At 40.1% G+C, this 144,179-nt stretch overlaps 1 protein-coding gene across 1 annotated transcript; it reads right to left on the bottom strand.

Moving 5' to 3' along the window:
- Positions 1–79,714: 79,714 nt before the first annotated feature.
- On the bottom strand, positions 79,715–126,056 carry CHIC2 (cysteine rich hydrophobic domain 2). Its single transcript, XM_065877789.1, has 6 exons — positions 125,558–126,056; positions 103,194–103,248; positions 102,897–103,052; positions 83,448–83,504; positions 83,222–83,281; positions 79,715–80,063 (listed from the first exon to the last, which is right to left on the bottom strand). The coding sequence occupies exons 1-6, from the start codon at positions 125,674–125,676 to the stop codon at positions 80,013–80,015; spliced, it is 498 nt and encodes a 165-aa protein (XP_065733861.1). The 5' UTR covers positions 125,677–126,056; the 3' UTR covers positions 79,715–80,012.
- Positions 126,057–144,179: the final 18,123 nt, after the last annotated feature.

Raw genomic sequence — 144,179 nt, 5'->3', positions numbered from 1 at the left:
AGACTCCACGGCTTACAGAACACTTTCATATGTATTGTCTTATGGAAGGCTCTGAAAAATAAACTACTAATACCTTTGTAAAGAGCCTTCCTTAGTTCGCAAAATAGTTACTGGGCCCTCCTTTGCAATGACTGCATTTCCCACACTTGTTCTGACTTTGTTGACTTAAGTTCAAAGTCAAGCTAGCAAATCTGTTTTGTCAGACGGGAAGCTGGCAGCTAATGGTTCAGGGAGGCTCCGTGCCCAGCTCACTGTGTTCCCCCATGCCCAGAAGAATCTGCTGTCTTCCCGAGAAGTTAGCAGCATTGCGTTTCATGTATTTATTTAATGCTGCAATGGCTTAAGCCAGTCTGCGGGGAAAACCCTTGAACACTGGGACCTGAGGGACAAAAGGGATTCCCAGACCAGCTCTAAATCAGCCCATTCCAACTAAACAGTCGTTACACTTTATAGGTGCCTGCTTGCCCTTTATTATTTTGGACTACCAGGCTGGGCCTGGAAGTGTGGTACCTCCAGTGCCCTCGCAGAGCAGCGGCTGGCAGCCCAGCCCTGCTGCTTCAGTGTTGGAGGCGGCAGTTGCAGGGGAAATACGGTAACTCACCGGTCCACAGCAGCACTTCCGGGAAGAGCCCCTGGGATGCCGCCTTTGGGACACTATTAGCGAGCACGTAGCAGCCTTGCCCAGTTGGGGCTGCTGATGATTGAAATGTGTTCAGACTGTGGCCAGAGAAGAGGTGTGGGGAGGAAAAGAGGCGAGAGGAGTCTTTAATGAGGATGCTTGCTCTCCTCTTGAATATCTCCTGGGACAGGTTGCCAAACACCAGTCTGTTACTCAAATGAGGGAAAATAACATTCTTTAGTTTCTGTTTCCAGTTTGCTTCATGAACACTGTAAACTGGCTTGTCTCCTAATCTTACCCCCACGGCTCATCTCTATTACCAAATCATCCCATCCTTGAGAAAGATCTCTGACAAGTAGAGTGCTATTATAAACGCAAAAAACCAGTATTCAGTATTTCATTCACATTGCCAATAAAGAAACTTACAAGGATATTATAAAAGAAACATCCCCTTAGCTTTTGAAGCAAATGTACATTTTCTTGTTAATAAACATTTCCTTCCCTCTAATCAGCCTGTGTTGGACACAAGGACTAAGAATGCGTATTTCCTAAAGAAAGCATGTAAAGCCAGTACTGCTTTTCTCTTAAGTAGCATTCATTTAAATGATGTGCTCTATAATCGATCCCCAGGGACTCTAGAATTTTCTGTAATTTGTCCCTTTTCTTTTTCCTCATTGGATAATAATTTTTCAGAATGAAATCTTTTGGTGTCAGTATTTTCAAAATGTTTCAACACATTAACCATTCCTAAGCAGGTTACTGTGGAGCTCTATACAATTAAGTTACTAAAGATCTGAGTTCCAGATTCCAGCTCCGTGTATCTGAATGGAAGCTCTCATATAGATGAAGCATTCTGACCACCACCCGGCTGAAAATTCCCCACTTGCGTCTGACTGATTCTAGACACCTGGGCATAAGCCAATGTAAATGCTTCCTCAAATACCTTTAGCAGAAAGAAACCAACTAAATAGATGTTTCCTGACTTTGTTCTTCGATGACTATATTCTTACTCTTATATATACTTTACCCCTGATAATTTAGAGATCTGCCATTGTTGAGAGGATATCACGGATGAGAAGTGTCCTAACATTGCTTTTGTAAAGGTAACATCCTGGCTTGATGAGACAGGAATTGGCAATAGCATCTTTGCAGGGCTTTCCAAAGAGCAAGAGGAATGGAAAAAGTTCCCTGGGACCCATTCCCCGACTGCTCCATTTGCGCCGATAATGACTTTACCTCACCATGTTTTCCAAATGACCCATCAAAGCACAAGTTCCCTTAGGAGCACAATGGAGCTGAATATCTGTCCCCAGAACTCTCTTGGGAAATGAAGGACCCAAAGTTGCTGGAACTCGGGCTAAAATTTAAGAACAAAGAGATGGGGTGCGGACTGCAAACTCGATTTCCTTGAGTTAGAATCCACAATTAAATCTTCCCTTTCCCATCAGAACACATCTCTCCTATGCACCTTGATGCCTGGTTGCATACACAACAGATGTACAGACACAGTAGATGATTAATTGATGGACTGAGACCTCAGCAATATGACTTTTAAAGCTTTCAGACCAAATGTAGTAATCTGCATTTGGGCACCGAGCCAAGAGGACTCTAAACCATCTTCCTAAACAGTGCGCCTGGCCCTTCTTCTTTACCCCTGGTGCTCTCAGCAGCCCCTCGAAATACATATGCACTCTCACAAGAAAGAAGTGACTGTCAAGTGTGCTTCAACCAAGAAAGGAGGTCATAGAAATTTTTAATTTCTACATATGCCTCTGAAAAATGTATAAGTTGTTCCACAAACAGAAATGCTCTTCCTTGCCAGGACTGCTTCAGTCGGTTCAAGCTCTCTGGCAATATATTCAGTTCACGAGGTCCCTTCCTTCCTATCTCCCACGACACACTTACAAGAACATCATAACCAAATTATCTGAGAAGAATTTCTCAGGCCACTCAGACAAAGCCGTCTCTTCCAAGCGAGGGGTTACCCAATGGGAGAGGGAATCTTGCTCCGTTCCTGCTGACACGTCGCTTTCTGCCTGGGTTTTATCTTTAGCTCCCTAGTAATCCAAACGGAGCAGGGAAACCTCAAACAATAGAGCCTCTTTTCTGCTCTACACCCACGATTTTGGGTCAGCACGGAACAACCATTATTAAATGGTTTTTGGTGCAAAGCAGCGGCCTTGGGTAAGCTAAAATGTTTGCGACACCAAAATAAAGATGTTCCAGGCTGCTAAAACCTCAGAGGCACGCAGGGAGCAACTAAAATGAAATTCAACTCCAAGGTTTACTCAGCCTGACTTTAACTCTTGTCTGACTGCTACACACTCATCCAGAAGAATCGGCAGAAACCCCGGGTGGACAAAAGAGGGCAGTGTTCGCTGTGTCTTTCTTTCTGGCTCTTTGCTCTGTATGGAAATGCAACTGAGCCAACAGAAAACTATGCCCAGCATTTCATAACACAGGAAGTGGGGAAGTAGATTAGATATTGGACTCTGCAGTCACCACAGAATGAGCAGTACGTTTGTAAAAATCCTTTTTTTTTTTTCCCCTCCGACCCATGGAGAGCTTTTTTGGTCTTGTTTTTTATTCAGATGGACTAAACGTCTCAAAGAAAATAAAGGAAGAGGTCCATCTTTTTCAAACTCTAACATCTCATAAAGGCTCATTGAGTTCCAACCCTTCCTTCTGCAGACGAGGACCAGGTCTGGACGTTTATCATTTGCTTCTCTTTGTGTTCAGATTTTATTATCAGCATGTGGGGAAAGGGAGTCGGATTTTCCTCCCGGAGGTACTGAGAGGATTTTCAGTCACTTCAAAATAAGACTCCTGTATGCCCTGTGCGTAAAGAAACTAGGACCTAACAAGGGAATCCTGTCTCCTGCCCGGGATGGCAGCTTATTGGGTTGGACTAGATTTACATTTTGGAGAAAGAGTTTTCATAGACATGCTATTTTACCTAATAAAGGATTACAACCTGAGCATTCAAAAATGCACATTTTACCAACATATCCACCTATTTTTTAACTATATGTATATCTACTGTCTTCTCTTTTGATAAGAAAGTACTCTTTAATCCCAGATTAATTCACTCCTTTCTATGCACATTTTTGAACTCCTGACGTGTGTAAGCCTCTGTGTTGGACACACAAAGGTGAAAAGGACACTGTTCTAGCCCTTAAGAGACTAAAGGCTAAAATCAGGTTAGAAGAATCAGATGAGGCCATAAATAACCATGAAACAAGGCAGAATGGAGTTCATCTAGAAGAAAAATACAAACAAATAGCAAAAGGAGAGGTTGTATTCATCTGGAGTGGAAGGCTGAAGGGAAACCTCAATAAACGAAAGAGCCTTTACATGGGACCCTGAAGAATAGGTAGGTTTCCCAAGGCAGATGAATGGATGGTCAGAGAAGAGAAACCCAGGACTGAGCAAAGGCAGGTTGGCAGAAGGGGCTGGGGCCAGTCCCTAGTAGCCAACAGCCCGTTGCTATTGCTTGTAGAAAGAAGAGGTAAAAGAAGAGGCTGGAAATGCTAGCTAAAGCCACACCGTGGAGAGCTTCAGCATTAGGCTGGTGGACTTGATTCCAAAAGGCAATAATAGGAAACCATTGGAGGTTTGAGGCGAGCAGGACCAGGATTAGAGTTAATTTTAGGAAAATTAGCCTGACGTGGAGAAGGAGAGGGGATTCAAGGAGGGTAGCAGGAAGTGAGGAGACCAGTTAAGGCACTATTACTGCAGAAACACATGGGATGAAATGCTGTGGTAGCCAGTGCAAAAGGAAAGAAGGGGACAGTGGCCTTAAAGGTTTGGCAGCAACGTACCTACTAAGCGGGGAAGGCAGGGCAGCAGGCAGGGGGCCAGAGTGAGTTCGCAGTGAAAGTGTCGTTCGTAGAGGCACAGAGGGAAGGTGGAGAAGCTGGTCTGGGGGAAGGTGATCCTGGCTTGGGCCTGGGTGTACTGACTTGGAGACTCCTACAAAATATCAATATCGAGATGTCCAAGGGATGGCTGAAAACCAGGACGGGTTCTCAGAGACAGGTCAAAAGAACAGCACATTCCAGGTTGAAGTAGACCAAGGTGATGGCTGAAGATTGCCATTCTAGAAGGTTCCACCCTCTTGATACCCCAAACTGTGGTCTAAGGCAGTTTGCAGACCTCTCTCAAGGTGCTGTTGATTTGGGAATGTTGCGTTCTTGCATCTCTTTTGGTTTCTACTTGTCTTGTTATTGGTATACAGTATCCTAAGGAAGCCCAGTTTATAAAAGGATTAACGTGAAACGCAAATTAGTCTTGGAAAAAGGGAAGGAAATTCTTATTTTCTTTACAAAAGGATTATTCAGATAGAAAATGCTTTAGCAATGAATCCCATTAAAAGGCTCTGAAGGCATTTTAAAAATATAATCAGGCCCGTATATAATCAATTTAAACACAGCCTTCTAGGCAAACCTTCGTTTAAAAGCGAGGTATATTCTAGTGATTCACACAGCCTTGCAGCTTCATTCCTGGGGCAAATTGAAACAATGGCATTGGAAATGAAGATGGGACATTAGGAGGCAGTATGGTACGATGGAAAGATCTGGAATCAGGTTTAGACCTGGCTTTGCCCCTTATTAGCTTTGTGAACACAAACATAAGAAAATAGAACATTCTGGGCTTCCCTGGTGGCGCAGTGGTTGAGAGTCCGCCTGTCGATGCAGGGGACGCGGGTTCGTGCCCCAGTCCGGGAAGATCCCATATGCCGCGGAGTGGCTGGGCCCGTGAGCCATGGCCGCTGAGCCTGCGCGTCTGGAGCCTGTGCTCTGCAACGGGAGAGGCCACAGCAGTGAGAGGCCCGCGTACCGCAAAAAAAAAAAAAAGAAAATAGAACGTTCTGCCCAAAGTGAGCATTACACAAGGCAATTCGTGTGAAATTGCTTTGCACAGTTCCTGGCACAGAGGGGCTGCTTAATAAAGAGCTGAGGCCTCCTTGTGTAGTCCAGTTGGAAAGCTCTCTTGTACCAAAATGAGTGCCTCCCCTCTGTCTCCTTCGCATCTTTGTGGAGTGACATGGGACACACCATCTCCCCCAGGGCCATGATTCTTCTTCAGAGCTTTGTGCTCTTGTAACTATTTTTGGTTTGGGGGTTTGGGGTTTTTTAAATCAATAACATGGAATGTAGGTCCTGCCCTTAACTAGAGGACAAGCGCTTCAGACCTGAACCAGAGGCGTTACCTCTAGGAGCTCAGAACTCCAAATGGCGCCAGACCCTTGTCTCCATACTCCGGGACCAGATGAAGGGGCCCTTCCTCGCTCCTTCTTCTCTTGGCCTCCAGGAAAGAGTCAGACAATCCTCAAAATTTTGACTTAATACTAAGTGATAACAGTCTGCATAGCACTATTCTGGATCCTAGATTACATGTGCTTTCAAGAGCAATATTTTCTTTGAACCCCATGACAAGGCTTTGAGAAACTAACAAGGCACAGCCTGAGTGGATCACATCCCCGCTCCACTGCTCATTAGCCATGTGGCCCCGGGCACTGCTCATTAGCCATGTGGCCCCGGGCAGTCACTTACTCTCTCTGTGCCTCAGTGTTGCCTCTGTAAAGCAGAGCTAATGGAAGTATCGCCCACGCATCAGTTATCACAGACCTTAAGGAACATAACTGTGAAAGCTTCTAGGTCAGGGCCTGCGACACAGCAAGTACACACTCTAAAACTGCACTGTTACCCACACTCTCCCCGGGAGAAAACCGAGGCTCCATACGGTTAAGCACCAGCTCGATATTACACACCTTCAATGCCAAAGCTGGAGCTTAAACCCAGAACTCTTGAAAAATACAACCAGGGCTTCCCTGGTGGCGGCAGTGGTTGAGAATCTGCCTGCCAATGCAGGGGACACGGGTTCGAGCCCTGGTCTGGGAAGATCCCACATGCCGTGGAGCGGCTGGGCCCGTGAGCCACAACTACTGAGCCTGCGCGTCTGGAGCCTGTGCTCTGCAACAAGAGAGGCCGTGATAGTGAGAGGGCCGCGCACGGCGATGAAGAGTGGCCCCCGCTTGCCACAACTAGAGAAAGCCCTCGCACAGAAACCAAGACCCAACACAGCAAAAATAAATTAATTAATTAATAAACTCCTACCCCCAACATCTAAAAAAAAAGAAAAGGGAAACCTTAAAAAAAAAAATTCAACCCACATCAAGATTAAAAAAAAAAAAATACAACCACACATAATTTGATCAAGAGAAAGCAAAATAAAGGGCTTTCTGTTCCCTCTCTTTCACTGAGAATTTCCCTGCTGGAGCTACCTCTGTCCCACTCATCCCCCTCCTTCCCTTCTTGCCCCCCCCAAAAGGTTAAAGGTCGGGTTTTGTAGAAAAGTTGTGTATTGGGATCAGTCTCAGATATACCGCGCTCCTACCTCTGAGCCAGTCCATTCTGTGGGGCTCACTCATCTTCAGTCGAATTCTCTGATAACCCCATTATTTCCAATTATCTGTTTGGCAAATACTAATTGAGTCAGCATCCTGCTAGGCGCTGGATGAAAGGATATGGCTCCAACCCATTGGGTGACACTTAGGAGAATCACTGTTTACCAGAAACAACTGAGTCACCAGAGGAAATTATGGAATGTTCTCCTCTTTAAAAATAGGACGGTTTCTTAATCAGCGGCCTGTCTGGCTCACTTATCTGGAAGACAAGAAAGCAAAGGCCTGGGAGAGATTCATATCAAGCCGGGGGAGGCTTGTTCTTTGCAATTTGACTAACAGCTCGGAGCAGAGCTGAGCCGTCCCCTCCTCCTTCTCTAGGGTGCCTTCTAGGAAGACACCGCATAACAAGGTGAAGAGCCCAAGCCCCAGTGAGCTGAAAGTGCTCTGCATCCCAGCTCTGCCACTTACCACAGTGCAGTCTTGGGCAAGTTACTGAGCTCTCTCAATCACAGCTTCCTTCTGAGATTCCTCACGTGAGGCATAAAGAGATGGGTATGCAAAAGGCTTACTGTGAGGCTTGACACACAGTAGATGCTCAGTGGATGGTGACTTACAGTGTCATCACAGGGCAAAGGCATACTGTCCTCCATGGTTGGGGGAGGCGTGTACCTACACAGGCCAAGGCTTCTTAGACTGTGCTTCTCAAGGGGGCTGCAGTCTGCTCCAACAGCAGAAAAGCCGGAGCCAGGTTTGTGGCTAAGTGGTGGGCCAGCCTGTCTGCCTCCAGCCTGGCACCCAGACACTAATGTCATCAAGTGGCCAAGCCACCGTCCTTTACAAAAGCCTCTACCTTGTCTCCCTGCTTGCGTCCTGGGCCCCTCCTGTCTAGTGCTTTTTCTTCCCTTTTATGATGTAACCACATTATCGTGAGAACTTGTAGTTTATTCATTTCCACATATGTATAATGTTTTTATATTCACAATTTACTTATTTATTTACTATTGTGAAGTTCTTGATATTATGAACAGAGCTGCCGGCTAGACACACTCAATTTGTCAAGGGTATAGACTTGTAGGAGCTAAATTATCAAGATATACAATATGTGCGTATTCAGTGTTATTAGGTAATGATTTATAGTTTTATTATCAAATTTTTGCCAGTCTGGTGGGTATGAACTAATAGCTCATCACGGTTTTAGTTTGCGTGTCTAGGAGCAATAGTGTGATTAGGTATCATTTTATGTGTATTTATTTTTTAATACATCTAACTCAGCCATGCACGTACATATTTTCAGACCACAGGATGGATTCATCTTATTTATTGAACTTTCTGCCTTATCCCTCAGCTTTCTAACTCACTGGGAACCCACATTTGCAAATGTACTCAACGCCCAGCACGTGCCAGACTCGATTGTGTCTACCCAAGTCTTCACTCACTGCTTCTACAAGAGTCACGTTGCTTGAATGGAATTTTGTTTTCAGTGTATATCACTCAGTTTGTTTTTTAGGGCTTTGCTCTTTATTTTCCTTCTCATTGATATTTTACTACATTTTCCCTCTTTGTCTTATTTCTCCACTCCCCACCTAACCATTGCCTCCTGACAGACCGAGCTCCAGATTTAAACATCTTCATGTGGATAGAATGTGGAGTCTGTGTCTACACAGGCAAAGTGGGGAGCTGAGGCAACTATCTTTTTTTTACCTTTTGACCCCCTTCATCCATTTCTCTCATCCCCCCACACCTGGCGTCTGGCAACCGCCAGTCTGTTCTGTATCTATGAGCTTGGTTATATTTATATAACCATTTATATATTATATATCATAATATTATATTATAATAAACGTAGTCACTTAACCTAAGGGTCAATTGTCTCATCAGTATAATGGAGGTCATAATGCATACACTGCTTGTATAATAAGACAGTTGTGAGGATCCAGTGAAGTAATGGATATGTGCAACAGAGATGCTGAGTCCTCCCTCAGTAGCCAATCTTCCCTTCTTCCACTCTAATACAATAGTGAGCTGGGCACATCCTTCCTTCCAGTAAAAGACTACACTTCCCAGCCTCCCTTGCAGCTAGAGGGGACCATGTGACTTAATTCTGGCTAATGGGATGTGAGCTAAAGTGATATGGCAATTTCAAGGTCTTACCCTTAGAGAGAGGGATGTGCCCTCCTCCCCTTTCCCTTTCCTGAGCATTGGAAGCAGAGAAGGTAATGAGCCATCTCAGGCCATTCAGAGGAAGGCACAAAGTGGGCTCTTAAACGCTTACGTAGCAAAGCCAGTGTACCAGTTTAGAGTTGTGTATGAGAGGGAAATAACATTTTTTTAAGCCACTTATTTGGGGCATATCCTGATTCATCCATTGGTACAAAGAGCATTTATTGAGTACCTATCACGTGCCAGGCAAATATTAGGTGCTGAGACAGATGCAAAACGTAGTTCCTTTCCTTAGAGAACCAGAGGGGCTGACATGGCATATACAAGTCATCACAACATAAGGTAGTACGAGCTCTAATGAGGGAAAGACAGGGTGCTATGGGACTCCAGAGGATGCTTTGTAAGCTCTACAACTCACTATATTTTCATTTATTCAAGTGTTTACTGAACACCTATTATGGGCTAGGCACGGCTCTAGATTTGGGGAGCACAAGAGTGGACAGGCAGACGAGGTCCCAGCTCTCAAGTAGTTTACATGCCTTATAAACAAACCCTTTTTATACCTAATAAATAAGATAATGTCTAAGAGGGTTAAGTGCTATAGAGACCATAAAGCGGGATATTTAATAGAGTGTAACAGGTTTGTTGAGGAGGAGTGCCTACTTTAGACCGGGTGGTCTTGGAAACCCCAGTGACATTCAAGCTGGGATCAGAGTGACACAGAAACTGGAAGAAGAGCATTTGGGGCAGAGGGCAGAGGCGAGTGCAGACGCAAAGGCCCTGCGGTGGGATGAGGGTCAGTGTGGCTGGAGTGACTGAGTGCGCAGGCAGACAAAATCAGGGGGGCGGCCTGGCCAGACAGTTGCCTCGTCAGCCACAGTGAGGGGATTGAACTTTTCCCTGAGGTTGGAAGCCTCTGCAGCCTCTTTAAGAAGGGAGACTGGCACGACTGATTCATGGTTTAAATGGTCCTTCTGGCCGCTCTGTGGGGACAGTGTGGGGAAGTCACAGCTGCACGCCGGGTTGGAGAGCTGGTGACCCGGATGAGGCTGGCAGCAGCGGGAAGGAGAAGCGGGTAGATTTGGCATCTGTCTGGGAAGCAGGGTTGGCAGAACTTGCTGCTAGAATGGACGGAGGTGTGTGAGAATAAGAATAATCAAAACACAACTCTGAAACGTTTGGTTTGAGCGGCTGGGATGAAGATAGGAAAGGAGAGAGACATGTTTGGGCTGGGGATTGGATCACGAGTTCTGATTCCTATGCAATGGAAGTTATTGGCAGCCATCGCAAAGACTTTGGCTTTCGTCCAAATGAGCTGGAGAGCCTCTGGCAGACTTTGCCACTCCTCGCCCCAGCCCTGCCAGCTCTCTCCACCCAGCAACCAAAGTCCTGACCGCGTGACCTACACCATCCGGCTCCCATCACCTCCCTGACCTCCCCCAGCGGGGCGCCTCCTTGCTCACTGGTGGCCGTCTTCTTTCTCGACACTTCCAGCCCTGATCCTGCCTCAGGGCCCCTGTCCCTGTCTCTCTCAGCACAATCTGCTTGTCCCCTAGACACTCACCTACGTCTCCCCCTCACCTCTTTCAAATCATTCTCCAAATGTCACTTCCTCAAGGAAATCAATCCTGGTCACACCACCCTTTGGAAAATTGCAAAACTCCACTCTTACCCTCTGGCCAACATACCCCGTCCCTCTCTCAGCAGATCTATTTTTCTCCAAAGTACTTACCACCTTCTAATAAACGAACATCTTTCCAACTTATTTATGTACTGTCCATCCCCTCCCACTTGAATATAAACTTCACGAGGACAGGGATTTTCTCTGCTTTGTTCACTGCTGTATCCCCAGAGGGTAGAACGGTACCTGGCACATAGTAGGAGTTCCAAAAATATTTGCTGTGTCAATTAAAGTGCCTTATGTTATCTCTCTCTCTTAGGGAATTATTATTTCAATATATATTTGTTTTTAGTAGGAGGTAAGGAAGAGGAAATCTGTGTTCAGGTCCCATCCTGAGTTGATGGCTAGTTCCCCACGTAAATGAGAACAATTGGTCATTTCTACTATCACCCCATTTTACAGTTGGGAAAACAGAGGCTTAGTGAGATTCTAATTTTTCTAATTCCATGCACTGGCCTGGTTAAGTTATTCAGCCAAACCAGTGTACCTGAGCAGGACTCGGCATGTTTTTTTCACGCTCACACCCACTTATAATGCAACAGTGAGGGGAGATTAGATCTTGTATGAGCACAGATTTGAAAAGCCCTGGCATTCATGAAAATTAAAACTGTGAGTAACCTCTGTGTGGGATGCTGAGGAGACAAGGAATCTTCTAGTCATCAGTACAGGACCCTGGTCTTTGGTTTGCTTCTTTGACATTTATTAAGAGCTTACTACTTTCTGCCCACCAAGGTCATGTGACTTATCTGTACTGTTAAACTTCATTGTAATAAAATGAGAGCGAGGAGGAAAAAAAAAAGGATCTTACTGCTTTCTTTAAAAAAAAAAAAAAGCACAAAAAATATACACAAATATTCATAGCATCACTATTAATAACAGGCAAAAGGTAGAAACCACCCTAATGTCCATCAACAGATGAATGGATAAATAAATTATGGTACCTAAATGCAATTGAATATCATTCAGCCATAAAGCAGAATGAAGTCACGATAACTGCTACAACATGGATGAACTTCAAAAACATGCTGAGTGAAAGGAGCCAGACACAAAAGGTCACATATTGTATGATTCCACTGATAGGAAATGCCCCTAAATCCATAGAGACAGAAAGCAAATTGGTGGTTGCCAGGGGCTGGAAGGCCTGACTGCTTAAAGAGTATGCACTTGATCTGGGGCGAGGAGAGTGTTTTCGAAGTAGACGTGGTGGTTACATGCCATTGTGAGTGTCCTAAATGCCACTGAATTGTTTGCTTTAAAATGGTTAATTGTATCCTGTGTGAATTTCAACTCCATTTTCTGGGAAAAATCACATGCATCAATTTGTTCACGTCATCTTTAGGAACGCCCTACAAATTAGGTACTAATGCTATTATTCCCGGGAGAGACCCGAACCTAGAGAGGGTAAGGGACCTGGTCAGGGTCACACAGATGTCAGACCTGAAGCGGGGGGTTGGATGACTCCAAAGCCTTGGCTCAGAGTCAGGGCGTGGACCCTGGGAGAGCAGAGGGCTGGCTGGGGTGTGCGGGGGGGAGGGTTGCCAAAGGAGAGAAGCACCGCGCAGAGGCAGTGTCCAAGCAGAAGGGCTCTGGGGTCTCTCTAGGGTCCCGACTAACACCAGCAAAACCCAGCGTCTTGAACCTTTTGGCTCCAGCTAATTCTGCCCTCTGGTCTGACTGTGCTCCCCGGGCTTCTCTGTTCCTCTGAACTCCCTGCATCAGGAAAAGGCCAAGAGCCATGACTAAGGGGTGGGATGCGGGGACGGGCAGGGGTCGAATGAGGAATCAGAGGACCACACAGACACTGGACCAAAGGCCCTAATTCCCATCTCTCTCCTCTTCCTTAAAATGTCTGTAAGTCCTTGACTCAGCGACAGAGCCCTTGAGTGACTCGAATATCAACATATTTTGAAAGAAGAGCATATTTTAGGGAGTTCCGTCTCAGAAGATTTGAATAGGGTGTTATTCAGCTTGTGGGGGGAGCAGGGGTGGCTGGTGGGTGGGGAGAGAAGGAAGGATGGAAGTAAATGTGGCAGAATGACACGATAATAGGGCTAATGATTTCAACATTTAAAAGTTGAACGGCTCGGGCTTCCCTGGTGGCGCAGTGGTTGAGAGGCCGCCTGCCGATGCAGGGGACACGGCTTCGTGCCCCGGTCCGGGAAGATCCCACATGCCGTGGAGCGGCTGGGCCCGTGAGCCATGGCCGCTGAGCCTGCGCATCCAGAGCCTGTGCTCCGCAGCGGGAGAGGCCACAGCAGTGAGAAGCCCGCGTAACGCATAAAAAAAAAAAAAAAAAGTTGAACAGCTCTTAGTGAACACGAGAGACAAGCTCCAGCAGAAGGCTCCTAAAATAGCCCCTTTGCCGGTTTCTGGGCTTTTGAGCTGCTTCTGTTTGGTTCCTCTTCAAAGCTTGTTAGCACCTCCCATTGTGGGGACTTCGGCCACCTTAGCAGAGTGACGGAGTCCAGGCTCCAGGGGGCCGAACCCCAGCCAGGGCTCGGGCTCTGGACAATTTGTGAGTTTGTTTATAGCAGTGGGGGTGAGCAGGGCAGAGAAGGTAGAAGACCCCTGTAAACCCTCTGTTTTTTTTTTTTTTCTTGCTGACGTTTTGTTGATGCCATAACCAAAGTCCTCGATTATAATTTCCTCGGCAACCCCTTCAAAAAGCAAAAGACCGACATGTAGGACAGAAACGAGTCATGGTGACTTGTGAACTCAGAAGGGCCAAGGTCCTACCAGAGATCAGCAGGGACTCAGTCCGTCCCTCTATCGGACTAGCAGATGCCTCTCCTGGGAGCCTGCCTGGGGAGTGGCTTTTCCTTTTAGAAAATCAGGAAGCTCTGGTCCACAAAATTGCTAAAGGGCCTTACAGGAAGCAACGTGTCTCCACTGACACCAACCAGCCCAAGGCAGCCACGTGCCCCAACCGCATGGACTTGCATTTGGGCTCCAGCACAGCAGGGATGGACACTCAGTCAAGAGACCTGCGAACAGGGGTAACTACGTGTTTGCCCCAGGAAAGGACACACCCAATATTTCTGGCTGAGACAGTTGGATTGCTCCCACTGTCCCACTCATTCACACCAAGGAAGAGGAGGCTGGAAGGTTTGAATATGCAAAGACTCCAATTGTCTTATCCTCAATCAGCTTAATTAAGAGGTTGTGCTGTGAAGATCAAACAGGCCCAAGGGACTGTTTACAAATTCATCAGCTGCCCAGGTTTGCAGGTCCCCTTGGCTAGCTCGGATCGTGGTGGTGTTACTATTGGTTTTGAAACACTAAAGATTAATTTAATAAGTTACTAAAGTCACATCTGGGGGGGAAATTACATTCAGCTGTATGAGATAAAGACCACTGCAGAGGTATTTGCTCCTGACGGCCTCTGTGCTTTTTCTTTTGAAGGGTCCTCTTGTGCCGGGTGTTTTAAATATAGTAATAAAATATGAGAATAAAATAGTTCTTGGGTGGAAAAAAAGATGAAAAGAATTGAAATGAAATGGAACGCCAACAGATGTGTGTGTGTAAGAAACTAAAATGGGGAATGCGGACAAGCAGATAATAAATGAGGAAACAGTCCTCTAGATGTTGTTAGTGTCTCCAGAAGTTTTCCCTTCAACCTTCAACTGAACTACGCAGCGTAGTGGCTAAAAGTTCAGGCTTTGCAGGCAGAATGTCTAGTTTCAAGTTCTTACTCTGCCACTTATGAGCTGTGTGACTTTGGGTAAATACCTGACCTCTCTGTGTTTTAATTGTCTCCTCAGTGAGTGAGGTACCCAGCCAACAGAGGGTACATGACATTTCCATTGTTTGCAAAATATAAAAAATAACAAATGAAACATTTCTAGATAGAAAGGTTTTCCCCAAGAAAAACCTAAAGTACCTACCTCAGTGGGTCCTGTCAGCTGTTAAGTACATACTGAGTGCTACCTGCCAGGAAGAGGTAACTGCTTCAGATACATTTGGACTGGAATATCAAAATATCCACTGTGTGGTTCTAACCTCTTCTGTGACCATTTAGGTGGTAATTGCTTTTCTAGACAATTGCATTTTCTGTCCCCAGAACTGCCACAGGAAGGTCTGCACAGATTTCAGTGAAGATGATAGACTCAAAAAGGCTTTCGGGGCTTCCCTGGTGGCGCAGTGGTTGAGAGTCTGCCTGCCAATGCAGGGGACACGGGTTCGAGCCCTGGTCCAGGAAGATCCCCCATGCCGCCGAGCAACTAAGCCCATGCACCACAACAACTGAGCCTGTGCTCCGGAGCCCGCGAGCCACAACTACTGAGCCCGCGTGCCACAACTACTGAAGCCTGTGTGCCTAGAGCCCGTGCTCTGCAACAAGAGGAGCCACCACAGTGAGAACCCCGCACACCACAACCAAGAGTAGTTGCTCATAGCAACTAGAGAAAGCCCACGCAAAGCAATGAAAACCCAATGCAGCCAAAAATAAAATAAATTTATTAAAAAAAAAAAAAAAGGCTTTCAGTGGCCCACTATTAGTTCTTGAGCCCCAGCAGGAAGGAGCCCACATAAAACCTGAGAGTAGTAACAGTAACACCGATTTCTACTCTTTTTGAGGGCCCTAATTCATGCCACTGCACTAGGTATCTTCTACACATGCCTCTAATCTTATCAGCTTCAGGAGGCAGATGCTATTAGCCCTATTTAACAGACGAGGAAATGGGCCCAGAGTTGCTAAGTGTCGCCAGGTGCCTGAATCTGGTTCCAGCCAGACCCATCTGGCTCCAGACTCAGCATTCCTGGGGGGTGTCCAGGCAGCTCTTGGTCCTTTTCCCTATAATTTCTGAGACCAAAAGCAATCCATTTCAGGATCTTATCATGTGTCAGAAAGTTCTTCTCAAGATCTATTATAAATCTCATCTGCTATAATGTACATTTCTCCCTCACCTCTCCCTGCCTATCTGACACTCCTCTCCCCGCCGACTGTGGTGATTTCATAGGGTGTTCACCTAACCCGATGCTTCTCCAGCAGAGGAGTTTTGCCTCTGCCCCAGGGACATTGGGCCACATCTGGAGATATTTTGGGAGTCACAACTGAGGGAGGAGATATGCTACTGGCACCAAGGGGGCAGGGGCCAGATAGGATGTTAGGCATCCATCAGTGCACAGGACAGCCTTCACAACCAAGAGCTATGCAACTCAACCCATGCCAAGGCTGAGAAACCCTGAAAACAGAACTCTTGCTTTCTGTGGCCCAAATCCATTGTTCTCTCTGTAAAAGGCACCATCACTCACAAGCTGCTCGGACCCCAAGCCTAAGAGTTTGCCTTGATTTGTCCCTTTTTCTCATTCCTTTTTCACATAAATTTTAGCCATCACTATTAGGAAAAGAATTAATACCATGATATTCAACTCATATTTCAACCTTCGTGATGGTTGCATTAATTTATTAAAATGTCCATTCGTCAACAAATGATTATGGGGAGACCACCAAACAGCCAACCACCACATTGGCTTTCCCTGGAACCTTGTAAAGTCTCCTAACTTTGTAAACTCACACACAAATAGTTCAGCAATATTGGGCAATTCACGTAAAGTGTTTAAGAGATTTTGCAAAAACACCAAATGAAGAAAAGTTTAAAGTTAAAACGAACATCTAATGGCATAAAGTGAAAAGACAGCCAACCAAAGGGAATTCGAGACGGTTCAATGCCAGATCTTTGCTGTGACTCTGCATCCACCCAGGCAGTGTGGGGTGTTGGAGCCAGACTCCATCCTTGCCCTCAGGTTAATTGTAGTCTATTGGGAGGAGGAGAGATTTTCATTTCAACAAACTCTCAGAAATCGTTAAGTCCAGTTGAGTGCTGCCTGCCCCTTGACCTCTCAGAAGACCTTCACCTCTCCCGAAAGCGCCACGCTGTTCAAATCTACAGAGACGCCCCTGTCTGACCACAAAGGTCATGTCACTAGAAGGAAACCAAGGGCTTCAGAGACACAGCTTTCCTTTTTCTGAGAAAGGCATGGAGCAGTTCTATCCTGCACCTCATCCATTGGGCTTAGCTGCTCCCAGAAATCCACTGGGAAGCGTTTTTAAGTGGCCACCTCAAAAAGGAAACACAAATAGGCTTGAGGCCATTAGACAGGCCATCCCAGGAAATGATTCAAGGCACAGTCCTGCCTTCCAGGCCCAGAGTAATGGATCCAGTGGTACCAAGATGGTGACAGGGATCACTTCCATACCCAACCCACACTGGAAGACCCTGGGAAGGGTGTCACAGGGGCCAGACCTCAAACCAGGCTCTGGGAACCCTTGTGATGCTGCCCCCAGGGAGTGAGCTAGGTCTAGGACAGGCCTAAACATTTTTCTTCCATGCTGCAGATGTGGAGTTCTGGGTTAGAATCCCAGGTTAAGTTACTTTGGGCAGGTCACAAAACCCCGTCAGCCTCATCTTCCTCACTGGTAAAATGAGGATAGTAATACCTACTTCAGAGTTCTTACAAGGATTAAATGAGCTACTACATGTAAAGCACTTACAATCGTACCTTCTGTCGTGGTCCGAACGCGGACTGGAAAAGAATTTCCAGACACAAGGCAGAATGTAAAGAAGATGGAACTTGTTAGAGGGAAGGGTCGCTGCCAGAACAGCAGGCTGACTTCCTAGCAGTCTGGGAGAGTCGAGCCTGAACATGTGCTATTGATCTGTTTTTATAGCCAGAAAACAAAAGAATGGTCCAAGGTGAAATTTTCGTTTACTGATTGGTCCTTCTATAGGGTGGGAGTGGGACAGGGCATATGCCTTTCCTTATTTGGGACAGGTCCCGTTGCCCGGGTGGAATGTCGTAACCATTGCACCATGGTGTGGAGGGTGATTAAGAGTCTGGTAGGGGGTGTAACGCTGAAACTTTTCAGGCAGGGTCATCCTTTGTCCATGAAGCATCACTGCCCCTGGAGCACCACACCTTCTATAAGTATTGATATTATGTATCATTTTATGATTACCATTATTATTATTATAGCTTTTAGCACAGAGCCTGGCACATAACACTCAGCCAATATTAACCATTACGACTTAGGCCTAGGGTAGACGTGAAAATCTTAGGCGATCTTGTAAAACCCTGAGATGCTAGGATTCATCAACAGGCTTTGTATAGTCACTAGAAAGAAAGAGACATAGGGAAAAACAAAAGTTCGTATTTCACAAGGAGTAATAAATTTGCCAAGTACCGTGCAAGGTACTGAAGACATCTTGGTGAATTAAAGCAAGCTTCTGCTTTCTTAGTGGTTCTTAGTAATTGTAGGGTCACACACCCCCTCTGAAAACTTAACTAATTGTATTGCCCTTTAATGATGAGACAAAGAAGATGTCCCAGTTCTTGGCAATGTTTTCCCTTGCCCCTGGTTGCATAGATAGTTGAATCGTACCCAGACAGCCAACTGGGAGTGAACCATGAACTTCATCTGGCCTGGCCACCACTCCCACCTTCCCCAGTGCTTATCTAGTCCCAAGCAAAGGCTTTGATAAAGGTGGGAGTGTGCGCTAGACCTGCCGAGGGTCACAGTTAGATTTCGACAGGATGAGAAGAAAGATAAGAGCTGTGCCCTGTGCTCCTTGTTTTTTTGGTTTCTTTTGAGAGGAGTGCCCAAGATAGCTGGAGAGAGACATGTGACAGGGGATCTCTACTGTAACTTCTGCCCAACACCGTCCCTCCATCCCGGGCCGCGCCCGTGCAGCATGTCAAACCCGCGCCCCCTGCATCGGAAGCTCAGAGTCTTAACCACTGGACTGCCAGGGAAGTCCCTGTGGCTCCCTTTTTGATTATAAAATTCCTTTTTCTTATTGAGCCAATTCCAAATGTTCCCCGAGACCATAGTCTCTGGAGTTTACCCCCTGCCTGCCTGTGGACCTTGCTCAGCATCACTTTTCCAACCTACATCTGTCTCAGAGAGGTGGTGGCACCAAGCTGAGTTGAGGGCAGGTGGGGCATCTCTCCTCATCCAGGTCCAGGTAGTGAGAGAGTTCTGGGCCTGAACAGTCACCCTTGGCCGCTGGCACCGAACCAGCTTGTTGGAGCTGAAGACGGACCACAGGCCAGCCTCGCAGACAGTACGGTTTGGCGGCCACTGCTCTGAACCATCTCGCCTGACCCTCCAGGCCCCTCACAGCCTGCTGCCACCCCAGCCTGTCGCCAAGCACTTGCCACCCTCCCCCACCCCCAGCAGGCTTTCGCCCTCCTCACCTTTGCCCATGGTGTGCCCTCCACCGGAAAAGCCCTGCTCTGTCCTCCAAATGTTAGTATCTGCTAAGCTTTCCAGACCGAACTGGATCCTTGTCTTTGCCTTGAGGCACTCGTTTACTGTCTGTACTTCCCTCTCCCCGGGGGACCCAGTACACTGTCCTCTCCTGTGCTCCTCCCTGAAGTTCCTGGAAGGCTGGAGATGGGCTTGATTGCCTTTTGTCATTTCTGATACCTGGGAGGCTCTGGATAAATGTGGAATGAATGGGTAACTGACTGAATAAATAAATGACACCATTCTTAACTTGCTAACGAACGTGACTCTTCTATAGGGTCATAGGAAGGTATTAGAGATCATTTTCCCCAGCCCAGTTCTACTTCTTACTAGTTGTGTGGCCTTGGGTAAGTTACTTAACCTCTCTGTGCCTCAGCTTCTTCATCTGGAAAATGTGGATAATAGAATGATATATCTGTTTCATAGGGTGGCCATGGCCATCAAATGTTAGTGTATATAAGGTCCTTAAACAGTGCCTGGCGTATAATTAAGTGCTAGTGAACGCCAGAGTTTATCGCTATCATCGCAATGACACCACGGACACCTGGCCCAGAGGCGCACCCCTGCAGTGAGGCTGGCTGCTGATGGCCCCGACTCTCCCCTTTCTTTGGAGACCTGCCCTCAGCCTCGCCCAGATGGTTACTCTTTGACTCCCCAATGCCCAAGCCGTCCCCTATACTCACAGTCAATGCCTGGCTGACGTGGGCTACGAAAGCCGGCCCGACCTCAAGGTAGGGTGGACTTCAAGTTGCAGTCTGTGCTCCAGAGTCCCCAGGGGAGCAGACTGAGCTGGAATCCATCTGGACATATTCCCCTTTCCTGTCCTGCCTCCTCACCCCCTTCTCCTGGGGGGCCTCCCGTAACTCACACACACAAGAATCTCCGTCTCAGGCTCCGTTTCCAGGGACCCTGAGCTACACATCGTCACCACCGTCATCACCAGAGAAGAGGAGACAGACGCAGGGGGGTGGCCTGACTGATCCAAGACCAAGGTTAGAATCAGCTGGAGGTCAGGCAGTGCCTGGGAGTTAGTTATTTTAGAGGAGTGCAGGTTTCTGAGTCTCCAAGGAGTCTTTGGTAAGAAACAACGGAATGAATTCACTAACAGTCAGCCAGAAAATCAACAAAAACCTGCGGTACCTGAGGTCGGTGCAGAAAGTCACAGCCTTTGGGGTGGTGACCGAGGACAAGGCAGCCTCAGTTGAAACCAGACATCTGGGGATGAGAGCCACGGGGTCCAGGCCAACGGGAGCCCTTCAGGCCAGCACAGCCGACGGGGGTGGCAAAATGGGAGCAAGTCCACAGTCCCGCTAGCCTTGGCCTTCCTGCAGATACACCTGTGCACACGTACCTCCCCTCACAGCTCTGTTGAGCACGTGAGCCCTCCAGCGAGCACGCTTCAATGGCCTCCCAGCCCAGCTGAAAGTCATCTCCACTTGATGACCCCGTAGCAGCTACCACACTAGACCATGAGGGCTTTGAGGGCAGAGTTCAGGAGGTGGATCTTTGCCCTACCCCACAGGGGAACTGCAGTGAGAGAAAATAAAGAGAGAAATCACAAACATTTGCTGTTGGGCAGCCGTGAGGGATCACTCTCATGCTTTTCCTTATGAGTGAAGGCTGGGAACAGTCCTTTATCATCATGGTCACAGAGCTGCTGTAACCTACAAAGCCAGATTCAAGTCCAAGCTAAAACAGACTAGGAAAAAGGAAAATATACTCCAGGTGAGGAGTTTAAAGACATCTGATATAATTAGATGGATATTCTGATGGGAAACGGGCTGACAGGAAAGCTTTGCAGAGCCTGGTGCAGAAGTTATTTTTTTATGTAAAAGGAATTTTTTTTCCTAATTATAAAAGTAACACATAGTTGTGAAAAATTCAAAGAAAACAGAAGTGTATAAAACAGACAATATTAGTGCCCAATTCCCTCCCACCCTCAGCAATACCTACTATTGGGAGTTTGATTATTCTTCCAGACATTTTTAAATCGACCAATTAGATGGTTTCATGCTAAAAAGACTTTGTTTTTTGGCTGTGCCAGTTGAGGGATCTCAGCTCCCCAAATAGGGATTGAACCTGTGCCCTCAGCAGTGAAAGCGCCCAGTTCTAACTGCTGGACCTCCAGGGAATTCCCTAGAAAGACTTCTTATTCGTAGATTAATAGGTCAGTCAAGAGTTTTGATGCACAGGGACTGATTCTAGAATATGTGGTGCATTACACTGCATTTTGGGGGACATATACTTTTGTGAGGCAAGTTGTTTTTAAACTCAATTACAATTTAATACTGGGCCATATAATAAAAAAAATTATAGAAACAAGAATGCAAAGTACTACAATAAGTTAAAAGATATCTAATGATTGTTTTAAAATAGGTATTGTTCTAATTACAGAAGAAATACATGTTTATTATAATTAGGAGAAGGGAGTCCATAATAGCACAAGGAACAAAAGTTTCCCACAAAATTGCATTCTCCCAATAACCACAGTTTATATGTCACTATTTTTCTTTCTGTCATTTTTCTAGTCTTGTGCACTTATAAATTTTTTAAAACAAAACTGAGTTCATAGTCTTCTGGAACGAGCTTTTTTCACTCAGTATCAGATTGTGAATTGGGGCGGGGGAGGCCTGAGCAGCTGTTGTATACTTCATGACCTAGCCTGCGACTGATAATCCATCAGTATTTGTTTCCTAAGGAGAATCTTCTACGATAATAGGGTATATACCCAAACAATCTTCCCCCACCCAAATCTCTTCATCCCTTGATATTTTATCATCTCCTCCCCCCTTTTGTTTTTTTTCCCCAGCTCCTTTTGTAAGTAGTTGTGGAGCTGTGTTATCTTGGGAAGGCCCCAAGTTCCCTTTTCCCCGTCTCCCCAGGCCTTCGTTGAAGAGCATTTTAGCGACACTTCCAGGTGCTGTTTCAATGAAGTGCAGAGACAAGCGTTTACTGTGTGCACCTGGGCGTTTTGTATAACTCCAGCACTGTCCTGTTTTCTCCCGGACATCGTCTCATCACGTTTCAGAGAGACTCTTCTGTTTCTGATGGATCTCTAGCTTCTCGGGAGTGACTCCTGATACGTTGGTTCTGAATTTCTGTCACATCCCCAGCTGCCCTCCAGTTTCTGACAAATCTAGTATTATTCTTTGACCCAGAACAGCCAAATCAGTGGAAATCCACCTGGTGATCAGCGGAGCCACTAAATAATGCAGCTAGAGGGCGCTCACATCCTCACAATTCTGAGGAATAAGGAGATTTCAAAGACATTTCCCGTTAGTACTCAAACTCGAGAAGCTTACAGACTTGGGGGAAGGGAGAGCAATATACTTGGTCACATAAGATAACCGATAAGAAATTGTAATATATTCATTTACCAATAAAACTAACATATGATGAGTACAGCATGTCAGGTGCTGTTCTACCTAAGCCCTTAACTCTTCTCCCAGGACTCCTGAGACACATACAAAACAATCAAACCCTCCCTTTTCAGGTGAGGCACTCAGAGATTTTGTAATTTTCCCAAGGTCACAAGGGCAGAGGTGAAAATGAAACCCAGGCAGCTAGCTCCAAAGCCCACACTTACTCATTATGAACTGGCTAAAAAAGAAAGGCATTTGAGGAGGGACGTCAAATTAACATTGGTTATCCCTGGGAGCAAGAAGTATTAGGAGGGAATTCCCTGGCAGTCCAGTGGTTAGGACTCTGTGCTTCTACTACAGAGGGCATGGGTTCGACCCCTTGAACTAAGATAGGGGAACTAAAATCCTGCAAGCCGTGCGGCATGGCCAAAAATAAAAAACAAAATTAGTATTAGGAGACCATATTATTCACTTTCTACACAAAGCTCTGTATTGTTGAAAATTATTTCCCATACATAAACTATTATGGTTACCTTTAAAATTCACTAACTACAGGGAACTCTACTCAATACTCTGTAATGACCTATATGGGAAAAGAATCTTTAAGAGTGGATATAGGTGTATTTATAACTGATTCACTTTGCTGTACACCTGAAACTAATACAATATTATAGATCAACTATACTCCAATAAAACTTTTAAAATAAAATAATAATAAAATAAAATTCAATAACTGTTACAAGAATAAGAAGAAATTGCTCAACTGTGGTCAAGGCAGATTCAGGTTACGTGGGTCTGAAGCTCGTACATGGAGGACAGACTCTAAGAAAAAGAATTCAAAACAGGAATACAAAATTAGGTAAGAAAGTGGAATGTATTTTGATTGAAAAAATCATTATAAATTACAAATTTTTAGAAGGTGACAAATACTGTAAATATAATAAAACTGTGAAAAATTACATAGTATACTTCTGTTATACTTTTTCCTATTTTTTGGGTTGTATACCCTGTATGATCATCTCTTCATGGACAATAATTCTGTAATATCATTTTCATGGAGGGAAGAGAAAGTGATTCAAGTGCATTATGAAATGCCATTATATTGGATTGAGCTACATAACTGTTTAATCAAATAACCCTTAAACTAGGTGCAATAACTTATAGATGGATATGCATGGGAGTTTTGTCACAGGAGCACTTAGGTTGCTTTGCTGTGATTTTAGAGCTTTCGAATGTCATTTTTTCTTTTTTTTTTTTTTTCTGAAATTGCCAGGCTTCATCAGGACAAGGCGTTGCAGATATGCAAAGATTGGTCCAGTGGGGATCAGTTGAGATCCCCATCGGTTTTTATGTTGGGAGGCATAAAAATTCAATTTGGCATGCATAAAAATCCTACTTAACGGTTTACAGTATTGCTACCATTTTGTGCCCTGCTAACACAAGAATTCCGGTCAATTCTACTTTGCATTGATTCCCATTTTAAAAGCATGGTAGTAGGGTATGTTATAATCGTGTACACTGCATTATTGAGTATTTTCCTGAAGGTAATTTCTGTTTTGATTAGTCGTCAATGAGAATCAAATATTCCACTTATAATTTTCTACATCTGAGGATTCAAAGAACATTCCTCAGACTAGCGTTTGTTTCTGCGCATTTTGACTCTTCTTCTTTGTTTCCAGTGGTAGGCGCAGTGGGACACGCTGATATTGCAATAGGACCCGTGATGCCAGATAAGTATGTACCAAGGATATCGGGAGTATTCCTGGAAGCCATTCTTACATGAGAATAGATAACACGGAAATAACTGTGAACCACATGAATAGATCCATTGAACCCAAAACAAATAAATCTCCAACTCAGCTTCTCCTTAGTTGGAGTCCCCAAAATGCTAAGGGCCTCTCCATCAACACATAACTCCTGGGGGTAGAACTAAGGGAGGGGGAAGCTGAGCAGAAGAAGACAATATCCTTAGCCCATTGCAGTTAAAATACTGAATATCTTACATTTGCAATGTTATCAGAAGCATATGACCACATGAACCCAAGCGTTATTAGAAGTTCTAAAGCCTAAGCTTCTTTCACTTTACAATAACTCTGCCCTAACTGTGGTGAAGATGGTAATTGCAGCAAGAGCTGAGATCATGGGTAAATCAGTGTGAACTGAAGTTGTCAAGAAAATCCTCCTGTTCGAATATTACTCAGCCATAAAAGGAAATTAAATTGAGTTATTTATAGTGAGGTGGATGGACCTAGAGACTGTCATACAGAGTGAAGTAAGTCAGAAAGAGAAAAACAAATACCATATGCTAACAATATATATATATATATATATGGAATCTAAAAAAAAATGTTTATGAAGAACCTAGGGGCAGGACAGGAATAAAGATGCAGACGTAGAGAATGGACTTGAGGACACAGGGAGGGGGAAGGGTAAGCTGTGACAAAGTGAGAGAGTGGCATGGACATATATACACTACCAAATGTAAAATAGCTAGCTAGTGGGAAGCAGCCACATAGCACAGGGAGATCAGCTCGGTGCTTTGTGACCACCTAGAGGGGTGGGATAGGGAGGGTGGGAGGGAGGGAGACGCAAGAGGGAGGGGATATGGGAACATATGTATATGTATAGCTGATTCACTTTGTTATAAAGCAGAAACTGACACACCATTGTAAAGCAATTATACTCCAATCAAGATGTTAATAAATAAAGAAAGAAAAGAAAATCCTCCTGTTCGAGGCAGGCACTGAGCTACACCTTGAACCACTGGTAGAATTCACTAGACAGAGGAGCAGGAAGGACGGAAGCTACAAGTTTCTGCAGTCTCCCCAAAAGTAGACACACATATATGTGGATGTAAAATGTGTTCTTGTGCCAATGAAAACATTTTTTTCGTCACTGGCTTAGAGCTACCTAGTAAGAGCCAATGGCAATACATTTCCACATCACTTAAGAATGAGACTTGAATTTTCTTCCCAGCCCCGCCTCATCCCAACCAGCAAATAATCATTCCCAAGCCAGGACCAACCAGCGCTGCAGGCATTTGGCCCCTTGTGTCTACCATCCGCCTTTCCTCCAACACAGGGATCCCAGAGCGCTGGGTTTACGCTCCAGGCAAAGGGGAGGGGAGGAGAGAGGAACTGGCCAGAGACCGTGTTCTGCGTAGACACAGGAGGCGAAGCCTGCTGAATGCCTGTGCAGCCAGTGTGGGGAAGGAAGACCCAGGTCCAACTCCCATTCCCCTTTCTGTTCAATATTTTCTGTGCCATTCCACCTCTGGAGAATTCGCAGTGTGTCCTTTTCCCAAATACCACATCACTCTGGAACTCATCTGGGTTTGTTCCCAGGTCAGCCCCAGTGCCACGGCACTGGTGACGGTTCACTTGTGATAAAGCAGCCACCCTGCTGATCAACTAGTTCAGTGTGGAGCCTGAGTGGGTCTCTGAAGACTGGCACGTGGAAGGGAGAAAGTTAAGGAACAGTTATCAAGTGTCAGGGTAAATTCGTTTCAGGATACAGTTTAAAGTAGGAACCTCAAGTGCTTTTTCCCTAATTTTAATCTTTGTATACAAGACCATTTACTGAGTAATTCTTGCTTTCCCTTCGTGATGCTCACATAATCCTTTATTTAATTATTATATATTTTTAGATCTAGGTCCAGTTCTCTAGCCAGTTTCACTGACCTACATCTTTATTGTGCTAAAATCACACTGCTTTAACCTACGGGGCTAGATCCTTATTACCTAAATCCCACCTCCTTCCCCCTCACCCCTTTCCACCTCTCCTGTCCCTCTTTACTGGGCAGGGGGTAGGGGGGCGTTGGGTATATAAGAAAAATGATATAATCTCTATCCTCCCTTCAGGAGCTTGCATTCTATGTAGGAAAAGAATATTTATGCCCTTGGAAAAAGGGTAGTACTCAGTCAGTGCTCAAAATGGCTTGTTGAAATAATAAGTTCAAATACGATGGAAAAGTATCACCAACTGGCTTCTCTATAAACTACTCACTGCTCTATAAAAATGATTCCAATTACCCCAACACACATACAAATCTCTACAGTTACATAATCTTGTTCTTGTTTTTCAGATTGACCTGATTCAAATTGTGTAAAGTAAAACTCACTGTGGTAACCTCACCCAAGTTACTTAGAAATGAAGAGCCAGTCATTTGAACCATTGCCTTTATTTTATTTTGGAGGGAAAAAAAAAAAAGCTGGGGCAGGAATATGGTCAGAAAAACAGTTTATAGAAATTTGCAGGCATAGAGGAGGGAACAATTGGAACGTGGAGAATATTCTTCCATCAGCACTTTGCTGGTTTAGAAGCACAAGCATGTATTCTGTATTATCAGATCACTTATGAACTTACTATATTTGGCAGTTCCAGAGATGTACAGATTTGATTTAAGAAGACAAGTCTTCCCTCACCCTTTTGCAAATCAGGAGGTAAGATAGGCACACACAAAAATAGTTTATTCCAATCAAATTGTTCTGATTTTTAAAATTCTAAAATTAAGATGTTTCCCAGTTACCCAAGATTAATTCTGGACCTTCAGAATTTTTAACAAGAATACTCGGCCTCTCCATTAGTTGTGATATAAACTGATCTGTCTCTGGCCCTAGCCCATCCATGCCACCTTATTTAGCGTGGAGCCTTCTTGGGGTCTGAGGAGCTGCATGCAGACGGAGGGTAGCTGAGGTGTCTCCAGAGCTTTCAGAGTCCTGGATAGCTCTCTAAAGCTGGGGTGCGTGACTGCTACAAATAGTGCCTGCTCCCAACCAGTGTGTCTTGAACGTTGGGATGTATCAGAATCTACTGACTCAGGCAGTCCTGGAGTGGAGCCCACACAGGCAGACTTCTAACAGGGTTCCTAAGAGAGCGATGCCCCCAAGGCTGGGAAGCCCCAGCTAGCCTAGAGTTTCCACCAAAGCAGAGGTCCTCTTTATTCACCCTTGTGTCTGGGACTTGGCACAGTGACATGCATGTAGTAAGCACTTAATAAAGATTTACCGAGTTGATCATACCTGGTACTAAATTCCAACTGGATTAAACATTTTTTAACATTTTTTTTACAGAAAAGAAATCACTGAAATAGCTTCCAAATGCCATAAAGCTGAAAAAAAAAATCTGAAGTTGATTTGAAAGAAAATACGTGAAAAATTTTCACAGTGATCATTGATTGCTAAATATTTAGTTGGTGTGAGGAATCACTAAAAATAATATTCTCCCATGATGGCTAAAGCAAAAACACTTCACTGTTTCACAAAAGCCAGAGGCAGCCGGGAAAAAAGGTGTTCTGACAATAGTCAGACTTTATGATACAGCATACTTAAAAAGAAAATCCGGGCTTCCCTGGTGGCGCAGTGGTTGAGAGTCTGCCTGCCGATGCAGGGGACACGGGTTCGTGCCCCGGTCCGGGAAGATCCCATATGCCGCAGAGCGGCTGGGCCCGTGAGCCATGGCCGCTGAGCCTGCGCGTCCGGAGCCTGTGCTCCGCAACGGGAGAGGCCACAACAGTGAGAGGCCCGCGTACTGCAAAAAAAAAAAAAGAAAATCCACCTTGAAATTTAAGCACCTGTAGTTCTTTCTTGGCTTGTTATCTTCCTTATTCCGCCCCACCCCCACCCCGGCTCTTTCTCCTTTTTGGCTTCTGTTCTCTCTGCCTGTCTGTCTCTGGCATCCTCTGCAGGTGTCACTCTCTCTCATCTTCTCGGGTGGTGCGGCTCAGGCTAGGACCGTTGAAAGAGCAGATAGAACAAATCCAGGGAGACTTCCGAAGGATCTGGAACTGGAGTGTGCGTAGGCTTTAGCTTTGCACGGCGTAGCTGGGGAGACACCCTAGGGTAGTAATGTGTAAACATTTAAATGTCCTTAGGAAACTTGCTGTTTAAACAGGAGTTCTCTATTAGCTTCAACCAATTCAACAAAGGTTCACGGACATAGCTGTGATGGGTAAGGACGGAGTCTGCTGGCAGACTATCTGGTTTCCAATCCCAGCTCCAAAACTTACTGCTGGTGTGACCTTGGACAACGTATCCCTCCTCTGTGCCTCAGTTTCCTCATCTGGAAAATGGGGACAACAAAAGAGTTGATGTGAAAATTTGACAATGGTCTGGTGGCCTACAAGTGTTTTTGGCCATCACTGCTCTTTTAAAACTAAATGAAAACAAGAGATTATAATTTAGTTGGGGGCAGCGGACAGGATAATATAAACAACTCGTACTGATTTTTCTTTCCTATAAATCTGATTATTTTGGGTTTTATTTTTTAAGTAGGACATAGCTTCCATATATGGAAGAAGTATTTACTGAGGCACTCTGCCAAGTGCTTTACCTAGCTGTGGTAAGTAATCCTCACACAACTCTGAGACAGATATCATCACCGCAATTTTGCAGAGGAGGAAGCTAAGGCTGAGAAGGGTTGATTCACTTGCCCTAGATCCCACAGCCATCAGTAGTAAGCGGCTGAGCAAAGATCTGGGTTCAAGTCTCACTCCAATTCATAAGCCCTTTTGCTACACCATGAATTACCAAACCATGGTTAATGGGAGTCTAAACCCACAGATAAAGCTTTGTTGACCTGCAGAATAAAGCATTTCCCTGCCAGCCCCATACAGCCCCACCCAGCTGACTCACCAAGAAGCTGAAAAGGCAGCTTCACTAGAGAAGGTCACAAAAACATGAGAAATCTTGACTGTCAGGGGCCACATTGTCCTTCAAGCTTCCAGGCTAAGTGATCAGACTCCGGAGGGATTAGGTAATCTTTGGCAAAGGGATTCCGGTTGCTGGGATTCACAGGAACCTCTGGGATTCAGTGTTTATTGTGTACTTACCAGGCTCCCTGAGATACCTTCCTGGAGTTCCTATTTTCTAGCCAGTGATGAGAATGGATTTGAGGCTAATTCATCCATTTACCAAGTGATACAGCCTAAAGTGTTCTGCCAGGTAGACACCATCCCGATTTCTTCTCCCCACTAGGTATTCAGCAATGGGCAAGAGTTTGAGGTCTCGTCCATCTTGGCTCACAAGGTCCCATTCCCCAGAAGGCTTCCAGAGAGCTCTGGGAAAGAGGGACTGTTCCATGACTTTCGGCAGCTCACTTGTAGCCAGATTTGGATAATGTCCAAGATCTTATAACTGATCTCCTCCTCTTCTTTTTTGGATGTCATCAACCAAGGGGTGTTTAGGAATGTGTTAATAATTCCCAGGAGAAATTGGCCAGGATTACCTACTCATGACTAATGAAGCTGTCATCCGCCATTCCTTCCCACTGTTTCTTAATGCCGCCCAAAGCCTGCTTTATGAAGATGGATAGTATTATAACGCTGCACCCAAGAAACTGGCACTATGTCAATGGAAACAGAGGCCAGTTTATTTTGCATGCCACTCTATTTTTCATTATACTTCACAATAACTTGTTATTAAATGAAAATGAATTTGCCATTAGGGACTAGAGACTATTTAATAACTGTTCAGCAATGTTTCATGAATTTTTTTTTTTTTTTTGTAACTCATGCAGCCACCACATGAGTAAGTGTCACGTTGGATTAGGTGAGGTTGGATTTTCTAGAACAATCTTAAACGTTTCGTGGAAATCGGTCATTAAAACATGTGGCTTGAAGCTTGGATTGCAAGATTCTGACTTTGAACTGGCCATCTTAAAAACAGAAAGAGTGAGGTAGACTTGTCGTCTTAAGTACTCCCAGAAAATGACACAAAGTGAAAATAGGACGGGGCATTTATACGCAAGCACAGTGTTTTCCCCATAGAGGGCAAGGAGGCTTTCTGGAGAGCAGTCTCTCCAGCCACCCTCTCCAAATAGCGTGCAGCGGTCAGGATAGTCAATGTTATTCTGCAATAACAAATAAACTTCCAAGATTTATTTATCAGTGGCTCAAAATGACGAAAGCCTGTTTCTTGCTTGTACTGTGTGTCCATTACAGGGCTATATGTCTGTCATGCATTATCTTGGAAGATAGATGATGAAGCACTCACTCTCTGAAATGGTGGCAGAGATTAAAAAAAGAGCCCTGGAGGGTCTCAACAGCAATTAAAAGCTTGACCTTGGGACTTCCCTGATTGTCCAATGGGTCCACCTTCCCAATGCAGGGGGCCTGGGGTCGATCCCTCGCTGGGGAACTAGATCCCGCATGCATGGTGCAACTAAAGATCCCGTTTGCCGCAACTAAGACCCGGAACAGCCAGAATAAATAAAATAAATAAATATATTTTTTAAAAAGCTTGACCTTGAATTTATCACATGGTACCAACTAACCCCAAGGGGTGAGAGGGAACCAAGAATTACAACCTTACTAGGTGCTCAAAAGGCAGAAATAGCATATCTGGTGATCAGCCCTCATAAGTACTAATGTGAGATCAAAATGAGGATTCATTCAATCACTTGAAGGCCTGAATAGAACAGAAAGTAAGAGAGAATTCTTCCTGCCTAAGAGTCTTTGAACCAGGGCGTTGGCTCTTTCCCTGTCTTCAGACTCAAACCGAAATGTTACCTTTTCCCAGGTCTCCCGTTTATGGTGAAAATGTGCATACTCTCTGACCCAGCAAATGCCCTTGTGGGCTGGGAAGTGCCTGGTGCCAAGCACAGTGTCCGGTGGACCGAATGAAAGAAGGCATTGAGGAATGTGAGATTTAAAGCTACAATACCCCAGATCCGTCACTCACACGTTGACCTTGAGCAAGTGACTCCATCCTCGGTTTCTTCACCTGTAAAATGAGTGGTAATACCTCACAGCGCTGTCAGGAAGATGAAATAGAATAGTTCATGTATAGCACAGTGTCTGGCACATGGTAAGCACTGAATGACTCGTGGCAATTATCTGTTATTACACCTCAAAGCTGGCTGGGTTCCTCTTTCTGCAGAGTGGACAGATTGATTACTTAAGATTACTTAGGCCAGAGGCTGGAAAGGAAGGTTCAGTCATTTGGATCATGGCATCTACATCAATGACTCCTTGTACTTTTTGCTGACAGCAAATAGCCCTTACGTACCTCAAAAAATTTTGGGACCCCTCCAAACATAATAATTATATATTTCTAAATCCTTGATTGAAAAAACACATGAAACCAAAAAGCCTCTCTACATTCAGTCACACTTTAAATGTATTTTATTGGCCTCAACGCCATCCACCAGCATCTTGAAAATAGTAGGGCATTGGATGTGTGGGACAGAGCCTTTGTTCCATCTAGAGACAATGTTAGGTGGACACCAGGGTTCAAGACCCACAGCCTTAACTCCAGGCCCATCTGGGGGTCTGGGGCTCAGTGGGATGAAAATACTGATTTGGCTAAGTAACCATGCAGATCAGAGAAAACACCCACCTGTTCCTCCCTGGGAGCTTGAAGTCGTTGTACATGCTTCTCACGTTCCAGGGATGCAGCCCGCCCAGGCCGATGTGCTGCCCCCGCAGACTTCCCTGGGCATCTCCCTCCCCTTGAGGGGCTGCCCCTCCATGAATGACGGTCCTCTCCTCAGCTCTTGTCTATACTCCAGTATGAATACATGACTAGTAATTGTCATGTCATTCTCAAAACTATATTTCTGGATGCATTTGCCAGAAAGATAAAAAACCTAATGAGACCACACAGAAGCAGAAGCTGGAGAACTAGACATCTGGTCATCCCCGCAGGAAGGGACTCTTATGAAATGGAATGGCCAGAGCTGTGATTCTGGTTGTGTCCCAAAGCCCAGGGAGACCCATCTGGAGAAAGACTGTGGTGCTCTATGCCTATGAGACTTTAATTCCATCATCTCCTGGGGATAATCCCCATGGGTAGGAAGGACTCACTAGAGAAAGGAAGACAAAGCCAGCAGCAAGTTCACAGTCCCGCATGTGAGCTGTTTCCTTCTTCTAGAAGCTAAGGCAAAATTGGCTTTCCAGTAGCTCTAAAAGAAGTCACTTCTAGAATCTGATGTCTGTGAAGGGAGGCCAAGAAGTTGATTGTCCCACGTCCCTGATGTGCAACCATGCCAATCACGAAGACCACCAATGCTCCAAACATGTAAAAGGTGTGGAGCTCAGCGTGATCGATTACGGAGATCCTCATATGTATAGCACACATGAAAACGAGCAGGACGAAACAACTCTTCTTGGCCACCACTCATTCATTCACTCATTCATTCAGCCAACAAATATTTATCAAACCCCTACAGTGTATCACACACTGTAGGCAAGGTGCTTTACTTTTGAACAGGTAAAACAGGCAAGACCTGTCCTCATGGAGCTGATTGTCTACTAGATTATTAGTCAAATAATCACACAAACAAATGCAAAATCGCAAAAGTGACAAATGACACAAAAGAGAGGTACATGGTGCTCGAGAGAGCCATAATTCAGGGTGTCAGCTGATGAGGGAGGACAGGGAAGGCTTCCTGGGGAACAAATGCACGAGTGAAGAGGAAAGGAAAGAGGTTCCAGGCAGGAAACAGCCTGAGCAAAGGCCCAGGGGTGGGAAGAGGTCTCATGAGGAGATTTTTGACCTTCTCTACCCCGAAATCAGATAAATAGGCAATAGTATTTTCCTTTTTGCTCTTTCATGGTTTCATGTTTTACTTCTTTTAACCTCTCTAGAAAAAATTCTGATGCATGATGGTGAGAACATCACTAAGAACTTCTGTTGGTTCCCTCACCGATTTGAAATACCTCCTCCCCTTGGGTCTGCTTCTAGCTTTCTTTTCCGTGTCATTGGTTTCTTTACGGGCAAAATGATACTCTTTTCATTATTGAGAATTCTTGCAGTGCAGACTCCACATACCCCTCAGTCTCCTTTTTTGGAAAAACAAAAATATAAAACCAGCAAATTGCAGAGAATAATATAATACCACCTGCCACAGATTATTAACGGATATTAACATTTTAACATAGCTGCTTCAGGCGTGTGTCTTAGGAAAAGGTATAAAATGTAACAGATTGATTCCAAGTCCCTGGCCCACTCCCCTTCCTCCCTGCTTAGAAGTAACCACAAGCATGAATTGGACATGGAACCTTCCAGTCCATGTTTTAAACCTTTAACTTCATATACATCTACCCATAAGTAAAATGTCATATTGTTTCGTGGGTTTTCACTTATTTATTCTTCCAAGTGAATTTTAGAACCATCTTGTCACAATGCCTGTAGACTCCTTTTATAAAATTTATATTGGAGATGCATTAAAGGGATTTATTACTTTGGAGAGAATTGACATCTTTACATTATTAGTTTTTCCCTCTAGGGACAAAGTATATCTTTCATTTATTCAAGCCTCTGTTATATCTGTTTGTAAAATATTGTTATTTCCTTCTTGTAGGTTTAGCATATTTCTTCTTGTTTCCAGGTAATGACTTGTGTTCATGTTGAGAATAGGATTTTATTTTTGTATTATAATTGCTAATTCATTCTTACTGGTATAAAAGAAAGCAGTTTATTTGAAAAATACTTATTTTGTAACTGGCCATATCACTGGATTCTTACATCGAATACTGTAGTTTTTCCAAATGATTCTTTTGTGTTTTCTTTGTAGATAATTACATAGTATATATAATGCTAGAGATTTGTAAATAACGAAAATTTTGTCTGTTTCCTGCTGACAGTTATACTCCATTTTATTTTTTCTTCTCTCAATGAATTAGCTGGGACTTCTAGAAAAATGTTAAATTATGATGGTGATAGGAGGAATCCTCATCTCATTCATGATCTTAAGAGGATTACCTCTAATACTGCACTTTTTTTATAGAGTGTTGACTGTTACTTGAGACAGCGTTTATCATGCTTTTTCTTTTACAATAATGAGAGGTTTCTTGTTTGTTTGTTTTGTTTCGTTTTCCCAGTCTGTGTATATTTACAAAGCAGAGTGCTTTTAAAAAAATGAAACTCACTACATGTTTGGTAACGTTTTGCAAATGTGAAGGTTCAACCGTCATCGGCATGCATTTTGGTCATTTGTACTGGGAAGAGCATTAGACTGGTTCTAGTTCAGGCTTTGCAATTAGTTTATGGTTTCATTGTGGGCACGGTCCTCTTACTTCTCTGAGCCTCAGTTTCTTCCCTGTAAAATGGGGAGAGATAAAATTATTTCTAATCAACTTGTTAATAGTTTAAGCCCTATTTTTTTTTTTTTTTTTTCGGTACGCGGGCCTCTCACCGCTGTGGTCTCTCCCGTTGCGGAGCACAGGCTCGGCGGCCATGGCTCACGGGCCCAGCCGCTCCGCGGCATGTGGGATCCTCCCAGACCGGGGCACAAACCCGTGTCCCCTGCATCGGGAGGCGGACTCTCAACCCCTGCGCCACCAGGGAAGCCCTAAGCCCTATTTTAATAATATCTCTTTTTTTTGTTTGTTTTAGTCAAACAATTTTACAAAGTCATCCATACCCCATAATTTGACAGGGCTGAACAAGATTAAAAATTTAGGCTGAATACACAGAAAACTGAAAATTCAAGAGATCAGACTGTAAACCTGCTAAAGTTTTGAAACTAATAACCACTACTTATTGAGTATTTACTATGCCCCAGGAATAGTGTTTTACTTGTAACATAGGCTTATTCGTTGCTTATAACAACCCTACGAAGTAGGTAAAATCATTATTCCCATTCTACAGATGAGGAAACTGAGGCATAGCGTGGCGGGAACGCCATAGATTAGCTCACTCAACATCCATTCCAGTCTCCTTCTGATGTACCTTCCTTCCTGTATTACATAGCCTGGAAAGCTAAAGTCCACGTTTCCCAGATTCCCTTGCAAATAAGATTCTGGATATGATTTAGCTTCCATCAATCAGCTGCATAGGCTTAAGACTTGATTTTGAAACACAGTTAAGCAGGAAAAGAGGCAGCACGCAAGGCTATGTTTTGCAGATCATTGTAGGCATATGAGGCTTTGGTGCCTACAGTTCTGGGAGTGGCTTCCTGATCCCCAGATCACAGTCAAGATAGGGGGTCCTGGACCCAGTGGCTGGGATAGCAACTTCCTGAATCTCCCCACTGGGGCAGAGAAGTTAGTTCCCTCCACAGGCCAGTTCTACAGTACCCTCCTAGAAGCCATTCCCAGAGGCCAGTCTGTGGCCACTCCTCTAGCCCTTCCAGCAATGTTGTTTTTTTTTTAATTGGGGTATAGTTGTTTTACGATGTTGTGTTAGTTTCTACTGTACAGAGAAGTGGAGCTCTCTGTGCTATACAGCAGGTTCTTATTAGTTATCTATTTTATACGTATTAGTGTGTATATGTCAATCCCCTTCCAGAAATGTTGTAGGCACCTAGTTCCCTCATTAAATCCCTTTCTGCTTAGGGCAACTAAAGTGGTCTCTATTATCTGCACTTAAACTCGAATCATTATGAGTGGTGTAATCTTTCTCTTCTCAGGTGCCCCCTTCAGCTAAACAGGAGAAGCCACATAGCATAAGGGACCGGGCATTGAATTTAGATCAGGTGACCTGGCTTCTAGTTCCACCCCTTTTATTTAATAGCTACATGGCTCTGAGCAAGTTCCTTTATACTTCTGTGTCTCAGTTTTCTTATCTTTGACATGAGAGAATACAGTGTCTCTTCTGGCTCTAACATCCTGTGATTATCATTGACCCGGAAGAACATTAAACACTCATGATCCAGATTGCGGCTCAGCGGTTCACAGTAAGCCAATTACAGACCTGAAACTAGCAAGTCCCTTCCCCCAGGCTCGGCTCTTCCTTGGTTTAACCCATTTGGCAGAATGCTCCATGCTGGGCCTGGGATGCAGAGCCATCCACGGAGAGGGACTTGAACCACGGAGGCAGGGAGGGTGTAACACCAGCAGGATGTAGCTGCATTAGGAAGCTGCTGAGCTGGCAAGCTGGGGGTTACAAAGCCTGGGGCTACTAAGATCAGGCCAAGCAAAAGGTCAGGAAACTGGAAAATCAGGACAGGACCCCGGAGAATTCTAAGGGCAGAGGTCAGTCACAAGGCAGGGGCGGAAGCCAGGAAGTCTAGCCTGAGGCCAAGTAGTCCACCGTGCATAAAACTGTGGTCCAAGTGAGGAGACAAAGATTTCAGAGTCCAGGTTGAAAGGTAGGATGAGAGTCCTCATCTGCCCTCCACCTGCCTGTTCAAATTCAGCTAACTCAAAGGCTTGCACAGTGTGGAAGCTCAGAAATAGTTGTTGCATCAGATTGACTTAAACTTGGTCTTGGAACAGATGTTTCCAGCCCCAGTGATAAGCAGGAAGTGTTTTCATAAGTGAGCAAATCAGCTGCATTTGGGGAGAATGGCTCTGGCTGACTGAGGACAAAGTACTGAAGTCAATTGAATTCTGGCAAATTGTCTGGGGGGTTGGGGGAGTGTGGGAAGGGAGCTGGACAGGGTGGCCTTTGAGCCATAGAAAAGTGGACTTCCAGTGTCCCACCATACTTCAGGGAGAATGAAGACACACTAACATTAGAGTTTGCCTTAAGAGTTTGCTCTCTGTGTGTTTATAATTCTTCTCCATCCCCTCTAGCCCGTATCTACTCTCTAAATGCTACCCTTTCTAAATCTGCTCTCAGATAGGTCCTTTCCAGCAAAGAAGCTGATAAATCCGTAAGATACAAATGACTCCACTAATCATTTGTTTCCCTTCCCGGAGGTTGTTGCCTTTTAGTAGGCAAACTAATAGTGATGCATTTATAACATCAGGGAAGTATTGTGGAACAGGAACCAGGGTAATGAGATCTCACCCTGAAGGATATACAGATGATCTTCATTATTCGTGGATTCTGTATTTGTGACTTCACCTACCCACTAAAATTCACTTGTCACACCCAAATCAATAATTGGCAGGGATTCTGTGGTCATTGACAGATATGCAGAGGGCTGAAAAATGAGTCCCACCCAGATCACAGTAAAACCAGCTCTGCTTTCCTGTTTTAGCTCCCAGGCTGTAACAAGGGTCCTTTTCATAATCTATGTATTGATAGTTCCATGTTTTTTGTCCTGATGTGCTTTTCTTGGTGATTTCACTGTTTCATGGCCCCCAAACATGTTGTTGAAGCGCTGTCTAGTGTTCCTAAGTGCCGGAAGGCTGTGACACGCCTTGAGGAGAAAACACGTGTGTTAGACAAGCTTCCTTCAGTCATGAGTTATGGTGCCGTCAGCCATGAGTTCAGTGTGAATGAGTCAACAATAGATACATTAAGTAAGGTGTCTTTAAATGGAAACACATAAAACAAGGTTATGTATTGCTTGATTGATGAAAACCTTGTGACCAGAGGCCCCAAGGAAGCTAACTCTGTATTTCCGCAGGAACAACAGTTCAGAATTTGCTACTTCATTGCTCACAGTGACTTTCTGGAGCATAACTACCACGAATAATGAGAGCGGGCTGTACTTGGTCTATCTCCAAACACTTCCTCATCCTGTCAGTATTACTAGGAGATGCTTACAGGGATCTCCTGCATGATTATTGCAAAGAATTACAATGAAAATATTTGGAAACGTTTTTCAAGATCTTAACCTTTTCACAGGCAGCACCTAAAATTCTCATTGACAAGCCATGAATGTGATGGCCCACTTAGGACTGGATGTGCTGTTCCAGAAACTGAGATAAAAAGAAATTCTGCCTGAATTTTTTTACTGTCCTACAGACTTGCGGGATCCCCCGCCCCCAATAGATTCTTGATGTGAGTGTAAAAGTCTTGAAAGAGACTCCTGAGTGATAAATAATGTCACTACAAGTGTTCACATAGTTTCCACATGAAATCCTAAGGAGAAAGGTGGGTCCAGGGCACAGACAGGTGGACAGCGGTTTACAAGGGACTCCTTACTCCCGCTCAGGCAGAGGGTAGAGGGTCTGATTTTGTCACCTACAGAGGGGAATCTTTATTTGGCACTTAGTCTGTTTCTGACCCTTCCAGAATTATCCTGACTGGAATGGGATCCAGATCACACTCTGGAAAGAATAAATTCAAAGGATACCGGGAGACGGCTGCTAATATAGATGCCCGGTAGAGAGTCCTAATTCCTAGGGCACACAGCCTAAGACAGGAAGCCTGTTTGTTTTTAAGCAGTGATACCAGGTAATTCACTTTCCAAAGCTGTTTAAGCATATTGTGGGGCTTTGAGGGCCTCAAACGTTAGCTGAATTTTGCTCTCCTGGAAGGAAAGGCATTTCAAGATGACATGGAGTCTCTTTTCTCTGCATTTCTCTTTCAGTTAAGTTGTGGTGAATTTCTTCTCGTTGCATTGAAATTCGTGGGACAAAAAGAAGGCGTCCCTCCCCAACATTCACGGCTCTTAAATGCCACAGTTCTGAGCTCTGCATCCCAGACACGCATTTCTCATAGAAAAGAACTGAAAGGCCTCTTGGTGTGGCCTTCCCTGGCCCAGGGGCCCTGAAGCCCAGCCTCCCTCAGGGCCTTCGCGAGCCGCCCAGGCAGCTCGGAGCCCAGCAGTGTGTGTGGCTGAGTCCAGGGAGGAATTTGTGACTGCGGACTGGGGTCAAACGCCTTCCGGTTTTCTACTTAGTGACACGCTTTCTCACACAGAGGTCGAGGGTTGAGGCCTCACAAATGATCCTTCGAGATGAGCTGCTAGAAATGTTTTCTCAACAAGAGTCCTTTTCTATTCCCTTGAGAGTTTGAACCTCAGACCTTTCAATCCCTCGGCAGAAGCTATAAACCACAAATGTGCTGCATGTTGAAAGATGTGCGAGGGACCGGGACTTTGGTCTTCGCCTCAGCTGACGGCTTGGGCAGCCGGCCCATGCTGGTGGGGAAAGAAGAGGGGAACCGCTTCCTCCACCACCAGGGAGCCATGAGGACTCCATCAGCTTGGGCTTGCATCCTCAGCAGACCCACTGCGGACCTCAGGCTGGCCCCAGGCGTGCGTGCCCCTCTCGGCATGCTTGCCGCTGGCCCGCTCCCGTAACGCGTCCTCTGAGAAGCCTGTCCGAGAAGTCTCCTTTGGCCTGTTGCTGTGACACCAAAAACCCCAGCTGCTGCTCCACGGGGAAATGGGGGAGCTAGCACAGCTATAAAGCGATGGGTGGACCAGGAGGGCGGCCACACTTGTGCTTGACCCCAGAGCCAACAGGTGTAGATTCCGGAGGATTTACCACGGTGCAGATTGCCTTCATTCTTTCTTTTCTTTTTAAATTGTTTTTGCAAATATTAGCAAGTGTTAAAATGTTGTGTGTGTGTGTGTGTGTGTGTGTGTGTGTGTGTGTGTGTGTTGGGGTTGGGGTTTTCTTTATTTTGGAAAAGAGAAAAGCCTGGAGAGAGTGCAGGAGGGCAAGTGGAGGTGATGGTGAAGCCAGGTGTCCAGCTGAGCAGGGGAGGGCAATTCCTGTCCTGAGTTAGCTTTCTCCTGATTAGCTCTGGCTGGGGAGGGGGGCGATGGGACGTGGGGGGATGGTCACAAGTGGGTGAGAGTGGGAAGCAAAAAGCCAGTGCAGGTCCTGAGCCAGTGTCACAAACTCTGTGTTGCTGGATCCGAAGCACCGACCCAGGTCTCTCTCCCCACACCTGGGTCTCTGCGTTGACCGCTCCCCAACTTGCCTTTGCCCCCATCCCCCCCCAGCTCTCTGCTTATTGCACCCCCCAGGAAGAGCTGCAGGGTCTCCTTAAGCTTCCTGATACCTGAAGTTCTCTCCTCACAGCTTCTGTCTTTAATATTTTCTCTCAAAATGCAAATGTCCTCAGGGTGGGACGGCATTTTAAAAATTGTGATTATGGAGATCACATTATCCAAACACCAAATCAGCATATGTTACAAAGCACTTTTCCTATGTTTTGTTTTGTTTTGTTTTGTTTTTGCGGTACGCGGGCCTCTCACTGTCGTGGCCTCTCCCGTTGCGGAGCACAAGCTCCGGACGCGCAGGCTCAGCGGCCATCGCTCATGGGCCCAGCCGCTCTGCGGCATGTGGGATCTTCCGGACTGGGGCACGAACCCGCGTCCCCTGCATCGGCAGGCGGACTCTCAACCACTGTGCCACCAGGGAAGCCCCTCCTATCTTTTTTTTATTCAATAAATTTTCTTCTAGAAGTTTTTTCTATTATCAAAGCAAGTCATAAATGTCGTAAAAAATGTTTTTAAGTAAAACAAAACTATACAAGGAAATCTACCCCTCCCCGCTATCATCCCCTCCCATCTACTTTGTAGGAAGGATAGCCATGGCTTAGTGTGTGGTGCATCCTTCCAGGTGTTTCTCTGTGTGCGCATACATGTGTGTACGCATGTGTTGTCTTCAACAAAAATGCATTCCACTTTACATACTTCGTTGATACAAGTATCCCTCACTTTTCAAAAGTTCACTTTATGCCACAGATCTTTTACATTAGCACTTAGTTTCCACAACTGAAAGAAATCTGAAGAAGATTTCAGTTTTACAAAAAAAAGAGGAAAAGCGAAAAGAGCATTCAGCACTGGTTTTGCAGCAGACATTACAGAGGCAGCCACAGCCAGAGAGTGGACCCGCCAAGCTCCTTCCTGGGAAATATACTCAGCATCTCAGCATCAGCCACCATAGCTTTGAACTGTGTCTGTGAGCATCTGTGCTTCATCTCAATTGATTCCATGCATCTGTTAGCAAGACGCGTCCTCAGGTAATTGCTTCTTCACTTTAGGCCATTTCAGCTTAGGAAAGGTTTCATAGGAGCCTCTGCTTTCAGATAGTGGGGGAAACCTGTATTTGATTTTTTTCACTCACTGCATTGGAAACATCTTTCCAGGAAGAACTTTTTTTATCTTTTTATTTTCCTTTGGCCGCACTGTGCAGCACGTGGCATCTTAGTTCTCCAGCCAGGGATCGAACCCACTCCCCCTGCCTTGGAAGCACGGAGTCTTAAGCACCGGACCGCCACGGAAATCCAGGAAGAACATGTTTTAGTCTATTACTATCACATGAAAAATCCTCAAAAGTTAAATTTCACTTAATATAGATTTTACAGATCACCATTGTTTGTGTTATTGTTCTTGATGTTTATCAAAGAGAATAAAATTACAGGAAGTCAGGGATTTTCTAGGGCACTTTCTGCTGTGATGGAAACATTTGGTATCACTTTCCAATATGGTAGCTACCACTGAGCTCTTGAAATGGCCCTAGTGCTACTGAGGAAATGAATGTTTAACTTACTTAGAATTATTTAGATGCTAAATTAAATAGCTACATGTGGCCCGTGGCTACTGTATAGGACGGTGCATTTCTAGAAAATTTAGGATGAACCCATCATCTGCTCCTAGACGAGTTGTATAGAGGAAGAAACTTTGAAGCCAGACTTCCTGGATTTGAACCCCAATTCCTTCCACGTACCAGCAGTGTGACTTTGCACACTTCACTCAACCTCTCTGGGCCTCAGTTTGCTCATCTGTACAATGAGGGTAATCACAGAAATACCTTATTGTGTTGCTATGAGGATTCAGTGAGTTAATACTTCTAAAGCAGTTGAACAAGTGCTGGAGCATATAATAAGTGCTCAGTAAATATTAGATATATCATTCTTCCCTAAGAATACAAATGGAAGGGGAAAAAATACTTGAGGAGGGGAGGAGACTGGAGAGAGGAACTTTTGAGTGAATAAAAGAGGCGCTTATTCCCGCAGGAAAGGTGAGTCAACAGTGCAAATAAACCACCTAGGCCTCTTAGTCTGCCGAGACCTGCCTTCAGTGAGAAGAGAGTGAGCAAAAAGTGTGGTCTGGAAAGTGGACTCCTTCAACCACTTACTGAATTCCTCTTTTCCCCAGAGGGCTCCTCCCCGTGGAGCTGCTATGAGCCCTCTGCTCAGCTTGAACGCCCTCCCCCCTCCTCCCCGACCTGGGGCCTGGAGAGACAGAGCCCCGCTCCATGCCTGCCGCCCTGTGGCCTGAGCCTCTGAGCCCAGGTGGCTGCACAGGCTTCCCGGGGCCTGCAGGCAAACAGTGGGCACAGTGTTCCCAGCCCCAGGGAAGTCCCGAAGCAAGTCTTTTTCTCTCAGACCGTTTAAGAGTTTATGGAGGCGCTTCCCTGGTGGTGCAGAGGTTAGGAACCCACCTGCCAATGCAGGGGACATGGGTTCGAGCCCTGGTCCGGGAAGATCCCACATGCCGCGGAGCAACAAAGCCCGTGAGCCACAACTATTGAAGCCCGCGCGCCTAGAGACCGTGCTCTGCAACAAGAGAAGCCACAGCAGTGAGAAGCCCACGCACCACAACGAAGAGTAGCCTCCGCTCACGCAACTAGAGAAAGCCCGCGTGCAGCAACAAAGACCCAAAGCGGCCAAAAATAATAAATTAATAAAGAATAATAATGATTATTAAAAAAAAAGTTTATGGATCCATTTGGATTGTTAGTCCTTCCCGCCTACACACACACACACACACACACACACACACACACACACACACACCCATGTCCAGAATGCCTGGAATGTGTTTCTCTAGTTATTGCCACCTCCTGAAGCACCACTGCAGGCAGCAAGATCAATTGCCCTACGTGTCTCTCTAACCCCTGCATAGCGCAGGATTCATGGATGGATGGATGGATGAATGACAGATAACTGAGTGAGTCCCTGAAAACTTTCTAAAATATACGTTCTCTGAACATTAACCTTCTTCTACATTATGAATAGGATCTTAAAATGAGGATTCAATTATCATCAGCCTTGAGTCAGTGTGGATTATAAAGGATGCCAGAAAACACACCCTTGTTTCGGGAAAAGGTACCACCACCAGCCTGGCCAGAAGGACTCCTGAGTTCAAGTTCCAACTCTGCCTTCCAGCATAGAGCAGCCGCTTCCTTTTTGGTAAAAGATGGGAGAGATACAGATGACCTCCAAGATACCTCAAAACTCACAAATCCTACGCCGCCTGGGCTCCCCAGGTAAGACGGCAGGCATAGACCCATCTGGCCACGATTTTCCCAGCCAGGAGGCCACTGGGCAGCCTTCCTCAAGTGTGGCAGGATAATGCTGCTCTTGCCGTCGCCTCTAAAACGACCGGTTATCCCAGGGGCAGGACGGAAAGGTCCATGGCAGTTGTCTTTAGAGAAGCCAAGCCCATCCCTCCAAACACGAGTTACAGCTCCGATCACCTCAGTGGCTTTTGAGGGGGGATTTCCATTCATAAACCCCATTCAGAGGCTCTTTGGAAGCCTTCTGTCCTGGTGCAATGAAGCAGGCTGCCTCTTTTACCACCAAATGTCCAAAGGGAAATGACATTCACCAAGAATTTGGACAAACTTTTTTAGAAGAAGAAACTGTGTGAAAATTGCACAGATCCTTGTTACTTAAAGCATTTGAGAAGAAAACTGCAGGAAGTGGTAGATTCAGGACATAAAGGACATCATTTGCCTGCCTTATTATCTCATTTTTCAGTGGAGCTGACAGGACAGCTGCCTGTTATTACAGGGCACACCAGGAAGTGTTTAGCTGCCAAACAGAAAAGAACGAGCGAGGGATTAGCAGCCCTGTTCATGCCACACAAATAGAATTCTTGCACCTGGTAGTCATGCAGTTAGATTTATCATCGTCGTAGGGTATGTTACTTAAATCCCATTTACAAAGAAACAAAAGCAACCCAAAAAGGCGCCTTAATGTCATTGTAATTATGATCAGTATTAGTAACCATTTTGCAGCTTTTAGTCTAGATTAAATTAATTGGTGGCGGTTTTCATTTAATTGCTCTAATCTTTCATTTTGTTTCTGTAATGTTGTAAATTCACTCTTCCGTGTTGCAAATCAAATGCATGCTTAAAAATGAAAGATCGATAACAGTTTAATCCTCCAGAAGGCTGCTATCATTAATGATGTTGTGTAACAATAGCGATCTCTTTGCAAGGTGGTAGATCACCTACAGAAGTGACATTTCAGAGAGAGTCAGTAATCCGCTTCTCAGCTTCATTTTCTAATGCCAGGTGGTGGGGCTGGGGTATGGGGAGCCAGCTCCTTGAGCGGATAGCACAGCAGAGATCCTGAGTGCAGGGCCAGAGAGGCTGCTGGTGGACAACAGAGGCCCTAAATGGTCTGCTTGTTCCCACGAGAGTGAATTCACTTCCCTCATGACAAGCCCCAGCGAGGAATCCAGCAGGAGGAAAAAAATTAGTCTTGGCTCCTGTGAAAACTACCCTTTAGTATGCATGAATCTTTGAATTAATAAAAAAGCTAACCCCTCATGGAGGCTTGTTGCTTAGGATTAGGGTAGAAACTTGAGATGGTTAGATTTTCATTCCTCTTCTGGCAACTCCTAGGGCCTCTCTGTGCCTACCAACCCTTGATATCAAGAGGAATGAGGCCAAGTCGGGCCCTGTAGGAACTCCTCATAATCTGAGAGCATCCACCCTGCCTGGAGAGCTCGGGAATGTTTAGGTTTTCAAGGGGGTATTAGTTCTCCAGGGGGGCAGGAGTCAGGGGCATTCTGGATGGAGGGGACCATACAAAGGGCACACAAAAGCCCTGAGCGGAAGCTGCTGGATGTAGAGCAGGACTAGTATTCAGGGTGGCTGTGGAGGAGCGAAGGGGGAGAAGGCTGGAGCCAGAGGACAGAGGGGCATGGTCTCTGTCCCCCACATGATGGAGAAGAGTAATATGGCATAGGTGGTATTTGTGAAATTTACTCCTGCAGCATGAATTTTAAGGAAAAGAGGTTGAAGAGGAGAAGACTTAGGAGACTCTTAGGATATTCCAAGTAGGAGATGCGGAGGCTGCATAGCAGAGAGCATGGAGAAGAAATAGGTCCCAGAGAGCTTAAGGGTAAAGCTTTGGCAAGACTCCAATTACCAAGTGGACATAAGGAAGAGGGGCTAGATTGTCTCCTTGGGCATGTGGGTGAAGAGTGGTACCATTAATAAAGATGGGGAATTCAGTAGAAGAATGGATTAGGGAATGAGGGAAGAGTTGATTTGTGCCATTCAGGGTATTGTGGGATATCCATATGGAGGTATCTGCTCTGGAGATGTCTTCAGTACAGAGTATGAGCATTCAGGCACTGTGACCTCGTGTTAAAAGGGAGCTCAGGAAATAGACTTGGTACTTACCCTTAGAGATATTCTGTACTTTTCTGAATAGAGAGAGACGTTGAATCCACTGGATTCAATACAGTCACTCAGGGACTATTTGTAGTGAGACTAAATGCAGGCTGAAAACCAGAGTAAAAGAACACCACTTGTCATGGACTGAATGTTTGTGTCTCCTTAAAATTCATATGCTGGAGCTTCATTCCCATTGTGATGATTTTTAGAGTTCAAAATTTGGGGAGGTGATTAGGTCATGAGGATGGAGCCCTCATGAATGAGATTAGTGCCCTTATAAGAAGAGACCTCAGACAGCTCTCTTGCCCCTTCTGCCATGTGAGGACACAGTGAGAAGACAGCTGTCTGTGAACCAGGAAGTGGGCTCTCACCAGACATCAAATCTGCCAATGTCTTTATCTTTTATTTCCCAACCTCCAGAACTGTGAGAAATAAGTGCTTGTCCTTTAAGTTACCCAGTCTATGGTATTCTTGTTACAGAAGCCTGAATGGACTCTTTAAATATGGACATAGAAAGAAGAGTCAGCAAGGGAGAGCAGTAGTCAGAAGCCAGGGGAGGATAGAGTTTTCATGAAGAAGGATGCTAGCAACAATGTCATCTACCAGACAGGCCATGTGTTCGTGGGAGTTGACAATGAAGAGGTCATGATCATCCTAGCAAGCAGTGTTCTCTTTTGAGGGGGTGGAGGTGGGGTGCTGGTGGGGAAGAGTCAGGACAATAAGTAGAAGTGCTGAATTGTACTAGGATGAAGAGAGGATAGAGGTTGAGAGTGTTGAGACTATAAATAGAGACTTTTTTGTTTTTTAAGACTGGGATAAGAAGAAACAACCCACAAAGAGATACTTATTAATGGAGGATTTTCTTTCTTTTTTAACAGAGAAAACCTGAACCTACGTATGAGCTATAGGAAGGGAACCAGTTGAGAGAGGTTAGTCAGAGGGAAGAGAGTGTGATGAGTCAGAAGCACAGGTGAAACTGCTGGCCTTTTATTCCTGGTACAAACTACTTTTCTCTGTGGTAAGAAGAGGTAGTGTTGGGAAGAGAGTAGCTGAAGAACTTGGTTAATTGTTTCAAGCTGTATTTGCTTATGCTCTTCTCTCTCCTGGAAGGGCTCCCCTTTGTCCCTCTGCCCCATCGCCTCTAAACCAGAATCTGCATCTTTCAAGGCTCCCTTCCCAGGTTCCCTCCACACACATACCAATTCCCTCCACTGTGGTTTGAACCTTGACTTTTCATCTGTTCTCTTCTCATGGGCTAACGTGCTCTACCTTGTATTGTCAAATCAGGATGTACTCTCACTATCAGAGGTTTGGCTCTTTGAGCGGAGGGACTCTCTCTATATTTTTTAATATAAAATGATTTTCATTTTAGCTTAAATATAATGTATTGGAAAGATAAATCTGCCGTGATCAAAGTCAGATATACAAAATTTGAATGATTTTTGCTAAACAGGGCAAGTTATGTAACTTTTTGGAGTATGCTTTCTTGATCAGTAAAGTGGGAATAATAATAATACCTACTTTTTAGGGTTGTTTCAATCATTTAATGAGATAAGGTATATACAGTGTTTAACACTATGCCTTGCATATAGTAAATGCTTAATAAATAAGATATTATTATTATTAGCAAGTAGATAATCTCTGAGACCTATTCTGGTTAAATTCTATGATTCTCTAAAAAAACAAAAAATGGTTCTGAAGAATCTAGGGGCGGGACAGGAATAAAGACGCAGACATAGAGAATGGACTTGAGGACAAAGGGAGGGGGAAGGGTAAGCTGGGACGAAGTGAGAGAGTGGTATGGACTTATATACACTACCAAATGTAAAATAGATAGCTAGTGGGAAGCAGCCACATAGCACAGGGAGATCAGCTCCGTGCTTTGTGACCAGCTAGAGGGGTGGGATAGGGAGGGTGGGAGGGAGACGCAAGAGGGAGGAGATATGGGGATATATGTATATGTATAGCTGATTCACTTTGTTATAAAGCAGAAACTAACACACCATTGTAAAGCAATTATTCTCCAATAAAGATGTTAAAAAAATTAAAAAATAAATTCTATCATTCTTTCTCCACTAGTACAGGCAGACCTTACCTATAAAATATGCACATGTTTGATAATACACTATAGCCATGAAGTTAGGGTAAAACCTACACTTAAAATTTAAAGTAGGGGGACTTCCCTGGTGGTGCAGTGGTTAAGACTCCATACTCCCAATGCAGGGGGCCCGGGTTCAAGCCCTGATCAGGGAACTAGATCCCACATGCGTGCCACAACTAAGAGTTCACATGCCACAACTAAGGAGCCCACGAGCCACAACTAAGACCTGGCACAACCAAATAAATAAATAAAATAAATAATAATAAAAAAATTAAAGTAGGGGGACTTCCCTGGCAGTTCAGTGGTTAAGACTCCACACTTCAGATGCAGAGGGCATGGGTTCGATCCCTGGTCGGGGAACTAAGATCCCATAAGCCACGTGGCATGGCCAAAGAAATAAAAAATTAAAGTAGGAAAAAAAGTCAGAACCTGAAAAACTGAGAAAGCAACCTTTCCATATACCTTTCTGTAAACATTTCTACTGTAATTAGCAGTATTATAGTTCATTCACTTGTTCACTACACAAATACTTTTTTGAGCACTTATGATGTATGAAACGTTCTGGAAGAAGCCACAGGGAAATACAGGATGAATAAAACGCAAGCTTTGCTCTGAGGTACTCTGGGGTGGAGGAAATAAATAAGTATATACAAATTACAGTAGTATGTGATATAAGAAGGTACCCAAGGAGAAACTAGGAAAAGCTTCAGGAAGAAGGGGGCAGAGGGGGCAACAACAGTGACAATGAATTCTGCACGAAGTACATCGATTTAGAAGCAAAAGCCTTCCAAGGTTGCCTTTCACCATACTGCATTAAGAAAACACATGCTGTTTTCATGGGCTTCCTTCTCTCCTGAGCTACAATTCTTCCAAAAGGTGGGGAAAAGGACAGACCTCTCAACATTGAGCACCCAGTGGGGCTTCAGCCAGTTTCAAGTGACTTTTGTTATGAAGCCAGCTGGATTTATCAAGCCCTCGGGGGCAAAGCGATTGCTGTAGGAAGGGTTGAGGGTGAATCTTTTTTCCTCTTTTTTTTAAATCCTCAGAAGAGCCAACAGAATCAAAGTTTGAAAGAGAGGTGTTTTTGGCAGTCCGTGGAGGCCCAAGGCTTCCTTGAATTTGGATATCTAGCTGGTTCCCTGACATCAGCAGCAGCAGCGAGGCACCCTCATACCCAAGGAAAATACTCCTCAGAATGCCAAGCATCACTCTGAAAACAGAATTTTCCAAATCATTTGCAACTTGTAATACAGGCTTGAGCTCTTGGCTTTTTGAGAAGGAGAAGTGAGCAAACTGTGATTCTAATCGGTGGCGTGGGTCAGTAGACATCATGGAAGAACTTCAGCTTTTGCTTCACTGGCTGGCTTTCGTCTTCTGTTGTCATGGATTCCTGGGTGAGAGGAGGAGGGGACTTGAGACAAATGCTTGGTGGTGGCAGTGACTGCAGGGGGACCACTGTAGGGGCTACGTGTGCAGTCTGTTGGCCAGTTATCTACAGATGGTATATGAAAGTATTTCTCCTGTGAGCTTGAAGGTTATGGCTTTGAAAGTCTTAGCGCAAAAGCAGTGTCTCACACTTACCAAAAAAACATGCCTTTGGCTTTAAAACGGCTTAACTTATCAGATACTGGTGACAATTTAAATTATTTATGTTAACATGAGTTTTTGGTGTCCTTAGTGGAAGCTTTAGAGCATAATGAAGGCTATTTGCAGAGTCCTTGGGGTTTTTAATGAATATGAAATTTAAGAAAGGAAGAAATTTTAAGTAATTCTAAAACTGTTTTCCTTAAACCTAAAGTTCAATGTAGAAACCTTATTATTCTATTTATAACTCAAGTAAATTTTAACCATTAGTTTCAAGAGGATTAAAGCTCTGTCAACTAAAGCTGCAGGAATTAAATTCTCCTAAACAGTCTCATTTAAATACTCAATTAATTAAATTCCATTAGAAATTTCAAGCTGCATTATATATTTAATATAGCGGATCTTTTTTAGCACTTCAAATGCTTTTAAGCAAAATGTTCTCAAATACTTACATGACTTTGGCAAAATGTAACTGGAGTAATCTCCAGTTCTTTTAAACCAAAATGGTTTAGAACCTTAGTCAATAGGTTTTTAAAGTTCTCTTTATACATTTTAGCTAATAATTACAAATTACACTCTTTAAATTGGGACTGCAATTCTCTAACAGGTTAAATCCTCCCTTACAAATATTTGAAATACCAAACAACACACATCATCCTCAAGATTATAAAAATCTCTTCCTGAACTTACGCAAAAATGCTAACCCTGTGGATTCGACTTACTTCGCTACCTATTTAACTCTAAATCTTAACAGGATTAAAAGTCCCATTAAGAAAACAATTATACCATCCCCAAACAAGTAGAGATCACCACTCTAGTGGAGTGAGTGTTCACACTGGCTGCAGGTTTGGGGCCAAGGCATGAGATTTTATTCTGTGACAATGACAAGCAACACGGTGAACTGTTTTGAGGGTGGTGGTCTCTCTCAGCTTCAAGATACATCATCACCTGTTTTATCTATAATTCAGATCCCGCCCATTTGCTCACCACTTTATTGGCTAGAATAGTTTATTTGTTCCTGATTCTATTCTATTCTTTTTTCTTTTTCTTTTTTTTGGGGTGGTGGTGGTGGTGGTGGTGGTGCTGTGAGGCTTATTGGACCTTAGTTCCCTGACCAAGGATTGAACCCAGGCCCTTGGCAGTGAAAGCACCATGTCCTAACCACTGGACCACCGGGGAATTCCCTCCTGATTCTCCTCTGAATGTTTTTCTGTTCTTCCATTTTGACCAGGCCATGACCCTTATAAATATATAAGCGACGTCCGTTAAAATTCTGCACGTTTCCCTTGCCTTGTCTGGCTGTGCCTATCACTTGATCAAAGTGATGGCTCCAAACCAAACTGTTCCTCTTCGAATGACCCACCTTATCTCAAAAGATGAGGGAAGTCTGACATAGGCTTTCTTCATTTTCCCTTTAGGTCCAACTCAGATAGAAGTAGTTTTCTTTGTTCCCAAAGAGCTCCACCCAAGTTCAGACACAGCAGACCAAGTGAAGTGACAAGTGGCTCTCTTTAATAGCACTGCCTCTCAAAATCTGACGTGTATATGAATCACCTGGGATTTCATTCAAGTGCAGACTCTGATGCAATAGGTATGGGCTGAGGCCCAAGATTCTTCATTTCTAGCAACCTCTGGTGATGCTGGTACTGCTGGTCTTCAGAGCATGGTGAATAGAACTTCAATAGTTCATGGTATTTGAGCTGTAGGGTCAATCTGGCCCCCATTTCTATAAATCATGCACAGCAAACATCTAGTTTTCCCTCACTAAAGTCCTTCTGTCATGGGTCCTCAGCTCTTTCACACACACACACACACACACACACACACACACAGTCTTCTCTCTGCCCCTTTTCAAACCTGCCTGTGAGAATATAATGCTTTAGCCACTTTAAAAGTACTTGCGGGCTTCCCTGGTGGCACAGTGGTTGAGAGTCCACCTGACGATGCAGGGGACACGGGTTCGTGCCCCGGTCCGGGAAGATCCCACATGCCGCCGAGAGGATGGGCCCGTGAGCCATGGCCACTGAGCCTGCGCGTCCGGAGCCTGTGCTCCGCAACGGGAGAGGCCACAACAGTGAGAGGCCCGCGTACCGCAAAAAAAAAAAAAAAAAAAGTACTTGCTATGCAGAGCTGGAAAGACGGCTGTAGAGAGAGAAGACACCTTTTACCGATGTATTAACAATAATAGTTTCCATTTATTGTGTGCTAACAACATGCCAGTCACTAGAACTATTTGTCTCATATAATATAATCCTATGAAAAACGTATTATTATTTACATTTTAAAGGAAGAGGAAATTGAGGCTCAGAAGTTTAAGTAACTTGCCTCAAGTCAAAGAGCTAGTACATGACAGAGCGTGGCAGCTGGTCAGTCTCTAAAGGTCATGCCACCGGGCTGGCCTTCTGACCAACGTTGACTAACAGAATGACTAAGAGAAGTGACTTCCAAGCTTTGACCTCAGGAAGGCTCGCAGCTTTTGCTCTAGCCTTTTTGGAACACTGCTACTATGTGAACAAAATCAGGCTTGTCTCCTTGGGGATGAGAGACTTCATGGAGAGAAAGGCCCAGTTATCCCAGTCAAACCAGACACATGAAGCCAGTGAGACTATCTGGGACCAGCCACCTCCCAGCCGATCTGCCAGCTGACTACGGACATGGAAGTAAGGCCAGCCAACACCACGTGGGCCACAGATGACCCATCCCAGCTGAGCCCTGCCTAAATTGCCAGCACATAGACTTGTGAGTAAATAAGTAGGTGCTGTTTTAAGCCACTAAAACATGGGGTGGTCGGGACTTCCCCGGTCGTCCAGTGGTTAAGACTCTGCCTTCTGGGGCAGACGTGGGTTCAATCCCTGGTCAGGGAACCAAGATCCCGCATGACATGGTGTGGCCAGAAATTTTTAAATAAATAAATAAAACATGGGGTGGTTTGTCATGCAACAATAGAACACTGAGGCAAGATGTGAATTCCAAGGATGTCTGATTCTAAACCTCTTCTGAGCCCAAAGCCATGACCCTCCAAACCCTAACTTGATGCTCCATGACTGGTTTGGGACCTGCTTGTTCCTCTCTGAGTTTCAGCTCTAAGTCTAGTCACTCCTGATTTTCCTGTGCCCCCTCCACCCCCCACCCTTGAGTTGACTGCCTTACCTTCTTTCCCTAGGGTTCCAGTCCCCCTTCCAGACTGCCCTCTCTGCTCTCCTTTGAGCTATCTTCTTGGTAATCTTTATGTGAGGTCCAAGTGCTTGTCCTCCTTTGACTCCCTAGGCCAGTGTTTAAATTTTAGTGAGCTTAAAAATCTTCGGAAGGTTTTGTTAAAAATGCAGATTCTGGTCCAGGCAATCTAGGATAGGACCTGAGATGCTGCATTCCACATAAGTCCCCAGAGGATGCTGATGCTGCTTGCCCAAGGATCACACTTTGAGTAACAAGGCTCTAGGCTACTCTGTGAAGCAACTATCTCCTGCTCCCCCATTCACATAAATAATTATGATCATAGCTGATGCGGGTCATGGCTAGACTCTTCAGCCCAATAAGGAGCCTCAGCTGTGCACTTACCAGTGACCTTCTCTCCTGAACACAGAGAAATGTGAAGTCATGTGTCACTACGAACTCATCATGCTTAACCCAGGGAACAATGTAAAAGAGAAGGGAGAATAAAATATAAAAATTCCATTTTCAAGGCATTCACTCAATGTAAGTATTTACCAAGCACCTATGCCAAACACTGTATGATAATATCTAGATAGGAAGACCTATCCTCTTTTGGGGACCTGGACTAGCTAAACAAATACCATTTTATAATGAAACTTTCTTTCTTTAATCACCAGTCTCTTTAATTTGTTGAAGCCTGTGGGCTTTAACTATAATGCTGGCTGATGCAATATGACTGTAATACAGCAACTGGAGTGTAGGAGCCAATGTTGTGTTTGAAATATAATAGTTAGCGTTTAGTTGTCTGTATGTAGTGGAATGATGTGTCTTTAAATGTGTGTACCTGGGCAGACCAACCCCTTTCTTAATAAGATCAGAGACACACACAGGTGACCCTGTAAATAAGGCCAGATAGTTGTCTTATTTGAGCCCCTTCAGTCTTTCTTTAGAGAGACCAGTCTCCCAAAAGAGCATGCCCTGGGGCTCCCTACATAGATGCTGCCACACACTGTTTGGCATAGGTATTTAGAAAATATTTGTTGTATTATTGAGTGAATGCCTTAAAAAATGAAATCTTTATCTTATATCCCTTTTCCTCTTTTACCTGCTGAGGCCTCCTAAGACGAGTGCTATCTCTCCCCTGACTACATAAAGGACCTAGTTTCCCTAGGGACCAGTCAGATGCAAGGACAACCCCATCTTCCTCTGGCATGGAGTGCTGAACTGTAATTCTTCTCTCTCCAGCCAGGGACCCACCTCCTTTCTTTTCCTCTAGGCTTATTCCTGAGGAAGCTGAATGGGATTAAACCTTGCTTTGGGTTACCCATCCTTGGGTTTGCAGTGCAAAGGCCTACTTCTGGAACTCTAAACCTTTAGTTAGCTTAAGATAGGTAGGCCCTGAAGAAGCAAAGTGTGAGACGGACACAGTCCCTCCCTTCTCGATAGCCTAGTGAGAGATCAAGACAAGTACATGGACACTAAAGAGATACATACTACAACGGAGAACATACGGTGTTACCACAGGAGCGCTTAGGAAGGACACCCACCCCAGGCTTGGGAATGGGGGTGGTGATGGAAACAGGAAAGACTTTCCTAAAATGATGTCACCTGAGCTGGGTATTAAAGAATGAGTAACACTGAGCTAAGCAAAAAGAATGGGAAGGGTAGCAAGGGCACCTGGAGGAGAATAACCATTGTGTAAAAGAAGTTCAAACAAATCATAGAATCAAACTCAAATACAAGTGTCAATGCAATTGTAGGTGTGGATAGAAGAAACTCAGTAGCACAACCCGGGCTGAAGATAGATTTGAGGATGTCCCTGGGGCCTTTTTATTTTAAACTAGTTATGTCTTATCACTGCTTACAGAAAATATAATAGAAAATGCAAAACATTCTATTTCTTAGTATTTGGAGTTTTGCTCCCTTCTTTACAATTTTGCTCACTACCAGAAAGTGAACTCCATATTGGAAAGCTTCCCTGGAGAATATGTGGTAATTGAACAAAGCTGGGCTGACCTTTCCCTTTACTGCACAAAGAAAGGATTTGCTGAGATAATGAATAGAGTAACCAAAAGCAAGGGATGTATTTAATCCACTTCAAGGACACTTTTTTTTTCAACATTTTATAAGCGCACTATGTGCAAATGATGCTATGTATTAAGTTAAAAATCAGCCTCATCTAGTCATCAAAGCAAGTCGTGGCTTAACATCTACCGGGAAACACTCAGGCGTTATAAAAATGAACTTGAATTTAATTACATAATGCAGTATTTCATAAGTACTTTCGTTAAAACTTTGTATGAATTCAGCCTGATCTCCTTCTAACTTATCTGACCTATGAGGTTTCACCAAATTTGATAGATGCTTAAATGTCTGTGATTGATTTGTATTTTTCTTAGCCTTGAATATGGGAAAAAGACTTTCTAAATTCTTCTAATATTATCAGTTTAAGCAGGACTATAATCAAAATAAGTTCATTTATTAATACAAAATCTAGGTCCAGACTCTTTATCCAACACTCTTACAGAAAATTTATTAGTAAAACAATTTTTTAAAGTTCAGCAATGAGTATCAACGCATCATAAAATGTTGAGTTCAAAAGTAGCTAAGAAAATTTTCAAACTCAAAGTCCTCTCTTTATACTGAAATAACGAATGTCCAGAGAGATGAAGCGATTGCCCGTAAATCCACAACTTAGTTAAAATGCCAGTATAGGTTAACCTTCTCTTGTCTGCAATTCTGAAATCTCATAGGCTCTTAAAGACAAAAGTTATTTGCTTTGCTATTTTAGTGCCAAAACTTATCGAACAGCAAAGTCTGGCCTGAGCTTACATGAGGCTACGTATACCACTTAATATGAATATTCATATATTTCACTGAAGAAATACAAGTGTATTTGATTATGAAAAGACTTCCAAGACCTCCACGGAGATGTAAATGCACTAGATAACCTTTCTCCAATCTGAAGAATTCTGGATTATGAAACATATCTGGCCTCAAAGGTTTTGGATAAGATATTATGGACTCTTAACAACAGCTATTTATTGTTGAGTACCTGATTTGCGCCAGAGACTGTCCTAAGATTTTAGATGCATTTTCATAATCTTAATTGGACACATTCCATTCTGACCCCACCTCCCATTTTCCCAGATCACTCCTTCTAGTACCCCTATTCCTCCAATCCTTCTAAACTATGGGGATTTCTAATCCATTTGATCCTTCCCTCTTTTTACTTGAGGTCCTATCTTCTCTGCTTACTTGGCTTAGATTCTCTGGTCATTATCAAGTTGTACTTACTCACTTCAGAACCCTTGAAGTCCCTTGCCTCTTTCTCACTTTGTCGCACTTGCTTAGCAAAACCACCACCCTGGCAAAACCCAGCTCCTTGCCTGTACCAGAACAGCTGAGTGTGCCTGGTAAAAGACTCAACTGCTGATTGGCCTCATTTTGAGTCTGTGATCGTTAACCATTAAGTGGGCCCTTACTGCTGCCTGGTATTTGTCATATGTTCCCCCAGTCCATTCACTCTCCTGTTCTCCCAGAGGACAAGTTCATACCTTCCTCTCTCCCCTTTGTCTCAGCTGATTACTTTGCTTCCTACTTCTCTAAGACATTTGAGAGAACCAGAGAAAACCCCCAGAGACTTCCACAGCCACATCTACCCACCTACCGACAGCTGCATGCCTGTTCTCTGCCTCTTTGCCTGTTACCATAGAAGAATTCAATTCTCTGTGCGTCCACATAGACACAGTTACTTTTCTGCCCCTCCAAGCCACTGTAGCTGCTTTTCCTTTTTTTTTTTTTTTTTTGATTTATAACAACATGAATTTATTATCTCGATGTTCAGGAAGACTGAAATCAGTTCCACTGGGCTAACGTCAAGAAGTTGGCAGGGCTTGTTCTTTCATAACTAGAATCTGTTTCCTTGACTTTTTCAGCTTCTACTGGCCACCAACATTTCTTGGCTTGTGGCCCCTTCTTCTGTCTTCAAAGTGCATCACAGTAGCTTCTTTATTCTTTGCTCTCAAACATACCTGGCGCACTCCGGCCCTCTGGCCTTTGTACTGGCTTCCCTTTGCCGAGACCATTCTGTCTCTAGATACCCAGAGGGCTTACACCCTAACCACTCTAATTTTTTGCTCAAGCATCACCTTCTCAAAGAGACCCACTCTATCTACCCTTGTCTACCCTCTATAAAATTGCAAGCCACTCCCACCCTCCCATATCCCCCAACACTGCCTTTGGATCTCTTACCCTGCACTACTATTCTCTTAGCACATAGAACTTCTAACATATCATATGTTTATTTTACTATGTTTATGGTTTTTGTTTGCCTTCCATTCCCCTACCCTCGCTAGACAACAAGGATCACAAAGTCAAAGACCTTTATTCTGTTCATATATCCCAAACATGTTGAATTACATCCACCACAAATAAACCACCATCCAGTGCCACAGCATTGTATTATGTCCCATTGGGGTACTTGACAGTTTGGTAGCTTTGATCTAAGATCAGAGGCTACCCATTTACTTTCTTACTCCAGAAGGAAACAGGCTGAAAGCCAGTCAAAGGGATTGGTTTTCATTCATGTATCCACTCATTCATTCAACGTGTATTTGTTGAGCACCAACGTACTGAGTCTACACTGAGTAAGGATTTTTGATTTGGATGCAGCCAGTAAGCCCAATTTCTCCCTTGATCCCTAAGGGAAAAAAAATGCCCCCATCATTTTTGGAACTAAATTCACAGATGAAAGATGATCTTTTCTCTAACTGCATCAGAACTAATGGCCCTGCCCTCAGCCTAGGAAGAGCCCCCTGTCTTAGCCCCTGACCTGGGGCCTCCTTTCCAAGGAAAGTGAAAAGGCTAGTCTGTGGGGACCAGGCCCAGTACATGGCTGACGGCTTGCTCATTCTGAATAGCCTGGGCTGGAATTTGGAAGGAATGTGTGCAGTGCTCAATATGAAGCTCAGTTTGGCTTCAGGGACCATTTTAATTAAATTATCTCTAGGAGAAACACTCAAGCTGTTTAAGCCTAAACAATAGGTACTTGTTCTCATTCCTAATAGGAGCCGCATTGTGCAGAGTTCTCTTGGTGAGCTGAGGACAATATACCACCAGATATTTAAGGCCGGCCCTGTCCTCTTGTTCCTTCTCCCCATTCTCTGCTGCTCTCTCCTCATGCGGAGTGCAGGGGCTTTCAGAGAAGAGGGATGCAGACCCTGTGAGATGTACATGTCTGGACTCTACATAAATGCACTCTAGTGTTTGACATTGACTTCCTTAGCTCATCTATGTTTTGCATTTCAGTTGTGGACAAGTCATACTGCCTTGCTCTACATGGTCTGCATTTCCAGGAAAAAGGGTCCCATTCTTAGTGACCCTTGCTGTTCCCCTGAAGGAAGAGGTGTCGCTATTTTTCTCTTACATTCTCCCCTGCCCCATTTTCTCCTACTGGTCCCTTGTTTTCAAGAATTCCAGGTTAACTTTTCTTTTAAAATAATACATACCCTGCCTCATTGCAAAACAAACAAAACACAAACAAAAAAAGATTTCATCTGGCTCATTTGTTCTATTCTGTTCTTTTTAAAATTGCAGTGCGGGGAAGTAAAGTAAATCAATATCTCCCCTACCTCAATCTCTAACAGCCAGCCATGCCCCATAACCTCGTCACTTAGAAAAAGGAGTGTGGGAAGCTGGTGGGGGGGGGTGGTCCCTGTACCCTCCAAATTCACTCTTCAGAGCTGTGTATTATCTTTCAGGGTGCATCTCTTCGTAGAAAAGCCTTGGTATTGTGGGCTTCTTATTCCAATCATAAGTGAGGATGTTTAAGGCCTTTCTGTGCTGTACTAATAAGCCCTCCTCCCCGAGCCTTCCCTCTTAGAGCTTGATTTACTCTCAGCAGAGCCGTAAATGGCCTCTTCTTTGGTGTCTCTCCCAGAACCCAGTGGACACTGGATGTGGCACACAGCAGGAGCCCTAAAGGCAGTAGACTGATTGACAATGGCAGCATTAAGCGTCACAGGGGCTGGATTTGCTGGAATAAATGTAAAATAGTGACCAGAGCTTGTCAAGTTAGCTTCACACAATAATACAACCAGTGTTGGAAGAGATGGCCAAAGCTCAGGCCATGGCCTAAACAGGTCCCATTCAGCTTTCACTATCCCAAGTTATTATTTAGCAAGTAGGACTTGGTCAGCAGTATCAGTAGTTAAGTTCACTATTCTTGAACTAAAGTGAAAAGTAATAAATGACACTCAGGATTATTTTAAACCTGTGTTTTGTATATTCTAATTCATGGGCAAATATTAGAGAAAAGAAGGTAAAAAGGCTTATCTTCCATTGTTACTTAAAGGAATAAAAAATTTTTGTTGTAATTAAAATCTCATGACTAATTGTTAAAATCTGTTTCTTTCTTTCTTTCTTTTCTTTTCTGGGATGACCCATTCCCAACCTATTTGGTTAAAAACTATTGCATTGTTTCAAACATATGGTAAAATTCAAACTCTTTTCAAAATCATTTGTTTACAGATAACAATCAAGTGGGTAGATCAAAAGCAACTGACCAATTTTTAAAGTTTTCCTAATCTGTCTTGGTACCATTTATTTTTGTACCCTAACGTTGTTGACTAGAACACTATCAACATCTACAGGTAAGGAAGCAGAGACCTAGTAAAAGTTAAACAGCAAAAATGAACATGGTAACAGATTAGATTGAGACAACCCTAAATTCATGAACTGCTAGATTTTATTTTAGCCCATGAGCTGTTTCCTAAGATTAACTATCTAGGATACAAAAGAGTTTCCATATTTAAAAACAAATTTTGACTAAGGGAAAAGAGATGAGGTAAATAAGAGTAGTAATCAGACTCTGTTTTCCACCTTTAAACGCTTAGTAAAGTTTACTGGGCACACACACATCCTTAAAATAGGAAATACATTTAAATTAAGACTAAATTTCATTGTTTCACTCACTTGAAAAATTAAAAAAAAACAATTTGGAGAAATATAAACATTATTCTGTGTTTGGAAAAGAGAATTGCACCCTTGGGACTATCCTCTAACCTCTGCTTTAGACAAACACGAAAAGGATAGAAATGTTTATGCTGCTTTTCTGTGTTGTTCCTCATAGGATTGTCTATGTGTGGTCTAAAATCAGAGGCTTAATGTATTTTCAAAGTAGACTCAAGCCTTTGTCTCATCTCTCTTTACATCACATAATACTATGTTACCTTTCACCAGCTACATCAGGGAAGTATATATGTTTATTTAAATCAAGCCAAATACTCAAGTATGTGGGAGATTTCTATGACAGTGTCTCTATTTTTTGTTTTGGCCTATATTGATGATTTACTGATGAGCTTCTTTACTGATATTTATTCAAAGATACTATCATCCTTCTTTTCATTCTGAAGGAGTTTGGAGACTATTATCTTTTAACAGTGTAGGTGAAAAGAGTGATGAACCTTCTCAAAGAAATGAGGTAATGAAACAGAGACACAGATGTAGAGAACAAACATATGGACACCAAAGGGGGAAAGTAGGGGGTGGGATGAACTGGGAGATTGGGATTGACATATATACACTAATACGTATAAAATGGATAACTAATAAGAACCTGCTGTATAGCACAGGGAACTCTAAAAAAGCAAAGCAAAACAAAACAAAACCAAAAAACTCCTGGGGATTAAGGTGTGAATATCTTTAAGGACCATTATTCTGCCTATCACAGGTTCTGACCTTAGGTTCTCAGGCAAAGCGGGGATGCAGACCCAGTTCCAGGTTAAAAAAAAAAGAAAGAAAGAAAAAGAAATGAGGTAATGAAGCCGTGAACACACAGAGCCACGGGAGAAATAACGCGCCTTTTCCTAGGGTCAAAGTTGTGGGGGTGAAATTTAGTTTGATATTAAAACAAACATGGTTATATATTTATGTATTCAACAAATTTATTGAGTACTTATCATGTGACAGGCAATGTTCTTAGTGCTGGGAATATAGTGGTAAGGGCCCCAATTTGTGGGGCTGGTACCCTAATAGAAGACATACCAAATGACAAAACCATGAATAAGATCAACACAGACAGTGAAAAGCACAGTCAAGGGAATACAGTAGGATACTGACTGGGTAGAGGTGCTAATTCAGACTGGATGGTTGGGAAAGGTTTCACTGATGAATGGACACTTGTGCTGAGACCTGAATGACAGGAGTTAGTCATTCCAGGCAGAGGCAACACTGAACCAAAGACCCCAAAGGAGGACTACACTTCGTCCTTTTGAGTAAGACCGTTCAGCAGTGGGATTGCAGTGGGTGAGACTGGGCGCTGGGTGGTAGGAAATGTCAAAAGGTAGGCAAGAGCCAGATTAGGAAGGAAGCTAAAGAATAGTTAAGAGTGTATCATAGGGCTTCCCTGGTGGCGCAGTGGTTGAGAATCCGCCTGCCGATGCAGGGGATGTGGGTTTGTGCCCTGGTCCGGGAAGATCCCACATGCCGTGGAGCGGCTGCTCCCATGAGCCATGGCCGCTGAGCCTGCGCGTCCGGAGCCTGTGCTCCGCAACGGGAGAGGCCACAGCAGTGAGAGGCCTGCATATCGCCAAAAAAAAAAAAAAAAAGTGTATCATAATAATTCAGATAAGAACTGACAGAAGATAATGGAAGCTTAGACACAAGTGAAAGCAATGGATACAGAGAGAAATGTACTGAGGATGTATTCTTAAGGTAGAGTATGGAGAGTATGGGAAATGGAGGGAAAATGACAACGGCTGGGTTCTTGTCTTGAATACCTGAGTGAAAGGAGGGGCCATATACTGAGGTTAGGAAGAATGAAAAAAGTTTTCACAGGGAGAAAACCAAGAAAACCAAGAAGTGTGAAATGCCCATTTGTCATTCAAGGAGAGAAGTGTAAAGTCGGCATCTAGATATCTAAATTTATAGCTCAGTTGAAAGGTCAGAGCTGGCAACATAAATTTGCCTACAGATGGTATCTAAAGCATGGGATTAGATGAGACTGGGTAGAAAAAGAGAAGAGCTAAAGTTAAGTCCTGGACCTGAGCCCTGGAGCACTCCAGCATTTAAAGGTGAAGAGGAGGAGCTGAAGCCAATGGATGGAACAAGGAGCAAAAACCTGGGGGAACATGCTGTCAGGGAAGACAAGAGGAGGGGGCGTATGAAGAGGATGCAGTGGTCAACTGAGTACATGCTTTTTTTTTTTGCGGCACGCGGGCCTCTCTCACTGTTGTGGCCTCTCCCGTTGCAGAGCACAGGCTCCGGACGCACGGGCTCAGCAGCCATGGCTCACGGGCCCAACCACTCCGCGGCATGTGGGATCTTCCCGGACCGGGGCACGAACCCGTGTCCCCTGCATCGGCAGGCGGACTCTCAACCACCACGCCACCAGGGAAGCCCTGAGTAAATGCTTTTACATAGAGGAGTGACTACTGATTTGGCAAAGTGGAAGTGTGTGGTACTCTTGACAAGAGAAGCTTCAGGGGAGTGGGTAACCAAAACCTAGTAAGGGTCAGTAGAGGTAAGCTGAAATGTGAGGAAATTTTTGAGAAGCTTTCTGTGAGGTGTGAGAGACATGGCAGAAGGAAATATGAGGTCCAGGGAGGGTATTATTTTGTTTAAAGATAGGAGGTAAAAGAGAATGTTCGTATGCTGATGGAAAGATCCAGTAGTAAGAGAAGGTTGGTGTTGAACATTTGAAGTGGGAAGTGAAGGTATGACAAAGTAATTTTGGAGAGTAAGAGAACAAACATATATGTGAACTATGGTAAGATATTTGGGTGGTGACTATTTGGCATTTGTGATAATAAACTGAAAATGAAATTAGCACTGGTGGTAGGTTTTTCTCCAGCCCCATTCAGTTGTTAGGTGCAAGCACAGAGTAGGGGGATAGCTGTGTTTAAAACAAGTTGGGACTCCCAGCTGACTGTGACAGAGGGAGAGGAGCTGAAGGAGTTGATGTAATTATAAAGCAGCAATCGCTGATGATAGGCTTTGATAAATTCAATTCCCAGTGCAATACAAGATGAGTATTTATTAAATGTTTGATGTATGACACAGGTCTGGAATCAAGCTTTATTTATCACTTTCTAGAAGAACAAGTTACTTATCTTCAGCTTAAGTTTCCTTTGCAGAATAGACATACTAACCTTTATGTCCAGAATTTCCTTATAACTTTTGCAACGTGCCTAAAATAGGACCTGGCATTGAGTAACCGCTCAATATATTCTAGTTTCAGTTCGGCTTCCCAAACACAATTTCTTTTCTCCTCCTCCTTCAGTTATTCAACAACCATTTCTTCAACACTTACTGTGTGCCAGGCATTGCACTTAGTGCTAGAGATAAGACAACAAGACTAACAGGTTTCATGGTATATAATGGAACACAGATATTATACAAATAACTACACTTGGTAAATAAAGTTCAGCCATGAGAAACACTATAAAGGTTAGCCAGTGTTATACTTACATAAAATGGAGATGTTGGAATGGTTATATTTTAAAATTTTTAAACCTTTATAAAAATGTTCAGAGGGCTTCCCTGGTAGAGCAGTGGTTGAGAGTCCGCCTGCCGATGCAGGGGACGTGGGTTTGTGCCCCGGTCCGGGAAGATCCCACATGCCGCAGAGTGGCTGGGCCCGTGAGCCATGGCCGCTGAGCCTGCGCGTCCGGAGCCTGTGCTCCGCAACGGGAGAGGCCACAAAAGTGAGAGGCCCGCGTACCACAAAAAAAAAAAAAAAAGTTTAGAGAATCTGTTGTTAGAAGTTTAACATTCTGGGGACTTCCCTGGTGGTGCAGTAGTTAAGAATCCACCTGCCAATGCAGGGGACACAGGTTCGATCCCTGGTCTGGGAAGACCCCACATGCCACAGAGCAACGAAGCCCATGCACCACAACTACTAAGCCTGCACTATAGAGCCTGTGAGCTACAACTACTGAGCCCGCGTGCCACAACTACTGAAGCCCACGTGCCTAGAGCCCGTGCTCCGCAAGAGAAGCCACCACAATGAGAAGCCTGCAAACCACATTCTTAGAGTAGCCCCTCTCGCCACAAGTAGAGAAAGCCCGTGCACAGCAACGAAGACCCAACGCAGCCCAAAATAAAATTTTAAAGAAGTTTAACATTCTGATCTACACTTTTTGAGTATGAAAAACACTAACTCAAAGTAAAAATCTAAAACATAAGAAAAGTCTACTCACATAGAAAAGGAGCAGGCCAGTAGGGTAGGTCGAAAATAGACCAAACTAAACTAGGGTCCACTAAATGCTTCAGAGTAACATAAAGGAGTGACTACTGGGTCAGAATGCACTTGAGAGTTGGGTTCAATATTACAATTCCTTAGGAAATAGTTTTTAAGCTTTAAGTTTATGATAGGCATTATGCTGAGTGATGAGAAGAGGAAAGCAGCCCCCTGGCATCTGGGAACTGGCTTGTTACTATCAGCCAGGTCTTGGTATTCTCTTGTTGAATATAAATTTAATCTCACAGAACATCAATATCAGGCAAGGTCACTCTGTGACCCTGATGAAATAAGACAAACAGGCAAGACCTCTTCATAATTTTGTCTAAGCACAGATAAAAAGCTAAGTCACACTGCAAAGCACAAAATACCAAATATCCCCCCTTCCACCTAAAACTAGGTGACTGCTGCTTCTTTACCAATTACAGCTTTAACTTCCCTTCATTCTTCCCACCATCTAAACAAGATGCATTAAGATACCCAATCATAAAATGATCCCACTTCCTGAGAGGATGCAATCCAGACCAAACTCTTGCTTGAACTCTTCCAAATCACCAAACACGAGCCCAAATCTTGTAAGGTCTTTTCAGCACCCTCTGATTGTAACAGCTCCACCGATACGCCACTGTGTGTGCTCTAGTTTCAACAATTAACCCAATTTTGTTCATCTTCTCATGTGTTCCTGGTAATCTTAGGTTGGGTGGCATTGTCAATAGAATATACGCATTACATTATTTAATCCTCACAGCCATTTCTTGAAACAGGTGCTATTATAAGTCTATTTTACAAATGAGAAAACAGAGGCACAAAAAACTGTTGAGTAATATTTCCAAGGTCAAATAGCCAGAAAGTGGCAGAGCCAGAATTACAGTCCGGGTTTGACTCCAGAGATTCCTTGATAATGTCCCAGGTAATTATCCAGAATTGTCAGAAGGTTAGTCTTTCTGTTAAACAAAAGTCAATTCTGTTTTTCTACACCTTTATTCCTTTCATCTTACCTATTATTTGGTCTTATTGTTAAAATAGTGAGTTCTTCAATGAGAGATCTGATCGGGTCCAAACACCTTCTAAAAATCCTTCAATAGCTTCAGGATAGAGTAAAAAATTTCAGCATGGTACACACGCCCTTTCTCCCTTTTCTGGCCTTATCTCTTGATGTTTTCCCATAATTCATTAACTTAAGAGATAATTACTATATACCAGATAGCCTTTCCCTATTTTCCAGTCATGCAGAACCCATTTTTTTTTTTTTTTTTTTTTTTTTTTTTGCTGTACGCGGGCCTCTCACTGTTGTGGCCTCTCCCGTTGCGGAGCACAGGCTCCGGACGCGCAGGCTCCGCGGCCATGGCTCACGGGCCCAGCTGCTCCGCGGCATGTGGGATCTTCCCGGACCGGGGCACGAACCCATGTCCCCTGCATCGGCAGGCGGACTCTCAACCACTGCGCCACCAGGGAAGCCCCAGAACCCATTTTTTAATGCAACTTATTTATATCCCTCTCTGCCTTTGCACCTGTTCATTTTCAACTGATCCTTCAAAATCATCGTGACTATCTCCTGAGGACTTCATTGACCTTCTCACCCAATATAAAATTTATTGCTTCTTTGTAGCCCCACCATACCACGTAATTCCCTTGATTATTGGCCCGTATTATACCACATTACATGTTTATTCCTCCCATCTAAACTCTTCAGAAGTAGAGTGGTATTATTTCCCTTGATAGCCTTTGTACTTGGCATAATGCCGGGAAACAGGCCAAGCTTAACACATATTCTTTACACCCTTCCCTAACCAAACCAGTTTAGAGTATGGCACTATTAAGGAGAACAAGTCAAATGTCTCCAATTTCATTCGTAACACATGTTTAGCTCTGTTATCTGGCACTAAAGAAATCTACATTAATGATTTAGTAATCTGCACATTACCCATGATGGTGGACAACTGGTATTCAGACTATTTTCCTAGATCTATTGTGGACTGGAAGATATTAACTGGATTATTTTTCTCACCCAGGAACAGAAGTTCAACAGGTCTTTAGGTTACGTTACAGCAGTGTCATCTCTTGGAACTAAACATATATTTTTTATAGAAGTTTTCATCTGCTATTCCAGGATTAGCAGTTAACATGATTTGGGAACATAGTGCAGAAATAAATCTCTTTGATAACTAAAAGGAAAATAAATACTAACAAAAATAAAACCAAAAAGACTCACCACAGAACAGTCACTTTGTGGAAGCCAACTGGAGAGAATAGAAACTAGCTACCACTCAGTGGAGAAAGGACAGCCTCTTCAATAAGTGGTGCTGGGAAAACTGGACAGCTACATGTAAAAGTATGAGATTAGATCACTCCCTAACACCATACACAAAAATCAGTTCAAAATGGATTAAAGACCTAAATGTAAGGCCAGAAACTATCAAACTCTTAGAGGAAACCATAGGCAGAACACTCTATGACATAAATCACAGCAAGATCCTTTTTGACCCACCTCCTACAGAAATGGAAATAAAAACAAAAATAAACAAATGGGACCTAATGAAACTTAAAAGCTTTTGCACAGCAAAGGAAACCATAAACAAGACCAAAAGACAACCCTCAGAATGGGAGAAAATATTTGCAAATGAAGCAACTGACAAAGGATTAATCTCCAAAATTTATAAGCAGCTCATGCAGCTCAATAACAAAAAAACAAACAACCCAATCCAAAAATGGGCAGAAGACCTAAACAGACATTTCTCCAAAGAAGATATACAGACTGCCAACAAACACATGAAAGAATGCTCAACATCATTAATCATTAGAGAAATGCAAATCAAAACTACAATGAGATATCATCTCACACCAGTCAGAATGGCCATCATCAAAAAATCTAGAAACAATAAATGCTGGAGAGGGTGTGGAGAAAAGGGAACACTCTTGCACTGCTGGTGGGAATGTGAATTGGTACAGCCACTATGCAGAACAGTATGGAGTTTCCTTAAAAAACTACAAATAGAACTACCATATGACCCAGCAATCCCACTACTGGGCATATACCCTGAGAGAACCATAATTCAAAAAGAGTCATGTACCAAAATGTTCATTGCAGCTCTATTTACAATAGCCCGGAGATGGAAACAACCTAAGCGTCCAACATTGGATGACTGGATAAAGAAGATATGGCACATATATACAATGGAATATTACTCAGCCATAAAAAGAAATGAAATTGAGCTATTTGTAATGAGGTGGATGTACCTAGAGTCTGTCATATAGAGTGAAGTATGTCAGAAAGAGAAAGACAAATACCGTATGCTAACACATATATATGGAATTTAAGAAAAAAAAATGTCATGAAGAACCTAGGGCTAAGACAGGAATAAAGACACAGACCTACTAGAGAATGGACTTGAGGATATGGGGAGGGGGAAGGGTAAGCTGTGACAAAGTGAGAGAGTGGCATGGACATATATACACTACCAAACGTAAAACAGCTAGCTAGTGGGAAGCAGCCACATAGCACAGGGAGATCAGCTCGGTGCTTTGTGACCACCTAGAGGGGTGGGATAGGGAGGGTGGGAGGGAGGGAGACGCAAGAGGGAAGAGATATGGGAACATATGTATATGTATAACAATCATTTCATTATAAAGCAGAAAGTAACACCCCATTGTAAAGCAATTATACTCCAATACAGATGTAAAAAAAAAAAAAGAAACTAGCTACCACTGTCTTTTGTACCTTCTGAATTTTGAATTGATGCAAAAAAATTGATAGAAGTATTCTTTAAAGCTAAAGTTGTAACTGTTGAAAGTAATGAAAATAAAGTCATATAGCTAGTATGAAATAATTAAGAGGCAAGTTATTTATCTACTTAAATGTGATGGACAATCCTATGAAGAAAAGTGTGTATTAACAGGGCAGCTTATAAACGTAGATTTTAAAAGTTGAGCTGGATTCCTTTTTATTGAAGGGAAAAAGATTACCATCATCTATTTTTAAATTGTAAAGAATAAAATTGGGGTCAAAACATATGCTTAAAGTGGCACTAAAATGACAATAAATTTTAAAAATTTGTTTTCCCCTTTTGTTTTTAAGAGATATCTTTGAAATGCCATTTTGTGAGTAAACAGATTTGCTATAATAGTAAATTCTATCTTGTTTGAAATATATTTGACATTCTCTTTATTTCTACAGTATTTGTTTTAAAAACTTATTACATCTAGAAGTTTCAAGAAGTTCAAAGTCTTAAACACTCTCTTGTGAAGAAAGCAAAATAACCTTTTTGTAAAAAATAAAAAAAAATTAAACTCAAATTTTGAAATCTAAGCATTATTTCAAGGCAGAACTACCACTGACTTTCTATCTCTGGCCAATACTTTGAATTATTTAAAAGCAAACATCATTTTTCTTTTAAGCTATTTAAATATTACCCCAAAAGCATACTTAAATTTTAACATACTATTTAAGAATCTAGGTTTCAACATTGCTAACTCCTGTGCTTCATCTTATTTAATTAAAAACATTCTCCAGTTGATTGTGAATGGTTTAATAAATTTCATTTGTGATCTTGATACAAATTCATTTCAAGAATGCAATTTTGATGAGTAAATCAGGGTAGTTCAATGGGGAAACAAAGGAGATAACCAAGAAATTGTTTGTAGTTACACTTCCATGTTTGAAAATGTGGCATTTAAAAATAATAGCACATTTGCAGCATAGTTATAGGGACTCCATACTGCTAGCAGAAGTGTAAGAAAAGTAACTGTCAAGAGTTCAGTAATCCTGCAATATCAATATTCTTCACAAATGGCTGGTTCCTTGAGAACTCCAGAACTATGTAAGTTTCTGAGAGTGCTCCAAACATTCAATAAATGAAAAAACACATTCATAAAAGTAGTAAACATTTTGTGATTTTTAAAGTATATTTTACAATTTTCCTTTATCAAAAATATATCTAAAGCTAATTTTGTTTTTAAGCTGCTAAAAATTTCAAACTGCGCAAGAACACGTTCTTAAATGAGAGGTTCTGGTCGAAGGGCTTTCAGTCATTAAAAAATTTTAGACATTGTAACTTCCTGCAGTTGAACAGCTAACACACTTGAAATTCATGATACACTACTTTACTCTCAGAAAATAATCTTCTTCAATCATGGCCTAAAGCCACAATGTCATTATTATTGATGCCAATAACTAAAAATAGGCCTTTCCTGTGTTTTTTCAGGCACCTGCTTGTCAATTACTCTCAACTGGCAGCCTGCTGGACAGACAGCTCCCTTGAGCACAGTTCTTAGTTCCAACATTTCAATTCATTACATAGTTAGCCACCATTTCCTCTGTGATCCTTTCAGATTCTTTGTAATTTCACACTTTCCCAAAGCATAAATTTCCCAAAAACATATTTGAAAGAATGGCAACTGGAGTTGAACTCTATCCTATCTAGTGAAAGTTCATCATCAAATATTACGTTTTCATATTGTCATTCACTATCAAGAGAGTTGATTTCTATTCATGTGGATGCAGAACTAGAATGGCAAGTCTGTGGAGAACTGGTTTACTACATAGCTGAGCAATGATGCTCAGAGTACCCTTCATTATCCCAAAGAAGCATTTATTACATAAGGGAACATTACACAGAGCTTACGTGCATAGATCCATAGATAACGTAAAGTACGGCTCACTGAAATTAATGTTACTACACATTACAGTTAGCTTACACTTTAAAATAAAAAGGGAAATTAATGGTGAGGAAACAGAATATAGTTAACATTACATTATTCATCATTTGCTTGGAAAATGCAATGAGAACACACATGCACACAAATCGGTATTAGTAGACCTGCCTTTGTAATTTAAAATGTTAATGAAATGTAAATTTTTTCTGTGCAAAATGCATGAATGTTCACCTCTAGGCTGCATTGTGTCCAACCTTGCTGGAGTCCTTTTTGAATTTTATTAGTACCAAAAGCCCGTCATTGTCCATTTCTCTTCTATCTCACCACCACCAAGGAAAATACTTCTGACAATCACAAATAGAACGGTGGCAGTAAAACATAAAATAATTTTAACTTAGAAAACAACACACCCCTTGCATTTTTTTGTAAGGAAATCAAGTTTTTGGGTTCCAAGCTATTCATCATGAAGAGAATGTGCTTAATCTGATGTGAAGTTGGCTACCCAGCAGTCTAGTCAGGCTGTAGAATGTTTAACTCAGGGTCTGGTAGGCTGCCAGCCAGCCATTCTAAATGTTTTCACACGGACCAGCGATAAATAATTAAATGTTTAAGTCACAGTTCTCAGGTTGGACAGTAGATAGAGCTAGAATTTCACCACTTAGCGAGATAAGCAATTTTGGGTTGTTTCTCTTCAACAATTTGCCTTTAGGTGCTCTAGACATAGGTGATAGTCTTTCAGTTGCAAAGAATCAATCTTGATAACACTTTCTGGATTTCAAATGACAGCTTTTAGGATTTTTAAAAAATTGCTAAGTTTGCAAAAAGAAGATTCTATTTATAGTATTTAATGCAGGAAAGACTCCCCCCCCCCCCCCCCACACACACATAAGCTCTGTCACTAACAATCTGTGAGCACAGATAAATGACAAATTCCTTAGGTCATTATAAGGTTAGAATGGGGAAGAACGATGTCATCATAATTGAGAAAAATCTTTCAAAATATACATATTCTACTTTCCTCCCAATTCTAATGGGGGTGGTAGGGGGTGGGACAGTACAGACAAGTGTATTTGAAAAAAACAAAACAAAAAAACTCCCCAGTTGATTCCAAGGCACATCCCCATTGGGTACCACTGGGGTTTCTTCCAGCTCTGAGATTCTATCTTTTTAAAAATGTATGTGGTCTCTATAACTAAAGAGCAAGACCCTGTGCTGACAGAATTGGAAAAGAAGTTAGTGCTTTCCTACACACATACTTTCTGCAAGGCTCTCCTAGTGCAGATTGTCGATGGGTTTGATAGTATTTAAACACTCACCATGTATTTATAGATCATCTAACTCATCTTTGCTCTAAACAGTAGATATAAGAAATATTGGTCAATCTGGGCAGAATGGTTGACTTCTTACACTTACATTCTTTTACAAAAATACCTTCCAGCAGGTATAGAATGCTATAAACAGAAAACTATGAAGAGCTGGTTTTTCAGGGCTCATAAATCTTAGAATGCCTCTGGTAAACTTTACCTATCTTTGCAAAATAGCTTCATTAGTTTTTGTTACATGTTTGATGCTCAGAGTAAAATTATACTGCTTATGCTTTATGTACACAAACAGGTTTGCCTACCTCGTCAGGTCAGTCTTTCCAAGCATAAGCTTGAAGTAATTTAAGTCAGTTTCAATAGATTAAATTCCAATTTGGAAAAAAAAAAAAAGCTCTCAATATATAGTACAGAAATATTTGTGTTACTTGTCTCATTACCTTTTACCTATAATACAATTCTTAAATTTAAGATTATACCATGGAAGAATGGTATCATTAATATAGAAATTGACAAATACAGCCCAAAATACCAGGTTGAAAATATAAATTCATCCCTATATTTTTCAAGTTTAGTCTTTAAGCTGTAGTTAATTTTAAAAGCTTTAAAAAAGTTACAGGGAAAAAAAACCCAGAAGTACAGTACACGAAGATTTGGGGATAGATGACAAAAATTCTTACCACATTTAGTCTGAAAACTGGGATTTTAACCATGAAGCACAGTAGCTGACAAGTATCTTTTGGAGAAAAAAACCTACTGAGGAGACACTATAAATACAGAAATTAAAGATTTCCTTTTCAGATGTTTTTATAAATTTCTTATTTCCCACTGGTAGCAGAACGCCTCTGCAATTTATGCTTTTTGACCAGATCACACAACATTAAAGGACTGATAATTTAGACTTTTATTTTGCTGAAGTAATTAAATTATTTTGACAGAAACAAGTGATTTTTCACCTCTCAGTAATGCAGGCTTGTTCTTTTAACACTTGAGATGCTTTCCTTGTGATCAATTCTTAATTTCTTCAGACTTGTGTAGTCATTTTTTTCATAGTTTCGAATATATTGACATTTCTAATTTAAAATGTCTAAAAAATTTTCAGGTTATACCCGTGCAGTATTTGTGCTTTGAATTAAAAGACCAACAGAACAAAACCATATGGGTTAACACCAGACTGAACAATGTAAACCACTAAAAGGTATGACTGTGCCACAAAGGTATTCTTTGGCACCTTCAGATACTACACTGTAAGTAAATCACTGAGTCAAGACATGTCAAGTTGGATTCTCCTTCCATTCACAGCAGAACATTTGAGTTTTTTAAGAAGATGGTCTTTGGAGTCTAGAATATGACACAAAGTAAGAAGCATATAACTAAAACCTTAAATTTAATCTAGTTAACATCCTTCTCACCTAGAGACATACCAACAATACTTGAATATGCTGGTCCTCACAATCATCCATAAGGCTTCCTTTAAAGGATAACTTAAGGTCATAATGTATAGGAAGTCTAGCCTCAGTCATGCTCTAGGACGGGCTCAAAGAGAGATTTGGGGGTGATACAGAATAATCTCCTTGCCACCTCAGAAGAGTTTCTCACTTTTTAAATGGCCCTATATTAGTCAATGAGGTAATCTATGGTATGCCAGCTTGGGCTCCAAAAAGTGGGTGGTCTTTGCAGAGGGAGGTGCTCACTCACTCTACCTATGGCCAGAGCCAGTTCCTGCAGCTGGACCAAAGGCAGCCCACAGACTACACTCAGCACATTTCTTCATTTCTCACTTGAGTGCCCTTCTTTAGTTCCCTTTCAACTGCCCACTTTATATCGGCTTCATTACACCACCGCTCCATTTGTAATGTAAATTGGGAAACTCGGGGAAGTTTTTCTTTTGGCCTTGTCTATGGAAGAATACGGAGAGGTATTCAAAACGTATTAACACAAATCAATGGCACCAATAAAAGCAAAATCTCCTTAGCAACATAATCTTGATTGCAAAAGGAGAACTGAGAGCATTTAGCAGAACAGTGGCCCACATGGAATACGCATTTGTCTGGAAGAATCCAGCACAAAGCCTAAAAGAGAGATTTTGAAAAAATCCAAAATTAACTCACAGGGAACAGTTACTCTTTTTTTCAAAAGTACACAATTGGCTACATTAAATCTATCATGTGCTTTTGGCTCAGCAACATTGTATCACACCACTTTGCAAACTGAAATTACAACACCATGCATGCTTCACATGAGTTACAGGGTGTTTTTTGTTTGTTTTGTTTTTTTGGACTTTTTTTTTCCTTCGTTGATTTCTTTAGTAAAGCAAACAAAAAAGTCTCAAGAAATATTCATCTCACACACAATGTAAAGAAAACTGAATGGCTATCTAACAATATCTAAGACTGTAGGTACAAAAGGTTGGGCTATCTTTTGGGCTTTCTGTGATGGATTCTAAGATAGTAACTAATGCTAGCAGTAATGGCATTTTTGCTTAGGTCTCCACCTGTGAAAAGGGAAACTTAATTTGCTTCTGAGAACCCTTGCATTTTTCTGGTCAGGATGAAAAGAAAAATAAGTAAAGGAATAAAAACTCAGAAAATAAGAAATCAATTCTTTTAAAACTACAATATTGAGATGATTCAAGGAAACAAAAAAAAATTATCCACAAACAAAATTTCCCTTAGTTTTTAAATGTTTCAAATAGACTCAATTGTCATTTTGCATTTTAACTATAACAATCCAGGTGATGGAGTTTTAAAAGCATCTCTATTGCCTACTGCAAAAATGTCTTAGTGTTAAAAGCATCTCTACTGCCTACTGCAGAAATGTCTTAGTGAATTTCTTAGTTATAATGTCTTAGTTATAATTACTTTATCTTAGAATTGTGTGTGTATACATGCACACACATACACTTTTTTCCATATATATGGAACTGTTTTTTTTAAAGGTTTGCACTGGAACCTGGGTCAGTCAAGTAACATGAAAAAAATAAAAGTCTGTACGACAAATAGTCATTTGATACAATGCAACAGATAAACTTTAGCTAAATGCTAAATGTGTATATTTACAGGAATAGTGATTAGAATTATCTGCCTCCCCCTAAAAACTGAAAAACCAATGCTAAACCTTAATAGCTGTATTGGCTTTAAAAATTTTGGGACAACTTAAATAAGATCTTTGGAGGAAAAAAAAGGTAATATGTAAGTTGTATTTTTTCCTCTTCTTTGTTCCAACTCTAAAGCAAGTTCATGAACACAATATAAAATTTTCTTTAATAAGTTTATTGCTCATAGTTCCTAAACTCATATTCATAATGTTAAATATTTTATTCCCAGATATTTGTAAAGGTCATGTCTACAGAAGAAATATGTGTATGTATATTCGTTCACATGGTCATTTCAACGGACATTATTAAGTTTGGTCAATTTCTTTTAAAGTGATTTGATCTCTAAACTCCAGACTCCCTTTTCCAACTTCACCTAAATTGGCTTAAAATTTTATTTGACATATTATAGTCTTTAGAGACCAAATACTGTGAATTAGCCCATATTTCAGTTTTGAGCATGTAATCGTGTTGAAGTCATGTGTTACAACAGACTCACTTAACAACAATAAAAACTCAACTAGGCAAAGCAAGCAAGCAAAGTAAAAGTTAGAAACAAAACAAAACAAAAAATCCTGTAGCTCAAATTAGGTCTCCATTTGTTTACTAGAAAAACCATGTCAGTGAAGGTTTAATTTTGCAAGACTAAATATACTGCAACCTACACTGGAACAAAAACTAAGCCACCTTAAATACAGATTTCCTCACAATTATAAAAGCCAACAAATTTTTATCTGACCATAAGAAAAATCTCATCTTAACAGATGATATTCGTTTGACAATGGCTTTCATTTCTCAATAATGAAAGAAAAATATAATACACACCTTTAAAATTCAACTGCGTATTTTACCAAAATTGTATTCATTTTATTTTAATGTTACTAGACTTAGCTGAATGTAATTAGAATTACCTGAAAGCATAATTAATAGGGACCTCTTGGGTCTGCATAACTGCTCACCCATCAAAAATTTCTGAATTATTGATATTTTATTTGTAAACTATTCCATGCTCATCAAGGACATAGGAACAAATTCCTAAAATCCTTTATTTGGTACTTTTTTAAATTGTCACACTTAAATTATAAAAAGTAAATAGAAGAATACTGTATTCAAGGTAGCCTCCTATCTTCTCAAAGGACATTATATAGCAGAGGAAAACTCTATCTAGAACAATATTTTTCTTTTAGAAAATAATTTCCATTGTAATACATAAAGAAAGCTGTGTGCAGTTCTTGACCATTGCATAACTTTACCCTTTGTAAACCAAACTGTAGGATAACAATGCAGTTATTTCTCTCCAACAGTAGATTTCAGCATATTGCTTTCCAAATCATGTCTACCTTGCTTTCCACTGCCAGTTTTACAATGCTTAACTCTTCTGAGAGGTCAAAATGTCACTAGCTCTACCAAATGTAAAAAGAAAGTGACTTTAAAGGGCTTCAATAACTACAGTTAAAACAAACTCCTGTTTATGAAGACTTCATGGTAATGCAATGAGATTGAAGTAATTACCTAGTTAAACTGCTATTGGAAAAAAAGGAAGAGATGGTGGTCTTTTATTTAGTACAAAAGGTTTCTTGAGGAACTAGAATGTGCTTTTCTTCTAAAACATTTTAAATCGATATAGCATTTATATTGAGAAGAACTGGAACCAGTTTTACTAAATTAAGAACCAGTAGGAAAAATAATGATAGAAAAATCCGCAATTTGAGGGTACATCATGGTCCAGTAGAGGAGAGCAGCCAGAACACCAACCTGTTACTTATCTTCTCTTGAAGGCTGGTTGACATTATGGTTCTTTAAAAAAAAAAAAAGGAATAGATAGCTTATCTGCCAAAATTAAGTATTACCTGGTATAGTTAGTTCACTGAACTATTTCTGAGATAAAGAGCTAAGAAAGCAATATACTGTCTATTTTTCATGAGGAGAAAAAAGTCAATTCTCAAATTCAGAGCACCGTGTTTATGAAGTAAATGTTAAAAAACAAACCAAAAGAAAGGCGTAATTTTATTTTAATATTGGAGGTGTAACTATATTTTAAAAGGTCTTATTAGAAACTTTTCTCAAATATTATACTTAATGTTTACCTGACTTTTTAAACAAGCAAAGCATTACTGTAAGTATATATAGGAAGCACTCACTCTCTTTCATTTTAAAAGCAAAATTTGATAATAACTCAAGTTTCTGCCGATATTGTAAATAAGTCAGAAAAGCTACTCAGCCATTACTATTAAACATCTAGCTACTTAACTTCTATATAGGACTTAATAACAGCAAAATAAATGATTAAAAAATATGAGGTAGTCATAGTATCCTCCTTTTGTGGAAATGAAAAGCAAAGATGCCAAGTAACTTGATGATCTTGCAGAATATCAGAAATCAATTCAAAATCAGGATCAGCAATCTGAATTTCCGTTTTCATTACTGTCTATTAAGGCTACAAACAACCTCTGTTGTTTCAATTTACCATGGGGAGGTGGCAGGGGTAGGGGGGCTATTGCTCCCTAGAACAGAAACAAGTACCCAAAATTATGACTAATAATGTAAACAATATTTAAGTTTCTCCTAAATTACTATCTAAAAATCTTTGTAAAAGTACAGACAAGGTAACTCAAGATTTAAAGACAAATCTCCTTCAAATCTCAACTTATATAAAAGGTATGATCCTAAAAACAACATAAAGTTGGCTATTATATCCATGGAAAATTAAGAGTTGTTTTATTTATTTTAAAAAGGGTATTTATTTAAACACAAATTATTATGGGATAACCAATAGTTTGGTTTGGGATTGGTCTGGAGCCTATTCTTTCCACCTTAATACTAACATAAATCAGCTTTCTTCAGAAATAGTGGTTTGAGAAGCCCCATATGCAACCATTCTATTACTCCCTTCCTGGAAAGTCCAGATTGATAGGGTCTATTGAAAAGCAAAACACCAATTGTACCACTGCACCAATTGGAAATTTAAGTTAAAAAATTCCCTTTTAAAAATGCAAGTACCACTTTAGCAGAATTCAGTGTGTCAGCCATTCATCACTTAATGTGACTGACTCACTTTAACTGGCTTTCTAAACACCTAGCTAAGAGTGCCAAAAAATTAACAATCTTACTGGGAGCTTTGGGGAAGGAAGATAGAAAGGCAATTCTGAACTATGTCCATGCCTGGGTGAAGACTCTGGACATCAGGAGGGCAGCAAAAGGACCCACAGTACTTCAGTGGGATAGGAGAAGGAAAGAGAGTCCAGGACTAGATGCTGGAATTCAGTCAAAGACAGTTTCAAACACAAGGTACTTATGATTTAGTACTACTGACCAAGAGCTGAGCCAAAGCAAATATTTACAGTGAAACATCAGGCAAGCAGCTAATGGTTATAACTGTGAAGCAAATACCATAAAACTTGAAAGTCTATATACAAAATATTAAACCAGTGTAGTCTGAACTCATGCAACTATGAATCCAACTCTACATGTTACTATTTAATATCATTTTTTATAACCAAGATTGATATGGAATGCTGTCAAGATTTTATATACCGTTAGCCTGTGTCTATTAACATAAAGAAGCAATCAGAAGCTCTCTACATACAACACTGAAAATACAACCATGGAGAAAGTTGTTACAAAACTAGTTTCTCTAGTAAGAAAAGGATATCATTGTTTACTAGTATTCAAGCTTGAACACTTGTTGATTTCAGGCCAAAATTACATGTTTATATTTTAAATGGATGAAACCTAGTCATTAAAAAGTCTTAAAAAATCATCTGATGACCATTTGATATAGGTGAAGTTGTGAGAGAGGGGCATATATACCTTAAAAGCTAAATGTGTCACTTCAGTTTTACTGTAGTCATTCGGTTTTGGACTATATATTTTAACTTAGGTACGTACATAAAAGTCATGTACTAAAATATAATAAAGTTTGCAAAGTACATTATTGGATAAAGGAATGTTTCTACAAAGGGACACTGGACTAATTGTAAAATGCCAGTAATATATGAACAAAGATCATAAGTAAAATCTAAACATTAGATTTTCTGCTAATACCTTTCCTTGGCCAGTTTTACAAGTACTATGGTTCATGTCTCACAAACTTTAAGTCAGAAAACAGACACTAAAGATCATCATTTAAAACACTTTCTTTGGACTAATGTTCATATAACACAGGCATCTCTGACATTCCTAATTTCCAGTAACATGGGCACTTAAATCACGATTCAAGAAAAGGTAAACCAGAGGGCTTACACTGGGGGGTACTAAGGAAAACCCAAGCGTGAAAATCTAACTCCTCAAAGCGTCACTGGCTTATGGTAATGCCACATACTAAGCACTGACAGCTCTTTTCTATATATTCATTAGAAGCATGAGTGCCCATTTCTAGGGAATCCTTAAGCAACCGACATGTTGATACTTCTCAATAAAATTAGGAAAGTTTTAAAAAATCCTACACTTAACATTATCAAGTATGAAAACTATCTTACTGTTAACAATATTCTTATGGGAATATAATAATGTCAAAATTACAATTTATAGAAGAATAATAGGAGAAAAAATTATGCCTAAATAGGTATAGTTCTTCCTATAAAGCTGATTAATATGGTGCTTTACAAAATTTTAGATTTGGAAAACTGTGCTGCATAGTCTACACAGTCATCATATTTTTCTGCTCTTTCGGAATCCTGAGGCAGAATTAGCATTCTCCATACAATAATCTGTCACAGGGAAACCACAGAGGAATACTAGAGCTTCCGAACAGCATTACCTTTTAATCTGCACTACTTTAAGGTGATAGGACACACCCAAGACACAAGGTAAATAAAGTGAGAAGTGTATGAATCCTTGTACTTTGAGCTTTTCATAGGAAAAGTGTTATATAAATTCAAGTTGGTGTTTTGGGAGGCAAAGGAAACAAATAAATCTCAGACCAAAAAAAAAAAAAAAAAAATCCTAGTTTTTAAGACAGTTCCTAATATCCAATATAGGATATAAGATACTGGCATTCAACTATCCAAATTTACATAGAATAGTAGTACTTTGGAGAAATATAAATAAATACTTTTTAAAAATACAGGTATATAAATTAATGAAACTGGTATTTAAAAGATTTAATACAAGGAAAAAAAGTATTATATAGTGGTACCAATTCTTAATACAAATTAAGCATAGTTTATATAATTTCAAAAGTTATTCACATTATTGCTCGATACCACAGTTGTACGGAACAAGTTCTTGACACACACAAAATTTGTATAATTTCAGGTTTATAAAAACAAAAATTTATACATAGGCCATTTAGAAATTTAGAAAGTTTTAAAATGCATGGAGATATGTACAACCAAAAGGTGAAAAAAATGTATGTCTGTACATATTTGAAAGAAACAAACTGATCTGACTCAAACTTGTATGTCACACTCCCAATCAAAAAAGTATACATAACTGGACTGAAAGCAAACTAGTGGACTAAAACGGTACTAAATATGCCCTTCGTTTCTTAGTAATAATCTGTTTTAAATATTAATGGGGTATTAAACACCAGCTTACTTTAATTCTACAACTTTTGCTTTCTTTCAAAAACTTTTCAGAAACACATATCCATTCTACAATTGTGTTAGACTGGGACAAATATTTTCCTTAGAAATTTTTTAAAGGAGTATTTCTATACTTTTGTATACAAGATTTGATAAACAATAAAAAATAACCCAAATAAGGCCATTATTAATATCATCTTGATCAAAAATATACAGATTGTAATGCTACTATATTTTGTGATCCTGAGCTCTAGTAACCATTAGATGCATGCATACCATTCAGGGATTTGTCTATTCTAATGAAAATAATTTAATCCTGCCTTACTACTTTTGAAGACAGAAATACCTTCAAAACTTTTTGATACGTCTTCATAATGTTACAGATATTTCTGCTGTAAACAGAGCATTAGGAATTGTATGAGAAAATATGTTAGGGTTCAAAAAGCTATGAAAGAAAATTTACTATTTTAAAATAATGACAATAAATTTAAAAAGCAAGAAAAATAATACAAAGAGGGTGCTTGCTAGAACAGATAAGTAGAGCCTTACAAAGGTCTTTTTCTATATTAAGGAATTAATAAATAAAGGACTGTGTGTACCTTGGTGGTAAAATAAAAAAGGCTGGCCACTTTTTATGCTAAGTTCAAATGTATTTTTTTGATAATACAAAAAAGTAATCCTTGAAAATCAGAATACATAACATAAAAGAGCACAATAACTTAAGTATTAAACATCTGTATGAAATAACTGTTGCAAAGTCTGACAAAAATGCACACTTAGAACATGCGGTTATTTAAAAAAACAAAAACGGAAAAAAACACCACACGATTCTGTAGAACCAATGTTATGTCACCACCAGGAGAGCACCAAGCAAGGCACCATTGGAAAGACAACATACTTGGAAAGTCTCTATAAATAAAGTAAATGCTAATCTGGTCGAAAAATCGGTGTCTTTGGTAAAAATTCTATGAGGATGACCTGTAGAAGGAGAAAAAAAAGTTTTAAAAAGATTTTTTAAAAATTTTATCTTAAAAAAACTTCAGTTATATTCCATCACTTAAAATGATTTTGATAGTGCCTCTGACAGACAGAAGGAGAGTGCATGCATGAATGAATGAGAAAAGGAAGCTACCATTTACTGAGAACTAACTACATACCAAATGTTTCACACTATATGGATCTATTTAATCCCAACAATTTTCTGCGAAGCAAGTATTGTCATACTCTTTTTATAGATGAGAAAACTGATGATCCGAGAAGTGTAACACCATGGATTGTGGAGTCAGTATTTGAACAAAGGACTGTCTTAACTCCAAAGCTTTGCCCTTTCTACTGCCCTATGGTGGCTGTAGCTGACCCAATATTCACTTCCTCAGGCCTCCTCCCTTTTACCTAGAGTTGTTCTCATTTTATTGTACCAGGATATGTGATCTCTAGAAAAAGAGTTGGTCGTCTTTCTCTTAATTTTTTTAAAAACAGTCTTTTCTTTTTAGGTTAGCAAAATTAAAGGTTAAAATTTGTTCCAAAAGACTTTTTACAAGAAAACTAAAGGAAAATCAACAAGTACAAAACACAGTAACACAGAAAGACACAAGTTGACCAGAGCTGATTTTTATTCTAAACTTGGAACTGTCTTAAATTACAATCAATTCTTCCTCTTGTTCCAACTCTTTATGGAATAGATGCTAAATGATGAACTCCTCACTCTTTTTCAGAAACTGTGTCTTGATATGACCTCCAGGTTTGGATACTCTTCTACATTTAGCCATCTGGGCCAGAAACCTTCATTTTCACTCTTCAGTTCTGGCTTTTGATCTGTCTCAATAAAGAAGGTATTTCTATACGTGGCTCCAAAACATTCCTCTCCTAGTTGACTTATCCTTTGGTGTCCCCTGGGCCACTCTCCTGACCTGTTATTTGCCTACAAAATGTTTATTAGCTTCCTATCCAGCTTCTTTATTTGAGCTAGATTCCTCTGTTTCTCAGTTTCCTCATCTATAAAATAAAGGGATTGGAGAGATGACAAGATTCTTTGTAGCTCTAAAATTTGATGATTAAATTACATTTTACAGTATATACTACATAATGAATAATAAAAGCTATTTTTGACTATACTTGAATTATTACTAGTTTTTAAAGAATAGATCTTACAAACTTTTCCCTTCAGAAGCCACACATAAAAATTAACCACTCGTCTCATTTCTTCTAGATCATACTGCTCTGCCATATCTCAATAAAAAAAAGTTGGTATTTTTCATAGATTTACTCCAATATTCAAAATATAATCGAGGAGAATTACTTCCCTTTAACTAACAAATGAAATTTCTGTAAGTTAAATAAAATCTGAGGTCAAATAGATATATATGGTAGATTATTCACTATCTTAACTTTTCAAAACTATTTTTAGGGGGTTTTTTAAATTATGTTTTTCCCCCATTCAACTATCACAAACATATACATATACATACACATATACACACACACTCTCTCTCTCCAAGAAAACTTAGAAAAATACATTTTTTAAGCAATTTTTTTTAAACTACTCTTCTTAGTAGAGTGTTTATCTAAAAAAATCTAAAAACTATTTTACAAACACAGCACATAAGTTCAGAATGTTTTGGAAGGTTAAATTATTTTGTTTTAATTAATAATAGATCATAAACATGAATATAATACGCATATTTTATGAATGAATGACATTCTTATAGTTCTATCTGGAAATAACCGTATTGGGAATAACTTTTATGTTTTGCTTTCCAAAGTAAATTTAGAAATGTGCAAAATAAATAAATAAAAAGCTCCATTTTAAGCTTAGTGTTTGGGTTTATAAATATAGCAAATATTCTTTTCACAAAATCCTTTAAATCTCTTACATATCCATCCCTCCTCGCAAAATACATAAACTCTCTCACCATCTATGATGAAAATATAAGACTAGCATATTCATAGGTCAATCTCAAAACAAGTTATTTGAATGTGCTTTTATTATTATAAAGAAGTATCGAGTGCCTTTTTATCATCATAAATTAACATGCTTAATATAATAGATAATGATAAAATCTACATTATTTGGTTCACTGAATAGAGATATTCTATGAAAGAAGAGACATTTTAAAGATATCTTTTATGTTCAAGGCTAGAAATGGGATTTGATTGTGTGCTAATGAAAGAGAAAATGCTACAGAGAAAAAAATTTTATGATAATTTCCAACTATTTCCAGTATCTAAGCACTGTTTTCATCCATCTTTTATACACACATACACACACACACACACACACACACACACACACACACACACAAATCTATGATGTCTATACTGTTTCAAAGAATAGACAAAATTTGTCAGAAATGATGTGTAAGATAGTTAACTCTTCCTCAGGTCTTTTTATTTTTGTATATTACCTTTCCATATTCTAAATAAAACACCCAAGCTCGAGGGAGAATAAAGATTCATAATTTTCTATAGTATTCTGAACTTTTCAAAAGGAGAAAAACTGTTCAAGTAAATCAAGCAGTCAGTAAATTAAATCCCATTCTAAGCTCTAAAATTCATTGTATATACATGCCCATTAGACATCGTTTAAAGAATAAACACAGGATGAGCAACATCTCATCTCCTGTTTACTTTTAAGATAATTTTTACAAAATAATATTCCAATAACACTTTAAAAGACTCTTTAAAGGCCACTGAGGTATGGGCAGTTAAAATCTATAAAGGCTAAAGGTTTCTTAAGCTCCAGCGGCTTGACTGAAAGGTTTTCTTCCATACTTGGAAATCTGATTAGCATTATATAAAAAAGCCATATCTGACTTGCTGCGTAACCAAAGTTGTGGTTATTCTTTATACAGCATCTAAAATTTCACACTCCATCAACACATGTTCAGCCTATTTTATCTTGGCAATTAATTTATTATTTTTCAGAACACAGTGAAGCCTTGTTTTCAAGTCATTCATAACTTTATAAATCAGTCTTGCACATGAAACCATGCATCTGTGAACCGTAGAAAATCCTTGCACTCAGGAGATTAAGCTCCTGACACCTTTGCTGATTAATAATCATGGAAAGAATAAGATCAGAAGCAAAATAAATGATCATTTAATAGAGAAACTCACAAAACAGCCCTTTAACTTACATATTCCATCATGTTATTCGTTTCACATTTCCTTTTGCTCAGTCTCCAGTGCAAGCACAGCTAGACAAGAAGGAGAGTAAAAGAAGAAAAATGAGCTCTATTTTATTGCAGCACACAGACTAACCCATTTGTCCACCTTTCATATTTTTAGTTCAACAAAAGCATCTGTTTCCATACTGTGCAATTCAGACCCCAACGGGACGAAGCTGCTCCCTGTGGTACTCACCTTGTGGTATAACCTATTGTTTTCCCATTCTAATAACTTCTCAATCGATCTTCGTGTCTGGAAGACAAATGAGAAAAAAGTTTACTCTTGACTGGTCTTAGAAAAACTTTGTTTTGCAGCTGCTTTTTGTGTGAAAAGGAAAGAGGTATAAGACAGTGACTGAGTATAGGGTGGTCTATAACGCTATCAATATTCAAGCACTAACTTGTAGCCTGAACAGAAATAGTACTTTGTTTTGATAAAGATATGGTTTTGTTTTTTGACATTGTATTTTTTAACTGTTTCGAACTTACTAGCCTCTGATTAAAACTATCAAAGTCTAAACAGCTAATGTTATCTACCAAATGACACAAATTTAAATCCCCATTTCTTTCAAAAATATTGTAATACTTAAGTAGTAAAACAAGAATACCTTAATATATATATTTTAAAACCAAGGTTATTTGCACATTAGTTAACGAAAAGGGCCTTTATAGTAAATTTTAAAAGGAAATAATTAAAGGTTAAAAAAATCCATTTGCTAACAAATCAAACTAATTTTTACCTCATACTTAAACATAATGTCCAAATTTAAAAGCTAGTTTATTATTCCACAGATAAAGATTTTCCAACAGAGGCAAAACTGCATTTAAACCAATCATTTTTGTTGGTTTTCAAACAAAACTGGTTTTACTTGAAAATCAAACTATTCAATACTACTGTTAAAGGAATCAACTAAGAAATTTATATTTAAGACCACTTGATTTTTGCAATATATACTATGCAGCATGAAATGTTTCTTGCTTAGGAGGAAAAAAGGGGAGGATAATTCATGGTGCCAGGTGTTAGGATGAGACTGACACAGCTGCAGGTGCAAACAGGACAGTGCTGCCACAAGAAGCAACTGCAACTTGCTGCAGCTGCAGCTTCCTTGCAAGGAAAGGAAAAAAGCATACAGCTCCATTAATGTGGCACAACTAAATAAGTACTAATCATCAAATATGAAAATCTTCATGTCAAACAAGGATGAGCTAGGTGAAAAACTGTTAGGATCAAGCTGGTTTTGAATACTTGAATGTTACATAATAAAATGTTTAATATTTAAAGTACCTACTATAATCTAGTTACCATATTACCTCTTAGCATGTTAAACATGCTAAAGACACACCACAGTCACAGAGGTGCCAATTATAATTCATAACTACTACTTACTGCCTTACATTTTCTAAGCTTATGTCATAAAAATCAGAAAATCAACTAACTCCCTGGATAATAATATGCCAATGACTAATTTATTACATTACTTTTTTTGAACAGTTTTTTGGCAAGAATTTTAAAGGAAAAAAGTGCCCTTGTTAACAATGATCAGCAAACCTCACTTGTTTCTTTGTAAAGATAGCCTTTTAGAGGCAGCTCTCCTTTTAAATGAAAATAGGGCAGCAGTTATGGTCACACTTTTTGTTAATTTAGTTGCCAGTCAGCCCCAAATCAAAAGAAAATAAGGCTGCAGAGTGTAATTAACATTCAGTTCAGTCGTTTTGTCCCTTGTCTAGCCCCCAAGCTTTGTTAAAATTGCCATCTGAATGCTGAAGGCTGTAGGGAAATCGATTTGATTCTAATCGCACCATGAAAAGAACATGATCTAACTGCTTTCAGCCCTCCGTAAATCTGTACTAGGTCTTTAGCACAATGCAACTTCCAATTTAAAAAGCACTGAATGTCTCGTCAATGACTTTGTGAAGAAAAAAGAACAAGGAGCAGACATAAAAATTCCAATAGTTGTTTAAGCATTAAAGTTCATTTGCATCACAGCGAACCTGAAAAGGGCTGACCTCTCAAACCGCCTCTCAGGTCTATGAAGTTGTAGCCTTGACAAGCTCACATTGACAGAGCTCATTGACTCTGAAAGGCTACTCTATCAATGGTGAAAAATGGCAATAGGTTCTACTCTGAGCAGGCATCTGCCTGCCCACCCGCTGCTAAACCAATGGCAAAACCGATTCAAAACCTGAATCTACCTTGTAATCTTCCTTTCTAGGACCTTTTAATAATAGATTAAGATTACTATACAATCTGAGGTTTTACTTTTTACTGATGGTTTAAAAAGGGGGCAGGGGGTATGAAAGAAGTAAGGTGGGGAGAACAAGCTTTCCAAGTCTCTTGTTTCATATTAATGTATAAAAATTAAAAGTTTGACATTACAATCTGCAAATATTCATTACTCACAGAAAAAAGGGCAGTTACCACAATCATCGTTTCATCACAAATTTAAACCCATACTATATTATAACAAGAACACATCTCATTATGAATGGATCTCATGGTGTATATGATACATACACACACACATAAATTTAGAAGCTTAAATACTTACTTTAAATAAATCAACTACCAGTATTTGAATAAAAGGTAATTATAAAGTATGAACCTTAAATTCCAAAATATTCATGTAGGAATTCTGAATTTATCCTTTGCCTCTAATTGGAAGTTTAATGACAAGGTTTGATGATATAATAATTATATCTTACAATATTTAAGAATTCTAAACCAAACAAACGGTGGTATGCCATATTCTAAGTAAGCATCTAAATATAAAATATTTTTACACACTTCACAGTCTGGAGTAATAGCTGTGAATTAGCACCATCTAATCTTGCTATGAGACTTCTTTCCTGCTTGACAGGTGAAAAAAAAGCACTTGCACGTGCAGCTTAATTAATCGCTGCACTTGACATCTCAATGATTTACAGTGAGGAGCAGGTGAGAACATACAAAACCAGAAAGGAACCCTTCATCTGAGTGGAACATTTCTAGCACACTAAGGTGACAAGTATATAGATTGTAACAGTCATTAAAAAAAAAAGAAAGAAAAGAAAGAAAAGAAACTGTGCCACAAATTATTTGTTAGTAACAACAAAAGCTCAAATTAAATGGGGGGAAAAAAAGCTTTAACTACTGAGAATGTTTAATACTTTGCAATTATTTTAGTTAACAAAATCAAAATATATTTTCACAATTAAATACAATACCAATTTGGCAGATATTGAAAAAATATGACACTTCAGCATTTATAAAAGCTATTTAAAGCCTTTAAACATGAAAAGAAAGTACCTTATTATTGCAGTAATCTAGAAATAAAAGTTAAGAGTTTATGTCCACAGGGTGGTCAGATAGCTATTTCTAATGAAATATAAGATTTAACATTGCCAAACTCTGTAATTACTACTGGACGAACAAACTTAACCATATAAAAATCTGTCCTTGATTTTTAAAGTTGGTATCGATCACCAAACTCAACATAAATTAAAGCAAACTAATATGCATCAGAAAAAAAACAGTACGTATAAGGTCTGTCAACATGAAGTACCAAAATAAAATATCATCTTTCGGTATTCTAGGCCAGTGGATCTAAAAATAAGTCATCTTAATTTTCTTAAAAGAATTTGGTGCTTGTGAAAAGCACCAGACTGACAGTCATGGGAACTAAAAATCTTCTATTTAACTGAAAGAACAGGGGAAAGGGCAGTGCAGGCTTCAGTGCAAGCTTCCCTACAGTGGGCCTTAATCCTTTTCAGTGCTCACACCCTGGGGGCGAGAGGACAGGTTAGTGGTTCTTAACCAATGAATCCTCAGTCCTTCTGCATAAGATGATCAATAAGAAATCTAATTTTATCATGGATTCTTATCCTTAATTAAAAGGACCAAGACCATCAACTCATACCATGTAATCAAAACAAGTTTTTTATGAGAATAACATGTCAACTAACCTGGTTGGAAAAAGGACTGCTCCAAGCATCTGGACTCCTACCCATCTCCCTCATCACAGAGCTCTCACTTTAACTTTTTTTTTTACACATTTCCTCATTTCAGCACCTTGCTAATTATATTTTTCTCACTGGTGAACTAGTTCTGATATAGCTGTTCAGCAATGTTAAAGTAAAAAATAATAGAGGTTTAAAAACATCATTACAATTACAAATAGACTTATTTATTAAATAGACTCAACTTGAGTAGTAAGTAGTAAAACAGGAGGATAGAAATTTTGGCTTCTACTCCTTTGGTTCCTTTACATTTTGGGCAGAATTGTGGAAATAAGTCAAAACATGCCAACTGCAAAAGAGGTAAAATAGCCTGGATAATTCACATAAAAGGCTAATTAAATAATGATGTATCAACAATTAATATTAGGTATGATATAGCCTTATCAATTTCCAAAGAAGCATCTAGAGTAAGATTACAATAGAAAAATACATATGAAACACCTAGATAAAGTTAAGTTACTGCAATTGAAAATCAGGATTTCCTGAAAATTCAAATTTGACTTATTATTAGAAGAAACATTTTTGTAATTTTTTTCTAATATCATACTTTCTAAGGAATATGTTATTATTCCCTATAAACAAATTATGTGCCACTAGATATAAATAAGTCTTTCAGGACAGCAAGAAATCATTTAGAAAATCTTCAATGTATTACTTCTCTACTTTGTTACCACTATTACTTAACAGCATACTCATTACCAACGATTCATTTACTCACAATCAATTGTTTGAAAAAACGGTTTTTCAAAGAAGTAGTTTTCTAGAACTTGCTAATAAAATCAATAGAAATTTCATAGATTTTAAAGTACTTAAAACCAAAGGAAAAACGTTTAATGTGGAAGCTGTAACAAAATTTCTCTGAATTTTTCTCAAAGAAATGGCATTCTTATCAGTCTTTAGAACATAAGATGCTAAGATATGTTAACAAAATGTATAAATAGGGTAGCTCACTAATAACTATTTGTAAAAGTTCAACTACTTAAAATTAAAGCTTATTTGAACAGGATTTATTCATAACATCACAATGTTCAATGTCTTATTTAAAACAAGTTTTAGTTTTAAACTCCTAAGTTTATAATGCATTAATTAAGCTTTAGCTAGAATAATGCTTTGAATGTATTCATAATTTTTTAAACTTTTAAGTATTTTCAAATAAAAACTATACTTATCTTTTGACATCTGTGCAAATTCAAATCATTAAAATAAGTGAAACAATAATGTTCTTAGTTATAAGTCATTAGAAAGAAACCATACAAAATTTTAAATAATTATTTTAACTTAAGAGAAAATTACTTGATTCACCTCTGACTGTTCTGGATTAATATAAATCTTATACTGCAGTTATGTGCAGAAAATTAAATGGCATATCTCAGTATTATGATACATGAAAACTCTATATTCACCAAAAGACAAACTAGAATATGATTAGATTCCTCAAAAGAGTTTTAAACAAATTCCCTTCCTGTACTTAAAGGCTGCTTTTAAAAATTTTATGTGAATATTAACTTTTAAGTAACCTAGATAAACTAAATATCCACTAAAGTATATTCAGAACAAGCCTTTTCATACTGTTTGTTAAAAGTACTATTTTTAGATGAAGATAAACTAAACAACTGCAAATATTTTGTGTATCAAAAATGCCCTTTTAACTTAGTACTGAGCAGTGACTTACAGGTACTAATCTTAAACAAGGTATGCTTAAATACAATTTAATCAAGAGTATATGACTAGGGCTTCCCTGGTGGCGCAGTGGTTAAGAATCCACCTGCCAATGCAGGGGACACGGGTTCGAGCCCTGGTCCGGGAAGATCCCACATGCCTCGGAGCAACTAAGCCCGTGCACCACAACTACCGAGCCTGCGCTCTAGAGCCCGCGAGCCACAACTACTGAAGCCCGAGAGCCTACAGCCCGTGCTCCACAACAAGAGAAGCCACCGCAGTGAGAAGCCCTCACACCCCAATTAAGAGTAGCCCCCGCTCACCGCAACTAGAGAAAGCCCGTGTGCAACAAGAAGACCCAACACAGCCAAAAATAAATAAATAAATTTATATTTAAAAAAAGAGTGTATGACTAGGCTTGTGGTTCTTAACTTTTTAAGGTTATTCTGACTACCTTGTGAATGATGAAAAAAGCATTTATGCACCAATATGTAAAATGTTGCACACAATTTTAAGGGGTTATCCACAAACCTCTGGTAACTTTTCAGAAAATACTGATAACATCAAAAAACTGAAACTGAGTTTCAATTGACAGCAGAAAATTAGAAAAATTATTCATAAGACAAATGAATTTCACTAAGCTAATAGAGTCAAATGTATTACTATCAGGGATTTTTTAAATCTATATAACTACACAAGGAAGAATCACTGGCTAGAACCAACAGGTGGGGTTAAAAAAAAATTACTGATTAATTATAATGGATAACTGGAGAAACAGAAACAAAAAGGAGTAAGGAATAGTATTTGTTGATCCTCACTTTGGATGTGACCCCATGCCATGTGTCTTCCCTTTGTTACCTTATTTAATCTTCACAATAAACCTAGAAGGCAGCTTGTATAACTTTTATTTTACATATGAAAACTGTGTCTTAGTGGGGTTAAGAAACTTAAAGCTACCCTAGGAAATGGTGGAGCTGCGATTTGAAACCGGGATTGTATGGCTTTCAACATCATGCTCTCTCCATTATTCAACAAACTATGAATTTGTAAAGAATTTGTAACTTGTTGAATAACATGTCTATGACACGCAAGGTATCTTAAGCCACTAACTAGGCTATCGGCCTTGAACAGCCAACTTAATCTAAAACTAAATTTTCTCCAGCTCTAAGGTCTAGAAGTACTCATTCTACTTTATTCTTTTTTTTTTTTACTTTATTCTTAAGTCTCAATGAGATTTATCCAAAATGTATTTTGTTTTTGTTTATATCTTGCTTTGTGCAACAAAACATGAATTGAGGTATATTATTATTTTATAGATTAAGTACACAGGCTTAAAGAAGTTAAATAGTTTGCCCAAGGTCACACAACCAGTAAGGGTAATGACAGGATTCAAACTCAGATCTCTGAACTTTAAACCCAACATTCTTTTTACTTGGGATCAGCAAGCATAACTATTTTTACTTGCAACTGAATTAAGAGACATCAATTTATAAATCCTCCCAATCAAGGCAGAAACATAAAATGAATACAATGTCCTTAAAATACGATTTCAATTCCAAACACGAAGAAATTTCAAACAAAATGTTAAAAAACAAGATAGTGATAATCACACCATTCTTTCCTTCCCAACATGCAAAGAACAGCATAATCTTTATGTAAAGCCAAGGTAACTAGAGACTTATATTTCTGTGTAGGATGTCAAACTCAAGCCAACACTCCCATCACAAACAGAAATGGATAAACTGAAGAAGAAAACAAACCCATTATTTTTAAAACATCAGAAAATTCTGGAAGCAACAAGGACTAGATGAAATAAAATCCAGAGAAGGAAAGAGCCCTTTCTAAATCATTTGATGATTATGTACTGGCCATTTTCTTTCTTTGTTGATTAGAGAGGTCAGCTGAGGATTAGGCTTGGCATCAGTGGGACTCTACTAGGGAAAAGGGAAATCAACAGAGTTTTTGTAGGTTGTACAGCCTGGCCCAATGGACTAGAAATTAGATGTACCCTAAAATGCAAAGCCAGTTTTCCCTAGAGACACTACTGAATTCTGGGGCAGCATGGAAGGATGGGGGACCAAGACAAAAAGGCAGAGAAAAATTACTCATAGTCTCCTAGTATTTAGGAGACAAAATTCTGCTAGATGGAGGAGGATCTGCAACAAACTCATGATTGGTCTCCCCCTCAAAACACCTGAACCTGCATAAGGTGGAAAGCTAAACTCAAAATATCCAAAGGATACAACCTCCTGAGGAGAGGAGACAAAGACCTGCCAGGCCTCAATCAAAAGCCTGAGAGGGTCATACCCAAGAAATAGAAAACCAGAGATGGACTGAATCTACTAAACTTGCAACCCAGCCCAACCCAGCTCAATCTCTCATTAGATCAAAGTGATCGTTCTCCTCAAGCTATCTGCCTAATACAGAACAGATGGGACCCTTGATTTTTGAAGATTTTTTCTGGAGTTTCTACTTCATTCTGTTTATAACATCTAGCATAAAATTTAAAACTTTAAGAGTCAGGAAAAAATGACCAATAATCAAAAGAAAAAACCCACAGAAACAGATCCACAGATAATCCAAGTATTGGTATTAGCTGACAGGAATTTAAATTAACTATGATTAGTATGTTCAATTAAATAGAGGGAAAAGATGGACAAAATGGGTGAAAAGATGAAGAATTTCAAAAGAGGACTAGCCTCTATAAAAACATCAAATGGACCTTCTAGAACTGAAAAGTACACTATCTGAAATTAAGAACTCATGGCATGGGGTAACAGCAGACTGGACACTGAAGAAGGCGAGCAAATCTTTCTATAAACCACCACACCAATACTATGTACTAAATATTCAGAGGGAACTGAATGTCAGCCAGCTCTAGGCAAAACACATTTTAAAGGAGTCTAACACATCTTTAAAGTCCCAGTGCCATCTCTGCACATTTAAGACTCAAAGTTTACACTTCTTTCTTGCATATCTTCTTTCATAATGAGAATTTAATTTAGTAACATGTTTTTACTCCAGCTAAAAACAAATCATCAGTGCCATTCACACTAACGGAAGTAATTTATTTAGTTTATGTAAGAATCAGTTTTCTAAGTTTCACGCCTAAAGTATTCTTTAAAATGAAACAGCAATAAATATATTCTTCTGGTCCTAAGAAATTTTTTACATGAGATCCCTTTTCCACAGCAATTGAAGATTTGAAAGAGGTTAAACCTATTTATCCTTATAATGTGGGAGATACTAAAGAAGAGGCAAGAAACTGCAAACTGAACACTTAAGGATAGATGGGTGTTAGAATACCCGACTCTACCTTCAGTGCGAGTCCCTGTCCCCCCTACTTTGCATTAACTCCTTACGTGACATTCTCAGTCTCTCTAAGAGTAAATACACAAGTTTTAAGGAAGGGTGTAATATTATAAAAAGAAAAAACTTTACCAGAAATAATGTGTACTTATTATATAGGGAGTGAGACCCTGATAATTTTTCAAAGACAGGGATGTTGATTTTTGTTTTTATAAAAGTAAAATAGAAGCAAAAGCAATATATCAACCCTTAGTTGTCCAACTGGAACTTTGTATAAAATCTGATTAAAATATACTGTTTTCCTGCATCTTTACCTCCTTTATGGCCTCCTTCCTTTACTGTTAGTTTGTATTTTCAAGAAATACAAATTTGTTTATGGGCTTCCCTGGTGGTGCAGTGGTTGGGAGTCCGCCTGCCGATGCAGGGGACACGGGTTCGTGGCCCGGTCCGGGAAGATCCCACATGCCGCGGAGCAGCTGGGCCCATGAGCCATGGCCGCTGAGCCTGCGCATCCGGAGCCTGTGCTCCGCAACGGGAGAGGCCACAGCAGTGAGAGGCCCACGTACCATCAAAAAAAAAAAGAAATACAAATTTGTTTAAATATTAGGGAAAAAATAATTGGAAAGCTAAATCTGCTGAAAAACTAAAGTATTGCAAAAGCTAATATAAAATGCTTGAACACTGTTACCATTTATAAATCAACTGGATAAACTTATAACACTCAATGGGCCTGAATCTCCTATCTTGTGAAATAATGATCTTTTAAGTTTCTTCCAAACCTCTAAAATGTCCCTGCTTCCAGGTATAAAATTAAATTATGATTAGTAATAAAAAACAGCTTGATTTTGTATCCTTATCAAAGAGTGAAAAAAAAGCATATCTGAGGCTTTAAGCCTGGGGTTCAAATTATGGCCTAGCTTTGTAGACTCTGGGATCTCAAACAGATTACTTAACTTCTGAGCCTCAGTTTTCTCATCCTTAAAATAGGAATAATATGAATGCCTACTCTTGGAATTTGGGGAAGATTGAATGACACAGTACAAGTAAATTGATTAACTCAGTGACCCTGGCATAAAGTGAACACTCAAGATTAGAAGAGAACATTTGGGTTTTGCGATATATATGTGTATCAGATCATCATGTTGTACACTTTAAACTTATGCAATGTTATGTGTCAATTACATCTCAGTAAAGCTGGGGGTGGGGGAAGAATGCATGGGGTAGATCTTACATTAAATGTTCTTGTCACACCTACACACACAAAAAAAGAGGGAGGAAAGGAGTCAATTATTAGAGGTGATGGTTGGGTTTACAGCACCACTTATAATGTTGGTTTCACAGATGTATACTTATCTTGAACATATGAAAGCCCTTATAAATATGTTATATTTATAGAAATAAAGCAATTGGATAGCATTCGTTAAAAAAAGTTAGCACTGGTTTTCCTATACTTTCAATTAATAATAATGATTGTCATAAGACTACATTTAACTCATCATCTCCTTTGTTTACCAGAAACTTTTCAAGATCGCCCTTCACTAAAATTTCATTATGATGTTTTTAAGTTTGTTTTGCTTTCATTACCTGAAACATGTTAGCATTTTTCTTTATCTAATTCTTCATCCAAATGTTCACTGACATTCTCATCTTATGATTCAGAGTTACTGAATACAAATGCTCAAATCCCAAACAGAGTAAATTAGAGTTCTAAAAGTTTTGGGTAACTTTTAATACTGTTAGTATAACTGAGTAAGTATACTTTAAATTCCTCTCATATACAAATATTTGCAGCTCTTTGGTTATGACTGTCCTAGGTTCACTTTCCCTTGTCTTACAAGGCTGCATTCTCACTCAAAACCCTCTACTCTTGACCTCTTCCATTTGCATTTTCCACCCCTTCTATACCCCAACCAAAGTAACTCACAATTATTGGATAACTAAACTTGAGGTTGAGAGAAAAGATATCTAGAAGTAAATCTAAGCATAATACAACTTAAAGTAAAAGAAATACAGTTAAATGAGATACAGGCCTTTTTTTTTTTAATCAAAGTTTCAAAACTAAATAGCAATTATCCAAAAAAAACTCAGAGAAGCCAAAAAAGTAAAAGGAAAACTAAAAAAAAAAAAAAAGAAAGAAAGAAAATATTTTACTAAAATGTTAAATCTTTAGATTTGAAATAAAAATCAATATTGAGAACTTCTTTACTTAGAGCTTGGAAATAGCAATGTTTTGTAGACCTACACAGCTCAATTTTCAAAGGATTACAGATTTTTAGGGCTGGAGAGTACCTAGAGAGATCAGTCAGCCTCTCTTCTTCTGAGATTAAAAGAAAAAGAAGATGTGGGGGGGATGGTGGTGAAAGTCCAGTCTCAGAGAGGTTTTAAGCGACTCTCTCAAAGTCACTCAGCTTCAAACACTGATTTACTATTGTTTATACTTTATCACACTGCTCCTGCAGGAAAAAAAAAAATGTTATTTACTCTAAAAGACAAGATGCTTTTATTTACTTAGGAATCTTATTTTGAATAGTGAGGACTATATCTTCTGAAATGTTACGTTCTTACTACTCAAGAATTTCAAAAGCCAAAAGGTACATTCATTCAGCAAATACTTATTGAACATAAAGTAGACGAGAGGCACTGTGAGAGGCACTGGGGATATAGTAGTTAGCAAGACAGACACTGGGAAGAATAATAATAATAGCAACTGCCGTTAACTAAGCACACACTATAGCCAAAATACTATACTAAGTACTCTACATGCACTTGCTCTAATTTTTAAAACAACACTGCAAAGAAGAGATTAACGCCATCTTAGAGAGGTAAAAACTGAGGTTTAGAGAGAGTGAACTGATCAGTCATTCTGAGTAAGTACCACTTTCCAAACCAGTTCCTCTAGCACCAAAGTGCAGGTCCCAGCTACCACATGTTGCAGCCTATTTCCCTATTCCTAAAGAAATGATTCCCTGATACAGGACGACATACAAATAAAAGTATAAAGGGAATGGAAATATACACTATTTACAACAAATCCATACAGAGAGCACTTTTAGAAAGCCACACAATTTTGGTCATCATATGTAAGAGAGAGATTAAAGCACTAAAAAAAGGAGGTAAGACAACTCATAAGATTAAGAAATTGGTGTATAAACATTCTAAAACTTAAAGAGTTCTTCAGTCAGAGAGGATAATGGCTGAGAGCATATATAAACAAAGTCTATAAAACCACTAAATGTGGGATATTTTATATATATATGCAAAATCTTAGAAGACTGAAACTAATAGTTACTTTAGGATGGAAAACAAGCTAAAACAAAAAATACTGTAACACAATGTACAGTAAAATTATGAAACTTGTTTCCTCAATAAATAAGCCAGGCTGAAAGAAAAACAAGTCATAAAGAGTTCACTTACTTAGACATCAATTTTCAAAACTATAATATTACAATTAAGGCACAATCAAAAAGCAAAGTATAATCACAAGTATCAACGAAAATAAGCTTTTGCAAAGTAAAGGTCATAAGATCCATTTAATGAAGCTGAAGCATTTTATTTGCTTGTAAGCTCCTCAAGCTCTTACAAAGAACAGCAAAAGGCTGAGGTTTTCTGCTTTATTGTCTTCCAAGCACTTATCACTATCTGTAATTACCTCATTGCTTTCTGTCTACTTTTTAAGTCTACAAGAGGAAACATATAACCTCTAAACAGTATCTAAACAGCATCTTAAACAGTACCAAGCCCACAGTGCAGCTTTAGAAATATTAATTGAATTAATAATAAGTAACTTCCAGAGAATGGCATACTAGCAGCATACAGAAGTGGTAGCTAAAACCAGCAATTTCATAAGACACATATGCTTATATTCTAAGAGTATCAACTTTATTCAATAAGTCATTTTAAACATTTTCTATTAAAACAAATATATGTTATGTAATAGAATGTAAAATTCAGATGAGTGCCTGAGATGTAACACAAGACTTCAAACATATTTTGTGATTACAGGTGGCTACTTCATATTTCTAGACCCTAAGGACATATATTTATTGTCTTTTGTTATTAGAGCTACTTCATGAAAAACATGACAAGTACTTACAAACTTAAACTATCTCTGCACTCATCTAGCCAATTCTCCAAATAGACTACGTGCTCTTTGAGTATAGCGTTAATATAAATCTTTCAATCCGCAGCACAGTAGTTATTTGTCAAAACACTTCTATAAAAAGAGGACATTCAGACTTCCATTTTCAGCGGCGATGCAGCAATAGGCACCAGATTTACCCTCTGGCCTGAAACCACCAAAACAAACAAACAAAAACCCAAAATACCCCTCAAAGCATATGAAACTGTTTTCAAGACAATGGACAACAGACAAGGAAAGACCAGAATTCCTGGGAGACAGAGACAAATGAGAAAGGCCCTATGCTTTCCCATGATTACTGATGTCAGAGAGCTTCCAGGCCACAGTGAATGGAGCGAGAGCCCAGACAAAGCCTGGCAACTCCGAGTTAAGGAGACTGAGCTGAGAATCCGAGGAAACCAAGGCAGCTAGAAGCCACAGAACAGAGTACCAGAGAGGAAAGTGCTGCAAAGAACTCCAAAGATCTGCAGATAGTCTCTACTGAGTATTAAGGTGAGTGCTGAGCAGCACATGTGGGTAAGGAAACTACCAAAGGCAGAGCAAAGAACTACTAGAAAGGATTACAGGAAGAGTATCCCAAACTGACAAATATCCAGCACAAAGCCTCTTTCCATGAGCCAGACTAGAGAACATCACAATTAACAAGCTACTGAGTAAAGTAACCAGGAAGGTCTTGCCTCACTAGTGCTCAGCCCTAGACTAAACACTGCTCTGGTTCCTCGAGAAGTTAAGCGCAAACTGTGATATATATGCATAATGGGATATTATTCAACCATAAAAAAGAATGGAGAATTGATACACATTACAACACAGAGGAACCCTGATGAGTGCTCCTAACATTTAAGGAAGAAATAATGCATATTCTGCACAAACTCATCCAGAAAACTGAAGAGGAGGGAACACTTCCCAACCCATTTTGTGAGGCTATCACTACCCCAATGCCAAAATCAGACATTACGAGAAAAGACTACAGAAAAATATCCCTCATGAACACAGATATAAGACTTCTAAACAAACTTATAGTCTATCAAATCCAACAAAAATATTAAAAGAAAAATAGACACGACCAAGTGAGGTTCATTCCAGGAATGCAAGGTTGGTTTAACATCCAAAAATCCAATCAATTCCACATATTTCTAAACTAAAAACGAAAAACCATATAACCACTCTAAAGAAGCAGAAAAGGTATCTGACAAAATCCACCATCTATTCCTGATAAAAACTCTCCACAAACTAGTAGAATAAAACTTACTCAGATGATAAAGGACATCTACAAAACCCTGTCATTAATATGATATGGAATGATGAAAGTGAGAATGCATGCCCCCTAATATCAGGAGCAAGACAAGGACATATGTTCTCACTGCTTCTAATCAGTGTTTTTCTGGAGATTCTAGTCAGTGCAGTTAGAAATAAATAAACAAATTAAATCCAAAGCAAGGAGAAGAAATAGTAAAAATAAGAGCAAAAAGCAGTGAAATTGAAAACAGAAAAATAGAGAAAATCAGGCCTAAAGGAGTCCACTCTCATCACTCCTATTCAACATTTTACTGGAAATCCTACTCAGTGAAAAAAGAGAGAAAGAAATAAAAGGTATACAGATTAGAAATCAAGAAATAAAACAACATGGTTATCCATGTAGAAAATCCCATAGAATGTACAAAAACATTCCTGGAATATAATAATATCACAGGACACAATGTCAATATACAAAAATCAATTGTATTTTTTATGTACCAGCAATGAACAACTGGAAATCAAAAATTTTAAAATACCATTAATAGCACCAAAACCAAAGAAATAAGTACATATAAAGCTAACAAAATATGTGCGTGATCTGTATGCTATGCAAAAAATTACAAAATACTGATGAAAAAGAAATCAAAGAAGACCTAAATAAATAGAGAGGTATGCCACATTAATGGTTTAGAAGACTTGTTGTTAAGATGTCTATTTTCTCCATATTGATCTATAATTTCAATCCATCAAAATCCCAGCATATTTTTTTAGATACAACAATCTGATTCTAAAACATATATGAAAAATGAAAGAAATTAGAATAGCCAAAACAATCCTGAAAAAGAAGAATGAAGTTTGGAAGACTTGCCCTACCTGATTTCCACACTTACTATGAAGCTATAAGGTACTAAACTATATATATATACACACACACACACACACACACACACATATATATATGTATACATATATACACACACAATAGATACTATATATACATATATATAGATGTATCTTGTATATAGTACTTTATAGTTTTATAGTAGGTACTACAGTACTATAGCATATATATATACTATATAGCTATAAAATATTATAAATAAGACCACATGGTATTGAAATCAAGATGGACACATAGAAGTCAATAGAACAGAACAGAGTCCAGAAATAGATCCACAAAAATATGGTTGATTGGCTTTTGACAATGTACCCATACAATGGCAATTTAATGGAAAAAGGATAGTCTTTTCAACAAATCATCCTGGAAAACTTGAAGTCATATGCAAAAAATGAACTTTGATCTACTCACACCTGTACAAATACTGACTCAAAATGGGTGACAGACCTAAAAGTAAAATGTAGAAGAGATCACAGGAGAAAAATGTTGTGACCCTTATTTAGGCAAAGAATTCTTAGATATGACACCAAATGCACAATCAATTTTTTAAAAATTAACAAATTGGACTTAAGCAAAATAAAAAACTTTTGCTCTGCCAAAGACAATAAGAGAATGAAAAGACAATTACAGACTGCAAAAATATATTTGCAAGTTATATATCTGACAAGGGATGTCCTTCAATTGGTGAATGGATAAACAAATTGTGATACATCCATACAATAGAATGCTACTCAGCAATAAAAAAGAATAAACTATTGATACATGAAACAAAATAGATGACTCTAAAATGCACTACCTGAATGAAAGAAGCCAGATTCAAGTGGCTATATACACTGTATACTTCCATTCATACAATATTCTAGAAAAGGCAGAACCATAGGGAAAGAGAACAGATCAGTGTTGCCAGGGTTTAAAAACTGAAGAGGGTGTGACTGCAGTGGGACAGAAAAAGGAAGTTTTTTGAAGTGAAAGAACTGTAATGTATCTTGATTGTGGCAGTAGTTACACAACTCTATGCATTTGTCAAAAATCATAGAACTGTACATCAAAAAGAGAAAATTTTACTGTATATTAAATAATTTTCAAAAATAGGCTAAGGTAATTTTTTTAAAAGGAAAAGGCAGACTTCCCTGGTGGCACACTGGTTGAGAATCCGCCTGCCAGTGCAGGGGACACGGGTTCAAGCCCTAGTCCAGGAAGATCCCACATGCCCCGGAGAAACTAGGCCTGTGCACTACAACTACTGAGCCTACTATAGAGCCCGCGAGCCACAACTACTGAGCCCACACACTTAGAGCCCATGCTCGGCAACAAGAGAAGCCACCACAACGAGAAGTCCGTGCACCACAACGAAGAGTAGCCCCCGCTCGCTGCAACTAGAGAAAGCCTACACATGGCAATGAAGACCCAACACAGCCAAAAAATAAATAAATTTTTTAAAAAATTAAAAGGAAAAGGCAATTTGGAAGATCTAAAAATAATAACGATAGGACAGATTAAAAACCAGGTCTCTGGAACATGGCCAGGTCATGAAAAGGATCACTCATTTGGGGATGGGTTTCAAAGACAAGGCAGAAATCTAGTTATTCAAACTATTAAGTAATGTTAGGAAGGTGAAAACGCTAAGCTGCATATGGAGTATGCCTTTGGTCCTGATTTGCCTTAGAGTGAGACAATTCTAACCGTATAAGACGATTCCACATCACAAACGAGGACAAAGCAGAGGTTCAGAGGGGTTCAGAGGCTGGCAATCAGGCTGGGTTTTAGCTTTTATTTATACTAGTACCTCTAAATCAAGGGTTCTTAACATAGAATACCTAGATAGAATTCCAGCAGTCTGTGAAAGTGGACAGAACAAAAATTCATCTCTAATTTCACTAACCTCTAACTGAAATGTAGTATATTTCCTTAGGCTATGAATGCATGCAACTAACTGTGGTAGTTTAAATAGGACCTGTATATTTATCACTCACAGAAATCACAGATTTTTCCTATAACATCATACTACCATGAGTCCCCTGCTATCTTATTTTGCATGCATTAATAAATATTTATAAATCACACATTTGAGGGGTTTCAGTATTTTAATAACTATGTAATTGGTTTCCTGAATAATCCAATGTATTTGAAAACACATTTAAGATACATTAAACCTTTCCAAACACAAATAAAACATTATTCTAAGAAAGGGTTCATAGGCTTCCCCAAACTATCAAAGGGGTCTATGATAAATAAAAGGTTAAAAATCCCTGCTCCAAATCATCCTGCCCCCATTTTACAAAGCACCCCTTTTTTCAGGGCCTCTAATACTCTTCATACATGCATGAAGGGTCCCTCTCTCCAACTATATAATAGATTAAACCCTCGACAGGGAAATGCACAGTTTTTTAAGCAGTAGTCAAATTTTTTATGCCCACTGGACAGTAGAGTCCATAAAAAATTAAATCATATAAGTACAAGAAAGACCTTATACATAATAATACACAGTTGAATGAAGTGTACTTTCTGAAACTACAGACTGAAATAACCTAAAAAAGTCAATCTACCTTATATCTCAAATAAGAAGGAATTTAATGAAAGCATCTGAAATATGATCTTCTTACTAAGAATTCACGGAGAAGGGTAGGAAGTTTACTTTTGTTTTCTAAATCCTACACTGTGTGCACATTGCAATGTCTTGTTTACTCATTTAAAAAGTAAAAAACAGAATCTCAAAACCTCAAAAAAATAAAAATAACTAGATCACAAAGGTTTCTACAGTAATAAAACTCTCTGATTCCTTGGGTTAAATAACAGCAAATGGCCAACCAAGTAAGATATAGCAGTCACTTAAACAATGGAAATGCCCAAACAGTAGGAGGGAGTGAGAGGCTCTAAACTGTAAGAGCTACAAATTCAACTGTGGATGCAGGTACAACCATATTTTTTTTTCCTTTTAATCTATGGTAGGAAGATGATCTGGTGAGAACTATGGGGGCGGGGGGAAGAAATATTCTTGGAATATAAAAAAGTAAATATTACAGTAAATATTACAATAGTAATTTTATTATGAAGGCAATATCTACTTCCTATTAATAAAATGCACTAGTTAAATATTTTTCCAGTAGAAATATACATCTTATTATGTAAAACAAAAAAGGACAAATAAAATTTGCTTTTCCATATTTCCTATCATTCGATGACAAAATGAAATGTAGCCACACAAAACTATACACTCAATTTCAATGTAATAGTATTTCATTTTTATACATTTAATTACCACAATTTTTTAAAGCTTTTTAACAAAAACATAACACATTCAATCTATACTAATTTGCCTTATCTCTACCCACATCTTGAAAATTTTTTATTATAAGCGGTCAAAATTATTACACTTTAGATCATTTTTTCAGATTACAGGATTACTATGTACTCATCACAGGAAACTTGTAAAATAACAAAAAAAAATTCTTTGAATAAAAAAAGAAAACAGAATTCCCCATAATTTCACCAAATAAAAATAAGCACTATTACCATTTTATTTCTTCTATGGGTACTATCTTACATTTCAGTAATAATGCTATTAATCAACATATATTAGACTCTTGCTCTGAGCTGTTCAACTAAAAGCTTTACAAACACTATTTTATTTTATCCTTACAACAGTCCTATTCAAGTAAGGAGGTAAATATTGCCATTTTACAAATATGTCAACTACAGTTTAAAGAGGTTAGGAAGGGACTTTCCTGGTGGCGCAGTGGTTAAGAATCCACCTGCCAATGCAGGGGACATGGGTTCGAGCCCTGGTCCGGGAAGATCCCGCATGCCACAGAGCAACTAAGCCCATGCGCCACAACTACTGAGCCTGCGCTCTAGAGCCCGTGCGCCACAACTACTGAGCCTGTGCTCTAGAGCCTGCGTGCCACAACTACTGAAGCCTGCGTGCCTAAAGCCCATGCTCTGCAACAAGAGAAAGCCACCACAATGAGAAGCCCGAGCTTCACAACAAAGAGTAGCCCCAGCTCACCACGACTAGAGAAAGCCTGCACACAGCAACAAAGACCCAATGCAGCAATAAATAAACAAACAAACAAATAAATAAACAGGTTAGGAAACATGCCTAGAAGGTCAGAGATAAGTGGCAGACCTGAACCCAAATTTTCAATTACCACCATGAATGTATACATAGAGAACACTATATTCTACCCTAACGTAATGTCCTATGTCATAAAAATTATAATTTTCAGATTGCTATTTAATATAACAGCATGTGGACGTAACTTAATCACTCCTCTATTGGATCAAGTTATTTCTGTATAGTATTCAGAATAGTGTGACGCATTCAATACAAAAAATAAAAACTAGGTAAATGCAAGATTTGGCTTGTCAACTTCTATATTTAAATTAAAATATATAATTCAACTTACTCTTTTACTGAGGCAAATAACTGGCCACATACTGCAGCCTAGTGTGCAGCAGCAACAAAGGCAGCCACAAAGTAGCCAACGTACATTAACAGGAAGGTTCTTCTTAAGACAACTGTTAACTCTGTTGATGCTGGCTTTAAATTCTTCAGGAGCTACCTAAAGAAAAATTTTAAGAAATAACAACACTGCAGTATTAATGTCAATAAACATGTCTCATTAGCATAAATTTTTCTAATTTGTTAGGAAAAGACTTTAGTTTTTAGGCATATAAATAATACCTAAATAATTGACACTCACTTTTCCAGTTAATGAAGAAGGGAATTCTGATTCAAATTTGTTGCTCAGTCCAAATCTATTTTTTAAAAAAAGAAAAATATGTTATTACATGTCATTGTTGCAACAAATACACCATTTAACTTAATCAAATGTCAAGTAAATAGAGTGCAACTTTATACACAGAATAACAATGGAAGTTTGAGACACACTGTCATCAGCAATTTATGAAATGTAACAAGCAATTTTAGCAGCTGAATCAAAACTTTTATACAAGAGGCTGAGAATATACAAAGACATGACTTCTTTGGGGCTATCTTTGTGAGCCAAATAGTACTGTGGAAAACAACACAACTGTCCAATTCTGTCAAAATTACTAAGATTCTTCCAATTAAGTAACAGGAAGCTAAAATCTCTGCTATTAATTACTCTTTAGGTCAAGAGCATTTCGTTAACTCTCAAAAAAGGGATAACATGTCTAAGAACGCAAATTACGTTTTCTGAGATCAGCATATCTACACTGCTATTACAGCTACAGAATGTCAAAAACACCTGGAACAAAACAGCTACTTCAACTTTCAAATACCAAGACATTTGCTACACATACCCCCAAAGAAATGAAACCAAGGTAGTGCATTTTAACATCTTTAAGCTTTTAAGTGTCTTTAAAGATCATGAGGATTGACTGGGCACTTGACTATTTCTTTGCATAAGTTAGTGGGAAAGAATAAAACATTCATAGACAACATTGGTAATAGCAGACTGCACCCTGGAAATAAAATTGAGATGCTTACATATGATGACTTTTAGTGGACCCTGGAGCCAAATTTTCTTTCTGGTTATATTGAGATATACTTGACATTTAACACTGCATTAATTTAAGGTGTACAACCTAATGATCTGATACATGCATGCATCGTGAAATGATTACCACAGTAAGTTTAGTTCACATCCATCACCTCACTGTTACATTTTTTTTTTCCTGTGAAGAAAATGCTTAAAATTCACTCTCTTAGCAACACTTGAACACACAATACTGCATCTTGGGTAGCTGGCACTGGTAAGAGGGATCCCCTAAGATACTCTGTATGAAACAGCTGGCCAGGTCAAGGGTTTCTAACTCAACCATCGGTGGAGCTAGAGAGAGAAGTCAAATAAGGTAGGCTGTGTGCAGTCAATAAGGAGTGGTGGAGACCAGCCAAGCAGAGGTATACAATTTGTGTGTGTGTGAATGTAATGAGTCAGATCCAGCTGATTACTGTCACCCTAGAATGCACACCCACCTTTGACAGGTTGTATTTTTCTTCTTCTAAGAGGAGATGGAAAACCAGATTTCTCTGCAAAATTTCCTTTTATAATATTGTGCAAGTCAATCACAACACTTCTGTGGGTCAGGTTGTCGTTTGCATCATGATCTAGACTTCCTTACATGTAGATGGTGGCACCTGAGACCATTTTGTCATCATCTTAAAGTACTTTCAAAAATTACTTAATAGCAGCATTGAAATAACATCAATATGTCTTTATAAACAATGAATACTATTTATGAAAAAAGTTTTGACACTAAACGTAAATTGGCAACCATTACTGTTTAATATAATTCTGGCATTGGTGATATTCTCTTTCTAAGACGCTGAGCTAAACCTGTTTTTTCTGTGGGGGCCTCAGAGCAATGTGGTTCTACTTGAAAATGCCCCTACAGATAACTCACCTACAACTGTAAAGGCCCTAGCATGAGGAAGAGGTATGCAGTACTCGCTGACAGTTCTATGAGGTCTCTAGATAATGGACTCCCTTTTCATCTATTTGCCTTAGAGGAGATACCATTCAACAAATGTTTATAGAATACTGGACCTTCTAGATTATACACTTCCATCTCTTGTGTTATCACCCTTGGTCTGAAGATCTTCTCCTTCAAGCAACAGGTTTCATTTCAACCATGTTTATTATTGCAATTAACCATCTCCTTCCAACTGGTCCTCAAATTTTTTTAGAAAAGCAACAACCAGATACCTCCAAGTCTCCTAGAGATAAGTATCTTCCCCTTCCACCTTTAGCCATTAAATATTTGGAACAGATTATTTTATCAAATACCTATAGTTTGCCAGTAATATGCTAATTTAGAGGGAGCAATCCAGTATGAGTATAAACCTTAATTTCCTTTCTTTTCCAAGCCTGGATACTTCCTTATAATAAGGCTGAGTGTTGATGCTTTGCCCAGGGAGCACTACCAGCTAATTGCCCGGCTGTTCCTGCAAGCCAGGGCTCCTTGTAAGTCAGGCTAGTAGTTATTCTTCTGAGTAAGAACTAGCAGTTCCAAGGACATTCTTTAGGCACTCTCCTCTTCAGTCATAATTTTGTTGTGTCTTAACAACAGACAGTAATCCTTTCTCTTTCTTCACCTCACCCCCAAAAGAACGACATTGTTCACAATAGATGGGAGTGCTTAGCTTTGCCACCAGCCTTCCCTTCTTCCCTCTTTTCTCCCTTCCTTTATTTATTTATGGCTGCGTTGGGTCTTCGGTGCTGTGCGGGGGCTTTCTTTAGTTGCAGCGAGCGGGGGCTACTCTTTGTTGCGGTGCGAGGGCGTCTCACTGCGGTGGCTTCTCTTGTTGTGGAGCATGGGCTCTAGCTGTGCGGGCTTCAGTACTTGTGGCTCGCGGGCTCTAGAGCACAGCCTCAGTAGTTGTGGCGCACGGGCTCATCTGCTCCACGGCACGTGGGCTCTTCCCAGACCAGGGCTCAAACCTGTGTCCCCTGCATTGGCAGGTGGATTCTTAACCACTGCGCCACCAAGGAAGCCCCATTTCCCCTCACTTTTCTTTCCCACCTGCTCAACAAGACTACCTGTAAAGAGGGGCAAGAAGATGCTGCTGTTGAAGGCCTTGGAGTCTCCCCAGCCCACAGGAGAAAACCCCAACTGCAATCTGCTTTCACTTTAAAAATGTTTAAAGACATTTAATATTCAAATCAAGTACTTCATGATTACAGGCAGATTGAGCCATGATACCCAGGCACCCTTTCCTCATTTCCATTTGGAATATAGTACTCTACTATATTCAAACATTTGGGTGAACAAGGGGTGTTCAAACATTTGGTGTCAGGACTTCTTTGGTCTCTTAAATCCTTGAGGACCTCAGTGAGCTTAAGCTTATGTGATTTAGATTTATCACTATTTCAGATTATACATTAGAACTGAGATATCTAAAACATTTAAAATTTTTATTCATAAACGAGCCCAAAATGCTCATTTTTACGCTAACAAAAATGTTTTTATGAGAAATATTTTTCAAAACAAAAAACTTTAGTGAGATTTTCTCACATCTCTTTAATGTCAGACAATGGAAGACAGCTGAATTCTCACATCTCTTTCTGCATTCAATCTGTAGTGATATGCTCTTTTGGTTAATGTTTATAAAGAAAATTGAGTTTCACCAGATATGTAGTTGGAAAATTGTATCTATTCTTTGATACTATAACAAAACTTGCTAAGTGCTACCTTATTAAGGATTTCTCGTAAGGAGGAAACAAGCTTTATCAATGAACTCTGAATACTCTGTTCAATTAAAATCCACTGTATATCTTGCATTTTAAATGGATTTTTTTTTTCTTACCCATACCTGATTTTATAACTTCATATATTTGTCCCTTGGAAAATACTGGTAGATTGAGTTATGCAGATTTCCAAACGTTGACACACTTCATCGTGTGATATCAGAATCATCACATTCATTAATATATGACCACTGATCTCATCGTAAGCATTGAGAAGCTGTCAAGCTCACAGAGGCTGATGTAAGTTTTCCCAAATTCCAATTTTCATCTGAAAGCTGGAATTATTGACAACAAATGCTATCAGTTGTTTTACTTGAAGTGATAGTCTTGCTTTACTTAAAAAAAATAGGGGCTTCCCTGGTGGTGCAGTGGTTGAGGGTCTGCCTGCCGATGCAGGGGACACGGGTTTGTGCCCCGGTCCGGGAGGATCCCACATGCCGCGGAGCGGCTGGGCCCATGAGCCATGGCCGCTGAGCCTGCGCGTCCGGAGCCTGTGCTCCGCAACGGGAGAGGCCACAACAGTGAGAGGCCCACGTACCGCAAAAAATAAATAAATAAATAAATAAATAAATAAATAAATAAGAGGCTGAATGATAACTAACCAACAAAACAAAAAAAATGGTTAATTTGAGCTACCACCTATACCTTAAAACTAACTTCAAAGCATATTATTTTAATATATAGAATGGATAAACAACAAGGTCCTACTGTATAGCAAAGGGAATTATATTCAATATCCTGTGATAAACCATAATGGAAAAAATATGAAAAAGAATGTATATATATGTATAACTGAATCTCTTTGCTGTATAGCAGAAATTAACAAAACATTGTAAATCAACTATACTTCAATAAAATAAATTTTTTAAAAAATAGATGACTTTTTTCCTAGCTTTGAATGTTACTAATGGAGATAGGCAATGGCTGTGGATTTTAATAGGTGTCCTTGGTATGCATAAGCAATAAAAGCAGGAGAAGGAAAAATACAGGGAAAAGTTGGAAAGGGGAAGTAGAAGGAAAGAGGGAGAGAAGAAATGAAGAAGAAAGCGAGGGCTGGAAAAGTGCTACCAACAACTGTCTTATCTACCATTCAATACCTATTAACTGTCAGTCCATTAGATGCCTGAAAAATGTAGACATGTACATCTACATCTATTCCTATGAAAGGCCTTGTCCTTAATCACTCTTAAAATACGGCTTTAGAAGTGATAAACGATTTAAACTATTTTCAAAGAATGACATATATGACAAGAAGATAAAACACATTAAACAACCTATTTTACCTATTACAAGTCTACTAGTACTTGGAGAAAAAGAGAAATTCATTCAAATCAAACTATTGAGCACCTTCTATGTAACATTTCATGATCACAAAGTCCTACAACAGAAGGCTTATATAGCTTTAAAAAAATTTTTTTAAGAAAGAAAGCATGGGACTTCCCTGGCAGTCCAGTGGTTAAGACTCCGCGCTCCCAATGCAGGGGGCACGGGTTCAATCCCTGGTCAGGGAATTAGGATCCCGCATGCCGCACAGTGCGGCAAAAAAAAAAAAAACAAGAAAAAGAAAGGAAGCAAGCAGGTAAGAGGCCAATTTTTACTTTATTTATTTATTTTTTTTTTGCGAGATCTTAGTTTGCCGACCGGGGACTGAACATGGGCCCTCAGCAGTGAAAGTGCAGAGTGCTAACCACTGGACCGCCAGGGAATTCCCCCAATTTTTACTTTTATATAAACTGAGGTAATTTTCAAAGCTCTTACACCTGGTAAAGCTCAGCAAAGGGACTGCAACTTTACACCTAAATCTAAATGGAATCTTGAAATAGGCTTGTTTTACTCACTTACTTCCATTTCACTGTCGCCTCGTTCCTAAATCTATAGCCAAAATTCAAAGAGTAAACTAATCTGTTACCCTGCACTCTCGTCTTCATCTAATTCAGAACTTCCCTTTCCTGATAGATTCTTCCCCTTCCAAACCTCTTTTAATATTTAACTTTGGAACCCCTGATTTATTGATCTGCTACCTGGATACCTATTTATATCTTCTCTTTAAAAAAAATTTTTTTTTCTTCACTTTAACCAAAAATCCTGTTGAAATGACACTCTTTCCTTAGAAATTCTCAACTATAGCTCATTCCCTGGAGTTCATCTTCCAGACTCCATCTTCCATGTCCTCATAATACTTGACTATATTCTCTCTTGCACAGTCCTTATCATATCTCATTATAATTATGTCATAAGCCTAACTCCCTACCCTGACAGTCAATGAGTTGGTTATAGGTAGGCACAATATCTTAATAATCTTTATATCCTAAATGTCTGGTCCAATGCCTGATAAATATTCATGAAATATTTGCTAAATAATTTCCAAGCAAGAAGAAATGTCTACATTCCACTACCTCCTCATTGCAAAATTCCACACCACTGCTCTCTCTTCCTCTGATGCACACGATTTCCACATTGTTCCAAGCCCAACCGTCATTTTCAGCCTTCCAGGTCGCTCCCTCTGTGCTGGGGGTCCCCAAGGCCACCCTCAGATTTGATGATTCACTAGGAAGACTCACAGGGCTCAGCATACAGTCCTGTGAGTATAAATCTATACTCACAGCTAGATTTACTACAGCAAAAGGATACAAAGCAAAATCAGCAATGGGATAAGGCATATGGGGTGAAATCCAGAGGAAACCAGAAGCAAGCGTGCAAGAGTCTGTTCTCAGTGAAGAACACAGGATGTGCTTAATTCCTCCTGCAACTAGTTTTCACAACATGTATATAATGTTTTCTACCAGGAAAGGTCATTAGAGAGTCAGTGCCAAAGCTTTTACCATGGACTAGTCACGTAGGCCCCCTCTACTTAGCATGTACCAAAATTCCAGACTCCCAGAAGGAAAGCAGGTGTTCAGTATACACCATACTGTTTGTACAAACAGTTTAGGCACAGTGAGCCATTCTTATCAATTCTGGGCATACTGGGAATGCTTCCAAAGTCCAAGTTCTCAGACAACCAACCAAAAGCCGACACAGCAAGCAAGGCTTTTTAAGGATAGCAGTCTCAAGTCTGCTGTGCTCTTTTTGGCACAACTTCACACTCTCTAATGACACAGACATTCACATCACAGTTTTTTCTTTCTACAAGAACTCTTGTCTTCATCCCAAATAATTCAGTACTCAGCACCAAAACCTAACGGATTAACTGACCTCACCTATTCTGAGGAAATTCACCTCTATTTAATTCAGCAACCCACGCCATCATCTGGAACTGTATCACCTCTGAAATTCTAAACTGTAAATTTCTCCTCTTACCACTACCATCAATCATTTCATTTCTCCCACCCTTATCAAATTTGCTTTTTTGTCTCTGGTTGTAACCTACTCCTTACCACTCCTCCTTGCTTTTCTACTCCAAATCTGCTCCCTATGACTCCACTTCCTCCTTTATCTGCCAGAACTACATAATCAATCATTTAACCATACTCCAACAAAACCCTTTATTTTCTGCACCTCTAGAGTGTCTCTTGTCAATTCAATTTAATCGAAATGTTTACTTTCTTCACTTCAATTCCCACTGCCTGGAGCTACAATAGAAAAAAATCATACAAATTATTTCTAACTTCAGTTAGATTAATGCTATAGCAATCTTAATTCATTCCTAATCAACTCCCTTTTCCATACTTCACAATTGCTCCTCTATGTGCTCAGCCTTATCCTCCCAACCCACTTTTTTGCAGATAACCATGGTTCCTCCAACCAGAGGAAAAAAGATCAAGAACATAAACTGCTTTGCCTTCCCTCCCTTTCATTTTTAGATTTACCTATGTTTTCAGTATCTTTACCATCTTTCTCAATGGAGGCAAACTAATCATTTGCTCCTGGTTGCATCTCCTTCAGTCTCCTCTGCAATCCACTCGTTTCTCCCTCTCTCTGGCTCCTTACACATAGCTTACAATCCTGCATAAGTCTACCCAGCCTGAGAATCTGAACCCCTATTTTCTTCTCCCTCAAGGTATGATGGCATCCATCTCTTCTCCTTCCTCATCCAGTGTCTTGAAAGAGTCTTCCCACATTCACCTCTTTATCTCACCTCCCATTCATTATTCAAACCACTACAATCCAGGGTTTAATTCACATTTCTTTACAGATGAGACTGCTCTCAACAGAACAGCTGAAAACACTCTCTTCAGTGAGTCCCACTTAATATAGCATGCTTTCTCCTAGCAAAGAGCTTGAGTACCAGAGTGGCAAATCTTTTACTTGTTATTGGCTACAGCAAATACCTCCTTTGCTGTGCCAACCAAAAAATACTGTCAGATAAAGTTTTAACAAAACCATCCTTTTTTATTAAATGGATAAGAAAAGCCACACACTTCATGTTTGTTAATATAACTACAAAATATCATCTTTGATGGTTTTTATGTGACATAAGTTACTTAATTTTGATACTACCTTAGTTCCGGTTTGGGGGGTGGTGGTGCTGGTTTTGTTTTTTTAAGTTTGGCGGGAGGTGGGGTTTGTTAGCAATGAAAATGAGAGGTATGTTTCAGTTTAACTGGACAGCATTATAAATTACTCCTTTTATCCATTATGTTCCTTCAAGTTTAAAGTTTTAAAATATAATAATAATAATTTAGTTTATTCTAAGTCAAAGTACAGTTGGCCCTGGACAGTAATGGAAAGGCCAAATTTCTTAAAATAATAATTCGATATGCTGGAAAGAAGAGTAATGGGTAGGAAGCTGAACTCCCTTCAAACCTAATAACCTAACATTCTGTTAAGCCAAAAGACTAGAAGTAGCACTTAATAATTTTAAAAGGTATAATTCAAGACGGGTGGCATCTTAGTTATCTACAAAGGCTAATAAATGAAATTAAAAAAAACACTTTATGTTGGCAAGAAGGTCTTAAGATGGAAAATATCATGTACTGTCGGTGGAACTATAAATTACTACAACCATTCCAGAAATCAATTTGGCATTAAAAATATTTATACCTTTGGCACAGTAATTTCTCCTTTAGGGATCCTGCCTAAAAAATAATCTGAAATGTGAATAAAAATATATGCATAAACAAGCTCCCTGAAACTTTATTCCCAATAGAGAAGAATAAAATAATGGGAATGTTAAGTAAATTACAGTATCTCAGCATAATATTAGACAACTATTAAAAATGAAGTTTGCAAACTAATAACATGGAAAGTACATATAATATACTGTTAAATAAAAAGAAAATACAAAAACATACATGTAACATATGATCTAGAATGTAAAGGAAAAAAACTTATAAAATGAAAGACCCTTCAAGCGCACAATTTGATAGTATGTAAAAAGAGTCTTAAAAAAAGTTCATACCTTTTGACCTAATAATTCTACTTCTAGAAATGTATTAGAAGAAAATAATTACAGTGGCACAGATATGTTCACGAATAATCAAGTATTCTGCAGTGCTATTTTGGTGAGGGAGTATTAAAGACATTTTGTTTCATTTGTTGTTTCTTAAAATAGGACTGTTTTTCAGCAGATGTACAGTAATTGCTATGCAAACACATTTTATAATATACAATAACATCAATATAATTTTTTTTCTACTTGAATCTTTTATTTGGCATTAACTAGGTATGTTATCATAAGTAAACAAGTTTGGGGTTCACTAATCAATAGCTTTCCTGAATGCATTTCAACCTTTTCTGTAGTTCTAGTCTACATAATCCCAGACTTTTTTTTAACTTCGATTTTTAATTTTTCTGTGTTCCTTGTATCTCCTCATATTAATGTCTCTTAGAATTCACTAATGCATTGTTATTTCGAATTTTGTCTTTTAAATACAGAAGTACAAGAACCTGATTTCTTCAACTTTGTTTTGTGCTATGTTTATTTTCCTTGTTTCTGAGTTGCAGTGCTATTTTTAACAGTGAAGGTTTTAAAACAATAGAAAGACTAAAACTGTATGAAATTAATTATGATATACCAATTTGAAAGATACTACACAGCTCAAAACCATGTACACTAGAGAGTAGCCTGTTACTCTGCGTGCCTGACTAGGAGCTCCCTAAGCTCTGGTGAATTAGACCACAAACAGGCATCTGCTTTAAGAACAGCTAATTCCTGGGCTGGCTAGCAGCATATGGGATGGCAGGGCCTACCCAACTTGGACAACATTAACTAACTCAATCTGATCCTTTCTTGAGGTATCTGAATAAGAGACAATAGCTGGCAACATGAAGCTTAAGCGGAAGCGGAGATATAGTAAAGTCATGGATAAGTAGAGGTTAAAAAGAATTTTAAAAAAAAAGAATAAGCTGAAGCCAACAGTAAGCAGAAACTATGAGACAGAGGCAAAAAGGAGTCTGCCAGTTCACGACTGCAACAGCAGAAGCTAGAACTGAAAGAAGGTAAGTCGCTGTGACAGACCACTAGACCAAAGGACACTTGCTGCTGAGAAAAATGACAGAATAACTTCATCACCAGAGCTGCACTCAATTATCCAAAATAGTAATATTCCAGTCTCCTTGAAGTCTGGCTATACAATGGCAAAGTTTCCTGTCTTTAGTCTCCATGCATTCTTACAAAAAACGTGCACTGCTTAAGGCCCCCTGGGTGGTTCTGTTCTTTGAAATCTAACAGAGCCTAATGTTTCAGACTATGTAAGAACCTGTAATAATAATATTGGCAAATGTTCCCGATGTGTTAAATGAAAAATGCAGAGTACAAAATACTTTATAAGTATGGTCTCAATTTTTAATGAAAATATTTATATATACACAGAAAAACAGAAAAAGTTTATCCATCAAAATATTAATAGTGGCTAACCCTAGGCAAAAATATTACGGGTGACATTTCATTTTCATAATTTCATGTTTTCCAAATTTTCAAAAATTACATATATTAGTATTTTAAACTAAACAAAATATTTTAATAAGGACTAGGAACAAACACACCAAAATATTAAATGACCTTTTCCTCTTGGTGATTATAGATGGTTTATTTTCTGCTTCACTGGGAAGTACTACTTTCCAATTTTTAATAATCTTTATGTTTTTCATTATAATTAGAAAAAGCATTAAACCTGAAGAAAAAGTAGATGATTAAAGGAGTTTTGTTTTTACTTTTAACTCAGCCTAAGGAAATATATGTGCAATTGACATGCCTAGATTTCAAGATAATTCTACTAGTTTTAAAGTATATTTTAGAGTATATTTTAAGGATTTTTAAAGTATATTTAAATATATATTAAGTATACTGTAAAGAATTTTAAAATTAAATAGAAAAAAATAATTCCTAATTCCACAACAGAATCTCAGAATCTGAGAGCTAGAAAGGACCACAACTATCATTTATCCAAACATTTAATTTTACAGATGAAGAAATTGATGCATAAAAGGCAAACAGCTTGGGTCTCATAGCTAATTAATATGTAGGATCTAGGCTAGAGCCTTATTCTCCTGAACCTAAGCCCGGGGCAATTTCTAGTACAGGACAATGCCTCTAATAACTTTCTCTGTAAGCATAGAAAATGTTTATCTCCTTGAACTGGAAACTCTAAATTGAGAAAATATTTGAGAATTGGAGGGAAAAAACTTTTTCCATCAAACAGAAATTATAAAACTAACACATAACAAATGTTAAAATTCTCATACGGATCTAGGGGGGAAAAAATCCGTTTTTGAGCTTTTCACGTTTGTATCTAAAATCCCAAAACGTATAGGATTTTGTTATAAGTGTTTCTGTTGATGAATAATATAGAGAATGCTTAAGTTTGTTGCTCTGGTTCAATAAAATAAAAGCAATTAAGTAAACAATACCCTGGAGCCAGACTGCCTTGATAGAAATCTTGATACTGCCTTTTCTAGATGTGTCACTTTGAGCAAGTTTACCTTTTCTGAGCCTCAGTTTCCCTATTTATATACCAGGGATAATAATCACCCGTAACTCATTAAATGAGTTCATATACATAAAGCACCAACAGTGCACAGTATAAACTCTGTATGTTTAACTGCTTTCATTATTATAAAACAATGTAAATGTATGCTTAGTTTTTATTATGGTTATCATCCTTCTAATAAAGTTGACAACATTATCATTTAATGTCCACTACAGATAACGCTAAATTAGAGAATGCCCAGATCTCAATGACTTCACAAATATCCTCTTCAAATAGCTTAGCAAATAGAATAGCCGATGATAAAACTGGCTACTGTTAACTGTCAAAGATATTCCAACTTTCTGCCAACCTCTTCAAGGTCAGGGGTAATGTGGAGGAAACAGGGTACATAGAGAGGTGCTGGGTTCAGGCAAAATTAAACAGTTGTAGCCATCATGGGCAAGCATGAGGCCAGGAATCCAGGCAGGTGAGACAAAGTTTGAAAAGCGCAAAGAAGTTGCTGTGGTGAAAATATAAGAGCAACACAATGGAGAGACAGAATGCCTGAATTCTAACCCTGGTTCAGGTATGAACTAGGTATATTATCTCAACAAAGCAAATCTACCTTTTGGTTTTATTTGCCTCGGGTAAGACAACATGCTTCTGAGGATCATTTATGGCCCAAAAGTCAAATGCAGTCTCAAAGTTTTTAAGATAAAAAAAAAGGCAATATTTTCTAGGTTCACATTTTATAGGTGGAACAGCTGCTGTAAAAAAGCAAGAAAGTTTTAAACATATATTCTTGTCAAAAAAGTTTGAGAGTTTTCCTCTTTGCAAGAGAAGGTTGTCTAAAGTTTGTACTCTACCAAGCCTGGCTCACCTCACGTTCTGACAGAGGAAGCACTATGAAAAACGAGAAAGCACAGAGTAAGAGGAAGTAGAGGAGTTTTAATTTTAAGTAGAAAGTAGGGTAGGATGCATTAAGATAATTGTGAAAGATCTGAAGGTGAAGGAATTAGCCATTTGGGTATCTGGAGGGGAATATTCCAGAAAGTGGAACCAGCCAGTGCAAAGCCCTAACCAGAAGTGTGCCTAGAATAACTCGGGGAATGGAAAGGAGGCTTGTGTGCCTAGACTGGGGTAAACAAGTGAAAGAATGGTAGAAGGCAGAGAAATGGGCCAGATCAGGTAGGGTCTTACAGGCCATTAAAAGGAACTTTAATTCTGAAGATGGGGAGCTTCAGAGTCTTGATACAGAAAAGAGATGTGATCTGACTTATGTTTTAAAAGAATCACTGTGGCAGATGTACCAAAGAGACTGTAAAGGTTGAGAGGCAAAGGTGGGAGCAGGGGGAAGAAAAGTATTGAGTACAAGGCAGAAGAGAGAATGATAACTCACACCAGCAGTACAGATGGTAAAAAGTGGTCAGATTTTGGATATATTTTGAAGACGGAGCCAAGAGATTGATTTCTTGACAGATTATAGGCAGTGAAAGAGAAACGGGGACATCAAGAATGTGTCACAGATTTTTTAGTCTAAGCAAATAGGATGCCAGGTCTGTCATCAACTGAAAATGGGAAGGCTGCACTTGAAGCTGATTTGGGGGGAAGATTATAAATTCAGTTTTGGATATTTTGAACTCTGAGACACTTGACCTGTACAAATCTATAGACTAAGAGAATTTTATCTTCCTGTCGATATGACAACACATATGAACTAGAAATTTCAGATTCAACCTGAACACATGGGTTATGCAAATGGCAAGTGAAGACAACACTTATTTCCTAATGCTGAACTCTGAGCTCAATGGAATCAGCTTTTTCGCTATTTTGGGAGATGAAGCCATAACCATAGACGAAATTAACAGATTTCAATGCATAAAAATCACGGTTTAAATTCATCTGGCTGCCTTAATACACATCTGAATATCAATGTGGCTCATGGAAGGATAGAACTGAAAGTGTACTATATTTACCCAGAAGATACAGAACCCCTGGAGTTGGAGACATATATATGTCTCATAATATAACTCTAAAAATTTTAACTGTGTGACCAAATTCTGTACATTTGGGTTCAACTAGCTCTGTGAAAGTATAATCTCATCCATAAACTAGTGAAATCAAAAATTTATTTAAATCATGTATTACAATCAGTCTATCATAACCTCATAATTATACACAGTTCTATAATATTCTAGCATTAGAATTTTACTAATTTTCAATTATTAAGCTATTTTCAAGTATTAAGAGACGATTACATATAAAGCAATAAAGTTACGTAAATGTATACTGATTAAACTTCATGGTATTAACGTCTGATGATTTAGAGATTCAACTAATCCAACTCAACTACTTTACATTACCTGTACCAGACCAAGGAAAAAAGACCTTATATATCTAATTTATATATATTGTAGAATATTCTTCATATTTATATAAATACTATGAGCAATACAATGATAAATTATGTTCATTTAAGAAATAATATATAGTTGAATTGGTTTATAGTACAGACTACCAACATATCAATTTCAAGTAACATTTATAATTGAATAGTTTAGAAAGGGCAGAGAAAGAAGGCTGGATACACAGGAACTCCTTCACTGCACTAATCAAGGACTCCATTGTAATTATCAATACAATGCAAGATCAAAGAGAATAAAACAAGATGCTCTTGCAGGAAGCATAAAGACAGACAAGACAGACAAATAGAGATACACATAAACATTCACTTCTTATCGATCAAAAGAACAAAGGTAAGTTAACACAAAGTCCAACCAACTCTACCCTAAGTAAACTTCACTTACTAGATGTAGGATGGAAAAGAGCTCAAGAAGAAAATCATTTTTCCAGATCTTTGAGAAAATTTCAATCCTTATGTAGACAATTCAGTTTTAAGTGTAAGCATGTAAAAAGCACAGTGTTTTCCTCCTAATGAACAGATCATTGTCAAACATCACACATCTTGTAGCTTCAAAATCCACGATCTTGTGGGAAAGCCCCTCTCCACTTCTGCAACATGCTGTTCTCTTGGCATACTAGCTGCCATGTGGCAGCAGAACAGGAAATGTAGGTATGTCATCAAGACAGTCTCCAGTCAACAGTAAGGGCAGCCACAGTTCTTTGACCTCACCCTCCACAAAGCCAAAACAAAAACCAAAAACAAAACAAAAAATACCACAATTGGGGAATGAGATGGCAAAAGGGGCCAATGCAAGTTCTGCCATACCTCATAGGAAAGTTGCTAAATTTGATGGTTTACAGTTAGAACTGAAATACCTCCTTTATCTGAAGTCCATCACCCTAGACCAGGCCACTATCATTTCATCTTTACTGTTCCAAGAGCTCCTAACTACTCTTCCTAGTTTCACTCTAATCTCTCTGCAATCCTTTCTGGCCCCTACCTGAGCTCGCCAATCTCATTTCAAGAAACTATCTCCTTTGTTTCCTACATTCTAGCCACAATACAGTAGTATCCTTTCAGTTCCTCAGGGAAGCCGAACTTATTTTGCTGTTCTCCAGACTTGCAATGCTCTTCACAGGACGCTTTCACCCTTCCTAAATGTTTCCTTCTCAGAGGGGTTCTCCCTAATCACATTATTTTCTATCAGAGACTCTAATGGTCTCCTTCACAGCAATTTTCTCAGACATAATTTGTCTATTAGTTGTAAGCTCCAGGAGGGCAGAGAACTATGCATGTTTCATTCGTAACTATATACCCAGAGCCTCACATGACATTTAGCATAAAATTTAATAAATACTTGTTAAATTACTTATCAGGAAACCTCAATAAGACAGTTGATAATGATTAGTCAAAAATACTCTGAGCAAACAAGTATCTTAAAACCCAAGTATTAAAATTCAAGCATCTAAGTCTAGCACTCAGAACCAACTTCTCTTACTTTTACACATAGCTCTAATAAGGTTGGTTGTCTCATTTCCAACCTACAGCTGATCAATTAGAAAGAAAAGAAGAATGTAAACAGAAAGCAAAATCTCTCACATGTGAAATTCAAAAGAAAGTGCCATTTAGAGAAGATCCTCAAACCCCAAAATACCTCAACAGCCTCGAAGAACATCACTGTGTACCAATCTGTTAGTATCTTCTTTTGATTAGATGTTTCCCCTACTCAATCAGATAATTCTGATTTATGCTCAGGATCTTGCTTTAAAGCAGGAAAGCATATGTCACATTTTAGACTGATTTCCAAGAAAACGGTAAAGATTAACCAAAAAATATGCATGAAGGGATAAATATCAAAATATATGGTGATCACTTGCTGAATGCCTACTATGGGTCCAGGTAATCAGATAAATTATTTCTGACTGTCACACCTAATCTCTGAGGTAGATATCCCTTTTTCAGATGAGAAAACTAAAGTTCAGAAAGGTTAATGGTTACAGTTAGGAAGTTTCTGAGAACTGAAATCAATCTGCCTGACATCCAAGACCACACTCTTTCCACAGTACCATCTATTGTTTTCCAAATGCATCTGATATAAGAATCACCCAAGGTCTTATTAAAAATAAAAATTCCTAGTCTTCCCCTAAAGATTCTGATTGGGGATGTCTTGGGTAAGAACTCGAAATGTATATTTTTTTAAATGTCCTTAGTGACTCTGATAATCAGGCAAGTTTAAAAAATATTGTACTGGGATTAAGCTAGACTGTATGAACACGGAAACACTGGTAAAAGATCTGATTTTACAAGTGGATTCTGAAACAAATTATGAAAAAGTCACCAACAAATCTTACACAGAAGATACTGGAGTAAGGATACCTAACAGCATCTGTTGCTGTTATATTTTAAAGCTTAATTTTATTGTGAATGAAATCTTAAGTAGCTTTATAACAGATTTGAAAGCTAAGCCAGACATAGATACTAGAGAGACTTAAAAGATTTCCTTCTGAGTATATAGTTAGTCTAATGTCCTAGGTGTTTAACCTGCTAGGAATATAAACTCAAGTTGGAATTCAAGAGCAGCTCTCATATAACATTTTTAGAGTAATGTTATTTAGAATAATCATATTTAGTATGTGATTATTTACCATCGTAAATAATTTCATATCATTTATGTCCCACCATTTAGTTCCTATATTCCACTTAGCTAGACACATAAAAAATCTTAAGTACTGGTTAATTTCACATCTGTTGGCACGGAGAAATTCCACATTGAACTGTTTGGATTGGAATATCATGTGAATTTCAAATTCAAATACAGTAAAATTTTGAAACTTCAGTTTACTACCATATTTCTCATTTCTTCAAGAAAGTTTACCCATTGAGAATTTTTGGCAGTTAATCCAGTTAAAACATTTAGCATTTTTTCTTCTTCATATTATCAGAGATACATTCAATGCTATGTTCTAAATCAAACTAATTTCCTCTCAAATTATACAGAGTAAGAAAATTCTCTAGGAAAAAAGTATCTACTTTAAGTTGACAATTTCCTCACATTCACCACACTTTGTTTTTTAAGAAAAGAATCAGCCTGCCCTGTGAATCATGTGGAGCAAACAGAAGCCCAGACTTGGGCATCAACCCCTATTCTTCTTTGCCTTTGGTATCCTGGCTTCTCAATTCCCTGGCATTCTTATTTTATTGTTATTTTAAAACGATAGGTATATGACATGGGAATTAATTTCCTTTTATTCCTATTTACATTGCTCATATTTTCTTCCTCTCCTCTTAGGCAATCAATTAAATGTATTTAACATGCATCTTTTCATTTGTATGTGTTTTTACAAAAATGAATATGTTTGTGCATGGATTTTTAATAAATGAATATATACATTACAAAAAAAAAAAAAAGAGAAGCCAGAGAATTTCCTGGCGGTCCAGTGGTTAAGACTCTGTGCTTTCACTGCCGAGGGCACGGGTTCAATCCCTGGTCAGGGAACTAAGCTCCTGCAAGCCGCACAGCACGGCCAATAAATAAATCAATGAAATAAGACTGGCCACTTATAAATGTGATTTCATAAGTGTTCTATTGTAAAATATTGTTTGCCTTCATTGGTAGGTACAGAAAGAAGAAGAAAACAGTTATTCCTTTGACAATTCTAACAAGATCCAAAGATGTATGCAATCACCTCATTTATTTAGAGAACATTTCAGGACCTATAACATTCCAGACACTATATGAAGCAATGGAGAAATAAAAACCAAGAAGCATAATTCCTACCCTCAAAGAACTATCCAGCTTTGTGCAGAAATATCAATAAGATCTTCAAAAATCTCCAAACAAAAAATTTAATCTTTAAAAATGGAATAATTATGTCGGGTGGAAGAAAGGAGGTGGGAGTTATAAAATTTAAAACAAACTGTTAAACTAAAGTGAATCTGTTATTTGGGCAAATCATGTTCAGGTCTCTTGTTGCTAACCACAGCATCTAGAAGCAGTCTTGGTCCAATACATTTCAAGACAATTTTTTTTTAACTCTACCATCTGAAAGGTCAGTATACACTAAAGTGTTCCTGTGATGTCTCCTATGCAAAGATCCTATTGTATCCCAAAGTGTTCCTATATTTTTTCAAGTCACATTTCTAAATCTTTCAATTTTCACAGCTTAACTGAGATGAAGACAAAGAGAGTGATGTCCCACAGCCATTGATAAAAACTGGTAAAGGATGAGGAATTATTTGTGGACATGACAGGAAGATTATACCTCAGAAGAAAGTACCCGAAGACACAATAATTTAGTGAAATTAGAAACAAACCCCAGTAAAATAAGTTGGCTCTATGACTGGGCTTATGTTAGAAGTCAAAGATTATACATGCCCTATGAAAGCTCCAAGTTTGATTCTGATATAGGAGGGCATGAAATGAGACAGGAACTAATGTCAGTTATAATAATAGTTTAGATAGGAAATACTGGCCTAAAACCAGTTTTAAATTCTAATTTTTATATTAACACATCACTATCATCATTGTGAAAAATCAAACTCTTCAACAAATGATCATTATATTTTACACAAATTTATTCTAAGGGGCAAAGAACGCAAAGAATATTTGTTAAAAATATTAACAAATTTGGCCAATACCACCTAATAAGCTAATCAGTTTTTTCCCCTCACCTTCATTACATAATAATACACACACACACACACACACACACACACACAAACAGGAAATCTACTTTTAATTGAAGTGGGAGTTCAAGCCTTTTAAATTACATGTACATAAACATTATGCAATAACAGTAACTTATCATTTCCCTCTCTTCCTTCAAATGCCACTTTCCTCAAAATATGCTTCTGCACAAGATTTCTTCCTGTTGGAGCTGCCACCCTGTTTCATATTGCTACATGCAAATCCAAAAATGAAGGAAATTATTATACTCATCTAGAAGAATATCAAGAAAGAATACTGATCTTTTTTTTTTTTTTGGCGGTACGTGGGCCTCTCACTGTTGTGGCCTCTCCCGTTGCGGAGCACAGGCTCCGGACGCGCAGGCCCAGCGGCCATGGCTCACGGGCCCAGCCGCTCCGCGGCATGTGGGATCTTCCCGGACCAGGGCATGAACGCGTGTCCCCTGCATCGGCAGGCGGACTCTCAACCACTGCGCCACCAGGGAAGCCCGAGAATACTGATCTTAATGGAGGTACACAGCTTAAGCCTGATTTGGGGTCAACATGAAAATATTTTATTAGAAACTACATTAAAGCAGGCTTTGTTTAGGCAAATTATACATTTTAAATACTTATGTTCCCAAAATCTGATTATGCCACAAAACTAACCAAGACCTGCCTGTGTAGTAGAAAATGGAAGGTGACTTAATTTCTCACGTCACTATAATGACGTGCCAAATTACATCATATGAGAATATAGTGATGTCTAAAATGAGAGTAATATTATAATACGATGTAGTAAATCATAGGGGGAAAAAAGAGTAGAAATATTCAACTATAAGGGTCTACTCAAAAGTGAAATCTGTGAAAAACACATATGGATGGCTCTGTATCTTTTCAGATTGATCTGTATTACAGATGATTCTATACATTACACTATAATTGCCTTTCAAGGGAAAAGGGCTCTGAACAGTTCCTTAGTTTAAATAAATGGGTAGGGGGTAGGGCAGCTGCAGTGATAAGCTTAACCAGTCTTATTATAACTATTTTAATAGCTCTTCCCATTTATACTTAAGATTTTTTTTTTGATGTGGACCATTGTTCAAGTCTTTATTGAATTTGTCACAATATTGCTTCTATTTTATATTTTGGCTTTTTGGCCGCAGGGCATACGGGATCTTAGCTCCCCAACCAGGGATCAAACCCACACCCCCTGCATTGGAAGGCAAAGTCTTAACCACTGGACCGCCAGAGAAGTCCCCCCATTTGTACTTAAAGGCAAGAAAAACTGAATATGCTCAACAGCTATAGCAACCCATAAACACCAATTTCAGAAACTTTATAGGTGTTAACTGGGTTCCTATTGGCACAGTAAGCCTGTGAATTATATATGACAGAGTCATGTAAAAAAAGTTTTGCATTACTGTTACTATATTTATATATGGCACCACAAAACAGGATTAGGTTTTCAATGCAGAAAGATTCTTATTAATCCTTACTGAAATATTTCACACAATAATTTAACCTCATACAAATTGTCTAGAAATGGAAAACAAGACTAAAGTGAATCACTATTAGGTTTGAAAACGGCAGTTCGGATTTCTTAGTACTGTGCTTTACTCCTATGTTTCTCAAAGTGGAACACGGTGTGTGTGAATGATAATAAAGGCTAATATCTATTGAGCACATTACCATACAATGTGATGAATTCTTTGCATGTATTTTCTCAATTAATCCTTAATAATTTTAACAGTGAGGGACTATAACTATCCCCATCTTAAATGAAGAGTCTTAGATGTAAATAATTTACCCAAAAAGTGGCAGAGGATAGATCTGAACCCAGAGCCTGGAACCAAGGTAACAGGAAAGAAAGGGAAGTTGCTGAGGGAGATCGCAGAAAAATTAACTCCCCTCGTAGAAAGGCATACTGTTTACTGGTGGCATATAGTTCCTCTTATGCTCTGGAATAGTGGTTTTCAATCCTGGGTACATATTTGAATCACCTGTGGAACTTTTTAAACAAGCTATGCAAGCCTGGGACACTCACTGAGATAACTGGCTTTCAACTGGGGCACAGACAAGGCTTTTATTTTTTTAAAGCTCCCCAGGTGATTCTAATGGGCAACTAACGTTGAGAACCACTACTAATTCTCTCCACTCTGTTAACCTCTCTAAGCAGCCAACTAAAATCAAATTTACTAATCACCTATTTGGTTCTGAGCACTTCGCCTATTATATTTTCCATCATGCCCAAGAAAGTACTTAGCTTTTCTTTCCTTTTAACAGAGGAAACATTATAACTATAGTTGCACCTTTTTAAATAAAGTATTGCCAGCTTTTTTTTTTTTTGACAAGAGGAATGTAAGGGGCAGGGTGGGCAGACAACATGATAAAGTTTGAAAACTCTTCTTTAAGCACTCCTTAGGTTTAAAAGAATGTAAAAAGGTCCTAATAGTCAAACAAAACTTAAATGGCAGGCTCTGAAGACTTAAAAATTTCTGTGATATGTGTTAAAAAAAAAATTTAATATCCCACTATATTTGGTTATATTCCTTAATTCTGCTGGTGATAACAGTTAAAATACTAAGTAACTGTTATTGTGGTGATAAATTCCATTGTCTTCTCATGGCACTGTGACAGCACTTAGGCAGCATTTTCACCCTGGTTAAGTCACCTGAATATAAACTAACAGGTGCTAAAGAAATCAAAGCATTACATAAGCACACCCAAACAACAATATGGCTGGTCACATCATGTATTGAGAAATGCAAGGGTTTTTGCTGACGATCTTATATGAAAAGTCTTACTGTTTCACTGAAAGTTATTCACTGCAAGACCGACTCACCCTAAACCAAAAATATAATGAAAAGTGTTCCAGACAGTCTCAGACTTGCTGGCCCTTTTATTTTACTAAAAGGGTGAAGTGGGGAGATATCTGACAAGCATGAAGTTTGACCTAGGATTTGAACAGAGATCTAAAATGAAAAACAGTATAAATACTTCAAGTTGTACAAAACTCTGGACTTCTCAGAGAAACATTACAAAACTTCCTGCTTCCAGACAGCTCATTATTTGGTTCAAGTCTTCACATTCCTTTATTAGTCATGACCTTTCAGAAAGCTCTCCTTCCTTATTGTTTGAATAATATTGCGCTTTTAAAATGTTGCCAGTTGGACTTACAGGAACCCTTATCATATGAAGAAGCCATCCCAGAGTTCATGCCCAAAGGAGGGACTTAGATTACTGAGAACCCTCAGTAACCTGAGCGGTGTGTGCCCATCACAGATTTTTAAAATTATGTGTAAGCATACATCGTTCTGCATCTTAAATATATATGTTCATCTATACTTTTTATCATATACAATTACAGGAACTTGCACTAGTTCCGCAGAAACTGACTCTGCAAGAAACTGGGAAGACCTGTGGGTGTGTGAAATACACAAGGACAGGGAACCACTCATTACCGATCGTCACTGGGGTCTCACCCGGCCCAGATCTGGCCTCTGAGCCATATGTCACTAGGCTCAAAGGCACAGACGAGGAGACAGAAGCACAGGGTAACTGGATGAGAAAACAGGGGGAGACACCTCAGAAACGCGTATTTCCACCCCAAAGCTGAAGGGGTGGCCGGAAGGGCAGACCCTGAAGAATAACGTTCCTTCTGGGATCCGTCAAGGCGCCCAGGCCCGAAGGGCCTACTAAGAGGGGTGCGGTGGGAGGGAGGGCAGCGTCTGTCCCCACTTCAGAGACCGAAACCAATGAAAATAAAGCAAGTTTTCACTTCCTGGTCGCCTACTCCTCCCGCAGGCCTCCGACACCAGACGCACACCGGGGCGGGAGGGCCCCCGCGGAGTAAGGGGCCCGCCCCAGCCCTGCACCTCCCGTCCTCGCCCTCGCCCTCCTCCGGGCCTTACACGGTGACGTGACCGGAGCCGCGGACCACCACCGGGTCCGGCGAGTACTTGAGCAGCTGCTCCTCCAAGGCCCGCTCCTCGTCCTCCTCCTCCTCATAGATCTCGTCGAAATCCGCCATCCTGAGCCTCCGAGGCCCCCTGCCCGAAGGGGCCTGTCCAGAGGCTGAGGCCGGGATCCGGGCTGGCAAGGCGGCGGAGGCTGAAGGGAGTCGCTGCCGCGGGCTCCGAGGCCGCGGAGTTCACTCCGGGCTGTCTCGGCGTCGGCTACAGAGGAGATGGGGTCCCGGCCGTCGCCGCCGCCATTACCGTCAGCAATAACAACACCACAATGTCAACATCCGCCCAAGAGCCGACACCTCCACCAGCGCCGCCGCCGCCGCCGCCTCCGCCGCCGTCGCCGCCGCCGCAGCAGCAGCAACTCAGGAAACCACAGCAACAGCCTGCGCCTCCTGCAGCGGGAGCACCGGGCTACGGCATCGCGAGACTTCCCGGGAGGGCGGGCAGGCGAGCGGGCGCGCGAGCACGCGGGCTGGATGGCGGGAGCGCGCACGTGAGGCCTCGCTACCTCCCCCAGGTCGCTTTCGTTCCTCCACTTCCACTCGCCGACGGCTCCTCGGACACGCGCTCCCGCAGGCGCGGCACCGCCCCCCAGCAGAGGGGTCGCGGACCCACAGAGGGGAGTGTCTCTGGGAGCTGGTGGCGTTGACCCCGACTCAGAACAGATCTCTGAGCGTCCAGTGGGGCACTTAGTTCCCCAGAGTAATGTCTAACCGAAACAACAAAAAATAAAAACCCTGGTTGGAATAGAGAATTTATTGTGTATGTGGTTGCCAGTTTATCTAACAATCGAATCTCACTTTCGTCAGTTTTTTTAGTCTGTGATGAGAACCAGAGTCTGTACTTTTCCAATTTGAGGAACCCAACAGACACACTGCAAATATTTTTTGTCCACTATAATACAGGATTTTTCAAAACATATCTAAAATCAAACATCTTGTCCCATTATCCCCTTAAATATAGTCCAGTAGATGAGGCCAATTATGCTGATTTTTTTTCCTACAAGAAAACTCATTTTAGTCATGCCATGAAGCAAAATTGACAAATTCTCTGGATTCCAGATTAGAAGAAGCATTTTCCTGCCCCAGCTTCCTCACCAGCTATAACCTCTTTTCTCCCTTAAGAACTTAGGAAATCCCTAAGTTCTTAAGCTCCTCCCAGGAAAGGAAAAGTGAAGGAAGGAGAGGGGAGGTACCGTTTAATGGATTCCCCTTACCAGTCTAGACTACCAGTAAAGGCTTACGGTTCACATTGGGCACTTGGCTTCATGGTCAAGAACCTGCCCAGGCAAATAGTTCAGGGGCAGGAGTAGGCTCCTGAGAGAGTCCAGGACAAGGAACATACACTGTGTGGGCAGGAAAGGGTAGTCATACCCAGTGCCGGTGAGAATATTCTCCAAGTACAGTGTTCACTTCTACCAGTTTAGGTGGGTCGTTGTTAAAGTTGAGAAAGTGCAAGGGAGAGCAATTAGGACCGTGAGTGAGAAATGCCAAAGAACCTCCTGCTGGTAACGGCTAAAGAAAATGAGCATAATTAGCCAAGAAAAGATGAAGGAAAAACATAGTAGATAGGATCAGACTTGCTATGTATCTCTCCTGAGTACATTTATGCATTCGACAAACATTTACTGAGCTCCAACCATGTGGCAGGCACTGTGGGGTGAGTGTGTGTGTGTGTGTGTCTGTGTGTGTGTGTAATGAGGTACAGTTCCTGCCTTCCAGTAGCTTATTTATCACTAAGGCAAGCAATCATAATCCTGTCGAGTGCTCCCAGAGGAGTATCAGAGGGCGGTAATAGAGCACACAGGAGGCAGCTTGGTTTGGTGATTAACTGCCTGCCTGACTGCCTGTCTTTGAATCTCAGCTCTGCTACTTACAATGTGACACTGGACAAGTCATTTAACTTCTCTGTTCCTCATGTGTAAGTTGAGGATAATAATAGTACTACCCCACTGGGCTGCTCTGCAGATTAAACAGACTACTACATGTGAAGTGCGTAGAAGAAAGCCTGGCACACAGTAAATATTGAGTGGCAATAGGAGATCTCTAAGGCCCCATCCGACTAATCAACTCTATGAGGATCAGCACAACTGTTTTGCATTATGTAATGCTTTACTGTTTATGAAGCACATACATATCATTTAATATTCCCCAAGAACTCTGTGAGGTAATCTAGGATGTAATTGATTCCTGAGCTTCAGAGATGCTATGTGACTGCCCTACAGCCAAATGGCTATCTAAGAGTCAAACACAGGGCTTCAATTCAGTGCACTGGGTAGGCCAAGCTCCTGAATTTCTTTCTTGGCAGGAACTAGGAGGCCAAGTGGCTGCGCTCAGTTAAAGGAATGGCTGCAGATGGGAGGGTGAGAAAAGGGAACCAGAGGAAGAAAGGTCAGTATGTTCCAGACATGGCCCACACCCTGTGTGCCGTGACCGAGAATTCACCTTTCTGTAGAAATAATGGCAAAGATAAGGGGCTGGTGCCCCAAAGTTTCTAAATCATCACACGAGGGCAGGGGAAGTCACCCACGGCCCTTTAAATCTCCAGCACTTTCCATAGCTCCTGCTTCAGAGAAGGAGCTCAATAAATGCTTTCTGAATTGAGATATATTGTTACTGGCGCTATTTCCAGAACATCATGAGTTAATTAGGCTTTTGAGGACTGTGCGAATCTCACCCTTATCTTAACATTGGTTCTGTGTGGGAGAAATGTTCTTATTCTAAGATCTATCCAACAGAGAGAACTTTGTAACTCCCACTGCCTCGGTGTAAGGCGGGGGCTACCTTATTTTTGCTCCTCCTATTTCACGCTTCTTTTTCCTGTTCTGAAAACCCTGTCACAGCCAGCAAAAGGGTGTAGGACCTGGGAACAAGGCCGAGAGGGTAAAGGGAAGATGAGTCAAACATTTCCCTGATGATGGTTGACATCATAATCCCAAACTCCATTTCCAGCCCTCCAGGGTCCAGCTTCCTGTCACACTCCTTTTCCAGTCTCTTTCTGGGGACAAATCTCCCTTCTCAGTATCTTTTCCCTCAGCTTTCAGGTGCTCTCCTGCGCTCTGTAGTATGGACTCCCCTCCATTTGAGCTCCCCTTTACATTCCTGCTTCACACACTTTCACATGTACCCTCACACCAAAAGGCTCAAAACCAAACAGGAAGATGCCTCAGAGGCCTCGTGAGGCAGCAAATCTACAGTTGCTTTTAAGGCAAATATCCCTAGATTTGAAAACTTCCAAGTTCTGTCATTACCTAGCTGAGTGGCCTTGGGTAGTTTCAACTTTCTAAGCTTCCTTTTCTTCATCCTGAAATGGGACCTATGTCATGGGGTTATCAAGGGTCAAATGAGATAATGCATGTGCTATGAGGTGAATCGTGTCTCCCCAAAATTTATATACAGAAGCCCTAACCCCCAAGGGGACGGTATTTGGAGATAGGGCCTTTGGGAGGTAATTAGGTTTAGATGAGATCATGAGGCTGGGGTCCTCAGGACAGGATTAGTGTCCTTGTAAGAAGTCACCAGAGAGCTTACTCTCCCCACCACCCTTGCCTTGGTGTGAGGACACAGAAGGAAGACTTCCACCTGCAAGCCAGGCAGCTGGTTCTCACCAGGAACCAAACTGGCGAACACTTTGATCTTTCTGCAGACTTCCAGTGTCTCCAGAACTTGTGAGAAATACATTTCTGTCGTTTAAGCCAACCAGTCTATGGTATTTTGTTACAGCAGCCCGAGCTAAGAGAGCATGTAAACCCTCATTTGTTCACTCATTCATTCATTAAACAAATATGCACTGAATTACTCCCGTGTGCCATACTCTGCACCAGGAACTAGGGTTTAGCAATAAGGTAGTGAATGAAACACAGTCCCTGCCTTCATGAAGCATAAAGTCCATGGGGGAAGGGTGACAGACAACTATAAAAATAATTAACTATCAGAGTTGTGATCAATCCTGTGGAGAAGTACAGGGGACCATGGGAGCTAATGGACCTAACTTATCCTGAGAAATCAGGAATTCTCCTCTGGGGAAATGACATTTAAGATAATGAGCTAAGCAAAAGTATGAGGGTGAGGAAATAGAAAAGATGAGAAAGTTCTAAGGCAGTGAAAATGGCATGTTTGTCTTAGTTTGGGCTGCTGTCACAGAATACCACAGACTAGGTGGCTTATGAACAACAGAGATTTATTCATCCGCCCTCATGACCTAATCGTCTACCAAAGGCCCCACCTCCTGATACCATCACATTGGGGGGTAAGATTTCAACATAGGAATTTGAGGAGAACACAAACATTCAGTCTATAGCAATACTTAAAGACTCTGAGGCAGAAAAGCACTTGACCCAAATCAGGTAAAAACCAAAGTGTGGTTGAACCATAGCAAGGAAGGCAGAGCCAAAATGCAATGGGATAAAAGAGGTTGAGAGAAACTTGAAGGCCTTGATAAAGAGCCAGAAGTTCATCCTAAAAGTAAGGAAGATACACTGAGGATGTGAAGCCAAGCCATGACATTATCAGATGTGCATTTTAAAATCCACAAATGGGAGACCAGTAGTCCAACTTACCCAGCATGTATACCCTACTTCTTTTGGAAACAGCATTCATCCTTCCCTCTCTGGACAGTTTGTGGTAAACCATATCTCCCCTACTCTCAGTACAGATGATTGGGTTAAGCTGGGCACATCCCCAATTCCAAGAGTGCATATGACCTAGGGTGTCAAGTCAGAGAGCATGGGATACCTTGGGGCAGAGTGATTGGTTTGAACAGATACATGATTCAGACAGAACCAATGAGATTCAATACCAGAACTTTTAACATAACTATTGGGAAGAGGGGGATCTCTTTTTCTATGGATCTACTAGGAACCATGTCGCTCTTACAGTAGTAGAAACAGTCTAAGAATGATGCCAACACTGGGGGAAGCAGAACCAAGGAATGAAGCAGACATGACTTTTCCTGATGACCATGTCCTGAGTCCCCTGAGTTCAGCTACTCCTAAAAATTTCCCTGGTTTGTAGGAGAGAATAATGGATTTAGTGGACACCCAGTGGAGATGCCCAGTAGAACATAGTTAGATAGACAGGGATATTAGACAGACAGATGGATAGATATGTGGGTAGATGAATGAAGAAACAGATAAGACAGGGAGAAGAGAGAATGAGGAGAGGGAGAGGCTCAAAAGATAAGTCTTGGCAGGAAATAAAAACATTTGGGACCCATCAACTCATAGATGGTAAAGGTAGCCATAGAAGTGCCCTAGATGGCTCAAAAGCCAAGAGGTGAGGTCCCTGGGAGAGAGTGAGAAGATAAGACGATGTAGGGTGAAGGAATTACAGTGAGTAGAGATGGAGACAGGAGGAAGGACTGACAAAGGAAATTGAGAGAAACTAGTCAAAGTGGTGAGAGGCAAACTCAGAGAGTGTGGTGTTACAAGTAAAGGGAGAGAAAAAAGTAAAAGAAGGAGGTAGTAGCTGCTCATGTGAGATGCTGCAGAGATAATGTAAGAAACCAGTGTCCACTGTATTAAGGAGAACAGCAGATCCTGAGGAAGGACTCAATTTCTACAACCAGCAATTTGATAGAGACAACACAGAACCCCTTGATTAAATATAACCATTAAAAAAAAACAGTAATAAAGGGGAGCATAACTCCCCACTCCTTAAGTGTGGACCATACATAGAGACTTCCTTCCAAAGCAAAGGGGGGAAGACTAACTTTACAGTGGTGACACCTGACAAACACTGCAGCCAGCCAATCAAAGTCAACATCATGCTGACCATAAATTATGTTGATAGTATGTACCTTTGTTATGATATGATGACAATGGCACTTAACCTTTCTGATCTTCCTCCCCAAAACCCGTAAGCCCATTCTAATCATAAGAAAAACATTAGACAAATTCCAGTAGCGATGCATCCTACAAAATACCTTAACAGTACTCCTGAAGACTGCCTAGGTCATCAAGAACAAGGAAACTCTGAGAAACTGTCACAGCCAAGAGGAGCCTAAGAAGACGTAACAGCTAAAGGCAATGTGGCATCCTGGATGGGATTTTGGAACAGAAAACGGAACTTAGGTTAAAAACTAAGAAAATCTGAATAAACTATGGACTTTCGTTAATAATAATGTATCGATGTTGGTTCATTAATTTTAGCAAACATACTGTAACATGTTAATAACAGAGAAAACTTGCATGCAGTAGTGTAGGGAACATTCTGTATTATCTTCTCAATTTTCCTTAAAGTCTAAAACATCTCTTAAAAAATAAAGCCTAAGTTTTAAAAATTAGTAATATAGTAAATACTGAATTTAAAAGAGAGACAGAGAAAGCTTTTTAGTGCCAGAAGCAAAGATGAAGCTTTAAGCTTGAGTGATAGACTCATAGACTACATCATGGGGCTGGGAGGGGAAGGGTTAGGGGGAATTACTGGACCAGAAGTAGGTCCCAGCAGCTAAAGGCAGGAGTTTCAATATGCTGTGATAGGAAACCTGGCCCTGGGCAGGTTCAAGGCAGGACTATGGCATCTAACAAGCAAGGGCAGCAAGACAGAAACCAGAAAAACTCTGCCCATGGGCAAAGGAAGCAACATGGAAAACTTTTCTCATGGAATCCTGGGCTGAGAAGATAAAGATCTCTGGTGAAAAATCAAAGGCCCAGGCCTACACCTTGCTTAACTGCCATATCCAAATTTACACCAAACTTGTAATACAGGAATGGCTGACCTAAGACATTAGTTGAGGGAGGAATCATTTCTAGCATATGATTTTCAAAAAAGGCAAATGGGTTGGGATCTAGCATACAGTGCCTGGAACCTCACAGAAGATGTTAGCTATTTTTCTTTTCTTTTTTAAATAGATTTTATTTATTTATTTATTTATTTATTGGCTGCGTTGTGTCTTCCGTGGCTGTGCACGGGCTCTCTCTAGTTGCAGGGGGCTTCTCATTGCGGTGGCTTACGGAGCACAGGCTCCAGGCACGCAGGCTTCAGTAGTTGTGTCACACGGGCTCAGTAGTTGTGGTGCACGGGCTTAGTTGCTCCGCGGCATGTGGGATCTTCCCGGACCAGGGCTGGAACCCATGTCCCCTGCATTAGCAGGTGGATGCTTAACCACTGCGCCACCAGGGAAGCCCCAGCTATTTTTCTTCTTATTACTCTATCTCTGTTACTATCTAAGAAGAGTGATAGGGACAATAAAACTAACATATGATTTTGTATGTTCTAGAGCCTAATTTATTAATATTTGGATAGGGTAGATGTGGTATTAGGGAACGTGGCCTTAGGAGCAGAAATGTTTGGTGCCAGCCATCAGTACCATCTTCCTAGGTGAGAGGAAGAATTTTAAATTGCATCAGGAGCATTTTAAATTGTCTGGAGAAATTCAAATTTCTTGGTTCTCTGGGAAAACAAATAAAATGTCTTATTTAGTCTTTACTCATAGGTATAATTCCCAAAAAGAAGTTAATCTTCTCAACCCACACTGATGATTAGCACTTTTTTTTTAATTTATGTATTTTATTTATTTATTTTTGGCTGCGTTGGGTCTTTGTTGTTGTGCGCGGGCTTTCTCTAGTTGAATTGAGCGGGGGCTACTCTTCATTGCAGTGCGCAGGCTTCTCATTGCGGTGGCTTCTCTTGCTGCGGAGCACGGGCTCTAGGCACGCAGGCTTCAGTAGTTGCGGCACAAGGGCTTAGTTGCTCCGCGGCATGTGGATCTTCCTGGACCGGGGCACGAACCCGTGTCCCCTGCATCGGCAGGCGGACTCTCAACCACTGCGTCACCAGGGAAGCCCCTCACTGCCATCTTTTAAATTCACAAATGTCTAGAGACTACTCCTAAAATCATAGGCTCATAAGATCAGAATGAAGCCCAGAAGTCATCTTGTCCACACTAACCTCCAAAACCATGCTTCAGTCTAAATCATGTGGTGCTTCCTTCTCTATTGAACATCTTTGATAATTATATTAAATATCTGTAACCATAGTGAGCATAGGCAAAAATGCTGTATTATGTTCTTCCACAGCTCTTAAAGACTGGATTCTTTAAGGTCTGGGACTGTGTCTTTGCTATTTTTTTATTCCAAGCCCTTTAATATTGCCTGGAATTCAAGAGTCATTCAATATATCTTCGTCCATTAATTCTCTTTCCAATCTCTGGGGAGACATAAATCAAGTTTACTCTTTCTTCTATGTGACAGTCCTTCAAATAAGTGAAGATATCTCCACCCAAAATTTTTTCTTTGAGCTAAACATGCCCACTTACTTCAATCATTTTTCCTTCAAGAAGGTAGTTTCAAGTTCCTGACTCTTTTCAGAGGCTGTATATGCCTCTTATCAGCTTTGTTGGGTCAATAGCCATTTTATTATTTGGGGCTCAGAATCAGAAATAGTGTGATTTGACTAGTATGATAGCCAGCCTCCAGGCTGATCCCTAATGAGCCTCATCATCTGGTATTCACACCCTCCTGTAGTCCCTCCCACATTGAATAGAGCTGACCTGTGCGACCAACAGGATTGTGAAAGTGACAGTATGTGATTTCTGAGGCTAGGTTATAAAAGACATGGCAGCACCCACCTTACTCTCTTAAATCACTCGTTCTGGGGGAAGCCAGTAGCCATGTCATGAAGACACTCAAACAACTCTACGGGAAGGCTCACAAGAGAGAAACTGAGGCCTCCCACCACTCTTATGAGTGAGCCATCCTAGTCAAGCCTTCAGATGGCGGCAACTCCAGCTAACATCCTGACTGCAACAGTATGAGAGGTATACCCTGAGAAAACCAAAATTCAAAAAGAGTCATGTACCAAAATGTTCATTGCAGCTCTATTTACAATAGCCAGGACATGGAAGCAACCTAAGTGTCCATCAACAGATGAATGGATAAAGAAGATGTGGCACATATATACAATGGAATATTACTCAGCCATAAAAAGAAACAAAACTGAGCTATTTGTAATGAGGTGGATAGACCTAGAGTCTGTCATACAGAGTGAAGTAAGTCAGAAAGAGAAAGACAAATACCGTATGCTAACACATATATATGGGATTTAAGGGAAAAAAATGTCATGAAGAACCTAGGGGTAAGACAGGAATAAAGACACAAACCTCCTGGAGAACGGACTTGAGGATATGGGGAGGGGGAAGGGTGAGCTGTGACAGGGCGAGAGAGAGGCATGGACTAACGTAAGGTAGATAGCTAGTGGGAAGCAGCCGCATAGCACAGGGAGATCAGCTCGGTGCTTTGTGACCGCCTGGAGGGGTGGGATAGGGAGGGTGGGAGGGAGGGAGACGCAAGAGGGAAGAGATATGGGAACATATGTATATGTATAACTGATTCACTTTGTTATAAAGCAGAAACTAACACACCATTGTAAAGCAATTATACCCCAATAAAGATGTTTAAAAAAAAAAAAGATCAGCATTTAAGAACATCTCTTTGCACTTAGACTACATAACAGTGGGTATAAAGATACTTCTTAAAACTTGGAGAGATCTTGATCAAAGGGATGCATATTTTATCCTGTCTAGGACTTTGGCTAACAGCCATCAACTGTCAAGATCAGCATTTCCCAATGTTTTACCCTGAGAAAATCTAGTCCTGTGAAATGCTTCTAGAGAAAAACAAAGGGAGAAGATATGTGTTTTCCTCTTCCTTTCTTCCTTCCTTCCTTCCTTCAAAACTGAATTCAAACTGTCTCAATAAGTAGACATCTGTTGACTTCTAGAGGTGGGGCAGGCAAGGTACAATGTGATCAGGCCTCAAGCTCCATTTCTGGATTCTGTTTATATCTGTGTGTTATATTCTTCCTCTTCTCTGCAAAATGACTGCAGCACATCCAGCCCTCATATATACACATCACACTCTCCAGAGCATGAGAGAGGATCAGTGTTCTTAAACTCCACCACCCCGCCCCCCCCACCACCAAAAGTTCTGAGACTTGCTTTTATTGGATCCTCTCAGGTCACAGGCTGTTTACCAAGCCAATCATTACGCAAGGGATAACATATACTGATTGGCTTACCCTAGATCATATTTCCCTCTTTGGAGCCATAGATAGTATCAGCTTCCCTGGAATTCCAAGGCTGAAACAACAACACTACCAATGCTGTAGAAATAACTAACTGCTGTCCACTATAAATATATTTGAAAAATATTGACTTATACCTACTTCTTAATTCAAGTATAATCTTGAAAATGAAGAAGACTCCAAACCTGGAGAATAAGCATTAAGAAGAGACCAGTCCCATGAGATTTATCAGCATACCCCTAAAACTTAATATAAGGAACTGTTAGAACGTAAGCCCCATTAGGAGAAAACTTTACCTGTTTTCTTTTCCCTGGTGCCATGAAGACTGCTTGACATACAGTAAGCGCTCAAAAAATATTTGTTGAGTTAATGAAGGAACTGGTTTTTGAATCCAGGTTCTGCTCTTTACTAATCACGTGACCTCAGACAAATTAACCTCTCTGAACTTCAGTTTCCTCATCCGTAAAATGAGGATGATATCCTCTTCGCTCAGTCAAATGTAATAACATGGCAAAATGCTTATTCTGGCATAGCAGACACAATAAATGACAGTTATTATCATTATTATTCTCATCACCTAAGAAACTTCAAATTGACTTAGTTGAATAGTTCATTTAACTCAACCATCTCTCTAGATGATGCTGAGGGCTAGTCTATATGATATTGCTCTTGAAAGATTAGCATCTGCATAAACAGGTCCTGAGAAATTATGCCCCAGTATATACTATGTAGAGATAAAACTTATAGTTACTATATATGTAAACACTGAGGAATTTTAGATTTGTGTTTTCACCATTAGGAAGAAAAAGGTAGAAAAACAGGGTAGAAGCACTTTAAGTGGGGAAAGATGTCAGTAGGAAGCCCCAGACATTGAGCTCTGTGTGCTGTGGATCACAAACAGGCCTGCCTGCTTAAAGCAGAGATGTTGGTCCAGAATGTACTAGGATGGGGGCAATTAGATAGGTAACGAGGTGATGGATGGAAAATAAATTAAAAGTTATAGCTGATGATAAATGGTGATAATGTATATGCATTGATTTACCATTTCTCCCTGCTTTTTCCATCTACCTGGGGTCTCAAAGGTGAGCAACCTTCTTTCTGGAGGTGGATATGACAGACCATTTTGCAAGCACTTGAAGTCGTTCACGAAACACAAACATCTTGTGACCCGCAGCAGTCCCTTAGGATTGTGACTCACACTGCAAACCTGAGCAATGCTGTTGCTTAGGACCAAGCCAGAAACATCTGACTGCCCTACTTGATGAGTCCTTGGCATGCTAAGTTGGCAATAGGCCCTTCAAAGTCGTATCAATCAGAAAATGTCTAAGGTCTACATGGAAAAGGAAGTCTTTTGGAAAGGAAACAAGGCAGGGTATCTGAATACTACATTAAGATTTCCCTACTTCACTCTGTTTCTAGTAGATGGGTTAGGATGAAGAAAGAGTGCTCAGGCCAACTTTCTAAGGCACCTGGTTGGCTAAAGGAGGCTATTTCGAACTCTAAGCCCAAATTCCCACCAAGACACCTTCCAACCTTGATTTGGTTTTCCAAATCTACTGCATTCCAGTCCCATTGTCAAGTGGTAAGGACTTGATTACCACTAGATAGACTGACCAAGAGATTATACAGTTCCTGAGAGCAGGGAAGTGAGACTCTGGAACAGAGTCAGCTTTCAACAAACATGTTAAATACTATGTGCCAATTACTCTGGTGGGCACTATACCCATCAGACCTTGAGGCCTTTCCTGATCACCGTCCTAACCATCACCTCAACCCTCAGTAATTTCATCTTATCTTAATGCTGCAACTATTATTTGAATACAGTTTAAATACTGTAGACTGATGCCATTGGGTCTTCGTTGCTGCGCACGAGCTTTCTCTAGTCGCGGCGAGTGGGGGTTACGGGGGCTACTCTTGGTTGCGTGCATGGGCTTCTCATTGCGGTGGCTTCTCCTGTTGCAGAGCACGGGCTCTAGGCGCGGGGGCTTCAGTAGTTGTGGCACGTGGGCTCAGTAGCTGTGGCTCACAGGCTCTAGAGCACAGGCTCAGTAGTTGTGGCGCACAGGATTAGTTGCTCTGCGGCATGTGGGATCTTCCCGGACCAGGGCTCGAACCCGTGTGCCCTGCATTGGCAGGCAGATTCTTAACCACTGCGCCACCAGAGAAGTCCAACTGATGCCATTTTTACTTCCAGCCCCAATTTCTCTTAAGTTCAGATCCATTTTTCCAACTACTACTATACATAAAAAATTTCTCCTTGACTGTTACCAAAGTACTTACAACTCAAAATGTTTAAAACCAAATACTTTTTCTTCTTCCTCTTCCACCCACTCCATCCACAAGCCCACCTGAAATAACGAAACACTGCTTATCTTCCATCTGTAACCACTATGTTTGTTAATACCACCGTCATTAACACAGATACCTGAGCTAGAAATCCAAATTCCCCACTGACTCATTTCTCTTTCTGTACCCACATCCCATCTAATTAGTAACCAAGGACTGTTGGTGCTCTCTTCCAAATGACTCTTGAACTTATCCTCCCTTCTCCTTTCCTGCCACCACTGATTAATGTGACCCTCTTCATCTCAGGACTGGACTTTAAGACTTTAACTGCCTCTGGTTTCTCTCTTTTCCAATCATTCCTTTACAATGATTACAGTGTAATCACTGCAATTCTCTGCTTACCACCTTCAATGACTGTCCATCTAATATAGAGGTGTCTCACAATGACTGTCCATCTAATATAGAGGTGTCTCACAATGACTGTCCATCTAATATAGAGGTGTCTCACAATGACTGTCCATCTAATATAGAGGTGTCTCACAATGACTGTCCATCTAATATAGAGGTGTCTCACAATGACTGTCCATCTAATATAAAGGTGTCTCACAATGACTGTCCATCTACTATAGAGGTGTCTCACAATGACTGTCCATCTACTATAGAGGTGTCTCACAATGACTGTCCATCTAATATAGAGGTGTCTCACAATGACTGTCCATCTAATATAGAGGTGTCTCACAATGACTGTCCATCTAATATAGAGGTGTCTCACAATGACTGTCCATCTAATATAGAGGTGTCTCACAATGACTGTCCATCTAATATAGAGGTGTCTCACAATGACTGTCCATCTAATATAGAGGTGTCTCACAATGACTGTCCATCTAATATAGAGGTGTCTCACAATGACTGTCCATCTAATATAGAGGTGTCTCACAATGACTGTCCATCTACTATAGAGGTGTCTCACAATGACTGTCCATCTAATATAGAGGTGTCTCACAATGACTGTCCATCTAATATAGAGGTGTCTCACAATGACTGTCCATCTAATATAGAGGTGTCTCACAATGACTGTCCATCTAATATAGAGGTGTCTCACAATGACTGTCCATCTAATATAGAGGTGTCTCACAATGACTGTCCATCTAATATAGAGGTGTCTCACAATGACTGTCCATCTAATATAGAGGTGTCTCACAATGACTGTCCATCTAATATAGAGGTGTCTCACAATGACTGTCCATCTAATATAGAGGTGTCTCACAATGACTGTCCATCTACTATAGAGGTGTCTCACAATGACTGTCCATCTAATATAGAGGTGTCTCACAATGACTGTCCATCTAATATAGAGGTGTCTCACAATGACTGTCCATCTAATATAGAGGTGTCTCACAATGACTGTCCATCTACTATAGAGGTGTCTCACAATGACTGTCCATCTAATATAGAGGTGTCTCACAATGACTGTCCATCTAATATAGAGGTGTCTCACAATGACTGTCCATCTACTATAGAGGTGTCTCACAATGACTGTCCATCTAATATAGAGGTGTCTCACAATGACTGTCCATCTAATATAGAGGTGTCTCACAATGACTGTCCATCTAATATAGAGGTGTCTCACAATGACTGTCCATCTAATATAGAGGTGTCTCACAATGACTGTCCATCTAATATAGAGGTGTCTCACAATGACTGTCCATCTAATATAGAGGTGTCTCACAATGACTGTCCATCTAATATAGAGGTGTCTCACAATGACTGTCCATCTAATATAGAGGTGTCTCACAATGACTGTCCATCTACTATAGAGGTGTCTCACAATGACTGTCCATCTAATATAGAGGTGTCTCACAATGACTGTCCCACAATGACTGTCCATCTAATATAGAGGTGTCTCACAATGACTGTCCATCTAATATAGAGGTGTCTCACAATGACTGTCCATCTACTATAGAGGTGTCTCACAATGACTGTCCATCTACTATAGAGGTGTCTCACAATGACTGTCCATCTACTATAGAGGTGTCTCACAATGACTGTCCATCTACTATAGAGGTGTCTCACAATGACTGTCCATCTAATATAGAGGTGTCTCACAATGACTGTCCATCTAATATAGAGGTGTCTCACAATGACTGTCCATCTAATATAGAGGTGTCTCACAATGACTGTCCATCTAATATAGAGGTGTCTCACAATGACTGTCCATCTAATATAGAGGTGTCTCACAATGACTGTCCATCTAATATAGAGGTGTCTCACAATGACTGTCCATCTAATATAGAGGTGTCTCACAATGACTGTCCATCTAATATAGAGGTGTCTCACAATGACTGTCCATCTAATATAGAGGTGTCTCACAATGACTGTCCATCTAATATAGAGGTGTCTCACAATGACTGTCCATCTAATATAGAGGTGTCTCACAATGACTGTCCATCTAATATAGAGGTGTCTCACAATGACTGTCCATCTAATATAGAGGTGTCTCACAATGACTGTCCATCTAATATAGAGGTGTCTCACAATGACTGTCCATCTAATATAGAGGTGTCTCACAATGACTGTCCATCTAATATAGAGGTGTCTCACAATGACTGTCCATCTACTATAGAGGTGTCTCACAATGACTGTCCATCTAATATAGAGGTGTCTCACAATGACTGTCCCACAATGACTGTCCATCTAATATAGAGGTGTCTCACAATGACTGTCCATCTAATATAGAGGTGTCTCACAATGACTGTCCATCTACTATAGAGGTGTCTCACAATGACTGTCCATCTACTATAGAGGTGTCTCACAATGACTGTCCATCTACTATAGAGGTGTCTCACAATGACTGTCCATCTACTATAGAGGTGTCTCACAATGACTGTCCATCTAATATAGAGGTGTCTCACAATGACTGTCCATCTAATATAGAGGTGTCTCACAATGACTGTCCATCTAATATAGAGGTGTCTCACAATGACTGTCCATCTAATATAGAGGTGTCTCACAATGACTGTCCATCTAATATAGAGGTGTCTCACAATGACTGTCCATCTAATATAGAGGTGTCTCACAATGACTGTCCATCTAATATAGAGGTGTCTCACAATGACTGTCCATCTAATATAGAGGTGTCTCACAATGACTGTCCATCTAATATAGAGGTGTCTCACAATGACTGTCCATCTAATATAGAGGTGTCTCACAATGACTGTCCATCTAATATAGAGGTGTCTCACAATGACTGTCCATCTAATATAGAGGTGTCTCACAATGACTGTCCATCTAATATAGAGGTGTCTCACAATGACTGTCCATCTAATATAGAGGTGTCTCACAATGACTGTCCATCTAATATAGAGGTGTCTCACAATGACTGTCCATCTAATATAGAGGTGTCTCACAATGACTGTCCATCTAATATAGAGGTGTCTCACAATGACTGTCCATCTAATATAGAGGTGTCTCACAATGACTGTCCATCTAATATAGAGGTGTCTCACAATGACTGTCCATCTAATATAGAGGTGTCTCACAATGACTGTCCCACAATGACTGTCCATCTAATATAGAGGTGTCTCACAATGACTGTCCATCTAATATAGAGGTGTCTCACAATGACTGTCCATCTAATATAGAGGTGTCTCACAATGACTGTCCATCTAATATAGAGGTGTCTCACAATGACTGTCCATCTAATATAGAGGTGTCTCACAATGACTGTCCATCTAATATAGAGGTATCTCACAATGACTGTCCATCTAATATAGAGGTGTCTCACAATGACTGTCCATCTAATATAGAGGTGTCTCACAATGACTGTCCATCTAATATAGAGGTGTCTCACAATGACTGTCCATCTAATATAGAGGTGTCTCACAATGACTGTCCATCTAATATAGAGGTGTCTCACAATGACTGTCCATCTAATATAGAGGTGTCTCACAATGACTGTCCATCTAATATAGAGGTGTCTCACAATGACTGTCCATCTAATATAGAGGTATCTCACAATGACTGTCCATCTAATATAGAGGTGTCTCACAATGACTGTCCATCTAATATAGAGGTGTCTCACAATGACTGTCCATCTAATATAGAGGTGTCTCACAATGACTGTCCATCTAATATAGAGGTGTCTCACAATGACTGTCCATCTAATATAGAGGTGTCTCACAATGACTGTCCATCTAATATAGAGGTGTCTCACAATGACTGTCCATCTAATATAGAGGTGTCTCATAGCACTTCACTTGCCACTCAGACCATTTGCTTTCTAGCACTCAGCAGCCCTTGCTGCTTCTCCCTGCTGCGTGCAGCCATTCCACCTCCACATAACAGACATCCACCTTCTAGGCCTGTGCTCACTAGCAGACCTTTGGCCTAAAAGTCTCTTCTCTCACTGCTGTTGTGGTGATGTTGTGTTGTTTTGAAGCTGACCATGTCCTACAAACAGTTCAAGGCCCAATCCCAGAATCCCTGATGCCAGCTAGAAGAAAGAATGGCTCTCTTCTCCATGGTTTCATAGATTGTTGCATTCCATTAGAATTCATCAAGGGTTGTGGTTAGATTCTGGCCATCTCTGTTACCCTAGCACCTAGCACAAGTAGGCACTCAGTAAATAATGGTGAATTGAACTGAACTGAATTTTAATAGCAACTGTAGCTCTACTTCCAGAAGTTCCTCTAGCAATATGGCCTAGACCTTATATTTAAAATTGGCCATTATTCTGACATGCTTTGCTTGTGTTTACAACTAAATACACCAAGAGTCCTGTCTGGGTAGGGGTCATTCTCTGGCCAATATAAACGGTATTGTGCTCTTTATTAGTTACGCTGTTTGGAACTCCATTAACTTGCCTGATCTCAGAAAAAGCACAGGTAAAAAGCCTCTTTTAGAACAGCAACGATGCAGTTAATTTTGGCTGCCGTTGTTCCTTTCTGAACTATGCCTTCTGCATTCATAATTAACATCTCTGTTGCCGTAGAGCACCTGGAACTGAAAAACAGTGTATAACTGAGACATGTATTAAATTCTAAATGGAGATGGCATGGCGATAATCTGTGAATAACCAAACATTGAATTAATATTTCAATAAACAATTAAATTGTTCTTTTCCTTTTCTTGTCTCGAAATGTTTTAATTTTCCCCATTCACATAAAAAAGTAACAATTTATGCCATTCAAGGGATAACAAAGAAGCAACTCTCATTCACTACATGTGAACATCTTTGAGGAAAAAGTACTATCTTTAAAAATTTGTTCAGAATTGGTAATTTTATATTTACATCTATTTTCTGAATCACATTACTTTTTCTTTTACTGATTTTAGAGTTCGATATAATTAATTGTTGCTCTAACACCAGTTATTGATGAATGGCTATTGAGGTATCAATGCTCTCAAAAGGAGATGTCAATTTTTCATAATATCTGGGAAGACAGTGGTGCTGTGTATGCCCAGAGAATGAGGGACATTGTCTTGCTAAATCAGTTTGCAGTCAATGAGCTCATCAGCTAAATCTGATGGACTGACAGAGAAACCAAACATGAGGAAGGAACTATAATACACTGACTAAGACAGTATGTTGGTTTGCCCAGAGCAAGTCAGACAAGGTAGGGCATCCAGCCAAGCCCAGAGATTCGGGGCAGACTCCAAATGAGCTCGAGCTAACAAGACAATATCTCTTGTTTTCAACCCTGTGCAAATTATGAACACAAGAGGATGTGGCCATTGTGTTATGTTCCCCCAAGCACCACTCATTTAGCTGGGGCTTGAGCAGCTACATAATACTAAAGACAGACAGTAGACGGAGGACCCCAACCTTCATCCTGGGGCCAGATTTTAGAGGGACCCACAGTGAACCAGTAACCTATTAGTTCTCCTCATTGAGCCAAGTGTCTCCCACCCAAAAAGACACTCTGATTTAGAGCCTAGTCCTGGATCTGATTTGGACAAGTCCTTTAACCTGTGAATACCTCATTGTGGAAATAACTGTTGGGGGAAAAAAAAAAAAATCCTGTCCAGCTTATATTAATTGTGAGATCCAATGACACAACATATTTAAGACATATTTACAACATATTCTTTGTAAACTCCAAAATGCTGCATAGAGGTAAGATAGAGTTGTGGTTAAGCATCTACCCAGAACACTGGCATTCTTCTTTCAATCCTGTACTTAGTACTGATTGAGCACCTACTGTTCTCAGTGACCCCAACAGACATAAATATCCTCCAGGAGCTTTCGGTCTAGCAGG

The sequence above is a fragment of the Phocoena phocoena genome, chromosome 5 (assembly GCF_963924675.1).
Source record: "Phocoena phocoena chromosome 5, mPhoPho1.1, whole genome shotgun sequence".
NCBI classification, from domain to species: domain Eukaryota; kingdom Metazoa; phylum Chordata; class Mammalia; order Artiodactyla; family Phocoenidae; genus Phocoena; species Phocoena phocoena.
This window is presented reverse-complemented; position numbering and strand designations above follow the sequence as displayed.

Bases quoted from the DNA above. Each gene is read 5' to 3' on its own strand.
- CHIC2 (XM_065877789.1), bottom strand. From the start codon at position 125,676: ATGGCGGATTTCGACGAGATCTATGAGGAGGAGGAGGACGAGGAGCGG. The intron at 83,505-102,896 runs GTAAGTTGAATT...TTTGTCTTCCAG, and splicing joins TTATTTGCCTCAGTAAAAGA to ACACGAAGATCGATTGAGAA. The intron at 80,064-83,221 runs GTAAGTTAAAGG...CTCCTTCTACAG, and splicing joins CGAATAACATGATGGAATAT to GTCATCCTCATAGAATTTTT.